Genomic DNA, 144,179 nt, shown 5'->3' with positions numbered 1-144,179 from the left:
CTGGGCTCACTGCAAGCTCCACCTCCTGGGTTCACGCCATTCTCCTGCCTCAGTCTCCCGAATAGCTGGGACTACAGGTGCCCGCCACTACGCCCAGCTAATTTTTTTTGTATCTTTAGTAGAGACGGGGTTTCACCGTGTTAGCAAGGATGGTCTCGATCTCCTGACCTCGTGATCCGCCCGTCTCAGCCTCCCAAAGTGCTGGGATTACAGGTGTGAGCCACCACACCCGGCCCCATAGCAACCATTCTTATCGCATGTGATTTTTTTTTTTATGCGTTGGGAAACCACCTTCCCAGTTTAGCTGAACTTCCTAGACCCCATTCCTGACTTTCTCTCCAGGGCTAGCTGTGGATTTGTCCAGGAGCTCAAAGAAAACATTGTCTTCTGTCCTTTGTAGGACCTGTAAACACAATGTGTAAATAGAAAGTGGACAAAAACCACAGGCTCAATGAGAAATCGTTTTATTACATGCTGCTCCTGCTGGAGCTTACCAAGTCTACTTGCTCTGTGCAAGTAGACAAATCTTTACTGATTATTTGATACTGTGGTGACTTATATTGGTGTGGTTGTTGCAAGGTGACTTTACACTGAACTATTTATGGCTGGTGAAGTTTATTCTCATTCTCCTAGTTCAACTGAAATATAAATATTCTATGGGTTTACCCTTCCCCCTGGAATTGTTTCTCCCTTTCCTTAAGTACATTATTTATATGTATGTTTAGTCCTTATTTTTTTCCTGCCTTGTATTCCCATTAATTGGATACATGTCAATCATTAGACTGAAATCATCATCTGGAGAGTGGAGGTAATAATAGTATCGACTTCATAGAACTGATGTAAGGAATAAAGACACTACTGTGGGCCGGGCGCGGTGGCTCAAGCCTGTAATCCCAGCACTTTGGGAGGCCGAGGCGGGCGGATCACGAGGTCAGGAGATCGAGACCATCCTGGCTAACACGGTGAAACCCCGTCTCTACTAAAAATACAAAAAGAAATTAGCCGGGCGTGGTGGCGGGCGCCTGTAGTCCCAGCTACTCGGGAGGCTGAGGCAGGAGAATGGCGTGAACCCGGGAGGCGGAGCTTGCAGTGAGCCGAGATCGCGCCACTGCACTCCAGTCTGGGCGACAGAGCAAGACTCCGTCTCAAAAAAAAAAAAAAAAAAAAAAAAAAAAAGACACTACTGTGTATTCAACATATTAGTCTGTATAATGACCATTATTATTGTTATTTAAGGTGTGAACTGAATTTTATCCATATCTCTATAAATCGCCCTGTCCCTGGTGGCATTCACAGTTCTTTATATGAATAACTATTTGCCAAAATGAATTTACTGCAATATTCATTATCAAAACTACCACAGGGTTGCCAAGTTTTTTTGAGATTATTTTCTTTTACTCATTGAGTTACAATTAATTTTACTATACCTATATTAGGGGTAAGTAAATTAGGGAAGTAGTTAGAGCTAGGTTTAAGAAAGATTTTCTCCTGTTAAATGACAAGTCCATTATGGACATCAACTTTTAATTCTTATGTCTTTTGAATACAACATAATAAAAATCAGCACGTGATGGTTTATTGAATAAATGTAAAAAAAAAAACTTGCTTCACTAATTTGGGGTGCAAAAGAAGGGCACATTTATTTTAATATAAAAATCAAATCTCTAAACCCCCACCTTGACAACCATGAGTATCTTTCTCTTGTCCCAGAGTACCCCGATCTCTCTTTGTGACGGTTCCATTTTAGGCACCCCAGACATTATTACTACATCCATGGAATTTGTCTTGGCTGGCTGAGTGCCGAGAGAGAATATAGGGAAAAGGTCCTCGAAGGAGCCCATTCTCTTTAACTGTTGTTGCTGTCACCATTGGCTTGTCTGAAGCCTTGACTGATGTCTTTGATTGCCTGGACACACCTCCACACAAATCTGGTGGCCCCAATACTCAGTGCTTCAATGGCAAGGGCAACTGCCACCCTCAATTGTTTAGCAGAAGGTGCAGGGGGAGAAGGCAGTATCTCTGGGTCCTAGGGACTTGCTTTAGTGATGGTTGTTCCCATCTGACATCTCCATCTCACCTCTATAGCTCCACAGCAATTCTGGTTTACATATTCACAAATGATCACATGGCATTGGTGGCCACACACAGTGCAGGTGTGGCTGAGTCAGGAGGGCTTCCAGCCTTTTTGCACACAGCCCTTTCCCGTCATTTTTTTGTCTTGGCAGTGAATGAGGAAGTTCTTCCATCTTTCGATCCTAAGGCCAGTCTCATTTCTTGACCAGGGTTATTGACATGTCTTTTAGGGTGAAAACTCCTCCTTGTCAAAAAGGAACAAATAAACAAAGCCTATCAGTGTAATTAAGGAGTTACCTAATAATCTGTGACTAAAATCACAGCATCATGAATGCTCATTCATTAGGATATGAATTAATATGTTTAACCAATAAACCCTGCACTATGACTTTAAAGAACAAATTGAACAAAACCAAAATTTTTATGCATTGGTAACCTGGCGCACCATTGAGTAATTGTGTATGCTTTTACCTGTCTTCGAGCTCTCATTATGTTTCTCATGTTCTTTTTAATTATTGGTGAATCTTTACATGCTTTCATTGGGAACATTCATTTTGGTTTATTTTTCTAAGCCTATGGTTTGTCTTAAATCTGCATGGAACATAACTTTTACAAGAGCTTTAATTCGGACTTCAGAATTTCTATCAAATGATGGCAATATAATGTCATTATATTGGCAAAAATTATGCTTACATAACATAAGAGTAATTTAAAATAAAATAAATTCAGAGTCTAACATGGTGAAAACAAAATCAAAAGAAGTAAAATAGGAATAGCTATCTGAAAGAAATGTAAAATTAAAACACATTTTAGTAAAAGAACTTAGAAAATGGACAAACTACTTTAACATAGATTAAAAAAATCAATGTAGAGTTGCCAAGAAATCATCATCATTGGAAGTTGTGATTCTCAGCTTTCATTTTTGAAACTTTTTTCTTTTACATGAAAATTAGATATGTCATAACATTTTTAGAAAAGTGGAAGCTAGCATCATTGAAGTTGAAGGTAAATTAGAATTAGAAAAGAAAAAGTATGAAAAACAAATTCTATAGCAACATAAAAGATACACACAATTGTTTTGAAAGTAAAATAAATGCTGAGGCACAGATGCCAATGCTTAAAGAGATTCATACAAAGCTTGAATACTGGATCATTGTGTTCAAAAATTAACATTATGTGAAGAAAGTTTTGACTGAGAACACTTGTCATTTTGGTCAATTTATTTTTGACAAATTTACTCTTTAATTATCATCAGCTTTCAGAAAAACATGTCGCTCTTACCACAGAACTCAGTCTGGTAATAATCACAAACAGCACAGACAGCTTCCAAGGGGTATTAGGCCAGTATAGACACTGGTGTCTTACAGACCCTGGGAGGCCACAGGCCTATTATTTAGGGAAAGTTCTGTAATCTCTCAGAGCTCTGTTTCTTCTCGGAAAATGGGGGAAATTACACAAGATGACCTATTTTAAAATAATGCGTAAATAGAAAGCTTTACTGGAACAAATGTACAGGATGATTACAATATGGTATTATTTTTACCATTATTACTGTAATGGTTGAATCCTATTCCAATCTTACTTTAAAATACAAAATAAATGACCTGGCGCAGTGGTTGACGCCTGTAATCCCCGCACTTTGGGAGGCTGAGGTGGGTGGATCACAAGGTCAGGAGATCAAGACCATCCTGGCCAACATGGTGAAACCCCATCTCTACTAAAAATACAAAAATTAGCTGGGCATGGTGGCGCATAGTCCCAGCTACGTGGGAAGCTGTGACAGGAAAATTGCTTGAACTCAGGAGGTGGAGGTTGCAGTGAGCTGAGATTGCACCATGGCATTCCAGCCTGGCGACAGAGTGAGACTCCATCTCACAAAAAAGAAAAAAAAGAAAAAAAGGAAAATTTAAGGCAAGGAGTACATTCTAGTAGCTGCTAATAGGGACATGACAGGCATATAATACTCAACATAATCTCAATAGAATTTCTAAGCTCTCTGTAGTTGAGCCTCGCTTCCTAGCTAGCTCTCTGTTAGAGAACAGAGAGAACAATGTCACCAGTTCTATAAATGACTCCTGTGTACCTGTCACTGCAATGGTTGGTTAAAGGGGCTCTTCCACTCATTGTTTGATTCATTCATTGACTCGTCCATTTATTCATTTGCTTAACAAAATTTTGGTGAATGTCTACGTTGACCAGACAGTGAGCTAGGTGCTGTGGATTCTGGGATAAAATTAATAGTTCCCACACTCATTGAGCTCACAATTACCAACCAGGACGGCAAATGAAGAAATGGAGAGCTGGGATGCAATGCAGCAAGCAGGGTGGGGACAGCCAGCACAGAGCCTCATAGCTGAGACAGCAGCAGCATTTAACCCAGCTGCAAAGATCAGTCAAGATTCTTGGAGGAGATGAGAACTAGATATCTGAATAATAAAGAAATGTTAGCTTGGGAAAGAAGGAGGGGCGAGGAGAGGAACGAATGCATTTTCTAATTAGTAACATGCAAAGTATTTTCTGCTAGTTTAAGTCTCATTGTTAGTTAAATTGCCTCTAAGGCAAAAGTATTTAGTTCAGTGTTTGCAAGGCGATGGGTGGCATCGGAGATGTAGAAAACAGTTCTTCCATTAATCAACTCTCTTGCGTGCTGCCCAGTTAATAATTTGTGTTCATTCTCAAAGCAGCTCATAAATATATTACCACTTCAGGCACACTGTTCCAAAATGCATAAATGAAAAATGATCTGCGCTTCCTTCCTTACTGTGAATATTTTAAGTCACAACATTAATATACTCATTTCTCTTTCATAAGCTCCAAAATGGGCATTGAAAATAATGGGTTTTGCCTTATCGATTTCAGAGAAACTACAGAAATGTAGAAACATCGAGCTTTAAAAACATACACACAACTAAATACAATAAATTTTTGCCTCTTGTGAAATGCTGTATTTTAATCTGAAATTGCATATGTAATGACAACGTTGTATTTGCTTGTATTAGAAAGAGAAATGCATGCATCTGCCCAACTGTAGTCAGGTTGAAACTGGATCTCGAAGTGTGCTCAATGTCATTGAAAAAGGCAGCACAAAAGAGCTACAGCCATTTTAGAAAGAACATTGGAATTAGAGACAAAGGTATTAAGGCTTTCAAGGTTTTGAAAATAAAAGAGAAAGGGAGAGAATGGAAGCGAATATTTATTGAGCATTTACTATGTACCTGAAGCTTCATGGGAGGTGCTGTTACTGACATTTTACAGATGAGAGAGCCAAGGCTCAAAAATGAGAAAGAACTTGCCCTGGGTCACAGATTTTGTAATTGCCAGGGCTGGAATTCAGTCTCCAATGTGTCAGACTCTAGAGCTTAGGCAGTTTTTGTTATCCCATTTCATCGTGTTTAAAAGAAGACGGAGTCGGGTAGAGACATATTTTGAAGAGGAGGGGAGAACAGGCATTTATACCAAAGAGCCACAATCATTTCTGCTAAATAGGAGGCGAGTGATGTTGAGAGTGAGAGGAGGGAGAGTGGGGAGGCAGAAATCACTGTTCCTCTGGGCATCGGCTACAAGAAGATGATGAGCCTCTGATGTTATTAGCATATTCATTTTGCTGAAGAAAACTAAAAGGAAAAAGCCATTTCTTTTAGAACATGAGTTTTGATTTGGGTTTGACAAATGTGTTCACCACAGGACAGCTTTCTCTGTGAGAAAGTCATCGACAGACGGGTTAGTCATCCAGCACCTTCCTCCCAGCAGTGCTTCGTGTGTGCATGTTTGTGCGTGAGCGGGAATGTGCATGTATATATGCTTCTGCATATATGAGACAGCATATCTTTTTTTCAAACAGCACCACCGCAACAGTGCTTGAAAACTTAACTAGTAACCCCTTTCTTTGTATAAGTTCTTGCCCCTTTGTCACCTATGAAGCCTGCAGGTTAGTTCAATGTTATATTTCCTTTTAACCAACTGTCTCCTTACAAAGCAGTTTAATCATTACTCTTTCATAATAGTGGATAATGACTGCATGAATTTGTCTCTCAAGGAGAATTATATTTTACTTGCAAACCTCTAGAGGCCCTAATACAAAGATAGGAACCTCTAAGGTAGGAGAAGGAAACACTGTGCTCATGAAAATAAACAGAGCCTGTCCCGGAAGCCCTCAAATTCCACCATGGAAGTGGAAATGAATACAAGCCAGAAAGAGAGTGCATGGCCAAAGCTCCCCGGTATGGCCCCAGATCTCCCCAATATCTCTTCAAACTCCAGGATTTCCATTGTGAAGATTCATTCTCTTGGACCAGAGTATTCAAACATTCTTCATGACAGTATACCTTGGAGTGAAATGACATTTTAAGCCACTAACCCTAAAAATGCTATCATTTGGACAGGAAGGAAGCAAGCAAGAAGGCCAAACTTCTCACTTTCTCTGATTTTGCCATGAGCTAGCCTGGCTCAGAGTACTGTTGATACTGAGCCTGATCAGTGTAATACTGCCCTACTACCATCTAAATAAATATATAGACAGATAGTAGAGTGTGTGGATATTGTGTGTGTATGTTAATATATATATTAGTGTGTAACTGCTTTATTACTATATATTAGTGTGTGTATATATTAGTGTGTATATATATTAGTGTATATATCTTATTGTGTGTACATATGTATATATGTGTGTGTATATTTGTGTATATATACATATTAGTGTGTAACTCAGCCTTATTACTATATATACTATATACATACACACACTAGTATATAAACATACTAATATACACATACTATATATAGTATATATACTACATATGTAGTATATAGTTTGTATAAAGTATATAGTTATATATAGTATAGATTATATATAGTGTGTGTCTATTAGTGTGTATATATAATTGTGTGTATGTATACATGTATATAAGTACATGTGTATATTAGTGTGTGTATATATTATTGTGCCTTATTACTATATGTATGTGTGTTATACATTAGTGTGCATATATACATTAGTGTATATATATTGTGTGTACATATATGTATATATGTATATGTGTGTTATGTTAGTGTGTATATATGTTAGTATGTAACTCTGCCTTATTACTATATATATTATATATTAATGTGTATATATTATTGTGTGTACCTATACATGTGTATATGTATATATGTGTGCATGTATGTATATATATGTATATACACATATAGTAAGCAATACATTCAACTTCCATTTCCAATGGAGGTGGCTCATCATTCTTGGGCGCTACCCTCTTGGTTTCTTTGTGTTTGTAGAGATAGTTTCTAAAGGCTGTCTTTAAAGATAGTGTGGTATGGTATGCAGAGCGTGGCATTTGGTTCAATAATGGGTTCTGCCACTTCCTGCAGCCTGATTTTCATCCCCACTGTTACTGCCCCATGGCCAAGGTCAAACCTTTGTCACTGCTTTCCTGAACTTCTACCTGGTCTGCTTGCCTCTGGGTGCCCACTCTCTAATTGAGTCATTCCTTGTTGCTCAACAGCTTATCTGGCCCACTTGTCTTGTCACTTTAGTGCCCTACTTAAAATCTTTTTGGCAGTGCTTTTCACCTGGAAAATAAAATGTGAATCCAGCACACAGCCTTCTGTGATCCGGTCCAGGCCTCTGTCTCTAAGCAGCCCTCCCACCTCACTGCTGCAGCATAGCAGGCCCTGAGTAGGTCACGATGCTCTATGCCGCTACACTATATTTGCTAGTTGTGCTTAGTTTTCAGCTTCTCTATTTTCCTTTGGGAGAGTGGGAACTTTCTAAACTTTCTAATACCCTCCTTCTGGCTTTCTTTTGCTGTTTTGATGAGCTCATTTTGGTTTTATGCTGTGCCTTGCACAGACCTCCATGGTGGTCATTTCTGTCCCTCGCTATGCTGCAATGATCTATTTACTTGAGTGCCTCTCTGCACAGATTATGAGCTCCCAGGTGGCAAGGACTTTAATGTGTACCCCCAGATGCAAGAACTGGGCACAGGATCTGGAGCAGGATAGTCATTCAGACTGTGTCTATTAAATGAACGATGTTACCTAGGCTTTCTTTCTCTAAAACCTCAAATTTGCAAAGTAGAAATGATCGTAATACCCGTCTCATGGAGTTGCTGTGAGGATGGAATAGAAACATATGAGGAAAAGAACTTTTCCAGCTATGATGATCATCACACATCCTGGTTATTATTATGATGTTAACCTAAGTCGTGGGAACCAAACTTTATCTAATGGGATTAAAGACTCCACAGGTTCTACTCAAAGCCAGAAATTGGACTTGTTCTCAGGATTCCTGTAATATACAGTGCTTAGTGTAATTATTGGAATCTCTACCTGCTGATTAGGCCCACACTGCTTTTTAATTATCTTAGCTTCAGGGGAAAAAAAAAAGCTACATTAAGAAATAAAAGCCTCCTAACAGCTTGTTATGGCATTATTTGTTCACAACTACTAGCAAATGTATTTTGCCGAATGCTTCAAATCCAGTTTTTACAGAGTAAGCCGAAGCTAGTAATCATTTCATAAATATTAATGGAGAATATGCAAGTGGAAAGTTAAATTAAAATGCTACCAAATGGCTAGCAGGCAGCAGAAAATGAGCAGGAATCTCTAATCAGTGGAATTCATGGTTGTATAACTTTTATCCTCCCATTAGAGTGCAAAACAGAAGTTGATTTTTCTCCCACTTAAAATCAGTTCATGTTGAAGGGAAAATGCAAATCAGCTCAATAGCTGAAGGATTCCAGAAACAGCAATTCTATATGGCAAGTCAGCTTCCCTTGGTCTCAGTTGAATGCAAATGGCTGGACGCAGAGAGAGTCTTTATGACCTTGGTCCTCTCATTGGGTTGCTTGGCAGGACTTCACAAGGAACAAATGGTATCTCACATTCACTCACCATCAGTTTGTCATTTTTCTCTTCTGGAGTATGTTTGTACCCGCAACCAGCATGTTGAAAATATGATTGATTGATTTTAGAGATTTTAAATTGGGAGAGAGGAAGCGTATGGAGTTCTTATTGGTTGGGCCCAGTGTTGCTGGAACAGCTAACTTTACATTATTTTTATTATTAGCATTAGATGTCTTTATCCTGTATTGTAACTATCCATCCATCCATCCGTACATCCCCATTCATCCAACAAATGGTTCACTGAGTATGTACCTTTGATGATCCAGGCTCTATGCTGGGCATTGGGAATAAATAGTTATTTAAGACGTGGTCACATTGGTTCTTCTCTCACAGATTTCACATCTAATATAGTAACCCCCATAGCTGTGTTATGAGATTGAAGGAGTTAATAGATGTAAGGCAATTAGAAAAATTCTTTTTCTTTTTCTTTTTTTTCAGAGACAGTGTCTCACTCTGTCACCCAGGCTGGTATGCAGTGGGATGATCATAACATGTTGCTGCCTCAAACTCTGGGGCCCAAATGATCCTCCCATTTTGGCATCCGAAGTAGCTGGGACTACAGGTTTCCACCACTACACTGGGCTAAATTTTTATTATTAGTTTTTTGTAGACATGGGGCCTCACTGTGAGGCTCAGGCAGGTCTTGAACTCCTGGCTTCAAGTGACCCTCCTGCCTCGGCCTCCCAAAGTGTTGAGATTAAGGTGTGATGGTGGGGGCAGAGCAATGACAGGGGATGAAGATGGACAAACTGCAAGGACTCAAACACTGATGGGCTTCCTATGCCAGGCATGGTTTTCTCATGAGAAAAGAGGAGTGGCTGAAGAGTGGAAAGCAGGAGGGTGAGGTGTCACCCACGTGTTCTCTAATGACCTTTGTGTCTTGTGCCTGTTTATGAGGATGGGTTTGAGATGACAGAGGCTGGAGGGCTCTACCCCACAGAAGGCTGTTGAGTTAGACAAGATCATAGAAGCCAGTGGGCTGTACCAGGGGACTAGTATGAAGGACTGAGGATGGTGGGAAATCTGTGGGATTTTTAGGAAGGGGAACCGGGCATCTTGGTAATTTGTTGGGAATACAGGCAATGGGGGAAAACATGGAGCCTGAGTTGGTGCCTAGGTTTCTAGAATGAGTGACTGGTAGAGAGTTGAGCTTTAAGTGAGAAAACCGAAAGTGAAAGAGAGGCACGTTTTGGTGGAAAGACTTTATATTCCCAGCTGTCATAAGAGCTGGATCATTAAATAAGGAATGTGATCGCTGGATTCAGACTCTGGCAAACCAGCAGGATAATCCTTGGATAAGACAGGAACCTTCCTGGATTTCCATTTCCAAACTCATAAAATGGTCACGACACCATCCTAATCCAAAGGGTTGTTGAGAAAGTAAACAAGGATGAAGCACATGGGAGCCCGGGGCTGGGCACAGCAGGACTTTGTATGTGCTGGTGAGGCTGAATCTGAAGAATCATAAAGATTTCCCAGTGTCTGGTTTGTTCAGTCTGGGAAACACATGTGAAAGGAAAAGAGTTGTTCGTATCCTTCTTCATGCATGCACTCACTTGTTCATGTATCCATTCATTCATCCACTTGCTAAGAATTTATTGAAGGCTTTCTGTGTCAGGTGGCATGACAGCAAAGATTCACTTTGCTCAGACAAGGATTCCTTTGGGTGCTTCTTGGATGCTGTGTCCAATCCCTTGTCAAAATTACTTGGATCATATCTGTAATCTTGCTCCAGAGAAAGGGTGCTACCGAGATGTCCCTCAGGATCCTGCAGGCCCTACATGACCCTTCCTTTCCTGTGGCTGTGATGACACCGCACACTGTGTGGTGACCTGTGAGTTAGCATTTCTTCTCATGTTGAATAAAATTCATGGGTAGACAAATTATAAATAATGGTAATAAAAGTAATGCTAAAATTGACTGAGTATTTTCTAATTAATTGCACCTCACATCTACGATCTCAATTAATTTCATAAAGTAAGTTTTTTTTCCCCCAGCTTTATTAAGGTATAATTGACCAATCAGAATGGCATATATTGTTCAGTGTGATGTTTTAATACATGGATGCCCTGCGAACTGATTAAACCAAGCTGATTAACATATCCATCATCTCACATACTTATCACTCTTTGTGTGTGTGTGCACGCGCACACGTAAAAACATTTAAGATCTACTCTCTTAGGAGACACGTCTAGTTTTTCTTAGTTTATAGATGAGGCAACTGAGGCTAAAATAGGTTAACTATTTTGGTTAGAACCATCCAGGAGCTGTGATGGGAACCCAGGTCTGTGTGAGTACAACTTCTATTATACTATCTGACAGTGTATTGTAATTCAGTAAAATACTAAGTTAGCAGATTGTCCATGTTCCCATGTGTTTAGAAGGAAATTGTATCTTGACCTCCCTGGTCGGGCTCCGTTTCCTTTTCTGTATCTGCATTCTGTCCATGCGTCTTTCCTAGGTACATCACTCTGTTCTCTTGTTCAGTTGACTTAATTCTCTGCATCCTTCCTTAGAATAGGAGCTTATGGAAGGCAGGGGCCACATTGTAAGGTGTCATATGTCTCAGTGACGCTGCTAATGATCTGCCAAATGTATGTATGTATATATGAACTGCACACTATAAACTTTTCTAGCACACAGCAAAATCTGCTTTTGGTACAACTAAGAACTTTTATCGATGATTATATTTTTATTGATGTGAAGTTACCTATTCAGTTTTCAAAAATCGCAAAGGCCATCTGGTCTGAAAAGGCTTGTGATGCATGATTATGAATTTCTTTATGCTTCCGCATCAGGGCCTATCCTGCTCCACTATTTACTTTAAAGAATTATAATTCTCTATCCATCTCATTCCATATGTCTTGAGTCCAGAGCCCTTTAAATTTTATTTGTGTCATTCTATTTTCTTGCTTAGCACCCTTGGCCAAGCATATTGGACTCTGTTACAGCTTCTCCATCACTTTCTAAAAACAGACTGATAAGAACTCTACCGGGTCATGGTGTTCAGTGGCCAAAACTTGATTCTCAAGCACCTGATAAATTTAAGCCTGTAAAGTCAAGAGAAAAATTATCCAGAGTGTTGTCTGGAAAGTCAGACAAGGTCAGTAAGCACAGAAACAAACCATTTCTAGCCAGCCTGCCAAGGCAAGGAGTTTGAAGCATAGTCCTTGTGTTCTGAACAAGGGAGCAGGAGGGGATAGAGAATCCAGGGCTTCGAACAGAGGAGGCTCGTGTGGACACCCCAGTTCCTGACCCTGACAACAGTAATTTTAGGCACACCAGGTAACCTCTCTGCTCTGCACATTTGTTTCAATTTGCTTGCCATTCTTTTTTTTCCCAAAAAAAATGGCTTGATCTTTTTTCTTAAAATTTTTTTGAAACAATTTCAATGTTACAGAAAAGTGTCAGATATAATACAAAACAATTTTTTCTCTAAAAGATCGTAAAGTAATTTGCCAATATTTGAAAGAGCCAAATAATGATGCCCAATGCTCTTGGAATATTTTACTGTGTTTTCTATAAGCCAAGGCATTCTCTTATAGAAATACAATGTAGCCATCAAAAAAATTAGCATTGATGTATTGGTATCGTCTAAACTTCAGACACCATTCAGGTTTTACCAATTTTTCCCAGTGTATCATTTATTGCAAATGGATTCAGTTCAGAAATACCTGTTGTGTTTAGCTCTACCTTCTTCAGTTGGGAACAGTTCTTAAGTCTTTCCTTCACCTCCCACACTTTCATACTTGGAAGTTCGCAGGAGAGAGGTTTGATTGAAGGTCCTTCAGTTGGGTTTGTCTGATCTTTTCTCATGATTGGATTCATGTTACGCAGTCTTCGGCAGGCCCAAATGACTACCTAGTTTGCAGGGCTTGTTGCAAAATGAAAATGTGGGGATCCTTGTTCAAAAACGAGGGAAAAAAGTGTTAGTAAAGGCACTAGAATATAAAGCTTTTTGTTTTTTCCACTGTCTCTCTCGGTCTGTCATGGTGTTTATTATTTGCTATTTAACATCACACTCCCTCTGACTCCTGGATACTTATGGTGTTAGAGAAGATACTACAGGCTCCTGGAGGCACCACCCCGCAACTTAGGGCACTGCCATGCATATCTCCAGCCACCAGCCACGCCTCTTGCCTTCTCACCAGCCCAACATCCCATTCCACAGTGTACAGGTGAGCCCCCAAGGGTGATTCTGCACTGGGCACCTGAATCAGGGATGGGCGAGAGGCTTCGTGTCCACTGAATTGTCACCTAATGCCCCATAGCACTGCCCAGGTTTGGGCACATAGTAGGCATTCAAGAAATACTGGCTTTCTTCCTTAGAGCAAGTAGAGCTGGAAGGTATCTAATATCTTCACAAGCCCAAACTTCCCCCTGTAGAAAGGAGTTGAGGTCCAAGGAGGTGAAATGAGTTGCAGATCTGGAGCTCCTGACTCCAAGTCGGTAATGCTGAGTTCTATTCTCTGCCTTTCTCAGGTGCCGGTTCTCTGGTGCTGGGAGTGAAAATAAAGATGATATACCACAGGCCATAGATGAGACACTGGAGCCTCCTACGTAGATATTCCTGCAACACAACTATTCGTCACTCGTTCACCTAACACTCCTGCTGTGTTAGGACACAGAGCACCCCAAAAATGTGAGCGTGTGTCCTGCTCACAATCTATCAGTGAGACAGAAAGGAACTCATAGTGACTTAGGCTAGGCATTTATGATTTTACTTAGAGTTTTTCTGGCAGTTAAGGAAGTGTTTCTATCTTTATTATCATTACAACTCTATAGGGCAGGTTTTCCTAACCCATTTTACAGTGGGAAACCTATGCCTTTAGAGACTTTAGGCAAGGTACGCACAGAAAATGTCAGAGCTGGTGGGGTGGAGGGCAGAAGTCTGTCTTGTTCTGCCTCGAGGGCTTGTACCGGCTACATCCCAGCTTCCTGCCTGGAAGAGCCAGCAAGACTGGGATAGAAACATGATGTCTCCGGCCCGGTGCAGTGGCTCATACTGTAACCCCAGCACTTCGGGAGGCCGAGGTGAGTGGATCACCTGAGGTCAGGAGTTCGAGACTAGCCTGACCAACATGGCAAAACCCCATCTCTACTAAAAATACAAAAATCAGCCAGGCATGTTGGTGCATATCTGTAATCCCAGCTACTTGGGAGGCTGAGGCAGGAGAATGGCTTGATCCCAGGAGGCCGAGGTTGCAGCGAGCCAAGATTGCGCCATTGCACTCCAGCCTGGGCGACAAGCAAAACTCCGTCCCAAAACATAAAAAAGAAAGAAAAGAAAAATGTTGTCTCCAGTGACTTGTTCTCAGGGAGGCCGCCCAGGAGGCCTGACTAAACTTGCTTCCCTCGGGCTTCCCCAGCACCCCAAGGGGCTGTCCTTCCTACCCCCAGCCCTGTGAGTCATCTTCATTGAGTTCCAAGAATCCCCACACAGCTGTGTGACTGTACATTGCATGCTGACACTAAATGAGCAGTGACCGGACGCTGCCTTCCATGTGGGACACGAGCCCTTGATGCCTGATAAAGCCTGAAAGCCACAGTCTGCCCTGGAAACCCAGCTCCAGCCTGCTTCCGCCACATCAGGAGGGGGTAGGTTCAAAACCGCGTTCAGGGCTGATGAATGAAATGCGTTATTAAAGGTAATTCTTCTGAAAGCAGAGGTAATTATCCCAGCATTAACATTTATAATTTAATTCAACCCTGATTAAACTTTTTCTTTCAGAAGGAGGAAATTGAAAGTGTGAAACACCAGTGGGAGGAAAAGGTCCCTCTAACAAATGTGGTTATCAATGGGATAGAAGCTTTCTAGAGCTTATATATGGGGCCGAGTCATGCACACTTCATCATATTCACCAGGTGGGGCTTGGAGAACAGCCTCCGTCTTATATAGTCAGCTGAACTCCAACATTCTTTCCAGAGAGGAATTTTAAGAGGTTAATTTGGATTTTAGCTATCATGTGACATTCCCCTTGGCCCTCCACGCTGTGCTGGTCTTTGCTGGGCACCTCGCTGTTTCCTCTGTCCTTTGAAATCATAATTGTTTGGTTACCTCCTCTTCTTCCTCATTAGTCAGAGCCCCCCAAAGGCAGGGATAATGATGTAAGTACTTTTATATCCTCTAACTGAGAATAGTGTCTGGCATGGAGAAAAAACCCAATACATGTTTGACCAACCAATGACCGATGGCGCTGATCAACTTAAAAAGCTTTCGTGTTTTCATTTACCAACATCCCTATATGCTCCAAAACAACTTATTTGTTTCTTGGTGTGAGAGCAAAATGCTTTAGCAAAGTACTTTGAGGGGAAGTGGAAATGGAGGTTAAGAAAAAAAGACCAACCCACTGGGAATAATAAAATGCAAACTTTATCTCCTGGATTTCAGAATGAAAGGTGGAGTTTCAGATCCCATTTCCCATATGAAATTCTTGGCTTGCTTTTTCCAACAGTCAGGCTAAAAAGGAACTTTTCACAAAAGAGGTATTTTTCTTCTTGGCCTGGAAAATCGATTCCAATGTTAATCTCGCTCCTTGGAATGTCCTCCCCCACCCTTTTCCACCTAGCAAAATACTCGTCTTTCACGGCCCAGCTCAGATGTCAGCTCTTCAAATAATAATCATCATTGCTAATATCTGTCGTGCATTAACTCTAGGGCAGGGGCTGTGCTAAGTGTTTTATAGAAATTATTTTACTTGCTGTTCACAAATCCGCATCAAATCAAGACTATGATTTATCATAAACTTACAGATGAGGAAGCTGAGACCTATAAGGTGGTGTAATTGCCCAAGCTCAAGTGTGGATTTGAATGTGGGAGCCTTTAACCATGAGGACACTGCTCCCTCTGAAGTCTTCTGCCACTTTCTCCAGCCCTGCCTTTTGTGGAGATCCAGCACTGGCCCTGGCCGACACGTAATCCACATACTCTTAGGGGACCACCATAGCCTCTGATCCCCCTGACTTCAAGCTCAGCACTAGTGAACGTACCTTAAGCACCAATGCCAGGTCGATCTTCTTTGCACGCTGAACTCCCCAGCCTTGAGGTTGCTGTCCTTGTAGTTTCCTTTGCTCCATTCTCTACTGGGCCTCTGCCCATCTGACACCGTACACATTCTGGTATTTACTTTTCTCAGCCTGGCTCTGCATCAAGAAAACAGCTTCCTGTCTTGTGTTCTCTCCCTAACACAGCATCAAGTGTGGAACACACACACTCACACACACACACACACACACACACACACACTCAGCACTGTGCTAAAAACAGAGATTGGTGGACTTTAATTTTCCTCAATTCTTTGGAAGTCATTATTCCAACATAGTATTTTCACTCATTCCATCAAAACACTGATGTAGAACTAACTGCAGGGAGTTAGAGCTCATGGTAGCATTCAGGGGTAATTCTCCTGCCCAACCCTAACTTTTCTGACAAATAATTGCTTATTAGTCCAGATAAGGGTTGAGGGTTCATTTTCCTTTTCTTAAATCACATTTTCTTCATAAGACACTCTTCTTCTAGATGGTCTCACGATAGATATATTTGAGATTCTCAAGGATAAATGCATCAGCACATTAATTGTATTTGACCAAAATGCTCCCCAGGACACCACTATGAGATGTAGACAGGCAAAGCAAGAGAAAAGTCACTCTGGGCTCTGTTTTGCTGTTTCCATTGAAGACAAATATTAAGTATCCCTGAAATTCATGTCAAATTTTACCATATTGAGAAATAAATGGATAAAATGGTACTCTTTTCAGTAAATATAACCTTATAACTTGCACAATCACACGTACTTGAATTTTCCCATCTCAAATGCGTTATATAAGCCGAGCTTTTTCTCCTGTACATACTCATGCCACAGAAGACAACACAGAAGAACCATAAGACAGTGACAATGGTTAAGAAAACTGATATTCGGCCAGGCGCAGTGGCTCACATCTCTAATCCCAGCACCTTGGGATGCCAAGGCCGGTGGCACCTGAGGTCAGGAGTTCAAGACTAGCCTGGTCAACATGGTGAAACCCTGTGTCTACTAATAATACAAAAAAATTAGCTGGACATGGTGACACATGCCTGTAAGTCCCAGCTACTCAGGAGGCTGAGGCAGGAGAATCGCTTGAACCCAGGAGGCGGAGGTTGCAGTGAGCCGAGATCATACCATTGCACTCCAGCCTGGGCAAAAAAAGTGAAACTTCTGTCTAAAAAAAAAAAAAGAAAGGATGGGCGGAGCAAGATGGCCGAATAGGAGCAGCTCCAGTCTCCAACTCCCAGCGCCAGCGACACAGAAGACCGGTGATTTCTGCATTTTCAACTGAGGTACTGGGTTCATCTCACTGGGGAGTGCCGGACGATCGGAGCTGGTCAGCTGCTGCAGCCCGACCAGCGAGAGCTGAAGCAGGGCGAGGCATTGCCTCACCTGGGAAGCGCAAGGGGGAAGGGAGTCCCTTTTCCTAGCCAGGGGAACTGAGACACACAACACCTGGAAAATCGGGTAACTCCCACCCCAATACTGCGCTTTAGGAAACAGGCACACCAGGAGATCATATCCCACACCTGGCCGGGAGGGTCCCACACCCACGGAGCCTCCCTCGTTGCTAGCGCAGCAGTCTGTGATCTACCGGCAAGGCAGCAGCGAGGCTGGGGGAGGGGCGCCCGCCATTGCTGAGGCTTAAGTAGGTAAACAAAGCTGCTGGGAAGCTCGAACTGGGTGGAGCTCACAGCAGCTCAAGGAAACCTGCCTGTCTCTGTAGACTCCACCTCTGGGGACAGGGCACAGTAAACTAAGACACACAGACACCTCTGCACAGACGCAAACGACTCTGTCTGACAGCTTTGAAGAGAGCAGTGGATCTCCCAACACGGAGGTTGAGATCTGAGAAGGGACAGACTCCCTGCTCAAGCGGGTCCCTGACCCCTGAGTAGCCTAACTGGGAGACATCCCCCACTAGGGGCAGTCTGACACCCCACACCTCACAGGGAGGAGTACACCCCTGAGAGGAAGCTTCCAAAGCAAGAATCAGACAGGTACACTCGCTGTTCAGAAATATTCCATCTTCTGCAGCCTCTGCTGCTGATACCCAGGCAAACAGGGTCTGGAGTGGACCTCAAGCAATCTCCAACAGACCTACAGCTGAGGGTCCTGACTGTTAGAAGGAAAACTATCAAACAGGAAGGACACCTACACCAAAACCCCATCAGTACATCACCATCATCAAAGACCAGAGGCAGATAAAACCACAAAGATGGGGAAAAAGCAGGGCAGAAAAGCTGGAAATTCAAAAAATAAGAGCGCATCTCCCCCGGCAAAGGAGCGCAGCTCATCGCCAGCAACGGATCAAAGCTGGACGGAGAATGACTTTGACGAGATGAGAGAAGAAGGCTTCAGTCCATCAAATTTCTCAGAGCTAAAGGAGGAATTACGTACCCAGCGCAAAGAAACTAAAAATCTTGAAAAAAAAGTGGAAGAATTGATGGCTAGAGTAATTAATGCAGAGAAGGTCCTAAACGAAATGAAAGAGATGAAAACCATGACACGAGAAATACGTGACAAATGCACAAGCTTCAGTAACCGACTTGATCAACTGGAAGAAAGAGTATCAGCGATTGAGGATCAAATGAATGAAATGAAGCGAGAAGAGAAACCAAAAGAAAAAAGAAGAAAAAGAAACGAACAAAGCCTGCAAGAAGTATGGGATTATGTAAAAAGACCAAATCTACGTCTGATTGGGGTGCCTGAAAGTGAGGGGGAAAATGGAACCAAGTTGGAAAACACTCTTCAGGATATCATCCAGGAGAACTTCCCCAACCTAGTAGGGCAGGCCAACATTCAAATCCAGGAAATACAGAGAACGCCACAAAGATACTCCTCAAGAAGAGCAACTCCAAGACACATAATTGCCAGATTCACCAAAGTTGAAATGAAGGAAAAAATCTTAAGGGCAGCCAGAGAGAAAGGTCGGGTTACCCACAAAGGGAAGCCCATCAGACTAACAGCAGATCTCTCAGCAGAAACTCTACAAGCCAGAAGAGAGTGGGGGCCAATATTCAACATTCTTAAAGAAAAGAATTTTAAACCCAGAATTTCATATCCAGCCAAACTAAGTTTCATAAGTGAAGGAGAAATAAAATCCTTTACAGATAAGCAAATGCTTAGAGATTTTGTCACCACTAGGCCTGCCTTACAAGAGATCCTGAAGGAAGCACTAAACATGGAAAGGAACAACCGGTACCAGCCATTGCAAAAACATGCCAAAATGTAAAGACCATTGAGGCTAGGAAGAAACTGCATCAACTAATGAGCAAAATAACCAGTTAATATAATGGCAGGATCAAGTTCACACATAACAATATTAACCTTAAATGTAAATGGACTAAATGCTCCAATTAAAAGACACAGACTGGCAAACTGGATAAAGAGTCAAGACCCATCAGTCTGCTGTATTCAGGAGACCCATCTCACACGCAGAGACATACATAGGCTCAAAATAAAGGGATGGAGGAAGATTTACCAAGCAAATGGAGAACAAAAAAAAGCAGGGGTTGCAATACTAGTCTCTGATAAAACAGACTTTAAACCATCAAAGATCAACAGAGACAAAGAAGGCCATTACATAATGGTAAAGGGATCAATTCAACAGGAAGAGCTAACTATCCTAAATATATATGCACCCAATACAGGAGCACCCAGATTCATAAAGCAAGTCCTTAGAGACTTACAAAGAGACTTAGACTCCCATACAATAATAATGGGAGACTTCAACACTCCACTGTCAACATTAGACAGATCAACGAGACAGAAAGTTAACAAGGATATCCAGGAATTGAACTCATCTCTGCAGCAAGCAGACCTAATAGACATCTATAGAACTCTCCACCCCAAATCAACAGAATATACATTCTTCTCAGCACCACATCATACTTACTCCAAAATTGACCACGTAATTGGAAGTAAAGCACTCCTCAGCAAATGTACAAGAACAGAAATTATAACAAACTGTCTCTCAGACCACAGTGCAATCAAACTAGAACTCAGGACTAAGAAACTCAATCAAAACCGCTCAACTACATGGAAACTGAACAACCTGCTCCTGAATGACTACTGGGTACATAACGAAATGAAGGCAGAAATAAAGATGTTCTTTGAAACCAATGAGAACAAAGATACAACATACCAGAATCTCTGGGACACATTTAAAGCAGTGTGTAGAGGGAAATTTATAGCACTAAATGCCCACAAGAGAAAGCAGGAAAGATGTAAAATTGACACTCTAACATCGCAATTAAAAGAACTAGAGAAGCAAGAGCAAACACATTCGAAAGCTAGCAGAAGGCAGGAAATAACTAAGATCAGAGCAGAACTGAAGGAGATAGAAACACAAAAAACCCTCCAAAAAATCAATGAATCCAGGAGTTGGTTTTTTGAAAAGATCAACAAAATTGACAGACCACTAGCCAGACTAATAAAGAAGAAAAGAGAGAAGAATCAAATCGACGCAATTAAAAATGATCAAGGGGATATCACCACCGACCCCACAGAAATACAAACTACCATCAGAGAATACTATAAACACCTCTACGCAAATAAACTGGAAAATCTAGAAGAAATGGATAATTTCCTGGACACTTACACTCTTCCAAGACTAAACCAGGAAGAAGTTGAATCCCTGAATAGACCAATAGCAGGCTCTGAAATTGAGGCAACAATTAATAGCCTACCAACCAAAAAAAGTCCAGGACCAGATGGATTCACAGCTGAATTCTACCAGAGGTACAAAGAGGAGTTGGTACCATTCCTTCTGAAACTATTCCAATCAATAGAAAAAGAGGGAATCCTCCCTAACTCATTTTATGAGGCCAACATCATCCTGATACCAAAGCCTGGCAGAGACACAACAAAAAAAGAGAATTTTAGACCAATATCCCTGATGAACATCGATGCAAAAATCCTCAATAAAATACTGGCAAACCGGATTCAGCAACACATCAAAAAGCTTATCCACCATGATCAAGTGGGCTTCATCCCTGGGATGCAAGGCTGGTTCAACATTCGCAAATCAATAAACATAATCCAGCATATAAACAGAACCAAAGACAAGAACCACATGATTATCTCAATTGATGCAGAAAAGGCTTTTGACAAAATTCAACAGCCCTTCATGCTAAAAACGCTCAATAAATTCGGTATTGATGGAACGTACCTCAAAATAATAAGAGCTATTTATGACAAACCCACAGCCAATATCATACTGAATGGGCAAAAACTGGAAAAATTCCCTTTGAAAACTGGCACAAGACAGGGATGCCCTCTCTCACCACTCCTATTCAACATAGTGTTGGAAGTTCTGGCTAGGGCAATCAGGCAAGAGAAAGAAATCAAGGGTATTCAGTTAGGAAAAGAAGAAGTCAAATTGTCCCTGTTTGCAGATGACATGATTGTATATTTAGAAAACCCCATTGTCTCAGCCCAAAATCTCCTTAAGCTGATAAGCAACTTCAGCAAAGTCTCAGGATACAAAATTAATGTGCAAAAATCACAAGCATTCTTATACACCAGTAACAGACAAACAGAGAGCCAAATCAGGAATGAACTTCCATTCACAATTGCTTCAAAGAGAATAAAATACCTAGGAATCCAACTTACAAGGGATGTAAAGGACCTCTTCAAGGAGAACTACAAACCACTGCTCAGTGAAATCAAAGAGGACACAAACAAATGGAAGAACATACCATGCTCATGGATAGGAAGAATCAATATTGTGAAAATGGCCATACTGCCCAAGGTAATTTATAGATTCAATGCCATCCCCATCAAGCTACCAATGAGTTTCTTCACAGAATTGGAAAAAACTGCTTTAAAGTTCATATGGAACCAAAAAAGAGCCCGCATCTCCAAGACAATCCTAAGTCAAAAGAACAAAGCTGGAGGCATCACGCTACCTGACTTCAAACTATACTACAAGGCTACAGTAACCAAAACAGCATGGTACTGGTACCAAAACAGAGATATAGACCAATGGAACAGAACAGAGTCCTCAGAAATAATACCACACATCTACAGCCATTTGATCTTTGACAAACCTGAGAGAAACAAGAAATGGGTAAAGGATTCCCTATTTAATAAATGGTGCTGGGAAAATTGGCTAGCCATAAGTAGAAAGCTGAAACTGGATCCTTTCCTTACTCCTTATACGAAAATTAATTCAAGATGGATTAGAGACTTAAATGTTAGACCTAATACCATAAAAATCCTAGAGGAAAACCTAGGTAGTACCATTCAGGACATAGGCATGGGCAAAGACTTCATGTCTAAAACACCAAAAGCAACGGCAGCAAAAGCCAAAATTGACAAATGGGATCTCATTAAATTAAAGAGCTTCTGCACAGCAAAAGAAACTACCATCAGAGTGAACAGGCAACCTACAGAATGGGAGAAAATTTTTGCAATCTACTCATCTGACAAAGGGCTAATATCCAGAACCTACAAAGAACTCCAACAAATTTACAAGAAAAAAACAAACAACCCCATCAAAAAGTGGGCAAAGGATATGAACAGACATTTCTCAAAAGAAGACATTCATACAGCCAACAGACACATGAAAAAATGCTCATCATCACTGGCCATCAGAGAAATGCAAATCAAAACCACAATGAGATACCATCTCACACCAGTTAGAATGGCAATCATTAAAAAGTCAGGAAACAACAGGTGCTGGAGAGGATGTGGAGAAATAGGAACACTTTTACACTGTTGGTGGGATTGTAAACTAGTTCAACCATTATGGAAAACAGTATGGCGATTCCTCAAGGATCTAGAACTAGATGTACCATATGACCCAGCCATCCCATTACTGGGTATATACCCAAAGGATTATAAATTATGCTGCTATAAAGACACATGCACACGTATGTTTATTGCGGCACTATTCACAATAGCAAAGACTTGGAATCAACCCAAATGTCCATCAGTGACAGATTGGATTAAGAAAATGTGGCACATATACACCATGGAATACTATGCAGCCATCAAAAAGGATGAGTTTGAGTCCTTTGTAGGGACTTGGATGCAGCTGGAATCCATCATTCTTAGCAAACTATCACAAGAACAGAAAACCAAACACCGCATGTTCTCACTCATAGGTGGGAACTGAACAATGAGATCACTCGGACTCAGGAAGGGGAACATCACACACCGGGGCCTATCATGGGGAGGGGGGAGGGGGGAGGGATTGCATTGGGAGTTATACCTGATGTAAATGACGAGTTGATGGGTGCAGCACAGCAACATGGCACAAGTATACATATGTAACAAACCTGCACGTTATGCACATGTACCCTACAACTTAAAGTATAATAATAATAAATAAATTAAAAAAAAAAAAAAAAAAAAAAAAAAAAAAAAAAAAAAGAAAGAAAACTGATACTTACGTACCAGCTGTGTGTCTTTGAGCAATACTTAAACTTCCCATTTAAGTCTCAGAGTTTTTATTGGAAAAGTGGAATTAGGAATGATAATATCTATTTTATTGGGTGCTTGTAAAGATGGAATGGTTTAATGTGCTCAATGTCTTATTATCACTACTAATACATGTTAGCCATTATTATGACTTAGTAGAGTCAGCACTGGATTGGGAGAAAGAAGACCTAACTCTTATCTCTGCTACTCACCAGCCATTGGTCTTAAATAAATCACTTAAGCTGGACCTGAAAGCTCTCCACAATCTGGGGCCTGCCGGCAGGTCTGGTTTCATGCTGAGCTCTTGTCTACAACACACTTGGTTTTCCAGCAACTCAAGCTGTTTCTAGTTTATCACTCTTGCCCCTGGTCCACGTCTATCCCCCCGTGGGGCCCCAGCCATGCTCACACCAGTGTGGGCTTGTGTGCGTGCATCAGCTTCAGGCTTTGCATGTCTGTGTCCAAATTTCACCTTTGTATAAGGACACCAGTCCCATAGATGGGATGAGGACCCACCCTAATGACCTTGCTTTTGCTTGTTTACCTCTGTAAAGACTCTATTTCCAAATGTGGTCACATTCTGACATGCCGAGCTTTAGGACCTCAATATATGGATGTTGCTAGGGGTAGGGGTGGGTAGGGATGGACACAATTCAACCCATGACATTTGGAGACTACACAGACTTGGGGTTTGTAGCCTTTTTCTGGCATAGTGTTGGTGTTTTTATTATTTATACTGTTCCCCACCCCACCAGTGAGATTTCATTCCTCATGAATTTACAGAGAGGCACATGGCTTATATTTCCTGAATTCTAACTCTCTTTTTTGCTGCTGCAAAGCTGTTATTCTCTTTGGTTTCTCCTTTCATCAACCTGGCTGCCAACCAACGTCTAAAAAAAAAAAAAAAAAAAGTCCCCACACTGCAAGCTGAGTTCCTGCCTCGGGTCGATGTGGGTTTATTGATATTCCAGCATGGTTTGCTTCACGATTTATGCTCTGCAGTTTGTGAACCACAGACCCAAGAGGAAAAGAGATAGTGAAAGAGGGGATTTTTTGATCACTTTATATGCAGTAAGTGAATGTCAATTTCCTGCCATGTTATTTCAGAGTCCTTAAATATCCTTTTTTCTGCCTGGACATTAGAAACTATAAAAGCTCTACATTCTGTGGATGAAATATGAGTTCTGTAAGATCTATAATCAGAGCGACCTCTTAACAGTGCTGTGGTACCTGGGAACATATATATATCCCTGTGACGTGGAGTGAAGGGAGGATGCCTGTTCTGGGATGTGAAATGATACGAACATCTGCGGGTCTGTGAGAGATCTCATTATCCCTGTATCTCAAGGGCAGGAACCATACTATAACCCGCTTCCTCACTTCCCTTAGTGTACGTGCAAACTGAAAAACAGTGAAAGAATTGAACACAGTCATTGAGAATGCTGCTCTCTGTTCAGAGCAGGACTCTTAAAACAGGGCAAACCATGGTAGGGGTAATGAACTCCATAGGCATGTTTAGAATAGGAAAAAGCACACAGTGTCAGAGCCAGAGGAAGCCTTAGGAATTATTTTATGTGAGAGAAAACAAACGCCCATGACACTGTTTTTGAATGCATGTTGGTTTCATAGTGAGACAGAAAAACAAAACAAAACAACACAAAACACACACACACACCAAAACCAAAAAACAGGCTATTACTGGTAATGAATAAAATAGTGTTTAACATTCTATTTCTGGTAAAGCATAGAAATCATTTTAGGTGGTTTGCACAAACAGGGAGAGCAACAGAGAGGAAAAGGGAAAAGGAGGGTGGGGGATGACACTGGAGTCCCTGGACACACTAAATACAGCCCATTTGCAGCATGAGCCTCTCAAAGGGTTGATTTAAATAATGAGAACACATGAGAAGTAAAATGTGAAGTTGCCAAAGGGTTCTGCTCCGGGAGCTGCAGGTAGTTCATTTCTAAGCCTCGAGGTTTGCACAGAAATACTTATGTGCATGATAACTGCTTCAGATGCATAGCTCTTTAGAGATTTTTCTGGCTCTTGCACAGTCCTGTGAGGCAGGTGATGCGGGAGGCTCAGGGAGGCTGATTTGTTCCTGTCGTGAAGAGCACAGGTTTGGAGTCTGAGGTTCAGGTTCAGTTGGCTTTGTGGCTTTCCACTGGTAAACCCCAGGCAGATTATGAAGGAGTCCCAGGCACGACTGGAACTCAGGGCTCTTGGTCACCAGGGCAGGGCTGTGTTTCCCTTACCTTCTCCTTTTCCTCCTAACTGGGCCACGGGTTTTCTTAGGTCAGCTCTGTCCTGTGAATTCCTTGACATTGGGAGCTCTGTCTTGTTTTCCTCTGGTTTTGCCTGGTGACGTGCTGAGTAGGTAACAGAGAAATTGTACAACCTGAAGAACATCCTCCAAATTATTAATTTTTAATCTACCGCCTTTAAGATGCTCTTATATTTGTAACCAGAAACCAAAGACCATGTTCTTCAGCTAATTACTCATCATCACTCAGCTGGCTTCTTCCAAGGGCAATTCCTCCTCTGTTTTCTTCCTTTCACAATGATTTATTGTATACCTATAAGTGCTGTGTGCCCCTGATGGTGGTCCAGGCTATGAGTTCCAATCTAGTCTGCAGTATTCCACCTAAATTTACCTGATCTAATCATGCCACACCGCCAAATACAACTCCTCAGTAGCTTCTCCACCTGAAAAGTTAAAGCCCAAGCTTCTTGACAAGACAAAGTCAATAGGCTGTTGACACCAGGGCTGCTAGGGGAGCTGAAGTGGGGAAAAAGTTGGAGATGGGTCAAGGGCAGGTCGTGGAGGCCTGAGTGTGCCAGGCTAAGCAAGGTCATGGTCTTGAGAGCAAACAAGAGTCCATAAAAAGAGGAGTTGGCCTAATAATCTTGAAATACTCCATATGCTGCACACTATGCAATTTGATCCATGTTTAAAGCTTAAATCATTATACTCAGGACAACTGCCATGGGTCGAATTGTTACTGCAGTCCTGCTTTCTGCAAACTTCAATTCAGTTATTCCATTGCAGCATTGTGATGGGTGCTGGAAAATACCAAAGGAATACCTGACATGATTCCAGTCTTCTAGCAATGTACAATCATGGAAATTATAAGGGCTGCCATTATTGCTTTTAATATTGATGTATTGAAATATATGTATTGAATACTGTATGGCATTGGGTTATAATCATATTATCATTGATGCTGAAGTCAGACAATAGGGATTCAAATCCTGAGTATGACCCTTACTGTGTGACTTTAGGCAAGTCACTGATGCCCTGTTTTCTCATTTGTAAAGTGGGGATGGTAAATATCCCCCAAGAGGCAATGCCTGTAAAGTGCACAGGAAAGTGCCGGGCCCATGGCAAGCACTCAGAAATTACTTTCTTGCATTATTCTGTTACGATATATGGTGTTGGAGGTGATAGAATGTCAGGCAGACATGGTTCACATCATCAAAGGACAACAAGTAATGAGTGAATGACTATACACAGCAATTCCTATTGAAATTGGCACTGCAAAAGAAATGACAATGCTCTAGACCTTGCTCTAGAGAACAACAAGGCAGATTCTACTTTAGAAAGAATGGGGTGGCATGGGGCAAGGCCTTTCTGGAAAGGTGATATTTAATCTCCCATTTGACAGGTGAGAAGAGTTGGCCACTGGAAATGCCAGGGAGAGAGATTGCCAGCTGAGGGACCAGCAAAGCAACAAGCCTTTGAGGCAGGAGGAAGCTTGGCATGTTCTAGGAACCAGCAGAGGCTAAATGTGCCTGGGGCTTCATGAGCAGAAGGCCAGGGTGGCAGGAGATGAAGCTGGAAAGGACACTGGGACAGATCGTGCTGGGCCTTGTAGACCTCAGTCAGGAGTTTGGATGTTATTCCAAGTGGGAGGGTCAAAGCAGCAAAGTGGCATGATGTGATTTGCATGGCTTTGCTTAATATGTGCAAATGGTCGAGCTGGTGTCTTCCAGGCCCTCTGAATGAAGTAGTGGGTATGCAGTTTCCAGAAGGAGAGAACAAAACTGCAAGCCTTGGCAGTCAATGGGGATGTACTTATTGGGAATGAAAATTTCTTCATTTGTAGAAATATTACAAAGAAATAGGAACCTTCCCTCAGGAGCACCTGGCAAAGCATTCTCACTTCCGAAGGGCAGACACATAGCCATGGTTGGCTGCTTTTGGCAGGGCATAAATTAATTCTAAATGCATGCACAGGGAGAATCTAGTTTGCTATTTAGTATGCCAGGCCCTGAGCTGGGCTAAGGACACAAAGATAAACCAGACACACAGAGTTCCCTGCACTTAAGGAGCTCACTCCTCTGCTGTAGGAGACTGACTTATGGCAGATCATTAGTGTGTGGCAGGAAAGGTGGCTGTGCGGAGGGGAGTAGCTGAAAGATAATGTGTTGGCACAGAGAAAGGAGAAACCTGTTCTCTGGGGAACACAGGAAAGGCGTGACAAAGAGGTAATGAAGGAAGGTCAACTCCTTTGGGCATCTCTCACCTCCATTTATCTGGACAAATGGCTTTGCCCTCTATTCCATTTCCTCAGAGTCTAATTTTCTTCCCAGGTGAGAAAGTGCTAATTTGAGACGCTGGCCCATGTTGTGAAGGAAAACAGGCTCTGAGGATATCTTGTCTTCTCCCTCTCAAATGGAAAATTTCAGTCTGAATTGGGGCTACTTATAGCGGAAGTTCTTAGCTGAAAGATGAAAAAATTTTATCGTTGAGAATTTTTGATGTATAGCCAATAAACAGTCATGAAAGGTGAGGATGATAAGATGTTATCAGACATAAATGCTTCTTACAAATGTTTTTACATTCACATAGCATAATTTATCAGGAATACTTTTATTAATCTCGTGTATTATTTGCATATCATCAATTAGCCAACATTTATTGAGTACTTGTTATAGATTAGGCATTGTGCTGATTCTGGAGGTTCCAACATGAATCAGACATCTCCACCCTTGAGGACCTCACAGTTCTAGGGATAATCAGATAAATAAACATGTCATGTTGAAGAGGAAGTCAGCACGTTCTGTATGACCCTTAAAACTCAGACCAACAAACGCAGATTGCCGGCAGATGGATTTCTACTCAGTATTAACAACAATTGTCCAACATTTGAGCTGGTCAAGAGTTGAGAGACTGTTCCTACTTCCATACAAGCTCCCTTCTCCCAAGATGGGAAGCACAAAGCAAATGTCAGCTCCTGGTACAGCTGGACCTCGTGGAGGAGCCTCTAGGAGGAACCCATCAGCAGCACATAAAGGGAAGCCCAGTGGCCACTGGCCTTGCAGTCCTGTGATTCTCAGATTCGATGACTTCTACTCTGACTAGCTGCTGTACTGGAGAAGTTTCACCTGCAAACCCAGCTAAGCCAAGACCAAGCCTTGGTATAGGCAAGAAGAAGACTCCCTGACATTCAGAAGATGAGGTTGGGTGACCCTTAAATGAAAGATGGGCAGGTACTTACAGCCCTGGGACACCTTGGGGCTTGCTGGACACCTTTGCCCCATGAAGATCCTCATGCATGGGTGAGATACACCCATTAATATGGGGAATCCTTTAAGGATCTGATGAAACGTGAACCCAGCTAGAAGCCACGTGGCTCATACATATCATTCATATATGTATGAGAGTACAGTGAATGCAGAATAAACACATGCTCAGGGAGGTCTTGGCAGAAAGCCCTACCTTAGCTTCTGAATATGTCTTGGGGATCAAGCCCAGGACTTTGCTATCAATCAGAAGGTTTCCCATGATTAGCTTCTACTTCTCTACCCTTTTTTGCACTTTCCGTCTGCTCCCACCCACCCTTTATGCTTTGCCCATAAGGAAGTGCTGCCTGTGCTCTACCTCCACCCAGTCCACTAAGAAGGAGCTCCTTCAGGGCAGGGAGCAAGTTCATGCCTCTTCGCTACTCTCCCGGTACCTGGAATAGCAATGAACAGAATGAGCGTCAAAAAATGTTTACATTTTTTTGCAAAGACAGGTCTCATCTTGTCTTTTAGTTATGGGTAGGGTTGTGGATGGGAAATGCATTTCTTTGAAGTGGTTCATTTCACTATTTTACCACTGAGGATCACACTGTTGAAATCAGAGATGACCTACATTTCCTCTTAATGGACTTGGGGTTGTTTAGTAGTGCTGGACCTTTCCTCTAATGGGGAGAGTAACCAGTGCCGTTTACTGCGGTTGTGGTGCCATGAACCCAAGTGCCTAAGCCATTCCCAAAATGGCTGTGTCGCTTACAAGCTCCTTGGGTAAAGGGTTCCCAGGATGGAAATCCTTAGGAGTTCAGAGGTGCCTGGATTTCAGGGAAGACCCTTCCCTGGACTGAATGGAGCAACAGATTTCTGGGGTTCTTTTGCTGGAAGTAAATGCTGAAATCACTTTTTTTTTTTTTTTTTTGAGATGGAGTCTCGCTGTTTGCCCCAGGCTGGAGTGCAGTGGCACCATCTTGGCTCACTGCAAGCTCCACCTTCCGGGTTGACACCATTCTCCTGCCTCAGCCTCCTGAGCAGCTGGGACTACAGGTGCCCGCCACCACACCTGGCTAATATTTTGTATTTTTAGTAGAGACGGGGTTTCACTGTGTTAACCAGGATGGTTTCGATCTCCTGACCTCGTGATCTGCCCGCCTGGGCCTCCCAAAGTGCTGGGATTACAGGTGTGAGCCACTGTGCCCAGCCTGAAATCACATTTTAATGGATGCAATAGCTGCACATATGAATAAACTGAGATTTTGCTCTCTCAAAACAACACCAAGGAAGCCAGTACTTTAGAGTCTTGTGTTGAATGAATCCAGTGGATGTTTCAGGAGGGCTTTAGAGACCCCATTACATGATGGCAAACTTCAACCACAAGTTGGTTTAGGACCCAACTTTGCCACTTAGTAGTTGTGCAGTTCGGGACAATGCCTGTGCTTTGTGAACTGCAAGGTGGCCTCACCGCCAGCTTCCGCATCGGGTGGTGGTGAGGCCTCCGGGAGGTGCTATGCAAAGCGCCCAGTCTTGGAGGTGGTCACGGAGGGGCACAGGTGCTGTGCTGTCTCCCTCCTCCACCCCCTCCCCCTCACTTCACCACACGGGTCTAAAAGAGTTTCATTGAAACTCTGAGTTAAGAAAGGGATTCTTACGTACTGAAGGTTTATCGAGGATTCTTCATGATAATGTAAGTTTTTTTCAGCATGTGAGAAGTCATTTCAATATTAATAGCTGTTCACTTTTGTGTGTGTGCTTCACAGTTTACAAGGTGCTTTCCTAATTCTCAATTAATTTACTTTTCAGGGTAACTTGCTGAGAAACACAGATGGAAGAGGGTGGGGCCGGGGGAGGCACGTGGGGACTAAGGGACTCTGTTACATGTTGCAGGGAGCTGGCACTCAGTCTTAGCAAGGTCTCTGCCATCAGACAGTGCTTGGGAATTGGGGCGTCTGTAGTTCGAGACCTTAGCCCACTTTTGCTTATTTGTGTGTTGCTAAGAATTCAAATCCTCCCAATCACCTTTCCTCATTTGTAAAATTGCTATATTATGAGAATTTAAAAAGTATGTCAATTCATTTCTTTAGTTCCAGAGAAATTTAAGTTGTTGATTAACCAAATAATGCGTATAAAGCATCTAGTACCTAGTGGCACTCAATGAATGAGGGATGGTTTTACTTTTTGCTTTATTGAGCCCCTAGAAGTTTCAAACACTCTGCTTTATATCTGAGCTCTGCTCAGTAAATGGTTACCTCCCCATTTTCAAAAAAAAAAAAAAAAAAAAAAAAAAAGAGGCTGAGACTTACTCAACATCACCAGCTAGTGACAGCTGTGATTGCAACCAAGTAAAGTACTTTTCCTCCTCCCCATAGTCAAAAGTTGTTCATTGATAAAAATATAATTTAGAATTGGAAAAAGGTTTTTGAGACTATCAAATCTAACTCAATAGGGAAACTGAGGTCCAGGAAAGGGAATGGCTTGTGCAAGGTCACAGGTACGTCAATATATGGCAGAGGCTAGAATCGTATGACTCCTTCCTCAGTGCTCCCATCAAAGATACGTGCTTCTGTTCTGCTGGGGTGCTTTTGGTTACATGCTTTTCTTCTAGGTTCTGGGTCATTGAAGGCCTTGACCAAACAAGGAAGGTCGTGTTTATTAGATATGTAAGTGGTGTCTTCCATGGATATGGCTATCCTATATCAATAGCAATGAGATATTTATAGCATTTAAAGATTCTATCTCAAAGGTGCTGTAGGTCAAATCTGAGGCAGGAAAAGCAAAAGCTCCAATACATATTGAAGCTTTTCACAAGGTATGTGATCATCTCATTGCAGTCTTAATAAATGTCAAAAGGAAAAGTGTCAGAAAAATTCTATACTCTAAAACATTTCAATGGTAGATCATTGAATGGTAGGTAGAGGCCAAGGTCCCAGCTGGCCTTTCCTCAGTAGGGGATTGTTCATGTGAGTTTTTGGGATGGGCACAGGATACAGGTGAGTGATCCAGGGCATCTATCCAGACAGAAGGGCAGGAAGGGCTCAGCTTTGTAGATTGCTGCTTGGATTTGCTTTGTGTGAACAAAAGCTAAGGGGAGTGTGAACTTAAATCAAACGCTAGGATTGCTGAGGAGGAATCTACTAAAGTCATATGTTTTAGGTTTCTTTTTTTTTGAGGTGGAATCTCACTCTGTCACCTAGGCTGGAGTGGAGTGGTGCCATCTCGGCTCACTGCAACCTCTGTCTCCTGGGTTCATGCAATTCTCCTGCTTCAGCCTCTCCAGTAGCAGGGACTATAGGCACGTGTGCCATCATGCCTGGCTAATTTTTGTATATTTTTTTTTTTTAGCAGAGAGAAGGTTTCACCATGTTGGCCAGGCTGGTCTCGATCAAATGGTCCACCGGTCTTGGCTTCCCAAAGTGCTGGGATTACACATGTGAGCCACCATGGCTGGCCAAATGTTTTAGGTTTCTCCTAATGTTTTTCAGATGTGCTTCTTGAATAGTACAATTGCTTTGGCTCTGTGACCATTAAGAATCTTACAGAGATAACCTCACAGCTGGGGACTAGTTGGTGGGCATTTCCACCATGGACAGGTGAAAGTGAATATAAAGCATTACTTCTCATCCCTGGCTGCACCTCATATTTACCTGGAGAGGTTTTAAAAAGAACACTGATGCCTAGGATCTAGAAAAAATATTTGAATATAATTGTTCTGGGATGGAACCAAGCTATCATTACTACTATTGTTTTTCCTTGAGTTCCTAGGAGTTTATTATGTGCATCTATCATTGGGAACTATGGCCTAAAACAAATAAGAATCAACTAGATATAGGGTAAAGCGGTGCCCTAGAGGAGATGTTGTTTATAAGAAGACAATAGTATCCTCCCAGCCAGTGGCTGGAATTAGGAAATTAAGTAATGTCTGACCGGGGTTGGTATGGCATCCGAAGCCTTCCACAGCCTGATTGTCACCTGCATTTTCAGGCTCACTTACTACCAGTCACCGCTACATCTTACGATGCAATTACATAGGAGTATTCAATGCACTCCAAACATGATCCACATTTGTGTCATATCAACTCTGTGCTCCCAACCTAAGACCTCTGTCTACACAGCTTCACACAGTGAGCACTTATTCACTTTTTGAAGCTGATATCCACAATCCTAGAAGCCCAGATTGCTAAGAGAGTAAATTTCAAATGTTTTCACCACAAAAAATGTTAAGTATTTGGGGGTAATGGATATGTTAACTAGCTTGATTTAATTATTCCATATTTATTTCATGAATCCTGACAGTGCTGTGTACCCCATACATGGATGCAATTATAAACTGTCATTCTGTGATTTTTTTTTTTTTTAAAGATAAACGAAATCTCATGCCAGCGTCAGCTTCTCTCTGAGACACTCTCTTGGTAACTGGCTTACACCTCAGAGCATGTGGTTGATGCTGAGTGGGTGCCCTGGTCTCTTGCCCCTTGATTCAGTATTCCCAGTCTCATCTGCCCTGTGGCCTATCCCAGAGTAGGCGCTTAATAAATGCACGTTAAAGGAATGAATGTGAACAACATAGCTGTCATCTCTGAGGGTGAACCATGTTTTTCCTAATACGTTTTCCCATACTCCCAATCACACACGCTATGAGCCCTTCAGTCCTTGAATGTTCTGGCTCGAAGGGCTCTTTGTCTCCTCTCACAGATGGGGAAACTGAGCTTCTGAGAGGAGATATGCTTCTTCAATGACATCTCAATGGAATTGGGAAGAGGAATGTTAGACGTTTTCCTAGTTTTGGTCAGTTTTCTTGCATTCCATGAAGTGTCCTCCTCCGATGGAGCGCCTGACCATTACCTGTCCGGAGGAGCGTGGTGCACTGTGCTCTTGCAGTGTGGATGCTGCCAGTGATCTAGGATGTGAATGAGCCCAGCTCACTTCTGTCCACCCCCAGGGTTTCAACTTCTACCCCACACCCAGGCCTGCTGCGTTCAGAGATCCAGCATTGTCTTTGTTCACATAGCCAACTGCCTACAGGGCACCTTCCCTGTCATTTTCCACAGAGCCCTTAAATGCCGGAAAGGGACTCATCATCTTCTTTTTAAATTCTTTCTCCTCATTCCCTATCTCAGGAAATGAGACAGAAACATAGGAGTCATTCTAAGTCTTCCATTTCCCACACTACCCACATCTAATTGCTCGCCAGGTCTTGCTGCTGCCACTTCAGAACCACTATTTTTTCCCAATTAGGGACCTGGTGCCTTCATCTGGCCTCTTACAGCCTAGATCAATCTTTCTATTTGGGGATGCTTGTTATTTTTCCAATAAAGAGACTTTCAAAAAGTCAAAAGAGTGTTCCTCTTGCCTGGATTCACAGATGATTTCAAAAAGGATAATTACCTCTTCCATCTTCAGCTATGATTCTATTTTGGAATCCTCTTCCTCTAATTACAAAAAAATTCCCCAACTCCTAGTGCTATTTGAGTCTGAGTCATTTGTGCAGTGAAATCACCAAAGCAGCACAAATAAACGTGAAATGCAGGACTCAGGCTCCCCCAGCCTCCCCCTGGGATCGGACATCCCCACAAGATGCAGATGGTAGTTCTCGTGGTGCGCTCTCCAGATCCAGACCCAAGGCATACAAAGCATGCTGCATTTTGGGGAAAGTTTTCCCCCAAGCTTCTCTTTCAAATGCTTAGAATAGCTTCTGGCATTCAATAAATATATATTTTTCCTCCTAGCATGTATTATCCAGGGATTTAAAAATATGCATAAATACTGCTTATGATATGACTAATGCCCTAAGGCCATGAGCAGTGCCCAGTTTTCACTCTAGTGAGCATGCAGAGATGTCACCTCATCTTCTTCAATTTCATTAGTCATCAAGGAGTCATAAAAGCTAGAGTTGGGAAGCCCGTAGGGATCACCAAGCATGACCCCGATTTACACATGGGGAAATGGAGGTCGCGCACCTCATCATCAGTCATAAAGGGCACTGACTTTCAGAAACACACAACACATTAAATCTAGACCTTCCCGCTGGGAGAGCTAACCACAGACTGTTACATGTGACATGAGTGAAGTCGCAGTTACTTTGGAAGCACCTAAATGCGTTCTGAATTGCCAGTCATGCTGCATATATGACAGAGAGAAGGAACTGGTCTTGTTAGTTCAGAAGGAGGAGTTGGATCTTCATCAGATCGACATGAAGGGCAGAGAAGAACGAGTCAGAGGCAGGCCCAGGTTCAGCAAAGGCCCAGAGTTTAGGAAGAAAAAGTGGATGGGAGGAGACTGCATTGTAATGTTTTTATGCTTCTTTTCATACTCAATTTACTTCAACAACATATTTTTTGATACCCAAAACCATCGGGCACTGTGCAGGGCATGAAATGGATCATATGTAATCACAGATGGTTGCAGCTTTGAGGAGTTCATAGATAATCAAGTAATCCTAGCACAAAGTGGCCATCTTATAATGGAACTCGCTGTGCGGTGCTGTAGAGGCAGAGGAGGGGCACTATTCCAGTTGGGGACAGCCTGGAAGACATCACAGTGGGTGACACTTGACTTGGGTGCTGAAGGATGAGTAGATTTTACCAGATATGCCCAAGAAGAGAGAGGGTAGTTCGGGAATAGGAAAGGTTTGTCCAAGGGCACAGGAGGGCTATGTGGTCCAGCGTATCCCTGGAGTGTAAACAGTAGGTTTGAGGCAGGAGTGGGCGGTGCTAAGAGGCGAGGCTGGGATGAGATGGTGCAGGAACTTAGACACTGGACATTGTCATGAACTAATTAAGAGGCAACACCAACACTGCTTCAGCAGAGGATGCTTCCCCTGTGTCTAATTGGCGTTGCCATGTTGGCTTGTCTCCTCTGCCCACAACCTTCCTCCATGGGCATTATCATTCAATTGCTCCCCAGAAAGCTGGGGATCATTTTGATTCATGTTTTCTCATCTTGTTTCATCCAACTCATCCCTAGGTCCTGTCCATCTCCCTCCCAAGTCTACCCCTATTTATCCACCTCTCCCAGGCGCTGCTCCTCCTTCATAGTTGAAACATCATCATCTCTTGCTTAGCTGCAATCATCCCCCAGTGAATTTTCTTGCTTCCATTTACAGCTCTCCTGGTTTTGTCTGCTTGCATAGCAGACAGTGGTATCTTCGAAATTGCAATTCTGATCAGGTCACCATGCCACTTTTATTAAAGTAACTTAGTGGCTTCTAGGTAAATAACTTTCAAACCCCTTCCTGTAGTCTGCAAGGTCTTGCCTTACTGACTGCTTTGGGTCATTCCATCACCCCAGCCTCCTCCCACCACCAAATGCCCCTTGTCCTCCCTCACTCTTCACTCTGACAGTCCTTCCCCACCTTAGGATAGTCACACATGTTATTTTCTCTGTCATGCATGGTCTTCTCATGCTCTTGTGTGGATCTCAGGCCTCAGAACTTACGTTACTGCTCAGAAAGGACCGCTTGACACCACCCTTCTGTCCTACCAGTCTATTTTGCAGTGTCCACTTCTTGTCCTTGACAGCACTTATCACATTGTACACTAGTGTTTTTTAAACGATGTATTCTCAATTCCTAGTACAATACTTGATGCCTGGTAGTTGCTCAGTAAGTATTTCTGGAATGTATGGGTTGCTCATATACCTTGCTATGTTAGGCAGGGTTCTTTAGAGAGACAGAGCTAATAGGACATATATATATTTCCATATGTATATATTCCCATATATATGTATATATGGGAGTTTATTAAGTATTAACTTACATGATCACAGGGTCCCGCAATAGGCTGTCTGCAAGCTGAGGAACAAGGAGAGCCAGTCTGAGTCCCAAAACTGAAGAACTTGAGGGCAGGAAGCATCCAGAACGGGAGAAAGACATAGGCTGGGAGGCTAGGCCAGTCTCTCCTTTTCACATTTTTCTGCCTGTCTTATATTCTCTGGCAGCTGATGAGATGGTGCCCACCAGATTAAGGGTGGATCTGCCTTCCCAAGCCCACTGACTCAAATGTTAATCTCTTTTGGCAACATCCTCACAGACACACCCAGGATCAATACTTTGTATCTGTCAATCCAATCAAGTTGACACCCAGTATTAACCATCACACTTTCTAAAGGCAGATTTTGGTGGTCATAATTTATGGCATGCAGCCTAGATGACAAGATCTGAGCTAAGAGAAGTAGAGGTGGCTGGAAGAAATAGATTTGAAAGATATTCCATTGGTAGAACTGACATGGTGCCAATAGATGTGAATGGTGAAGAGAAGGAGTTGAAGATGATGCTGTTTTATAGCTTGAACCACTGAATGATGGGCCCTTCTATAAGTTGAGCTCTTGAATGAGGGATGAGTGTTATTGGAGTAAAGAGAATTGACCTGCATGCTCCACAACTCCCCCATACAAGTCATTCCCCTCACCCAGGCAGGCTGCCTGTCCATTTCTCCCTCTCCTTCCAACAATTCAGCAATGCCCACCTCTAAAGCTCAGGCTACTCTCCAGTTCAGATTGTCCCTGCACATTTTGACTTATTGACAGCTGCTTCATCTCTCAAGATTTATTTGATGTTCTCATTTCATAAGGAATTTCCCTTGTGCCCAGCCCTCTGACCAAGTGCTGCCCCAGGACTCTCATGACATTTAGAAACAGGGACCATGGAGACATCTAGGTACATTCTATATACCATGCATGGTGTATGGAATTTCAAGACTTGGCCGGGTGTGGTGGTGTATGCCTGTAATCCCAGCTACTTGGGAGGCTGAGGTGAGAGAACCGCTCAAACCTGGGAGGCAGAGGTTGCAGTGAACCAAGATGTCACCACTGCACTCCAGCCTGGGTGAGTGAGACTGTCTTAAAAAAAAAAAAAAAAAAAAGAATTTCAAGACTTGATCAATTGTTTGTATATTATGTGTTGTAATAGAGACAAACTCTTTTGAGAAAACTCTTGGATTTTCCTTTTGGATAGACATTTGACCCCATTTTGCACAAAACAGATGATCCTTTATTCTCCTAAATGTCTTGGATAGAGTTATGACTTTTCACAAATGAATGGAAACCCTACTATTTTCTCGTTTGGGCTTTTCCTTCAATCCATGACATAAAGCAATGGCATTTGAGGCAGTGAATTAAACCTTAATCCTTGACTGGTTTATCAAAAGCCTGGATAATGGAAGTGATATTTATGAGGACTTATTTGAAGGGCATGCTGTTTATCCCTTCCTCTAGTTGTGCTAATTTTTACTCCTGCATCAAGCTGTGCACTTGGACCATATGTTCTTAGTCCCCAGCAGAATTTTCATGCATTTTAATGTTATTTCCTTGGCTTACATCCAGGGATATTATACATAATGGCTTTATGAAAACTATTACTGTGTGGGATGCCTTTGAGGTAGTGTGCGTTAGGTCATTGCTCCAGGTTCCTTCTAGATGAAGCTTTGGAGCAAGGGCCAGGAAAGACTTCGCTTCCTCTGAGGAGCTGGGACACTTTTTACTTTGTGGTAACAAGACCGACTATATCTTGGTTTTTGGATAGATCATCAGGAAGCGCAGAGCCAAATGTACAGGTGAGTTGTAGCAACTATGAAAGCCTCTAGGGTTTGCACAAAGGGAATTAGTAGAGTTTTACAGAGTGTTGGAAGCACCTGTGGACATTGCTAGCCCCACAGAAAGGGGGTGGGGAGAAGAATAGCGGAGACATCAGTCATTTAGGAGGCCGAGAGTTCTTGCTTCTGGCATTCTCCAATCCCCCCACGTGGACAGCTTTCTATTTTGATTCTCACCTGCTTTATGACTGTGGCAAGTAATCAACCTTTTCTTGACTTTGGCTTCTTGTAAAGTGAGGGCTTACATGAGAGGCTGTCTAATTGGAGGTTAATTAGAGGCCATCTCAGACCTTGTCTTGACGACGCCTTCTTTCCCAGGTCCTCCGCCCCCACCCTGCCTTATTCTCACTCCCACCTCTGCCTATTCTGAAATAACACTGGGGGCTTCTCCACACAGGTGGGTCCTGTCTACGGCAGGCGATCTGAAACTTAGCTACACAGTAGAATGATCTGGGGAGCTTTAAAACATTCCAGTGTCCCAGCTGCATCCTTTACAGAATAAATCAGTCTCTGAAGTGGGACCCTGGCACATTTTTTATGGTTCTCCAGATGAGGCCATTGTGAAGCCGCGTTGGAGAACCTGCCCTTTTGTGACTTTACTGTCCCTTTGAATTGCCTGGGGATCTTCTAAGTACAGATTCTGACTCAGAGAGGCCTGAGAGTTTACATTTTAAAAAAACTTTTAGATGATGTGATGTTGTTGGTTCCTGTGTCACACTCTGAGTGGCAAGATGAAGACACATATTTGGTGGATAATGCAAAAAAGGAAGGACACCTGACTCAGTCCCGCTGGAGCCCAGGGGAGGGGGAACCAGCATGCTGAAATGAGCACAGCCATGATCTGCATTCTGTTTCACTGGGCTGTTGACAAAGTTCAGTTCAGTGTGAGACCCGGAGCTTTGGGGGAACCACGAAGCCAAGCATATTCTGTAACCAATGAGGCTGACAGCACCTAGAAACACATTCACTCTTCCAACTTCAGTATCTAAATCGTCATCAGTGTTTGCTAAATGAGTAAAGAGATGCGGAACAGGCACTCCCTTCTTTGAGGGCAGAAAAGGACCCATTTTTTTTTTTGCTATAGTGTGACTTGAGACAAGGATTCTGTCTCAGGGTGTTTCACGAAGAAAAGATAAGGCTTGGTGTTAGATTCAGGGTCAGGCTCCAGCCCAGGCTGAGGTCCAAAGGGAGTGGGTGGCTGAATGGCAGATAGCTGAAAGAACACTTGGGGCGGGGCATAGGTAGGTGAAATACGGCTTTATTCAGCAGCTCTCTCAGCAGCAGCTCTCTTACACTGCTCTGTCTCAGCCACTTGCTCTGGTCGCTCCCATGCACAGCTGTGCGGCTGGCTCTCCCCTTAGGGTCAGCAGCTTAACTCTCTCTCTGGGCATTAGTGCTCATGACTGATACTCTGTCTTACAGGAAAATGACATTTGCTATTATGTGATTCAAAGCATACTTGTTCATTATCATATTTTTAGCAGATACATAGCATCCATTTTTAGAACATTCAGGAAAAAAAGTCATGTCTTTGAAGACATGTCTAGGTAACAAAACTCAGGGTAGTCATATAAGAGCTTTCTTTTCTCTTTCTTCTCCCCCTTTACTTTTGGTCCATTATAAGCTAGAATGAAAAGATGTAGTTGACTTCAGAAAGGTGAAGTCCAACCAAGAGGGAGTGTTGCTGTATAACACTGCATTTTCAGTGGGTGCAGGAAGTGTGGTGGTTGGGGGAACCTTTGCCATGGCTATGTGATCTCATGTCAAGGACAGAGTCTGTTATGAACTGTTACCCCCTAAAATTCATATTTTGAAATTGATTCCCCAATGTGATAGTATTTGGAGGTGGAGCCTCTGGGAAGTGATTAGGTCATGAGGGTGGAGCCCTCATGAATGGGATTAGTGCCCTTATAGGAAAAGGCCAGACAGCAAGCACCTCTCTTTTCATCATGTGGGAACACAGCAAGACGTCAGAAGCCTACAATCTGGAAAAGGACCCTTGCCTGAACCTGACCATGCTGGCACCTGATCTGGGACTTTCAGCCTTGGAACTGTAAGAAATGAATTTTTGTGGTTCATAAGCCACTCAGTTCGCAGTACTTGGAGCAGTATAACTTAATAGTAGCCTGAATGAAGATGGAGATTGTGTTTGAAAGCAGGTAGATGTAGCCAACTGTATATTTCCAATAAAAGGAGTGGTAGTTTGATAAAAGAGAGGAAAATGAAGACTGACTTCATGCACTGAGGTTGGATTTACATTTTGATATCAGAGTTTATTTCCTGCTTTAAATGGAATCATTCATGGTGAAGAGTAAATGAAATTCTGCTTGAATTTTCACAATCAGGATTGGGTGTTTTCTCTAAGACTTAAAAAGGAGCCAAGCTCACTGATACTTCCTGTGCTGTCACCTGAAGCAAAGCAGAGTCTGAAATTCACCCTTAAAGAGACAGAGCAGGGGAACAGTAGATCTTGTTTCCAATTATAGACTCACTTTTTCCCTTTTCTCTTTCTTAAAAAAAAAAAACACATTTCTCATTTTCCTTCTTTCTAATTTCCCTCTTTCTCTTAGATGGAGTAAAACACGAACTTCCAGAACTAAGTAGTGCAGTGAGCAAAGTGGCTGTATTTCTTTCTACAAAAGTGCACTTCCCGTTCATGTTTTGCAGGTCACAGGAAGGCCTGTGTGGCTTCAATATGCCTATGTCCCTTCACTGTGGGGTAAACTAACATCAGGCATGGGGGCTGGCCGACGGCCTGCTGCTGACCTTTATTAAAACTTTTGTGTGTCATGTTGTTTGGGCCTCTTTCCTTCCAAGAGCTTCTACTGTAATCCAGCATGGAACCCTCGAAGATGAGCGCTGGTGTCTTGGCACTTGTGCGACTATGTTCTACTCCCATCAGGGGTCCTGTCCCTCGGGCCTTTGATACAATTTCTTACTCACTTCAGAGGAGGATATTCTGGATAGTGCTTTATAAAGCATCTAACACGTGAATAAATTCTTGTTGGGAAGGGAGCCGTGTTTAGGGACTTCATCTGGAATGTGCAAAAAGCAAAACAAAGTAATTTAAAAAGAGTCAGTCAAGCCTTCCTATTTAGAAGAGTAGACCCCAAAGTTAGGGCTAGAATCTGGAATAGGGTTGGAGTTGAGAGTGGAAATTGATGTGCATAATTAAGTAACAGGAATTTGCGGGGATTTGGAGTCTTCCTCATGCATTGCATAGGGAAGGTGGAAATTACACGTGTGTGTGTGTATGCGTGTAGAGAATGCAGAGTAGTGCAAAGGAAATAGTGAAATAAAAGAAGAGGGGAAAAAAAAGTCTTGGTAATGAAAGGAAGCCCATCAATTTAAAACTAGAAACTGTAATTCTTGGCAAGGATGGCGGAAGAAAGTCAGGGTCAATGAAGAAAATAGGGGAATGAATTGTGTGTGTGCTATCCACGTGGTGCCATGGTTCACTATCAATATTCAGTAAGTGTCTGGTTTCCAGGAAAGCCTGGTATCAGGGTTGTTCTGAGGAATAAAAGAGAGAGTTTGAGTTGTACACCAAAGGGGCTGAGGTGATGGAAGAAGGCCAGCAGCCTTAGGGAGTGAGAAAACTAGCAAATCCTGGGAGTTATAAGAAGCAGGAACCTGGAGCCAGGGTGGGGAGGAGAAAGCAAGCCCTTGGAAATTTGGAAGAGATTGGGTTTTCTGGTGTATGTGGAATGGGGACTTAGGCCATTTAAAGTGGATCTAGTAGGAAAGGTTGAGCTCAGAATGCTGGAAGACTTGGGGACATGTGGGTTAAAAGGTTTAGATATGAAGACATTGAGCAGGACTCACAGTTAATAATCATGGCTAACACATGAAGAGTACTAAATGCTAGGCACAGTTTTAAGACTTCATTAACCTATTTTCTTCAACAACTGATGAAGCGGGTGCCTTTAATATCTACTTGTTAAAATTTTAAAAAATTGCAAATTAGAAAACTGAGGCTCCTGGATGAGGAAATCACTTAAGGTGACAGAGCTGGTTAGTTTGAGTGTTACCATTCAACCCAAGGGTTATGTCTTCTCCTACCTTGTGTCCTGGAACAAGGGACTCCACCCCTTCACAGCTTAGGTTGTCCTTTTCATTAGAATGAAAATCTTGGGCTCATTGATTGATTGATTCATTCACTCATTCATTTAAGGCATTAAATGAGAGTTTAGCATGCTTCAATAAGAGGATTTTCTGCCTGCTTTGGGGTTTGTGGCAGAATGCTAGTGGGAGCGTGGAACTCTGAGAGCTTCCTGATAAACTTTCAACCCTTTATTTCCACAGCATCTGCTACCCCTCACCCCTTCCAACACTCCTTTTGCCCTGCTTGAATCATTGGATCAGCCACCCCAAGTGCCTCAGGTCAGCTCTCAGCCCCAGACTCTGACCCCCACAAATATCTGTAATACAACTTTCTGTTTTTCATCAAATCTTTTCCAATTCCTGTAACTCTTTCCCTGTGATCTCTTCATATGGTTGGTCATCAATACAAAACACCTCTAGCATCTCTCTTTCCTGATGGTTCCCTTTACCTTTGATTCCCTGAAACTTGGCTCTCCCAGAAGGACACTGTCTCCCTCCCAAAATGGGCTCACATGTGGTGAGGGGGTGTCCTTGTCTCTTCTGGGAGACTCCCAACGTTTTTTTCTTTTCCTTCCAGTATTCTAACTCTCCCACCAGTTCTGATCCATGGTCCCAGTTTGTACCACCCAACACTTTTCCTTCTTGAAGTCATTTGCTGACTACTAGGTCACTCTCACACTGTTTGAAGTTTTTAGCTCCTGACTTACTATTAATAGGTGAAACATTGCCAGGGCGAGTGGTCTCAGCATCCATTTAGATCCTTTTACCCCTGGGGCCTTCAAATCCCTTGGCCTCCTCTTCTTTTTCTCATCCATGTAAATATTGATTCCCACAATCATATGTACGATTCCATCACTATCAGTGATAACGGCAACTTCTCCATGATCTCCCATTTTAAGCCTCTTTCTCTCTGTCCTTTGCCACCTTTTGGGCTTCTTTCTCTTAGTACCCTTGACTCCAACAATCATTTACCTCACAGAATCCTGCAATCTACTAAGTCTATTATTTTTTTCCCACCGTCCCTCTCCCATACATCATCATGGCTCTATTCACACAACTGAAATTCCATAGCCTGTCATTTTAACCAGCTAGAATCTGGACTCTGCTGGAGAAAAACATTCTGGTCTTGCTGTAATTCATGATCATTAATTTCAAGTGGACGCTTACAGCAATGCAGCAAACATTTGATAATCTTCTAGTGCATTCTCTGTCCAGCAAACATTTGATAATCTAGTGCATTCTCTGTCCAGCAAACATTTGGTAATCTTCTAGAGCATTCTCTGTCCCATGCTCCTATGCAGCAGCTTTATTACTCACCTTCATCTCTTTCCTCAAATCTCTGACACCCCCTCTCCCATCTGCAATCTCCACTGGTGATCTTGCTGAGAAAATTGAAGTTTTCAGAGGCAAACCTCTGCAAATTACCACCAACCCATCTACTCACCAGCCTGAACCTGCGTCCTTATGCACTGCTTCCTCTCCTGCCGTGGAGATGAATTGTCTGTGCTCACAGCAAGTGCTGTTCCTGAGTGGCATGTATTACATTCCATGTCCTCTTCCTACCAAAGAACATTGCTCCTGCCATTGGCTGATTGGTTGCTCTCTGACCTCACCATCACTTTTCCTTCTGTGCCTGCTCTTTCCCATGAGGATGCAAATATACATCTTTTCAACACACACACACACACACACACACACACACACACACACACACACCCTCTCTCTTTTCTTCTCCCTTTATTGTTCCATTTATCTCCCTCATTTATACCAAATATCCTCACAAAATCAATTGTCCTCGTTCACTGCCTCCATTTCCCCCCGTATGTATATATTTTGAATACACATGTACTTGCAGGATAGTTTCTGTGAGAATTATTTGAGTGGTATAAACAAGAGTCATTTATTTTCCTTTCCACCCTCATCTGCTGGGAGCTGACTGGCTCTTCTTGTTGTTTCTCCTCCAGGGGATGACCCAGAGCACCATTCTTCTCTGGTCTGACACCTTCATCCTCCACTTTCTGCCTCCTTTGCAGTGACCATACAGGTGCAGAGCACAAGCAGGACGCACAGGGGTTTATGTGGTCAGGCCTGCCTGGAGTTGGCACACAGCATTTCTGCTTACATTCTTAGGTCTGAAATCCAGCTCACAGAGCCCTAACATAACTACAAAGGATCCTGAAAAATGTTGTATTCCAGTGTGCGTCGGAAAAGAAAATGGGATTGATAAACTTTGATTAGACTACATCATTGAGATTTAAAAGTTTTTTGTTGAAGCTGCTAGCATTATTTATCTTGACTAATACAGAAATTGCTATTAGTTTTTGTGTAAAAAATACGTGACACTGGGGAGTTTGAGAGGTGAGAAAAAAAAATAGATGCAGCATTCTGGAGAGCTAGAGATCCATGTTATATAGCAGCACTATATTTGGTAAATGTCCCTGTTTACTAAGATCGTAGCTCAAAGGTAAAGTGGGAAACAGAATGTGTGGACTGTGGTGTGTGGAGGCCCTTATTGTCTGCATGTGCAAGACATTAGATATAAAAGATGTGCTCAATATTAACTGCACAATTTGTCAACAAATATATAAAGCAAATACAGTCTAGAGATATGTGATAGGCTGGGGAAAGCCTGCTTCAGTCTTTAAATAAGATAGAAAATTTAATAAGGCTTTGGGTGAAAACGTCACAGGACACTTCTCGGTTGAATAGAGAGACTCAGAGCAAAGATCAGATGACGAATGTAGCCTTCCTATTCAAGCCTGATAACCTGACTGTATCTGTCATAAAGGGGAGAGGAAGACGGAGTGAGGGAGAAAGGAAAGGAGGGAGGGAAGGGTGGGTGGAGAGACAGAGTTAAGGATTGTGCTGAGAAAGCAAAGAGGTCATATAAGAACTATGTGTCCAGGAATAAACTCTGGGTGTGTTCCTGAGTTATGAAACTGACTGGGTGAAGTAAATATGGGCCTCCTTTGTGCTCAGGAAGAAGACATAAGACAAACATCTCAGCCCTGGCACGTTGCTCGAATCAGGCTTTCCTCTGCCCCTACGCCCCTGAAGCTACTCTTGTCCAGGCACCCGACATGGGTATGCTGCTACATCAGAAGGTCTGTTCTCAGCCTTCATCCCACTTGGCCTCCCAGCAACTTTGAGCAATTGATCACTTTCCTGTTCTTTGAAGTAATTTCTGCCCTTGGGTTCATTCTCTGCTCACTTCCTTCTGTAAGACTCTCCTGGCTTTCTTAGTCTTCCTTACTAGTTTCTCCCCATCTCACTGATCTTTTCTTGTTGGGACCCCAGGGCCCAATTGTTGGACCTCTTCTCTTACTCTCTACATTCAGTCCCAAGAAGTTCTCATTAAGTCTCATGGAATTAGATACCATCTAGGCACCGGTACTTCCCAAATTCATGTGTCTAGTGTAGATCTCTCTCCTGGCCTTTGGATTCAGATTCATCTATCCATTGCCTTGTTATTTCACTTGTGTTCGTTATCTCAAGCCTAATGTGCATGCAGTGGAATACCTGATCGTCTGCCCTAATCTTTCATGATTTTCCCCATCCTAGGAAATGGCCATTCCTTTCTTTGAGATACTTAGGGTAATACACTTGTAGTCAACTTTACCTCCTGTTTATAACTCATATTCTTCATGCACCCTACTGGCTAATCTCGCTGTCTCTACCTTTAAGATATTCCCAGCACCTGAGCAGTTCTCAATAGCATTGTGGCTACAGCCAGGTCAAGCTGTCCTCATCTCTTACTTGATCACTACGGGAAACTGATGGCCCTGCTTCTGCGGTGCTGCCTTTTCATCCGCTCTCCATGCAGTTGCCATGGTGATAAGAAATAAGTCAGATCATGTCTCTTCCCTGCTCAGACCTTGTGATGACCCCCTTGCCAAGGCCACACCCAGAGCCCTTTCAATGCCCCATGGCCCTGAGGGCCCTGACTGTCTCCTACCTTTCTGGCCTCTTCGGTTCCCCCTTTCACTGATTCCTGTCTGGCTACCCCGGCCCTCTTGCCAGCCCTTGACTGTCCTACACATGCTCCCACTGCAGGACCTGACCTGCCGTCCCCTTTCCAGATCTTTGCTTCCACGCCCCTTTCACAGGGAGGTCTTTCTTCAGACTCTTGGGTAAGCTGCTTCCCCAGGTCGCTGCACTCCCTACACGCCTTCCTGTGTTACTTTCCTCCGGAACACTTCCCGGTTTCTACCTTAGCAATAGCTTGGCCACTTATTATACCTGTTGCCTGTCTCTCTCCAGGAAAATAGGGACTTAAAGAGGTAGAGATGTTTGCTTGGTTTATTTCATGTCCTGCCCAAGTGCCCAGAAGAATGCCTGGCACAGACTAGATATTCAACACATATGTGTAGAATATTGAATGAAGGAATAAATTCACACATTTATGTAAACAGTGAAATACATTGAAGGGACAGGTGATCCAGGCTGGCGGGAGAAAGAACGCCAAGCTGCCAGGGCAGGCCTGGGCTCTGGGAAGTCAGAGGGGCTCAGGCTGCCAGGCAGCCCCCATGTGCCTTGTCCTGCTGTGAAACTCTCTCCCACGACTGAACTGCCTCTGCCCTGATGCTGAGGCTTCCTGCTCTCTGCAGACCCCATAGCACTGGCATCATTTGGCTGCTTGGCCTGGGGGAAATGAGGAAATATATTGGTTCCCTTGGGGACATGGGCTCATGGTAGAGGGAGATCATCCTCCCTCCCTCTCTCCATCTTCCCTTGTCGCTGTCCATCATTGTCATCTCTTTTTTTAAAATAAAATATTTTAAGTTCTGGGTTACATGTGCAGAATGTGCAGTTTTGTTACATACGTATACACATGCCATGGTGGTTTGCTGCACCCATCAACCCATCACCTGCATTAGGTATTCTCCTAATACTATCCCTCCCCTAGCCCCCCCACCCCGCATAGGCCCTGGTGTGTGATGTTCCCCTCCCTGCGTCCATGTGTTCTCATTGATCAACTCCCACTTATGAGTGAGAACGTGTGGTGTTTGGTTTTCTGATCTTGTGATAGTTTGCTGAGAATGATGGTGACCAGCTGCATTCATGTCCCTGCAAAGTACATGAACTCATCCTTTTTTATGGCTGCATAGTATTCCATGGTGTATATGTGCCACATTTTCTTAATCCAGTCTATCACTGATGGACATTTGGGTTGGTTCCAAGTCTTTTCTATTGTGAATAGTGCTGCAATAAACATACTTGTGCATGTGTCTTTATTGTAGAATGATTTATTATCCTTTGGGTATATTCCCAGTAATGGGATTGCTGGGTCAAATGATACTTTTGTTCTAGATCCTTAAGGAATTGCCACACTGTCTTCCACAATGGTTGAACTAGTTTACAGTCCCACCAACAGTGTAAAAGTGTTCCTATTTTTCCACAACCTCTCTAGCATCTGTTGTTTCCTGAATTTTTTTTTTTTTTTTTTTTTTTTTTTTTTTTTTGAGACGGAGTCTCACTGTGTCTCCCAGGCTGGAGTGCAGTGGCGTGATCTCGGCTCACTGCAAGCTCCGCCTCCCGGGTTCATGCCATTCTCCCACCTCAGCCTCCCAAGTAGCTGAGACTAATGATTGCCATTCTAAATGGTGTGAGATGGTATCTGGTTTTTGATTTGCATTTCTCTAATGACCAGTGATGACGAGCATTTTTTATATGTCTGTTGGCTGCATAAATGTCATCATTTGAGAAGTGTCTGTTCATATCATTTGCCCATTTTTGATGGGATTGTTTGCTTTTTTCTTGTAAATTTGTTTAAGTTCTTTGTAGATTCTGGATATTAGCCCTTTGTCAGATGGATAGATTGCAAAATCTCCCATTTGGTAGGTTGCCTGTTCACTCCGATGATAGTGTCTTTTGCTGCACAAAAGCTCTTTAGTTTAATTAGATCCCATTTGTCAATTTTGGCTTTTGTTGCCATTGTTTCTGGTGTTTTAGACATGAAGTCATTGCCCATCCCTATGTCCTGAATGGTATTTCCCAGGTTTTCTTCTAGGATTTTTATGATCCTAGGTCTTAGGTATAAGTCTTTGATCCATCTTGAGTTGATTTTTGTATAAGGTGTAAGGAAGGGGTCCAGTTTCAGTTTTCTGCATATGGCTAGCCAGTTTTCCCAACACCATTTATTAAATAGGGAATCCTTTCCCCATTGGTTTGTGTGTCAGGTTTGTCAAAGATCAGATGGTGGTAGATGTGTGGTGTTATTTCTGAGGCCTCTGTTCTGTTCCATTTGTCTATATATCTGTTTTGGTACCAGTACCATGCTGTTGTGATTACTGTAGCCTTGTAGTAAAGTTTGAAGTCAGGTAGTGTGATGCCTCCAGATTTGTTCTTCTTGCCCAGGATTGTCTTGGCTATGTGGGCTCTTTTTTGGTTCCATATGAAGTTTAAAGTCGTTTTTTCTAATTCTGTGAAGAAAGTCAGTGGTAACTTGATGGGTAAAGCATTGAATCTATAAATTACTTTGGGCAGTAAGGCCATTCATGATATTGATTCTTCCTATCCATGAGCATGGAATGTTTTTCCATTTTTTTGTGTTTTCTCTTATTTCCTTGAGCAGTGGTTTGTCCTTCTCCTCGAAGAGGTCCTTCACATCCATTGTAAGTTATATTCCTAGCTATTGTTCTCTTAGTAGCAATTGTGAATGGGAGTTCACTCATGATTTGGCTCTCTGTTATTAGTGTATAGAAATGCTTGTGATTTTTGCACATTAATTTTGTATCCAGAGACTTTGCTGAAGTTGCTTATCAGCTTAAGGAGATTTAGGGCTGAGATGATGGGGTTTTCTAAGTATACAATCATGTCATCTACAAACAGAGACTGTTTGACTTCTTCTCTTCCTTTTTGAATACCTTCATTGCTTTCTTTTGCCTGATTGCCCTGGCCAGAACTTCCAATGCTATGTTGAATAGGAGTGGTAAGAGAGGGCATCCTTGTCTTGTGCCAGTTTTTAAAAGGAATGCATCCAGTTTTTGCCCATTCAGTGTAATATTGGCTGTGGGTTTGTCATAAATAGCTCTTATTATTTTGAGACGTGTTCCATTGATACCCAGTTTATTGAGAGTTTTTAGCATGAAAGGCTGTTGAATTTTGTTGAAGGCGTTTTCTGCATCTATTGAGATAATCATGTAGTTTTTGTCATTGGTTCTGTTTATGTGATGGATTACGTTTATTGATTTGCATATGTTGAACCAGCCTTGCATCCCAGGGATGAAGGCTACTTGATCATGGTAGATAAGATTTTGATGTGCCGCTGGATCCAGTTTGCCAGTATTTTATTGAGAAATTTTGCATTGATGTCCATCAAGGATATTGGCCTAAAATTCTCTTTTTTTTTGTTGTGTCTCTGCCAGCCTTTGGTATCAGGATGATGCTGGCCTTATAAAATGAGTTAGGGAGGATTCCCTCTTTATCTATTGATTGGAATACTTTCAGAAGGAATGGTACCAGCTCCTCTTCGTACCTCTGGTAGAATTTGGCTGTGAATCCATCTGGTCCTGGACTCTTTTTTTGGTAGGCTATTAATTATTGCCTCAGTTTCAGAACCTGTTATTGATCTATTCAGAGATTCAACTTCTTCCTGGTTTAGTCTTGGGAGGGTGTATGTGTCCAGGAATTAATCCATTTCTTCTAGATTTTCTAGTTTATTTGCATAGAGGTGTTTATAGTATTCTCTGATGGTAGTTTGTATTTCTGTGGGATCAGTGGTGATATCCCCTTTATCGTTTTTTATTGTGTTTATTTGATTCTTCTCTCTTTTCTTCTTTATTAGTCTTGCTAGCAGTCTATCAATTTTGTTGATCTTTTCAAAAAACCAGCTCCTGGATTCATTGATTTTTTTGAAGGGTTTTTTGTGTCTCTATCTCTTTCAGTTCTGCTCTGATCTTAGTTATTCCTTGTCTTCTGCTAGCTTTTGAATTTGTTTGCTCTTGCTTCTCTAGTTCTTTTAATTGTGATGTTAGGGTGTCAATTTTAGATGTCTCCTGCTTTCTCTTGTGGGCATTTAGTGATATAAATTTCCCTCTACACACTGCTTTAAATGTGTCCCAGAGATTCTGGTATGTTGTGTCTTTACTCTCATTGGTTTCAAAGAGAATCTTTATTTCTGCCTTCGTTTCGTTATTTACCCAGTAGTCACACAGGAGCAGGTTGTTCAGTTTCCATGTAGTTGTGTGGTTTTGAGTGAGTTTCTTAATCCTGAGTTCTAATTTGATTGCACTGTGGTCTGAGAGACAGTTTGTTGTGATTTCTGTTCTTTTACATTTGCTGAAGAATGTTTTACTTCCAATTATGTGGTCAATTTTAGAATAAGTGTGATGCAGTGCTGAGAAGAATCTATATTCTGTTGATTTGGGGTGGAGAGCTCTGTAGATGTCTATTAGGTCCGCTTGGTGCAGAGTTGAGTTCAAGTCCTGGATATCTTTGTTAATTTTCTGTCTCATTGATCTGTCTAATATTGACAGTGGGGTGTTAAAGTCTCCCCTTATTATTGTATGGGAGTCTAAGTCTCTTTGTAGGTCTCTAAGAAGTTGCTTTATGAATCTGGGTGCTCCTGTATTGGTTGCATATATATTTAGGATAGTTATCTCTTCTTGTTGAATTGATCCCTTTACCATTATGTAATGGCCTTCTTTGTCTCTTTTGATCTTTGTTGATTTAAAGTCTGTTTTATCAGAGATCAGGATTGCAACCTCTGCTTTTTTTTCCTTTCCATTTGCTCGGTAGATCTTCCTCCATTCCTTTATTTTGAGCCTATGTGTGTCTCTGCCTGTGAGGTGGGTCTCCGGAATACAGCAAACTGATGGGTCTTGACTCTTTATCCAGTTTGCCAGTCTGTGTCTTTTAACTGGGACATTTAACCCATTTGCATTTAAGGTTAATATTGTTATGTGTGAATTTGATCCTGTCATTATGATGCTAGCTGATTATTTCACCCATTAATTGATGTAGTTTCTTCATAGCATCAATGGTCTTTACAATTTGGCATGTTTTTGCAGTGGCTGGTACCGGTTGTTCCTTTCCATGTTTAGTGCTTCCTTCAGGAGCTCTTGTAAGGCAGGCCTCGTGGTGACCAAATCTCTCAGCATTTGCTTGTCTGTAAAGGATTTTATTTCTCCTTCACTTATGAAGCTTAGTTTGGCTGGATATGAAATTCTGGGTTGAAAATTCTTTTTTTTTTTTTTTTTTGAGACGGAGTCTCGCTCTGTCGCCCAGGCTGGAGTGCAGTGGCACAATCTTGGCTCACTGCAAGCTCCGCCTCCCGGGTTCCTGCCATTCTCCTGCCTCAGCCTCCCGAGTAGCTGGGACTACAGGTGCCTGCCACTATGCCCGGCTAATTTTTTTTTTTGTATTTTTAGTAGAGACGGGGTTTCACCGTGGTCTCGATCTCCTGACCTTGTGATCCGCCCGCCTCGGCCTCCCTAAGTGCTGGGATTACAGGCGTGAGCCACCACACCTGGCCGAAAATTCTTTTCTTTAAGAATGTCGAATATGGGCCCCCACTGTCTTCTGGCTTGTAGGGTTTCTGCTGAGAGATCCTGTGTTAGTCTGATGGCCTTTCCTTTGTGTGTAACCTGACCTTTCTCTCTGGCTGCCCTTAACACTTTTTCCTTCATTTCAACCTTGTTGAATCTCACAATTATGTGTCTTGGGGTTGCTCTTCTCGAGGAGCATCTTTGTGGTGTTCTCTGTATTTCCTGAATTTGAATGTTGGCCTGCCTTGCTAGGTTGGGGAAGTTCTCCTGGATAATATCCTGAAGAGTGTTTTCTAACTTGGTTCCATTCTCCCCGTCACTTTCAGGTACATCAATCAAATGTAGATTTGGTCTTTTCACATAGTCCCATATTTCTTGGAGGCTTTGTTCATTTCTCTTCACTCTTTTTTCTCTAATCTTGTCTTCTTGCTTTATTTCATTAATTTGACCTTCAATCTGATATCCTTTCTTCTGCTTGATCAAATCAGCTATTAAGGCTTGTGTATGCTTCACGCAGTTCTCATACTGTGGTTTTCAGCTGCATCAGGTCATTTAATGTCTTCTCTACACTGGTTATTCTAGTTAGTCATTCATCTAACCTTTTTTCAAGGTTTTTAGCTTCCTTGTGATGGGTTAGAACATGCTCCTTTAGCTCAGAGAGGTTTGTTATTACTGACCTTCTGAAGCCTACTTCTATCAACTTGTCAAAGTCATTCTCCATCCAGTTTTGCTCCTTTGCTGGCGAGGAGTTGTGTTCCTTTAGAGGAGAAGAGGCGTTCTGGTTTTTGGAATTTTCAGCATTTCTGCTCTGGTTTCTCCCCATCATTGTGGCTTTATCTACCTTTAGTCTTTGATGTTGGTGACCTACAGATGGGGTTTTGGTGTAGATATCCTTTTTGTTGATGTTGATGCTGTTCCTTTTCTCTCTGTTAGTTTTCCTTCTAATAGACTGGTCCCTCAGCTGCATGTCTGTTGGAGTTTGCTGGAGGTCCGCTCCAGACTCTGTTTGCCTGGGTATCACCAGGGGAGGCTGCAGAATAACAAATATTGCTGCCTGATCCTTCCTTTGGAAGCTTCATCCCAGAGGTGCACCTACCCGTATGAGGTGTCTGTTGGCCCCTACTGGGAGGTGTCTCCCAGTCAGGCTACACAGGGGTCAGGATCCACTTGAGGAGGCAGTCTGTCTGTTATTGGAGGTTGAATGTCATGCTGGGGGAACCTCTGCTCTCTTCAGAGCTGTCAGGCAGGGACGTTTAAGTCTGGAGAAGCTGTCTGCTGTCTTTTGTTCAGATATGCCCTGCCCCCAGAGGTAGAATCTAGAGAGGCAGTAGGACTTGCTGAGCTGTGGTGGGCTCTGCCCAATTCGAGCTTCTCTGCTGCTTTGTTTATGCTGTGAGCATAGAACCACCTACTCAAGCCTCAGCAATGGTGGACTCCCCTCCCTCCCTCAAACTTCAGCATCCCAGGTTGATCTCAGACTGCTGTGCTAGCAGCGAGCAAGCCTTCGTGGGCATGGGACCCACCAAGCCAGTCACGGGAATCTCCTGGTCTGGTGGTTGCAAAGACGGTGGGAAAAGTACAGTATTTGGACAGGAGTGTACCGCTTCTCCAGGTACAGTCACTCATGGCTTCCCTTGGCTAGGAGAGGGAAATCCTCCAACCCCTTGTGCTTCCCAGGTGAGGCAATGTCCTGCCCTGCCTCAGCTTGCCCTCCATGGGCTGCACCCATTTCCAACCTGTGCCAGTGAGATGAACCAGGTACCTCAGTTGGAAATGCAGAAGTCACCTGTCTTCTACATCGATCTCGCTGGAAGCTGTAGACTGGAGTGGTTAATGTTTGGCCACCTTGGAAGCAACCCCCTGTCCCCTCTTCTTAAAGGGGAGATTGCATTAGGATCCTTAACATGGCTTGAGCACTGCATCATCCATCCTCCCTGGCCTTCTCCTTTGCATTTCCCGTGGCTGGAGCTTTCAGACAAAGCTTAGGATATGCAGCCTTTCCTGGAAAGCATATTCCATTTACATGGTCAGTCTCAAGGTAAAAACTGTTTGCATGACTTAAGCATGGGTTGCACACAAACTATAGCTTCTGTTCTGGCAAAGATATGCAGTTTTTACTTTGCACAGAAGAGATTTTTATTTGAGAAGGGTGTGTGCTTCTGTGTGTATGTGTGTGTGTGTGTTTGTGTGTGTAGTGAGGGAGCTCAATCTGGGTGTCCTGGACATCTTTCCACCACTGGGCTTCACTTGGCACATCTGGCACATGCATGGGGCCTCAGCTTTCTGAAGAAAACACAACCTATGAGAAAAGGAAGTTAGTTAGCGACCAAGGTTTAGTTAACTAACAGAGCCTAAGGGAAGAGCTACTCAGGATATAATATGGTACGTGTCACTTGGATTGTCCTCAAGCAGAAAACTGATATCATTACTACCATGTTGGACAGAAGGAGCTCTGCTCTAGTGCCCTGACTGCAAAGTATGAGGCTGATGGGATGAGGAAGGCCTTCTTCTTGCGTGAGCCCTGCTGGTCAGCTTGGATGTACAGAGGGCTGGACCTGGAGGTGCCTGGCCCTTCCATGGCCCCTATGGGAAGCTAGCATGTGGGTCACCCTCATGGTGGTGCCTGGAAAAGGTGACACTGGGGTAGGTTGGGGGAGGAAGGAGAAAAAGGATGTATGTCATGAGATATGTACAGTGTATCCTGGAGTATTTCCGAGACACTCTCCGGGAACCTTGAGAAATAACACCAGGGTGAGGTGGGCATTGCAGGGAGCTGAGGATGTCCCTCCAGAGTTGGGAACAAAGCCTGTGAAATGCAGATGCTATTGTTAACACCTGGAGAAACAGGCTACATGTGAAATAGGTTAGTAAGCTTAGGTAAGGTGCAGATAGACCTGTGTTCAAATCCTGCCCTGCCATTTGGAGCTCTGTAATGATGAGTTTCTTAACCTCCCATGCTTTAGTTTCTTTGGCATAAAAACGAGGGAAAATAATCTTTCCTTGCAGTGTTGTTTTGAGATTTTGAGATAATGAATTTTAGGAGTGTAGCATAGCATAGCAGCTTCAATGAATGTGGCTATTCTTATCATTATTTATGCTGCAATGACACCAAACAGCAAAGGCAGTATGTGGTTTATGTCTGAATTCCCGGTACGTGGCACAGCACTTGACCAAACTCACCTTTATTCACTCACATGTATGGATGAATACCTAAGCATAGAGCAGTGGTAAGTAGAAAGGTCCTGGTGTCTTTATGGAGGTACTTTCCTAGCAGCTGGGGAGCTGGGAAATGTGTTCCTTCCCTTTCCCTGGGGTACTCTCTGTTTGGGCCTCTGGCCTGCTGCTTGGGGCTCTGGCAGTGTGCTACTGCTCAGAGCTGTGGCACACTGGGCAGATATTCTTACTCTGGTGTTTTCAACTGTGCCACTGATTCACAGCAGCTACAAATGTCTTTTGGAGTATTTTCAGAATCCCTGGATTTATAACTTCATTTTACCTCTCTGGATCTAATTGGTTTAGCTTGAAAGAATCTTCTGAGGTTTCTTTTTTGTTTAGCCACATTCATTGTACAGATGGAGTCAAATTAGACAATCATCAAAGCACTCTTGAAGCCTGTGGACAAAGCTAGGTTAGACTGTGTGCATGCATATTTGTGTGTGTGTGTGTGTGTGTGTGTGTGTGTGTCTGTGAAGGGGGTTGGGGAGAGGGTGCTGAAAGGAGAACCGCCATGGCCATTGACATTCTTGCATTTTCCACAAGCCCAGTGGGGCCTCAATTCTCCAAGCTCTCAAAATCCAACCAGATGGAGAACCACGATCCAGAATTTGTGATTGCTGCCAGATATTTGTCCTTTAAAAAGCATCCTCCAACAAAATGCAGCCCCCCATAAAGATACATTCACACAATGCTGTGTCCTTATGCATCCCTACATATGCTCATCCCGATATATCTCTAGACGTCCTGGAAATACTGTTTATGTCTTTTTGAGAAATAAGCTAAAACATTAGTAATATGCTCAAATTTTTATCTGATCAGTAATATTTCATATGCAATTTTTAAGCTTATAATAGAATACATTGGACATGACAAATATGATTAGATATAGTGATGTCATCTTTTTTCAGAGTATAGAAAAACTAATGAAACAGGCAAGATACTGCCTCTTAACATACATTCTGTCTCTAGAGTTCCCTGCAATTGTTTTGAAGTCTTTATATCTCCATCAGCACATAGGTAGTGCCCTTTTTCAAGACACTGGATTGCAATTTGACATCCTCATGTTATTTAAGGCTAAATGCACTAGCACTTTATCTACTGGAGAGAAAAAAATGAATTAAAATCTAAAATTATCTCTGAAAGGGAAGAGTCATTTTGCAGGGACTTTGCTCTGTGACCACCAGATGAAAACTGATGACATAAGCCTGCATACGCTAATGCCTTGATTCAATGAAGAACAGACAATTTTTGAGTCTGTTTACTTTTTTTTTTTTTACAAAGTAATGATGAAAAAAATAAGGTGTTGTTATTTAATTTTTGGAGAAGCAGTAAATGCAGTTTTACTGAAAGATGCACTTCCTGTGTAATTCTCAGGGAGGGTGCAAATATTCCCTGTCCCCAAGAGGCAACATTTTTTGGGAGTTGAGGTCCATCAGCCAAGTCACTCATTTACTGACCAGTAAATGAGGGCTGGGAGTTGGGGACACCCAGTTTCTGCCCCAAAAGGGGTCAGTGTAGTTAGGAGAGCCAGACAAAGGAGCTGTTCATCATGGTCCGTGCAATGAACAAGAAGGGAGATTCCACATCAGCGAGCAACAGGATTCTAATCAGGGCCATTGTTAATGCAGGAACAAATCCTGTCTCCAGAGGCTCAAGGTTTCCTCTTAGCCTCAAGAGCTTCAGTGTCTTGACAAAGAAGATGAGGATTACAATCTAGTTTAAAAGTGGAATCTAGGAAAATAGATTTTTCTAAAGGGAAATCATGCATCTTATGGGATAAAGATATTTAGAAGTGAGGTGGCTCCAGTGAAGAGATGTTTGGTGGTTAAATATCACAGACATAAGTATGTCTCAGAAATCAAGCATCATTTTCTACACACCAATGGACTTGGTTTCCTCTATTGCTATGACCGTTATCCTTGTCTGAAAGCCTCTAAGCATTATTCATATCTTTCTTCTAAAGCACATAGTCCAGCTAATTAGCAATTAGATAGGTAGTGGCAAAGACAGGGGGAACATATTTTATTCCTAATTACATGTTTGATCCCTCTGAGACACGCCAGCAAAGAGAAATACCTTCTTTGTGCAGACATGGGGTTTGCATTGCTTTTTATCTTTCTTTGTTTCTTCTCTAATTTCCAGCCATATCCTAGGACCATTTTCTGCTGGGCTCCTTACAAGCTACAGTTATTCCTATGGAAATCATGTCTTTGCTTTTTCAATCTTCACCCTAGGCTTCGAGTGTCTCCTGTTTAAACTTCATCTTCTGATATCAGGGCTTCTAGGTACTAGCCAATGTGTAGGGTTAAGTTCTGAAGATTCCAGGGGTGGCTGTCTAGAAAACATCCTTTGTCAAATCAGTGGCATGGGGAACTTTAACCACAAACTCTAAAGACCTCCTGACTCAATGAGATTTACAAACGAGTTCAACAAGGGCTACATCTGGCAGTGGCTATCCTGGGGTCTGTTGGTGGGAAGTCTTCACCATCAAAGGTAATAAGACCCAGCGAGCTTCCTTCTCACTGGACAAACGAGAGGCTAAGGAGGAGTTAGGGAAGATGAGGACTACGTTCCCTTGTTCTGCCCTGGAATCCCAGATCCAGGAATCTCTTTAAAGCACTAAATGCATCGTTTAAGGGACATCATTAATGGATAACTTTATTTAAAAATCACATATCGTGTACCTAACATGTTCCAAACACACTGACAGGCCAGCAAATATTAAAGTGAGTTGTACATGGTCTTGATCTGCAGGATCACATGGGAAGAAATGATTATAAGGGAATGCACCACCATTTTACATGAGATTCATTGGCTGTAAGGGAAATACATGGGACGGGTGGGGAAATGCATTCTTTCTGGGGAGTTTCAGAAATTGTCATTGCCGAGGTGAGCTTTGCATGAGGATATTGTTTGATTGGGATTGAGAAGGTCATATGTTAATAGTTTGTGGAGCTTTTTAAGCTTGAAAAGGAAAAAGCAGTGGGCAATGAAGAGGTTCCAGGGTTTATGGGGGGCACAGAGAGGAGAAGTGGGGGTCAGGAGATGTGGCTGGAGAAGAAGGCGGGGTCACAGCACAAAGGACGCCCAATGCCAATTTGCAGAGCCTGAGCTTCATTCTGAAGGTGATGGAAAGTCCTCAAGGGAACAAAGGTGAAGCAAGGCTTTCCTTTCCCCACTGTAAGAAGTCACTTGGACTTTCTGTTCCATGGGGGGCCAAAAATGAGCCACTCCTCAGCTCCGATGAGAGCACAATGAGCAGGTGGCTCTGCAGACCCCCCAGCTTTACTTTCTCAGCCTCAGGACACATGGTGCCGTGGCTGAGGAATGCCTGCACTGTGAGAAGAGCTGTGATACAGGGGACTTGGCCTTGAGATAGAAACATCAGGGGCATATGGAAATTACATCCACAAGCATCACCCTTTTCAGCAGCTCAGGCAAGTTTTCTGGGCCAGTTTCTTGGTCTTGATTCAATTTACAATTTCAGGACATGGGACGTATTTTACAATCCTGGGATTTAAATGAAGCCTTTAAAAGGGTAATAAAAATAATGAGCCTGTTTCTAGCCTTTCCTAGTGAATTTCATTCAGCAGAACTCCTCAATATTGGATTCAGGAGAGCCAAGTGAACTCATTATGAAGTACCTCACTCAAGATTTACTTCCAGTTCTCCTCTTATGTTTAGAAGCATAGAAGGCTTTTGGTTAAAATATGTCCCGCCTCAAGTCTGGAGTGCACACCTGTCTCTACCTGCTGCCCCACACCTGTCAGCGTCTGCTCTCTTGTGTGCGCTCTGTGTTGAATACTGGCCTAAGAACTTGCTTGTCAATTGGACTCAGGGGTTCAGGACCCCTTGGAAAATGGAGGGGGTAAGATCCTTGGGGACTTTGGAATCTGAGAGAAATGGCCTGGCCACTTTCCAGTCAGCTGCATGCTCTTGGGCCAGGTGTTTCTTCACCGTGAGCCAGAGTTCTGAGTAAACTGGGGCTATTATACCAAACCCTCCTGATGCGAGGGGCCAGAGAACGGGAGGACGTCTGCAATACCACCTAATAGATTAATTACGGAATGCTGTTTCCCTTGCTCCCTACCCCACACTCTGTGACTGCAGATTTCCGCCTCTTTCTTCTGGCATGAAGGCTTGTCATTTTGCTCTAAGTGAGTCAGTAGAGATGGAACAAGGATACATTTGAGGAGAGAACTGTGTCAGCTTTACTGACGAGAGGTTCTTATACACTGGGCTAGTTGAATTCTCTCTCTCAAACTTCACTGAAGTCCTGACCTTAAAAAGTGCTCAACCATCAAAGTGGATCAGAATTGTCCTCATGGAAGCCGTGTACCTTCTGGATTTGAATAGAAATGTTGTCCAATGAAGTTAAGGGCTGAAATATAGATACCAGCCTGGTAAAGCCAAGTGAGAGAAAGGAAAAAGGTGAAATTTGGCTTGTAGATGTCATTGGGAGTGAGCCACCTCCCACTCCTACCTTGACTAAGGTGAAATTTACTGTCTCCAAGGGTGACCAGGAGGGCAGAGTGACTGAGCAATCAAGGGTGAATATATGAGATGCTTAAAACGAGATTCGATTCTGGTTTTGAGCCCAGTACTGCACACCAGACAAATGCATGCCTCTTAAACCTTCTTCTTCCCGCCAGTCTCTCCCCATCCAAACTGTCAGTCAGGAAACAGAGATACCCTGTGCTTTCCACGACAGAAAGAGTGTTCATACTGGGAAGCAGTGGCTTACAGAACCACTGGACAGCTGGGAGAACCAGTCAGGGAGTCCACACCAAGGCCTGCAACCTGCAGCAAGGAAGATGGGCCTCCTGGAAAGTGTGCTTAGCCCCTCTGTGAACCACTCCTTCCACACACTTTCTGGGGGGCACTGTCTTCTCTCAACTTTCCATGCCTCTCTGAAGTTGCATTCCCTGCCATCTGGAACCCAGAACCAGCAGGGGAAAGGGGCCCTGGGAAATGCAGTTTCTGGTTCCTCTCCTGCAATGCAGAGGCCTGAGAAGATCCGTGAACACAGTCTCTTTCCTCTCTCACAGGGTGCTTCTGACACTGCATGTGTGGTTTTCTCCCTCACACTGACCGATTCTCTGATGCCATCTGGGTGTCCTACTATTTAATTGAATTCTAACTCCATTTACCTGGAGTTAGTATCAGATCCTGCAAGGTAAACCTCAGTCCTGCAAGACCATAGCCCCTTCCCATGCCAGTGGCAAGTCTGGTCCTCCCGTGCGTTTGACTGACTGGCTGTAAATCGGAAATTCCCATCACTGACCCTCTCCTCAGGTTTGATACTTTGCTAGGATGGCTCCCAGAACTCAGGGAAAGTTTACTTGTGTTTATGCGTTTATTATAAAACATACCACAAAGCATACAGATGAACAGCCTGAGGGGAGAGGTGCAGAGGGTTCAGCAGCCTGGAAGCTCATCAAGTCTCATTGTTCAAGAGCTTTTATAGAGTTTCATCTCCAGCTGACCCCAGCCCCCAGAGGTCAGTGGGTGGGGCGGAAAATTCCAACTTTCTAATCACTTGATCTTTCCGGTGACCAGTCCCATCCAGAGGCTGTCTTGGGGCCCCAACCTCAGTCATCTCATAAGCATAAACTCAGGTATGATCAAAAGGGACTCATTATGAATAGCAAAGGACACACCTGTCACTCAGGAACTTCCAAGTGTTTTAGGAGCTCTGTACAGCAATCGGGGACAAAGACCAAATCTATTTCCTATCATACTACAGAAGGGGTCAGGGTCATGCTAATGCCAAGGTCATGACCTATGGCCCAGTGCATGGCCCAGCACATGCCTGGGGACTCTAGCAACAGTCAGAGGGGATCGCTTCAACAATGCAGCCTCCTGTTCAAAGTCTACCCACTGTTTGTCTCGGAAAGTACAGCGGTAAGAGCTTCTGCAACCATCTTCAGTCTCACCTCCCACCATGGCCTCTTGAACTTGCCTCTTCTGTGAGCTTGCATACACCTTGCAGCCTTCCTCCCTGACCCCTCTGCAACCCTGCCTGGAGGATTGTCCTTTATTAAAACCCTTCCCTTTCCCCATACTAGTTTTAAAAAATACTGCTTAGTCTTCATGGAGAACTCAAATGCCACCTCAAACATGGAGTAATTGCATTGTAAGGTAATAAGCATTTTTTTTTATTATTGCAATCAGAAATGATTTCTATTCCTTTTGAAGCCCAACAGTACTTATTGTGCAAGCATACATATGGCAGCCACTTCTTCTCTAACCTTGGAGACCCATGATTCATCTTTTTTTTGGGGGTGGGGAGGACTCAGTCTCCCTCTGTCATCCATCCAGGCTGGAATGCAGTAGCATGATCTTGGCTCACTGCAAACTCCACCTCCTGGGTTCAAGCAATTCTTCTGCCTCAGCCTCTTAAGCAGCTGGGATTACAGGTGCTCACTACCATGCCTGGCTAAATTTTGTATTTTTACTAAAGATGGAGTTTCACTATGTTGGCCAGGCTGGTTTCAAACTCCTGACCTCAGGTGATCTGCCCAGCCTCCTAAAATTCTGGGATTACAGGCGTGAGCCACCATGCCTGGCCTTCATGACTTAATGTAAACTTTTTAATACTACTGTGTTTCTAAACTTTGAGGCCATGAGTTAAATGATTCAGAATAAAATTATTCAGTATTTGAGTTTGAACTGTTTTTAGAAAGCCTGATAAGAAATTCCCCTCTCTCTTCAGAAAAGCACTGAATGTTCCGATGAAATAGTAGACACCAAAAGAAAATCATGCAGATTTGTTAAATGGCATATACAGATATAGATATAGGCAAGAGTGTAATGCAATTATTCTGAATTAAATTTTACTGAACTGTGAAGTCTAAGATGCCATTCATATTATCTTCAATGTCTATGTATATATCGTTTTATTTTAAGGACCACATAGTATTTCTGAACGCTTTTATAGATTCACTTCCAACGACTATTCCCCAAGTCGATTTTACTCATGAGTTCTTAGGTTTCTTCAAGCGAAGACTTCTTTCTTGTGGTTCTCAGAAGTAGAATTCCCCCAACTGAGGGGAGTACACACGTACATCGCAAGTGCAAAGCGATACTGATTTTGGAGGTGCACTCACACCCATGATCCCAAAGCCTCTGGGCCCCTATTGGACAATGTTGCACGTGGTGTCCACCCATGGGAATAAAGCATCCCTGTGAAACATTCATCAGCTGAGCCTTTCTGTGCACTTGATTCACAGTGATAACTTGGCTATGGAACAAAAGTAGAAGTTTCTATTCTCCTGATTACCTTGTGAGTGAATCAAGCTAGTGCAAAATCATAGTTTTAAAACATATAAATGAAAAGAAGGAAAGTGCTGAGAAAAATGTCTTTGAGAATCTATCAGGTCCAAACTGTTTGAAGAGCTGGTAGATTCTAATGCTATATCCATTGGACTGGCCAGCCTAGAGGCTTGGATATGATTGTTATGTACATCCTCTGAAACCGTGGATGATACTTCATCATGTATACAAACATATATAAATATATACACATTACATAATGCACATATTCTAGAATGTCCTTCCACACAGAATTGATTAATTTTAGACAAGTCATTCCATCCAAGTCTGCTTATTCTCCTAAACTGGGACCAGTGTGTGAAATACTAAATTAGTAAGCAATCCATAATAAGACCCCAAATTTCCTACCTCTTACCTCATGGCTGTCTATATGAAGTGAATTTTTTTCCTTTCTTCAGACACGGAGGTGGAAAAGCCTGGCAGTTTAGTGAAGTGTGACATATGGTAGAATCTAGTATCTAGATTGAAAATACATAGTCACTTTCAGGCAGACCCTCTGGGGTAAACTTGAATCTCTCAGGGTCTCCATTTCTTTAACAATGCAGATCTAGCCTCCCAGGGTCATTGTGAGAATCAAAAGGATAAACTCAGTCATACAAACTGCTTTCTTTTGAGACGGAGTCTCGCTCTGTCGCCCAGGCTGGAGTGCAGTGGCGCACCACAACCTCCGCTGCCTGGGTTCAAGCAATTCTCCTGCCTCAGTCTCCTTAGTAGCTGGTGTTACAGGCGCATGCCACCATGCCCGGCTGATTTTTGTATTTTTAGGGGTGGGGTTTCACTGTGTTGGTCAGGCTGGTCTCAAACTCCTGACCTCATGATCTGCCTGCCTTGGCATCCCTAAAGTGCTGGGATTACAGGCGTGAGCCACCGCGCCCGGCCAAACTGTGTTTTATATAACTTCCGCGGTTATGTAAACTGTGGAAGTGCTGCACAAACATTAGTTACTCTATTCCAAGATGTAGTCTTGAGCTTCAGTTAAACTACTTTCCTCTGTTTCTTGGTAGAAACCACTGACTCCCGTCCTTCTCTTCTCCTTGTAGGACAGGTGAGGGATACACGAAGCTAAAACCCCAGGTAACATCCGATTCCCTTTGGAAATCACGATCACCGTCAGCATCAAATTGTGTATCTGACAGATCTCATGGACACTCCCCTTATTGAGAAGTTGGTAAATATCAAAAAGCAACTACTAAAATAATTGCAAATAAGAGTCAATCTGAGTTTCCTGGCATGCTCCACAGTTCTGTTTGCATTACTGATCTCAGAGATCATCTTTAATAGGATGGCTCTGTACTGGGAATTTCCAACTTCTCTCCCTTATCTCAGGGACAATTCAAGCCCTGTAATTGAAGTTCCAAGAAAATTGAAGTCATTCATCTCTTTTTATCTCTAATGTAAAAAATATAGAAATACTGTAACTTTTGCAGAATACCCCCCACAACTGCACAAAATTATAATAATTGTCTCTGTTTGTCTTCATTTAACCAGCTGGGAAGATGATCTGGTGAACACAGCAATTTTCTAAATTCAGAGATAGTTAATTCATGCGAACAGCTGTTGCCCAATCAAATCCCAGCGCTTCTTTATTTCATATGAAAAACCAAACGAAGTCCAGGCTGCCACACAACCCAGGAGTGCAATAGGGGTCTGCTCTTCTGAAACAACGGCCCATTTTTCCCCTGTGCTGAATCACTTTTTTGGTGTTTCCTGGAAAGTTCCACTAGATAAAGAAAATCTGAGGTTTGGGTTCACCAGGAAAGGATGTACGATAGAGTTTTGGAAGACAGCCCTCTCACACTCTTGGACAACATCACAGGCTTATCCAGGAAGAAATTCCCAAGCAATCATGGTAGCTCACATGACTGTGTTTCAAAAATGTGTCAGCTTAAGTTTATTTAAAATGGTGTTCTTAAACTGTGTGTGTGTGTGTGTGTGTGTGTGTGTGTCGGGGAGGACCTGGAGAATCTTAAAATGTAGAATTCTGGGCTTTTGCCTCTTAGATTCTGAATCTGTCAATCTGGGTGGAGCCGGGGAGGCTGCATTTTTGTCTGTGCTCACCAGATGATTCTGATGCAACTTCTGTTGCACCTGCTTCTCCCCATATGCACCTGTTAAGCTGTGGATTCCCTGCTCTGCTGTCTGCTCTTGGGCACTCCAGTTGTTTTCTGTCTCAGGGAGGTTGTGGTTGGCTCTGCTCTTTGCCTAGAATGCTCCCACCTCTTCACATGGCTGGTTCCTTGTCCACATGTGGGTTTTAGCTCAAACGGCACCTTGTCACAGAAGCCTTTCCAAGTCACTTTCGTTAAGTAGCCTCCCCTCAACTCACTCTGGCTCCTGCTGACTTTGTTTCCTCCTCAGGCATCAGCACCATGTGTCCTCTTTTTTCTAGACTGTAACTGCCATGAGAACAGGGGTCTCATTGCTCTCACTACCAACAGTGCCTGGCATATATCAGGAACTTTGTAAATGTTTGATAATGGAAATGTGAATAAATGAAACATTATCTTAAAGGTAGGAGAAAGTGGGTGTCTGCAGGTCAGAGCTCCAAGCATTCTCTGCTTATGAAAACGCTTTTTAGAATGATTCCTTTCATCTTTAAACATATTGCAGTGAATTTTGCCTTCTATCCCACAATACAACCCAGTTTTTAAAATATAAGATTAATTCTTAAAAGGGTTTACCATGAAACAAAATCAACATTCCAGGAAGATGGGCCACATCAATTTCCCAAATTCCAATATCACTGGCACATCTCCAGATATATTAGGGAACATGAATAACTCAATCAAAGAACCACTATATAAGGATAGGGCCACTCATTTTAAAGCAAAATATAGGATCCTCCAGAAACATAGAACTAAATTATAGAAGGACATTGTCTGGCTCCAGGGTGGATAGTGACTGGGCAGCCCTGCCTCTGCCGTCCTGGGTCTCAGCCCAGGCCCTCTGGGGCCCCACCCTCTACATGCAGCACCCACTGCTGTGCAGAGACCCAGGTGCACCCCGCTCTCCCACCCCATTATATTTTGATTCTAGTCAGAGGCACTAACACGCCACATCTTCAAAATCCATGTTCAGAGCCTGGGGAAAAATGAATCAAGAAAATGGAAAAAGAATACATTTTGTCTGGTTTACTGGTTACTGGTTTCTGACCATTGCATGGACAATACATTTGACAGCTGGCGACCTCACCACCTCCTGTGTGTCTTCCTCCTCTGGACAGAAGGACATCATTGCACCTAAGGGCCCACACTTGCTTCTGCTACTTTGCCTAACTCTTCATCTTTCGATGTCTCATTCCAACAGAATGTGAACTGCACGAGGGAAATTGTTCATTGCCTTCCCTCCTGGTGTATTTTAATATCTGGGGTGGGTCCACGGATCTTGTATCTTATCATCAGCCAGATTAAGTATCCATTGTCCAGACACCTAATGAATGACAAACTTTAGTTTCCAAAATGCTGCTTCCCCTTCACTGCTCTTCTTAGAGGCCAGACTAAGGTGACTAATATAGCCTGCTGCGGCCTGCCCTTTGGGTTAGAGTTCGCTTAGGGGACTGGCCTCATCCTTAGGATGGACGCAGCATTCCTCAGACCACCACCTAGAAAGCATCTGTAAAACAGTAACAATAACAAAAGACATTCACGTGGTAAAAGGAAAGTTGTCTTATCTGTTGTTAATTTATAATCTGATGTTTTAGCTGAGAAAAATAGGGGCTGGGCTCCAGGTGGCTGTGTGTGTGTGTGTGTGTGTGTGTGTGTGTGTGTGTATGTGTATGTGTGTGGCCATTCATTAGGGGGTGTCTTCTTTAAATAATTATTTACTACTTCTTCTCTTATCTGTTAAGAGGCATTAATAGTTATCTAATAGAAATGTTCTAAGTATTAAATGAGATAATTCATGAAAAGCAGCTAAATCAGTAGCTGGCAAAGTAGTTGTTAAAAAATCGTAAGTGCTGCTGTTAACAGTAGCAGTAGTCTTTTCTTACTATCTAAATATGGATTTGTATGTCTGCTGGGGATATGGCAAGAACATTTTGATTATTGGCAGTAATAAATTAATATCAATCAACAAGTATGCACTGCATATCTGAAACATTAGTAAAGTGCTTGCTTGGAAATAACCAGTCTATGTGGTATGACCAAACTCTAACTTCAGGAGTATCTGTAGTCATTTCAAAATTAAAATGTTATGCTTTTAGGGGAAAATCTCAGTTTTTGAGATAGGGCCATCTGGCCTTATGAAAAACAGAAAAAAAGCTGGCTTCTCATTGAATATGGCATTTTGAATACATTTACCTCTACTCTCCCTGTAGCACTATTAAAATGGCATTAATCGCAAAAACATATATAACAGAACGGGAAGGGAGAATATATCAAAAGACTTGGAACCAGAAAGCTGATGGACAAGTGATAATTGAATTTACAGACTTTAAAAAGCTTAATCCCATGGAAGAAATGGGGAAAAATAAAAAGGAAAAGCAGTTTGCAGTTCAGAACCTGAGGAAGGCTTCACCATTGGAGATAGTAGATGTTTCTCAACGTAGGGTTTGTGATGGAGCTAAAAATAGGCAGAGAGGTTGAAAGGCTGTGTAAATACCAATTAGACTCCCATATCCCCAAACACACACAGGCGACTGTCCCTCCCTCATGTGACAGAACTCTGCAGGGGTATTTTCTTTTCCTTCCTTCCTTCCTTCCTTCCTTCCTTCCTTCCTTCCTTCCTTCCTTCCTTCCTTCCTTCCTTCCTTCCGTCCTTCCTCCCTCCCTTCCTTCCTTCCTTCCTCCCTCCCTCCCTCCCTCCCTCCCTCCCTCCCTCCCTCCCTCCTTCCCTTCTTCCCTTCTCTCCCTTCCTTCCTTCCTTCCTCCCTCCCTCCTTCCCTTCTCTCCCTTCCTTTCTTCCTTCCTCCCTCTCTCCTTTCCTTCTCTCCCTTCCTTCCTTCCTCCCTCTCTCCTTTCCTTCTCTCCCTTCCTTCCTTCCTCCCTCCCTCCCTCCCTCCCTCCCTCCCTCCCTCCCTCCCTCTCTCCCTCCCTCTCTCTCTCCTTCCCTCCCTCTCTCCCTCCCTCCTTCCCTTCTCTGCCTGCCTGCCTGCCTGCCTGCCTGCCTGCCTGCCTGCCTTCCTTCCTTCCTTCCTTCCTTCCTTCCTTCCTTCCTTCCTTCCTTCCTTCCTTCCTTCCTTCCTTCCTTCCTCCGTCCCTCCCTCCCTCCCTCTCTCCCTCCCTCTCTTCCCCCCTCCCTCTCTTCCTCCCTCCCTCCCTTCCTTCTTTTTTCTTTTTGAGACAGGTTCTCACTCTGTTGCCCAGGCTGCAGTGCAGTGACATGATCACAGCTCTCACTGCAGCCTCAATCTCCTGCTAAGTTACCCTCCCACCTCAGTCTCCTGAATAGCTGGGACAACAACAGGCTTACTGTATTTCCCAGGCTGGTCTTGAACTCCTGGGCTCACACGATCTGCCCACCTGGCCTCCCAAAGTGCTGGGATTACAAGCGTGAGCTACCACACCTGGCCTGCAGGAGCATTTTCTGGAAAGAATAAATCAGAGGAAAACATTTTCATTTAAATCTTGAAGATGTGTCACTCTGAATTTTCCTTCCTGGTCCTTCATTGACTTTTATTCTTCTGTTTACTTTTAAGAAAACATTGACAAACTTTAGAGCTGTTTTAGGTTCACGGCAAAATGGAACAGAAAGTACAGAGAGTTCCCACTGTGCACAATCTCTTCTACTATCAACATCTCTGAGCAGAGGCACGTTTGTTACAGTTGACAACCTACCTTGATACATCATCATCACCCAAAGTTGATAGTTTGGGTTCACACTTGTTGCTGTCCACTCTTTGGGTTTTGACCAACATATAATAACATATCCATTGTAGTACCTTACAGAATAGTTTCACTGCTCAAAATAGCCTCTGTATTTCACCTATTTATCCCTCCCTCCCTGCTAATCTGCAAATCCCTAGTAGCATTAATTTTGTTTACTGTCTCCATGGTTCTGCCTTTTCTCAAATGCCATATAGTTGAAATCATACAGTAGATAGCCTTTCAAATTGGTTTTTCTAAGTAATATACATTTAAGTTTCCTCCATGTCTTTTTATGGCTTCATAGCTTATTGCTTATTTTATTTTATTTTTTATTTTACTTTATTTTATTTTTTGGAGACAGAATCTCACTCTGTCGGCCAGGCTGGAGTGCAGTGGCACAGCGTCGGCTCACTGCAACTTCTGCCTCCTGGGCTCAAACAATTCTCCTGCTTCAGCCTCCTGAGTAGCTGGGATTACAAGCGCCTGACTAATTTTTATATTTTAGCAGAGGCGGGGTTTCTTTATTTCTTTCTTTTAAAATTATGCTTTAAGTTCTAGGGTACATGTGCACAATGTGCAGGTTTGTTACATATGTATACACGTGCCATTTTGGTGTGTTGCACCCATTTTTGTCATTTACATTAGGTATATCTCCTAATGCTATCCCTCTCCACTTCCCCCACCCCACAACAGGCCCTGGTGTGTGATGTTCCCCTTCCTGTGTCCAAGTGTTCTCACTGTTTGATTCTCACCTATGAGTGAGAACATGCAGTGTTTGGTTTTCTGTCCTTGCGATAGTTTGCTGAGAATGATGGTTTCAAGCTTCATCCATGTCCCTCCAAAGGACATGAACTCATCCTTTTTTATGGCTGCGTAGTATTCCATGGTGTATATGTGCCACATTTTCTTAATCCAGTCTATCATTGATGGACATTCGGGTTGGTTCCAACTCTTTGCTATTGTGAATAGTGCCACAATAAACATACGTGTGCATGTGTCTTTATAGCAGCATGATTTATAATCCTTTGGATATATACCCAGTAATGGGATGGCTGGGTCAAATGGTATTTCTAGTTCTAGATCCTTGAGGAATCACCACACTGTTTTCTACAATGGTTGAACTAGTTTACAGTCCCACTGACAGTGTAAAAGTGTTCCTATTTCTCCACATCCTCTCCAGCACCTGTTGTTTCCTGACTTTTTAATGATCGCCATTCTAACTGGTATGAGATTGTATCTCATTGTGACTTTGATTTGCATTTCTCTGATGGCCAGTGGCGATGAGCATTTTTTCATGTGTCTGTTGGCTGTATGAATGTCTTCTTTTGAGAAGTGTCTGTTCATATCCTTCACCCACCTTTTGATGTTTTTTTTTTTTTTTTTCTTGTAAGTTTGTTTGAGTTCTTTGTAGATTCTGGATATTAGCCCTTTGTCAGATGAGTAGATTGTAAAAATTTTCTCACATTCTGTAGGTTGCCTGTTCACTCTAATGGTAGTTTCCTTTGCTGTGCAGAAGCTCCTCGGTTTAATTAGATCCCATTTGTCAATTTTGGCATTTGTCGCCATTGCTTTTGGTGTTTCAGACATGAAGTCCTTGCCCATGCCTATGTCCTGAATGGTATTGCCTAGGTTTTCTTCTAGGGTTTTTATGGTTTTAAGTCTAACATTTAAGTCTTTAATCGATCTCGAATTATTTTTTGTATAAGGTGCAAAGAAGGAATCCAGTGTCAGCTTTCTACATATGGCTAGCCAGTTTCCCCAGCACCATTTATTAAATAGGGAATCCTTTCCCCATTTCTTGTTTTTGTCAGGTTTGTCAAAGATCAGATGGTTGTAGATGTGTGGTATTATTTCTGAGGGCGCTGTTCTGTTCCATTGGTTGATATCTCTGTTTTGGTACCAGTACCATGCTGTTTTGGTTACTGTAGCCTTATAGTATAGTTTGAAGTCAGGTAGCATGATGCCTCCAGCTTTGTTCTTTTGGCTTAGGATTGTCTTAGCAATGAGGGCTCTTTTTTGGTTCCATATGAACCTTAAAGTAGTTTTTTCCAATTCTGTGAAGAAAGTCATTGGTAGCTTAATGTGGACGGCATTGAATCTATAAATTACCTTGGACAATATAGCCATTTTCACAATATTGATTCTTCCTATCCATGAGCATACAATGTTCTTCTATTTGTTTGTGCCCTCTTTTATTTCGATGAGCAGTGGTTTGTAGTTCTCCTTGAAGAGGTCCTTCACATCCCTTGTAAGTTGGATTCCTAGGTATTTTACTGTCTTTGAAACAATTGTGAATGGGAGTTCACTCATGATTTGGCTCTCTGTTTGTCTGTTATTGGTGTATAAGAATTCTTGTGATTTTTGAACGTTGATTTTGTATCCTGAGACTTTGCTGAAGTTGCTTATCAGCTTAAGGAGATTTTGGGCTGAGATGATGGCGTTTTCTAAATATACAATCATGTCATCTGCAAACAGGGACAATTTGACTTCCTCTCTTCCTAATTGAATACCCTTTATTTCTTTCTCCTGCCTGATTGCCCTAACTAGAACTTCCAACACTATGTTGAATAGGAGTGGTGAGAGAGGGCATCCCTGTCTTGTGCCAGTTTTCAAAGGGAATGCTTCCAGTTTTTGCCCATTCAGTATGATATTGGCTGTGGGTTTGTCATAAATAGCTCTTATTATTTTGAGATACGTTCCATCAATACATAATTTATTGAGAGTTTTTAGCATGAAGGGCTGTTGAATTTTGTCAAAGGCCTTTTCTGCATCTATTGAGATAATCATGTGGTTTTTGTCTTTGGTTCTGTTTATATGCTGGATTACGTTTATTGATTTGTGTATGTTGAACCAGCCTTGCATCCCAGGGAGGAGGTCCACTTGATCATAGTGGATAAGCTTTTTGATGTGCTGCTGGATTCAGTTTGCCAGTATTTTGTTGAGGATTTTTGCATTGATGTTCATCAGGGATATTGGTCTAAAATTCTCTTTTTTTGCTGTGTTTCTGCTAGGCTTTGGTATCAGGATGATGCTGGCCTCCTGAAATGAGTTTTCTTTTTCTTTTTCTATTGATTGGAATAGTTTCAGAAGGAATGGTACCAGCTCCTCCTTGTACCTCTGGTAGAATTTGGCTGTGAATCCGTCTGGTCCTGGACTTTTTTTGGTTGGTAGGCTATTAACTATTGCCTCAATTTCAGAGCCTGTTATTGGTCTATTCATCGATTCAACTTCTTCCTGGTTTAGTTTTTGGAGGGTGTATGAGTCCAGGAATTTATCCATTTCTTCTAGATTTTCTAGTTTATTTGCATAGAGGTGTTTATAGTATTCTCTGATGGTAGTTTGTATTTCTGTGGGATCAGTGGTGATATCCCCTTTATCAGTTTTTATTGCGTCTATTTGATTTTTCTCTCTTTTCTTCTTTGTTAGTCTTGCTAGCGGTCTATCAGTTTTGTTGATCTTTTCAAAAAACCAGCTCCTGGATTCATTGATTTTTTGAAGCGTTTTTTTTGTGTCTCTAACTCTTTCAGTTCTGCTCTGATCTTAGTTATTTCTTGCCTTCTGCTAGCTTTTGAATGTGTTTGCTCTTGCTTCTCTAGTTCTTTTAATTGTGATGTTAGGGTGTCAATTTTAGATCTTTCCTGCTTTCTCTTGTGGGCATTTAGTGCTATAAATTTCCCTCTACACATTGCTTTAAATGTGTCCCAGAGATTCTGGTATGTTGTGTCTTTACTCTCATTGGTTTCAAAGAGAATCTTTATTTCTGCCTTCATTTCGTTATGTACCCAGTAGTCATTCAGGAGCAGGTTGTTCAGTTTCCATGTAGTTGTGCGGTTTTGAGTGAGTTTCTTAATCCTGAGTTCTAGTTTGATTGCACTGTGGTCTGAGAGACAGTTTGTTTTAATTTCTGTTCTTTTACATTTGCTGAGGAGTGCTTTACTTCCAACTATGTGGTCAATTTTGGAATAAGTGCGATGTGGTGCTGAGAAGAATGTATATTCTGTTGATTTGGGGTGGAGAGTTCTGTCGATGTCTCTTAGGTCCGTACTGGATATCCTTGTTAATTTTCTGTCTCATTGATCTGTCTAATGTTCACAGTGGGGTGTTGAAGTCTCCTATTATTATTGTTTGGGAGTCTAAGTCTCTTTGTACGTCTCTAAGGACTTGCTTTATGAATCTGGGTGCTCCTGTATTGGTTGCGTATATATTTAGGATAGTTATCTCTTCTTGTTGAATTGATCCCTTTACCATTATGTAATGGCCTTCTTTGTCTCTTTTGGTTTGAAGTTTGTTTTATCAGAGACTAGGATTGCCATGGTTCACCATGTTGGCCAGGCTGGTTGATAGCTCATTTTTTTCTAGTGCTGAACAACATTGTATTGTCTGAATGTACTGTCGTTTATTTGTCCATTCACTTACTAAAGGAAATCTTGGTTGTTTCCAAGTTTTGGAGATTGTGAACAAATCTTCCATAAACATCTGCGTGCAGGTTTTGGTGCGGGCCTAAGTGCTCAACTCATTTGGATAAATACCAAGAAGCACAATTACTGGTTCATATGATATTCGTATGTTTAGTTTTGTAAGAAACTATTGAACTGTCTTCCGAAGTGGCTGCACCATTTTGCATTCCCACCAGCAGCAGTTGTGAGCTCCTGCTGCTCCACATCTTTCCTCTTGTTGCTCTCAGTGTTTTGTTCCTTGGTGTACTAATAGGTGTGTCATGGTATCTCACTGCTGCTTTAATCTGCAGTTCCCTAATGTTACATGATATGAAGCATGTTGCATACGCTTATTTGCCATCTGTATACCTTCTTTTGTGAAGTGTCTGTTTAGGCCTTTTGCATATTTTAACAGTCAGATTGTTCATTTTCTCATTGCTGAGTTTTAGGAGTTCTTTGTATATTTTGGATAACAGTCTTTTGTTGGCTATGTCTTTTGCAAATATTTTCTCCCAGTCTGGGGCATGTCTTCTCATTCTCTTGATGTCTACTTTTAAAATATTTGATTATGCAGGGTTTTATAGCTCTCCACAGTTTTTCCGACTTTCATGATATCCATGGCTGTAGCTACCTACAAAGCCTACTGATTTTTAAAAACTTTCACTTCCAAACCTGACCTTTCTCCTGAGCCTCCAACACTGAGGAGCATGCAGAAGCATACCCTACTGTCCACTTAACAACAACAGTGGTATCTTCTGAAGCACCAATGTTTTAACAAGTGCCCCGCAGGCCCTTGGTATACCACACATTACAAATAAACTTACTCTTTTTCCATCCCCAACGTCTTTGCATCTCATTCTTTATCTCAGTGTCTTGTCTTACCTCCCACTGTTTCCCCCAAGCTACAAGACTTCGAGTAAATACCTCCTTCTCTCTCTTCTCCCTCCACAATTTGTTATTTATTATGAATTCTTTCCTGTGTTTCCCACTTTGTCCAAAGGATGACACCAAATAAATATGAAAAAGTGCCAGGCCTGAAAGAATCTGTGGTCTTTCCAGGCCACTGACTTACGAACAATTCTATGGCATCGGGACAGAAATGCTTTGAAACATATATCTGTGAGGTTCCTCAGGACAAAGAGAAGGAAGTGACTAACCTCTGGGTGGAGAGCAATTTGGAAAGTTTTCCGAGAGCGGATTATATTGCAGCTGAGGCTTGAAGAAAGAATAAACATTCTCAGAAGGAGAAGCCAGCACAGGATGCAGCTGAGTGCCGGGCTGACCCATGGGTGTGAGTGGCTCATTTAGAGACAGGCAGATCCTGTGATCCCAGACCATGGGCTGCACAAGGAAACCGGAACCTAGTTGAGAGGCTTCAGTACGAATATAGATGATAGGGTCGATGCTAGGCTTGGGTGTCTAAACTTTATGCCAGAAGCAAACAGAGCCTACAAGGAATAACGAGCAGAAAATTGATTATATTTTTTGAAAGATTATTTAGGCAACAGTGGGGAGAATGTACTGGATGAGTAAGACTAGACATGGATTCCCGAATTTTTAGAGTAATGATGGAGAGTGCAGTGAGGCAGGTGGGTTCTCCTGAAAACTCTGTCCTTGACAGGAGAATGTGCATGGGAACAGATGTTGTATGCCAATGATGATTTAAATGGAGTCATTTTGATTTTTCGATTCTATTTTCTTTGACTTGGGTCAGAGTGCAGGATCTGGCGTTGGGCATCATGCAGGCCAAGAACTTCATTTGAAAAGAAGACAATATCCTTTTGATGTCTAAGTGATTGTCAAATTAGCCTGAAGATCTCTCCAAATACACTTCAACCTGGCATCTCCCTGCAGCCTTTTGCTGTGTGTTTTATATAGTGGATGTTTGGCCCTGCGGTTAAAATGTACTTGTGCCTTAATCCATGCCCAGAAGAGATGACCCTGGAAAGTAGAATTGTCTAGCAGATAGAACAAGTAGAGCTGAAGGTCGTGCTACTCCACAAAACCATGGATTCTTACAGAACCTGTATTCAAGGAGATCTTGTCAGCCTGAGTTCAAACACAGTTCTGAGTTAGCTCTACTGCTGACATGTTTCCATGCCCAGAGGTTTCTGGAAATGGAGAAAGCAGCTCTGTTACTGACAAGAAAAAATATGTCTTATCTGAAAATACCAGAGAGTATTTTCTTCTCTTTTAAATTGGGTCAAATGCACTCAATCTAATTGGAAAATTTTATAACAAAAAATGAGAACTCTTCTACAAGTGGGCTTTCTGCTTTAAAATGCAGCTGAGAGCATTATTAAATAGACTATATATTAGTTATTATGCAGGTCATCTGAGGATGGGCTTTACTTATGCCTGGTAGAAGGAAAGAAATAATAGTCTCTGAAATGTATATATTATGGGTTGCAAAAAGAGGTGAGCATTTCCTAGTGAATGGAACTGCATAGTTCAGGGGAAGCTGGACACGGAGTTCTCTCTGACACGGGGAGCTTCAGTTCTCAAAGGGTGGGCAGAAACAAACTTGAGATCCAGGGTCTCAGCTCATGCAGCATGAGAGACACAAAGGACATTCAGTGAGGTATTTAAGGGGGTTTTGTTCTCTTTTATTCAGAGTGTCTCTTTTTTCTTTTTTTTGTTGTTGTTTGTTTTTTGTTTGTTTGTTTGTTTTGTTTTTGAGATGGAGTCTCACTCTGTCACCCAGGCTGGAGTGCAGTGGCGCTATCTCGGCTCACTGCAACCTCCGCCTCCCGGGTTCAAGCGATTCTTCTGCCTCAGTCTCTTAAGTAGCTGGGACTACAGGCGCCCACCACCACACCCAGCTAAGTTTTGTATTTTTAGTAGAGACAGGGTTTCACTGTGTTAGCTAGAATGGTCTCGATCTCCTGACCTCATGATCCACCTGCCTCAGCCTCCCAAAGTGCATGAGCCACCATGCCCAGCCTTTATTTGGAGTTTCTAATCTGTTTTTAAACATAGCTCATTTATAATTTACATTCCATGAGACTCACCTATTGTAAGTGTACAATTCAAGTTTTAGAAAATTTACAGAGTAGTGCAACCATCAAACCAAATCTAGTTTTAGAACTTTTCCATTACTCCCCTGTAATCCCTTTGACTTTGCAGTCAACCTCCATTCTCACTCCCAGCTTCAGCCAAGAACTGATCTGCTTTTGGTCTCTATCAATTAGTCTTTTCTGGATGTGTCATAGAAATGGAATAATATGGTATATAGTCTGTTCTGGCTTCTTTACTCTTGGCATAATATTTTAAGGTTCATTTGTATTGAAGCAGGTTATCACTATTTTGTCCTTTTACAATGCTGGGTGGTATTTAAGTATACAGCTGAAATGCATTTTGCTTACCCATCCATTGTGTGACAGACAATTAGATTTTTCCAATTTTGGCTATGAAGAATAATGATGCTATATTCATGTGCAAATCTTTGCATGGATATATATTTTTATTTCTCTTGGGTATATTTCTAAAAGTAAGCTGTTGGGTTCCATGGTAAGTTTGTGTTTAACATTTTGAGAAACGTTCAAACTGTTTTTCTAAAGCAGCTGTATCATTTTGTGTTCCCACCAGCTACGAGCACATGGCGGTGGGAGTTTCCAGTCACTCCACATCTTTGTCAACACTCGATATTGTCTGGCTTCTAAAATTCCAGCTATTCCAGTGGTTGTGGAATTTACCTAATTACTAATGATAAACACCTTTTCAGATGTCTATTAGTCATTTATATGCCTTCTTTGGTGAAATATCTGTTTAAATCTTTTGCCACTTTGTATTTGGCTTTTTGGGCATCCTCTTTTTGAGTTATAAGAGTTTTCACATTTCTGATGCATGTCCTTCATCAGATACATGGTTTGCAAATGTATTATTTCAATGTTTCTTTCATTATCTTAATGGTATCTTTTGAAGCACAAATGTTTTAAATTTTAGTGGAGTCCAATTTATCATTTCTTTTTTTCCGTTATGGCTCATGCATTTGGTGTTGCATCCAACAATTCTTTGTCTAATTAATATCTCAAAGGTTTTCCCCTATGTGTTCTTTTTAGAAGTCTTATCATTTCTAAAAGTTATATTTAATATATGATCCATTTTTTGTTAATTTTTGTGTATGATAAGAGTCTAGGGGTTTTTTGTTTTTATTTTTATTTTTTATTCGTATGAATCTTCCATTTTCCCAGCATCATTTGCAGTTCATTGAAAAGATTACCCTGCTGAGTTGCTTTGGAATCTTTACTCAGTCAGTTGCCTATAAATACAAAAGTTTTTGTAGACACCAATTCTATTTCACTAATTGATGTAGCTATCCTTCCACACTGTCTTGATTACTATAGAGTTATAGTAAGTTTTGGCATTAAATAATGTCCTCTAACTTTGTTATTTTTGTTTTCAAAACTGATTTGACTTTTCTAGATCCTTTGTATTTTCATATAAATGTAGGTTAGCATGTCAATTTCTACTAAAAATTCTGCTAGGATGTTGATAGGGATTGTGTTGAATCTATAAATCAATTTAGTAAAAAGCACCATCTTTACAATACTAAGTCTTCAACTCCATGAGCATGAGATGCCTTTTCATTTCCTTCTAGCAATATTTTGTAGTTTTCAGAGTAAAAATTACGGACTCCTTTTGTTCATTTTTTTTCCCCTAAACATTTTATTCTTTTTAGTGCTATTATGAATTACATTTTTTCTTGATTTCATTTTTGGATTGTTTATTGCCAGCATATACTCCAACCTGCTAAGCTCATTTATTAGTTCTAGTAGTATTGTTGTGCATTCTTCAGAATTCTTTTACATATAAGATTGTGTCATGTGAATAAAGACAGTTTTATGTCATCCTGTCTAATCCTTTTTTCCCCAGTTTTCTTTCTTCCTAATTTTTCCTTTTTTCTTCCTTCTTTCTTCCTTCCTTTCCTCCCTACCTCCTTCTTTCCTTTCTTCTTTTTTCTTCCTTTCAATATAATGCTAAATAGAAGAGATAAAATTTACATCCTTGCAGTTATTGATATTAGAGGGAAAGCGTAAAGTCTTCACTACTAAATATAATATTAACGGTAGGTTTCTTATAAATGTCCTTCATCAAGTTAAGGAACTCTTCTTCTATATCCATCTGGTTTAGAGTTTTTTGTTTATTTTAGTTTTTTTTGTTTTTTGTTTATCATGAATAGGCGTTAGATTTTGTCAAAGGCTATGCTAAAAATGTTTATATTCCTGGGATAAACCACACTTGGTAATAGTATTTAACACGTATTGGAAGTTGCTGGATTTAGTTTTCTAATATTTTGTTAAAGATTTTGCATCTATGTTTATAAAGGATATTGGTTTGTAATGTTCTTGTTTTGAAATGTCTTCATCTGACTTTGATATCAGGGTAACAGTAGTCTCATAGAATGATCTAGGGGAATATTACTTCCTCCTCTATTTTTTAGAAAAGTTTGTGACAGTTTGATATTAACTTGTTCTTTAAATATATGATTCATCAGTGAATTCAGCTGGGTCTGGGATTTTCTACATAGAAAAATTTATAATTTTAGTTATAGATATATTAAGATTTTTCTATTTCTTCTGCAGTCAGTTTTGGGATAATTTGTGTCTTTCTAGGAAAGTGTCCAGTTCATTTAAGTTTCTTAATTTGTTGGTAGAAAATTATTCATAATGTTCCCTTATAACCCTTATAATAAAAAAGGTACTCACTTTTATTTCTGGTTTTGTAATTGGTATCTCTTCTCTATTTTCTGTTCCAGTCTAGCTAAGGACTTGTCAATCTTGTTGATCTTGTCAAAAACACAACTTTCATTTTCACTGATTTTCTCTATTGTTTTTCTGTTTCTATTTCCTTGATTTCCAGTTTTTATTCCTTTTTTTTTTTTTTTTTTAATTTTTGGCTAGGTTTGCTCACCTCTCACGTCTGCTGGGTACAAAAGAGCACATGGGCTCTGAAGACCAGGACTATGCTCCCGTCTCTGTTGTGCATGTGAGTGCCCTGTTGTCAGCCCAGGATGTGCGGGCAGCTTCTCACAGCCCATCACCATCGCTTCACCCCATCCCCTCATAAAATCCCTCACTTGTCCACCAGTTATTAATTCCTTGACTATTCCCTTGGTCCCCTGCTTGCCCCAAAAGGACCTCAGTCTCAGGATGGTGGAGCCACCTGCTCTCACTGTTGTTTGCCACTCGAGCCTACAACACCTCAAATCACATTAGCTCTCTGAAAGTGGTAATGGATGGAGCTTATTGTTTTCACAGCCTCTGCCTCTGCCCATGTCATTGAATTATTGACAGAGTTGGGGGTGGAGATGGAAGCAGCTCTGGAAAGAACATCCCAGATACCTGCTGTTCTTAAAAGAAATTTGGTAATTTTCGGAAAAACTGCTTCTCAGTTTGTTGTATGACTTGGGTTGGTTTCCAGAGGACTGAAGCGGCTGTTTTAGGCAGGTTTGTCCAACTTTATTGTTGCTTTATGGGGAGATGATTTTATCATGATGGTGGTTGTGCTCATGCTTGTTTGTTTTGGTTTTTATTTTAGCTTTGGATGGTGTCCTTTGTTCACATTAAGTCTCCTGTGGGAGGCAGGAGCTCAGAACCCCGAACAGACAAATGTGGAGGTGCTTACATTGCAGACAAGAGATGTCCCATGCCTGCTCTCCTCCCATCCATCTCCCAGCTGCTCTCGAACTCCCTGTGCAGGAGTTGCTGCAGCATGGTTTGAAAACCACTCAATCCAATCCAGGAACTTCCTTTAATTTGGGAAATCAAGGTCCCCAAAGGGAGGGGACTGCCTCAGGTTCATTTGTAGAGTGGCTGAGGAGAGGATGTCAGGACGCCAGCATGTAGCAGCTGCAACTGGAATGGGCACCTCCTTGTGCCATGAGGGGACTGCACTTTCATCTGTTGTTGGGAGAGGTGGAAGTCCAGCTTTATTGTCTTGTCCTTTTTAGGTGGAAGCCCACAGCAGTACTTAACACTGGGAAATAGTACACAGTACCTAAGAATTCCTGGCCTTCTTTCTTTCCTCTCCTCTCAGCTCTGCCATCCTTCCTCAAGGCCATAATCACCACCAGTGAGGGTGAGAGTCATGTGCACATCATTGCCTCAGTACAGCTTATATACTGGGCACCTAGTGTGCGTCAGATGAAACAGGGCCAAGGCCTGGTCCTCAGCCTGCTATGTGAAGTCCTTTTGTGTGCCGGACACTGAAATCAGGGTTTGTTTGTTTGTTTTTCCATATTTTCCCATTCAGCCTTACAATTTCTTCTAACTTGTATTGCCCCCAGGCTGTAAATGTGATAAATGAGACTCAGAGAAGTGACAAAACATGCCTGTTTCTCACCCAGCTGTGGCTGAAGCTGAAATCTGACTTGGAGTTTCTGCATTTCAAAGCCTGTGCCTTATTCCACACCATGATACATCTTCCGAAATATGGAGGTCTCAGGGGGACAGCGGGACCTCCAGTCAAAAGTTAGGAAGACAATGGGATCCTTCATTATGCTGTGACCTCTGCAAAGGAAAGGTACCACACCACACACACACACACACACACACACACCCCACACAACACAAAGACACATGTGCCACACACCTGCCCAACGACACACACACACACACACAAACCACATACACAACACAAACACATATGCCACACACTCCTAACCACACACACATAAGCACAAACACACATATATCACACGACTCCCAACCACACACACAAACACAAACCACATAACACACATACACCATACACATACCACCACATATACCACCTTCTACACACATACACCACACACATATGCACATACACGCATATATCACATACCACACACACATACCACACCACATACCACACACACACACACATATAAACCACAGACACACACACCACACACACCCACACCACACACCGCCCATACCACACACAGGCAGACACATCCCAACCTACCATTTATACAACTGCAGCTATTGCAGCACTTTGGGGTCAGCGCCTAATTTTGTCAACTAAGGTATAATTAGACAGAGTTTTCAAAGGCATAATTTTCTCCCAAGGTGCACTTCAAATGCACCCTGGGGAGTAGTGCAATTTTTTTTTTTTTCTAAGACAGAACACCCATTCTTCACAGCTTCTCTGCCTTGGGAAGAGAGAGCAGGTTGGTGGAGGAGTTTAGCAGATTTATTGACATGAACATAGTGTTTGAGACAGAAGGCAAGCTGTCATAGCCTGACATGCAGGAAACTTGGGATAAATATTTCTGTTGACTTTCCATGGATTCGTTATCCTCATATGCCCTGGTACAGGGGTTCTTCTATTGGCATGAACTCAGTCAAAGGAGTTCTTGTCCTGAAGGAATTAATGGAGGTGGTGGCATGGGGTAGGGGAGAGGGAAGGATGGGGAGGACATTCATGAAAATCACTGAAAAGTAAATCAGAGGTGGAATGGGGACGTAACAGTCATGTATTTACGATTACTCTCTCTTCCAAAAACAAACCAACCGTGCATTGAAGAACACAAATAACAGGTTACTATGTTTGAAAGAATAGCTCATAATAGCTGACATTTATACACTGGATACATTGCTAAGCATGTAGCACATATTCATTCAGCAAATTTTATTAAACATGTACTATGTGTCAGATTTGGTCAAAACTCTCATTGCACTTACATTCTTGGGGAAAGGGTAGAAAGGCAACAGTATACATGATGAAAAGGGAACTCTCTATCATGTTATGATCAATGCTAGGATGCTCACAGCTCACAGGACAAAGTCCAATACTGGCAGCGAGCACGGGACCCACCCCCAGGCTTGGGACTGTCGTGGTCTCCTCTCCACTGTGCCCTTCACAGCCCCACACTGCAGCAGGGGGCTGCCTATGTGCCTGTCATAGCCCATGTTTGCTTGCACCCCAGGGGCTTGGATCATCTGGTTCCCATTTTCCTGTAGAAGATTCTCTTTCCCCTCCTTCATTCCTCTTCCTCTCAGTTTCAGTGCCTCTTCCACTGCATCTCCTGCCTGCCCTCGGCCACCTCCTGCCATGCAGTCTCTGGGTCCATCCTTGCTGCCTCCTATCATGCTGTGCTCTCCTCTCTTGTGACACATCGCTCCTTTTATCCCACAGCCAACTTTCCACTGTCTGAACCACTCAATACCAGAACCACCCTGTCCCTGACAGATCTCAGAATTACAAAAACATGTTCTTTAGACTTCACCTCATTTAGGATGCTCTGCAACCTGCTGTGTGACAGGTGGCCCTGGGCACTGAGCTTGCAAGCCAGAGGCGCAGGAGCAGAAAGCTGTTGAGGTTATTTCTACTCCCCTTTCTCTACTGGGCCCTAGCTTCTTGCTACACTAAAGCTTGCATGCTTGTTCTCAAGAGCTCGCCCCCCACTGATACCTTCCTAGGGGTTTGTCCTTCTCTTGCTCCTGGATCTCAGCTTAGCTCCTGACATGCCTGCGCTCACACATGCTAACATGGGCCTGTAACATTGCTGTTCCTCCCGTGGAGGCTGGGTCACTCCTGCTTTTCTAGGTCTTTTTTTGGTCCAGCTGAGACTTAGCCACAGTCATATTCAATGATGATTCTGTTCTCCTTGTGCAGAATGATGGCAGCTTTAGAAAATAGATGAAATGGTTCATGTAATGATGGCCTAAGGGTTTGCCCATCGTTTGGATTCCTCTGTTTGTCAGGAGACTGGGGTACCTGGAGCGCTCAAAGCTCTGTAATGTGATGCAATTATAGGTTTATTTGTCTGGCCCTTCCACTGGCTAAGACTCTTTTTCTGAGAAAGCAAACAGAATTTTAGCTCCGGAATATGAGCACCCGGGTTAGCACATTGGTAGGTGCTCCCTGAATCTTTATAGACTAAATCGCTATTCAGATAATCTGAAATTTACATTGTGAATTCCATAAAGTTAAGGTTCATTTTCTTACTTATTTCTGAATCCCTAGCATATTTGCCAACCATCCGCTGAGTGTTTAACACGTGCCAGAACCTGCACTGGCACTGAGGATGGACAGATGTATGAGACAAGCAGGAAGACCTCGGATGGGGCAGAGGCCCATATGCAGGTATCAGAAGAGAGCCTAACACCAACACGGGTAGCAGCAATGCGGAGCAGGAGGCTGTTTTCTCCTCTCTGAAGTGGTTAAGAAAGGACTCATAAGATCCTTCGGTATTTTTTTTGAAATAGAGGTGGGAGAAAGAGCTTCAGCTCTGAACCTGGATGCTATTGGTGTGGTGCTTGCTGTGATTATTCTTATAGATAGCATTGACTGAGTGCTGATGGTGTGCTGGGTACAAAGCTAAGTGCTCTCTGAGATCATCTCATTTATTCTACTGTGAGGCAGACTGCTCTGTAAGGCAGACTCTAATCATCCCCATTTTGCTGGGGATAAGTGAGGTTAAGTTATTTATTCATGTCACAGGCAGTAAGTGGTAGAAGCAGAAGCTTTTCATTATTCATTCCAGTTTGGTGACCTTGAACCTCGTGGTCTCTACAAAGCCTTCGCCTAATGATTGCACATCTTTGGGAATTCTCCTTGCCTTGAATTATCATGGTCCTCTGAAACTTTTGCTACACACCATCCTTTCCATCATTGCACATTAGTGATGCTTCTCTAAGAGCTTAGTAGTGGCTAGTCCTACTACCCAATCTGGTAATAATTTTTTTTTTTTTTTTGGAAATGAAAGAAGTAAAGTCACCCACAGGTGAGCACTGGCACAAAACACAGTAGCGTTCTAGTCCCTTGCACATTCTCCTCTCACCTTGTTCACTACAGTAGCTGCAATGAATATATTTTAATCAGGTATCCTGACCCACGTGTGTTCCTCCATTGTGATTTTGGACAAGTTATATGACTTCTCTAAGATTTGATTTAGTTGTCTGTGCAAAAAGGATACTCTCTTCCTTTGGGGTGACTTGGGAATTACTGGATATGGTGCACATAAAGCAATCAGCTTTAATTTCCTGACTTTTTTTCCCTTGAGATAATATGCAAAGCTGAGTGTTGCTTCCAATAATAGGGGAAATGATCTAGTATTCCGTTTATACAGCAGAATGTTGATTTGGGAATATAATTAGACTTAGATCAAGAAATCAAGGCTCAACCAGGCAGGGTGGCTCACACCTGTAATCCCAACACTTTGAGAGGCAGAAGTGGGAAGATCACTTGAGTTCAGGGGTTCAAGGCCAGCCTTGGAAGCATAGTGTAGACTCTATCTCTCCAAAAAAAAAAAAAAAGAAAAGAAAGAAAATTAGTTAGGCTTGGTGGCATGTGCCTATAGTCCCAGCTACTTGGGAGGCTGAGGCTGAGGCTGAGGCAGGAAGATCGCTTGAGCATGGGAGGTTGAGGCTGTAGTGTGCTGTGATCACACCACGTGTATTAGGTTCTCTAGAGGGTCAGAACTAATGGGATAGATATGTAAAGGGAAATTTATTATTAACACACATGATCACAAGGTCCCATGATAGGTCCTCTGCAAGCTGAGGAGCAAGGAAAGCCAGTCTGAGTCCCAAACTGAAGAACTTGGAGTCTGATTTTCAAGGGCAGGAAGCCTCCAACATGGGAGAAAGAGGTAGGCTGGGAGGCTAGGCCAGTCTCTCCTTTCACATTCACATTCTTCTGCCTGCTTATATTCTAGCCTCACTGGCAGCTGATTAGATCGCGCTCACCCAGATTAAGGGTGGATCTGCCTTTCCCAGTCCACTGACTCCAATGTTAATCTCTTTTGACAACACCCTCACACACACACCCAGGATCTATACTTTGTATCCTTCAGTCCAATCAAGTTGACGCTCAGTATTAACCATCACACGTCTATACTCCAGCCTGGGTGACAGAGACCCTGTCTCAAAAAGACCAAAATCAAAACACCCACACAGAAAAACAAGGCTCAATTCCTAACTTTAGTAGCTATTAGCTATGCAATTTGGGACCTGTAATTTATCTCTCTGTACTTTTCACCCTTTATTCACAAAACAATTATTAAGCAATCCTTATTTTCAGGACCCCTAGAGCAATCAACAGACAGACAGAGCCCTGCTTCATGGAGCTTCTGCTCTCTCCTTGAGCTCACATGCTGAAACAGACAGGACGCAATGCCTCAGGTTGTTGGAGAACCAGGAAAAGCACTATGAAAACAAAGACTATTTTATAAATATAATTAATAGAAAGAACACAGTATTCGGAGTCAAAGGACTTGGACTTGAAGCCTGGTTTTATTCTTCCTGAGCTAGTGGCTTTGGCGTGAATGCAGGCAATTGGCTTTAACTTCTTTATTTGTTAAATGAGACAATACTCCACTCCTCACAGTATGATAGGACAGTTAAATGCAATGTCTGTGAAGGCATTTTATGAATAGGAAAACAACCTGTGAATATCAGTCATTTGTTAATTATTAGTCATTTAAAATGAAGCATAGGGAAATCTCTTGTCTCAGAACTTAAAATATGTCTGCAATCAACAATTGCTCAGAGGACTGTCACATTGGTAATTGATAAAGCATATTAGGAAACTAGTAAGCACTGGTTAAAAGGTCCAGAGATGCCCACCAGGGTAGGCTGCCTGCAGAGCCAACAGAAGTTGGCTTAGTGATAAGCGATCTCTGGATGATACAGACCCATGGGGTCACTCAGAGCCCATTGCTGTAGCTCTGGCCTTCCTAAGAATGCCCCTGATGCTTAGTGCATTTCTCACTATCAGGAGAAGGACAGTCCAACAGTTTCCATGGGGAACCTCAGGCTAGAACTCTCTTCTCCAGTAGAAGGCGAGAAATTTGCATAAGGCACCTCTTTTGTTTTGTTTCAGTTGCCTACGAGCTTGATTAGTGTGGTTCTCACCCTCTAGTGCCTCCTGATTTAAGGAGAAAATAAACTTCTCAAATACCCAAAGCCGAGGGTGAACTGCCTGCCCTGGGTGCTGCCTGCACAGGCCATCTAGCACCATCTCCTGACGACCTCAGAGGGTTGCCCCAGGGGGCAGCAGAGACCACTGGCAGGGCTGAAACAGGGTCCTTGTCTGGGGAAACAATGGCTCGTTGTGCCCAGGGGCCTGCTGTATTCTAGGCACTGTGACTGGCCAGGAGTGAGTGGTCACTGTGCATACGGTTTACAGACACAGAACAAAATTCATCTTTACAACACTCTAGGAGGCGGGCAGTTGCAGATCCTGAGTGAGAGAACCAAGGGACTCACATGAAGTTGGACAATTGAGTGTAACATGTGTCTTCGTCCATGCACAGCCCTTGTTTTAGATGTTATCTCAGGCAGGATGTTCAAGGAACAAAGGGATACATGAAGGAGAAAGACGGGAAGGAGCTCCTAGCCCCCAGGAGTAAACCAAGGCCCCAAGGCACTATGCTAAATGCCACCGGAGAGGCAGATGTCAAAGGTCAGAGAAACAAAGGTCACACCTAGCCGAGGGCATCAGGTCAGGCTTTTTGGGGGAAGGAGCACTGCCCTGAGTCTTGAGGAACAAGACTACGTCAGGTGGAAAGAAGATAACTGAATAGGCATTCCAGGAGAAGGAATGGTGTGGGCAGCGCTGTCCTGGAAAGCTGAAACCATAAGGTGAGATTTGACCGAGAATCTGAGAACACTTGTGTCTATTTCGTTTGAGGGACATATTCTAAAACTGCAAGGTGGTTAGGAAAATACAGCCAGATGTAAATTAACACAGTAATAGCAGTATACTGGCCCTGAGCAAAAGAGAGCACAGCTATCTTCTGAAGAGCTGAACCATGTCAATTCACCTGGTGCCCAGGGCACTTCTGACTTTGGAAATCCCATTGACATTGATCAAGCTGAACCAGCCTGGCCTGAACACAATGACAGCCACAACTCAGCCTCTGCTCTTCTCAGACTGGACTGGAGCTGCACAAGCTTTGCCTGACCGCTTCACATGGTCCCTGGAAAGTCAGATCTGAAGCAAAGAAGGCCACAGGGGGCCCAGAGAGAAGAAGGTGAACTTTAGGCCCTGGCTGGATCCGATTTGGAGTTGAACAGATTAAGTTCCAGGATTAGAACCAGACTGTCCTGACTGCACAGGCGTAGGGAAGTCATCTTAAGCTTTGCATGTTAAATTGCAGCCTCTTTATCTCTAAAATAGAGATGATGATTCTGCCTTCCAGGTCTGACGTCAGGATAAGAGGAAGTAACACAGGAAAAGCAAATAGCAAGGTGCCTAGTCAATGGGAGGTGCTGGAAAACATTAGTTTCCATTGCCACTGTGGAATAGTTAGAAGGAGGCAATCATATAGAAAAATAATTAGACTCTTTCCTATCCTCAAAATACTCAAGTTCTCTGAAAATGGAATGTGATTATTTTTAATCAGCTGATTGGGATCCAGGATGACTTCATAGTCTTGTGAACCTAATTGAAACACATCCAGCTCTTATTGCTGTGAATTGGAGAACTGCAGGCTGCTCTGAACTCACAGTGACCCCTGCACAAATGACCATTTCATCAACTGCCTGGGGAGGAGGTTCAGAGGCATGAAAGGGAGACACAGGCAAGGACATAAGCTCATTTCCTTCTGGGGCTTGAGGAGTTCGTCAACAACATTTTAGTTATTCAGTAATGAGTTGCTGATTCCCTAGAGGCAAAACAGGTCTCATGCTTCCCTAGGGAGGCATGAGACTACCAGAAGATAGTTTCCCATCTCATACCTCATCTCTTGATTTTACCGTCTGACCTTTTGAGTTTATCTTTGTATAGCTTCCAGCTCCTAATTGCATATCCTGGCATGACCCAGCCACCTCCATTGAGCCCTTCGTGGCCCATGACTGCACCTTCCGGCTGTTTTCAGGCTGGCAAGAGGGACCCTTTTGTATTTATCCTCTTGGTAGCACAGTCTTCTCTGCCACTGAAGATAGAAGCCAGGGTAGTGATTCCAAATGACATTTCAGATGTCACTCTTCAGCTACCTGAGATGAAAAATTGGGATTCCTGTTTCATACAAAGGAAGCTTGAAATGGTACCCAGGGTATGGGGAGATGCCAAGATAGTGGAAGCTACCGAGTGCTGGGATCTTATAAATAAGTAGAGGCTCAGAGAAGTTTCAGTGACGCAGCTGGTGCCTCAGAGCCAGTCAGAGCGGGACTTAGGTCAGTGTGATCTCACGTCCAGTGCCGCTTTGTTCATCTCAGACTCGCTTCTGAGGCCAAACCAGGGCAGTGACAGCAGGAAGGAAGGGGAGGAGTGGTTCTAGAATTCCTTGTGGCATGAGAGGCATGACGTGCCACACAACACGTCTCCTAATGCTGTGTGACTGTGAAAAAGCCTCTAACTATTTTATTATAAACCCCAGCAAATGCCAGGGCAACCTAATGACTTGGATTCTCCACAAAGAGAGAGCTTTTGGCACTGAAACAGAGACCTTCAATCCCCCTAAACTTAAAATGAGCCCTAAATTGGCATTTCAGCCCTCTTTCTTTGACTCTTTAGTGGTTTAACTTTGAAATGAAAACACACATTTCTTGGGGGATTTTTGTAAACTGGTTGCAAAGAGCAGATGACCAGTGTCTCCGGCTTCTGTGTGTTTAGACCCCGTCATCACAGCCTGTGTGTCCGTCCAAGTCTCACTGCAGGGACTCAGGCAAAAATAGTAAGTGAGGTCAGACCTCAAAGGAAAAAAAAGCCCTTGTTATCTAAACAGAAGGAATCAAATCATCTTTTAAGTCTAAGGTTAAGAAATGCCTTACTCCTACTTGGATCTGTGTTTGTGGATGAATTACTTAATCTTTCATTCATTGCTACATGGGCTCAGAATGTCCTCTGCGAGCCAGATGCCAGGGAGGATGAAATGGGGGTCTGGCCACAGCAGGTTTGCTGTGAGGCCAGTGGTGCTTGAGCTTCAGGGTACCTCACCACACTCCTGGTCTCTTCCAAGGCCAGAGGGGCCTTGGTGGTGTGGCACACGGTCTTAGGATTTTATAAAACACTTATATGTAACACTTAAACATAAACACTCCCTCAAAAGGCTTTAACTTCCGTGAGACCTGAGTACCCTCTAGTCCTTTCCCATGAGTAGCCTGGGTCTTGTGGGAGAGACATTCATGCAAACAAACGAATTCCCAAGCACATCAGAGGCACTAAGGTAGAAGTCAGGCAGGGCACAGTGGGACACAAAGGAGGGACCCCCGACCTGCTGAGAAGACTGTTCCTACATCTAGAGCTTGGGGCGCTTGGGGCAGGGTTCCATCCTGTTTCCACGCCAACTGGGTGGTTTGCAATTCAACGCTGATCTAACTACCTGGAATTAGTGTAGGACTCTACATGTTAAAGGTTTAGGCCTCCACAAGACTGCCCTGACAAGACTCCAGCCACACTATGGGGGTCCCCAGGTCGTTGCACTTCTATCCAACTGGTTATAAATTCAAGGGTTCCTGTATTAGTCCATTCTTACACTGCTCTAAAGATATACTAGACACTGGGTAATTTATGAAGGAAAGAGGTCTAATTGACTCAAGTTCTACATGACTGGGGAGGCCTCGGGAAACCTATAATTATGGCGGAAGGGGAAGCAGGCATATCCTACCTGGTGGCAGATGAGAGAGAGAAAGAGACAGAGAGAGAGAGAGACAGAGAGAGAGAGAAAGAGAGAGAGAGAGAGAGAGGGGTAAGAGCCCCTTATGAAACCATCAGATGTCATGAGAACTCACTTGCTATCAGGAGAACAGCATGGGGGAAGCTGCCCTCACAATCCAATCACCTCTCTCCCTCCACATGTGGGGGTCACAGGTCCCTCCCTAGACACACGGCGATTACAATTAAAGATGAGATTTGGGTGGGGACACAGAGCCAAACCACATCAGTTCCCATGACCCCCTCAGGTTTGATAATTTGCTAGAACAACTCACAGAACTCAGGCAAGCACTATACTTTATGATTACAGTTGTATTATAAGGGGGATACTTAGGGAAAGGTCTGGCAGGGAGTGCAGAGCTCCTGTGCCCCCTGCTGTGGAATGGGGGTGCATTGACCTCCTGTGGAATGGGGGTGCATCGGCCTCCTGTGGAATGGGGGTGCATTGACCTCCTGTGGAATGGGGGTGCATTGACCTGTGGAATGGGGGTGCATCAGCCTCCTGTGGAATGGGGGTGCATCGGCCTCCTGTGGAATGGGGGTGCATCGGCCTCCTGTGGAATGGGGGTGCATCGACCTCCTGTGGAATGGGGGTGCATCAGCCTCCTGTGGAATGGGGGTGCATCGGCCTCATGTGGAATGGGGGTGCATTGACCTCCTGTGGAATGGGGGTGCATTGACCTCCTGTGGAATGGGGGTGCATCGGCCTCATGTGGAATGGGGGTGCATCGGCCTCATGTGGAATGGGCTGCATCGACCTCCTGTGGAATGGGGGTACATTGACCTCCTGTGGAATGGGGGTGCATTGACCTCTGCAGCACATCCATGTGTTCCCCAGCAGAAACCCCTGCCCTTCCCAGTCCTCCTCATCAAGTTGTGTGTGTTTGGCAGACGGAAGATCTGGGGTTCTTGAGCTGGAGCTCTGGTCCCTGGGTGACATCCCCTAAGCTCCTGGTAGCTACCAGTCCTGCTGGATGCTCTGCTCAAATCTTGGAGTTGATTAAACTCAAGAAAAGTAGGTGGCTTGGAAAGTAAAACCTCAGGATTCCCCTCTCTTTGGCCACACTGAGCCTGAAAGCTGATACAGTTCTGCTGGGGTTGGTGAGGGCAGGAGACCTCTTGTGCTGTCACTTTCCTTGTCCCTCTCTAGTACTGAGAGGGGAATGTCTAGGCAGTTTCAGCTTGACCCGTGCTTGTATTCTCTCTCCCTGTCTCCTTCCCACCATCCACTGGCATTGGACAAGGGTGAGCTTTTGGTCCCCAATTGCCATATCCTCCTCCTCCGAGCAGCAGCAAGCCCAAACCTTTGCTGTCAGAGGAAGAATTGAAGAGGTGGCTTTAATAGGTGAACCTCCTTCCACAGCACCCCATTCCCATGCCTGTGATCCTATCTTCCATACCTGAAGCATGCTTTTTTTAGTTTTTAAAATTAATTTTTTAATTTAGAGATGATTTTGATTCACATGCAATTGTAAGAAATGATACAGAGACCCTGTGGTGTACCCCTTAACTCAGTTTTACCCAGTAGTAACATCTTGGACAACTATAGGAGAATATCACAACTAAGGCATTGAGATTGATGCAGGCAAAGCATAGAACATTTCCATCATCACAAAGAGCCCTTCTGTTGCCCCTTTGTAGCCACACTCATTTCTTTTCCATTCCTATCCCCTTCTTAACCCCTAGTAACCATTAAGCAGTCCTCCATTTCTGTGAAGAGAGCCACTGTAAACACAGGTGCACAGGCTTTTGTGTGAACTTAAGTCTTTATTACTGTGGGATAAATAGAGGAATCCATTCCGTAAGACGTTCTCACATCCCCTCTGGAGGGCGGACACTTGGCAGAACCATGGCCAAGGTTAAGTACTTAGGAAAACAACAGGTAATACATTAAACATGTAGATATTGCCCACTCAGACATTTATTTGCCTGTGTTAGAAAATACGATGAAGATGTTTTTTCCAATTGCATATAATAAAAATACTATGTAAGCATAATTATAGAAAAAATCATTTGGCGTTTAGTACTACTTTCTAAGCACACATAGGCAGGAATAGATCCAAAATCCCTGGAGAGAGTGAAGCTGGTAAGTAAGAAAGATTTATTCTTCACATGTTGAAGGGAAGTCCTTATTGCTATCCCTGGGCTGGTACCATCACACCAAGTGTCAGGGAGAGACACCAAAGGAGATATTTTCCTTTCAGAGCTCTCATCACTAGTGAATCAATCCCTCCCTTTCCTTCTGTCTCCTTCCTTCCTTCCTTCCTTCCTTCCTTCCTTCCTTCCTTCCTTCCTTCCTTCCTTCCTTCCTTCTCTCTCTTTCTCTATAACTTTGTCTGTCTATCTATCATCTCTGTCCATCTCTATCCGTCCATCTATTTGTCTATAACTATCTGTTAATATATCTGTCTATCATCTATCTCTGTCACTCTATCACTCTATCATCTACTTATCTATCATCTATCTATATAATCTACCACTATCTATCTATCTATCTATCTATCTATCTATCTATCTATCTATATCTGTCCATCTGTCTATCTAATCTATGAATCACTACTACTACAGCTATCTATCTATCTATCTATCTATCTATCTACCTATCTATCTACCTATCTATCTATCTCTATATCTATCTATCATCTATGTAATCTATCTATTTTTTTCCAATTTGAAGGACTAAAGGAGCAGAGGGAGAATGCTCCAGTCACCCAGTGCCCACTAATCGCTGGGATAAGGACTATGCTGGGCAAGAACGCAGGCATAAATATGAGTGGGATTTCATCTCTGTGGAAACTCCTTCCAAAGGGGAAGTGGGTCTCTCTCTGGGTCTCTAACAGCCTCATCTCTGGAGATAGTGAGTGGCTTATGTCTTTCTTCCTTTCTTGGAGTCCTAATCCCTCAAGCATTTCTGGATACTGAGTTATTTGAGACCCAACACATCTAGCTCTTTCTCAGTTCTTTTAGAATTTCCTCTTTCCTTCAATTTTTTTAGAGACAATATGTGGATAGAAAGAGTACTGAAAAAGACTTAACTCTCTGGTCTCCTCATAGCCTCCCTTCCTGAATTGCAGGCAGTACAAAAGTCACATCCCAAAATGATCACAGGACCAACTGCTCAGAGAAAAGTGATAGTTCAGCATTTCTGCATGGTGGCCGTCACCAAGTGCAATTTATCCTTATGGTATTTATTTATTTTTGTTGAGGTATTATTGCATCTAGTAAAATACACAAATCTCTCAAGTCCAAAGCTAGATGGATTTCTTGTATCAGTGTGTACGTTTGTAACCACTGTTCAGTCACGATATAGAACATCATCATCATCCTGGATGGTCCCTCAGGCCCCTTCCTACTCAGTATGCATCCCCTCAAGGTTACCACTGTTCTGATTTCTGTATTCAGGCTGAGTTTTATACATTTAGGTTTAAACTATGGTTGAAAATTTATAGCAAAATGCATGCATAGCAACACATAAAAAAGGAAACATTTTAGAGAAATATAAAAATGTTAGATTTAGTATTTGATGAAGTAAAAAATCTGCAAATAGGTGAGCTGTGCCCACTAGGAACCCATGAGGCAACAATGAACTAGATGTACAGATAGGAGATCCTTGGTCCAAAGGTACACGGAAGGAAGACGTTTTCTAAATTACCTTTTGGGTGTGCACTTGTTATCCATATAATCCCCAAACGTCAGAGCTGGGAGAGAATGAAGTCAGCATCTAGGTTCATCTCCTTTCTTTATAGAGTGGGAAACCAAGACCCAGTGGAGCTACGACATTCACACAGGCCTCAGAGCATGTTAATGTCAGCACTGTGACATTACACTGTCCATCCTTCAACAGCAGGACATTGCAGTCTCTTCCGCTTACTTATCAAAGGATTAAAATAAAATATCAGTAAAAAATTGAGAGACTTGGACTGTTATGGGCTGAATCGTTCTCCCCCAAAGTTCATAGGTTGAAGTCCTAACTCCGAGTACCTCAGAATGTGACTGTTTTTGGAGATGGGGCCTTTGAAGAGGCAATTAAGGGAAAATAAGGCCATGGGGTGGTATTAATTCAATAGAACCCATGGCCTTACAAGAAGAGGAGTTTGGAATCCAGAAATCAATAGAAAGAAGACCATGTGAAGATGCAGCAGGAAGACGCCATCTACAAGCTAAGAAGAGAGGCCTTAGAGGAAGCCAGCCCTGCCAACACTTTGATTTCAAACTTGCAGCCTCTAGAACTGTAAGAAAAATACATTTGTGTTGTTTAAGCTGCCCAGTCTGTGGTACTTTATTATAGCAACTCCAGAAAACGAATACATGGGCTGACAAAAGTAGCTGGTAACTATTTGCTTATTCTATCTGTTCAATCATACATTTACTGAGAACATAATATGTGCCTGTTATTCTGGGAGATGTTGTGCTAAGGAATTTAAATATATTCACTCAATTAATCCTGAGCACAGACCTCTGAGGTAGGTATTGCTATACCCATTTTATAGATGAAGAAAGCAAGCAAGACAAACTGAGAGAATTAGTCAAACTGACAACCCAGCAGGTGGTAGAGTCACAGACATGTAAACATTTGCAGTGTGGCCTGACAGAGTCAGTTGTGGGAGACAGAAGTCAGTAGGGACATGGAAGAGAATAATTCTCCCAGAAAAGGAGTGGAGATTTAGGGAAGAGAAACTGAGGCTTGAAAAGTGAACAAGAGAGAAAGACTGAAGGTGGTGGTTAGTGGTATTTCAGTTTCAAGATATGCAAAGAGGCGTGAAACAACACGGCAATTTGGGAGAATTGTAAGTCATTGTGCATTTGTTCAAGGAGAGGTGTTGAGTGAGAACACAGAGGCCAGATTACTAGGATCTTGGACGATGAACTACTCTGGATGGAAGTGATCCCCTGCGCACTGGAAGACCCTGAAGAGGGTTAAGTAAGAGTAATCAGATTTGAATTTTATAAAGTGTTCAAGGAAGTGTGGCAGGGACTGAGGTTAGAGGCACGCAGCCCCTTTTCCAGGATGGCAGTGGTCTTGGCATGAGAAGGGCAGGCCAGAACAGTGGTCAGCATCTCACAGGGGATGAAGAAGAAGGAAAAGGTATCTGATGCTGAGAAAACAGAAAACGCAAGGCTCAGTTTGCAGCAGATGAAGGAGAGAACGGGTCCAGAATCATTCCCAGTGTTTTGGATGACTTGGCCAGGAGGCTGATGCCAGACAGCAGGAGGGTTACAGACAAAGGGGGCGCACACACTGGGACCCTGGGTGCCATCGTGCAGAGGCTGCTGGCTCTCTGGAACCTGAGCTCAGAAGAAGGATGGTCTAGAGGGGAGACAGAGGCATCAGTGTAGAGATGGGGACCCAAGCCAGGAGAGTGAGTAAGATCCCACAGAACGCAGAGGAAGTGCAGCAGAGAGTTGGGGCAAGTTGGGACAAAAATCTGGGTGGCCAGCAGCATCGAGGAGAGGTAGAGACGGTGGAAGCTGGAAGAAAAGTCTGGAAGGAATGATCTGATAAACAGGAGGAAACCAAGATATGAACAGTCTCACCAAAACCAAGGGAGATGTTGTTTGTAGGAGGGAGGTCTCTAATGTTAGCTGCTGTAAAGAGATGCCAGATGGTGAGGGCTGGACAGGTCTGGGCAGTGGCTCTATTGGAGAAAGTGAGCTGCACACCCAGTTCCATCCTCAAAAAGAGTGTTTTGTCTTTTATGATTGACGTGATTCTCTGACTGATGCACCTAATTCAAACATGATTTTTTTTCCCACAAATGCACATAGAGCTTTGAATGTTACCCAGGTAAGCAGTGCAGCAGGCTGCAGGCTCACATGTTGACACTCAGGTCCCACATGAGTACACGAGTGTGACGCAGCATTTCAGAACAAGAAAAAACGTGAACGAAATGAAAGAAGGAACTCCAGCTATCAATTTGATACCCAGAGTTTAAAAAGTCCCCAAATCTTATTAGAAATCAATAAAACTATGCCTAATTAGATGCAATCCATCTTTTCTTTTGAGAATGTAGGTTCATGGTCTTGTGGAACCAGTTCCTCCTGGTTTAAACAGAGTTATTGAAATGCAAGAAGGATGCTGGATGTCTGTGCTGCTTTTTTGCTGAAAGGAACCTCTCAGTCCCTGGGTGACCCTGTGCTAATGAGTCTCCACTGGTGAGTCATCTCCCAGTCTGGACTCAGAGATGCTATCAGTTTCATTAAAGTCCCCACAGTCACCTCGGCTTCTCCAGCCTGCAACAACTACAGGAAGGCCATTAGCTCAGCCATGTGCCCTCCCTCCCCACACCACCCCAACCTGTCCCTCCTCTAATGTAATATTTGCAGACATGCCTGGCATTCGTTCCTAAAACGTATTATTCTACACACAAACACCCTTTGATCAGCTTGACAGGAAAACCAGAAGCATCACGTATGTATTTGGTTTAGCAAAGCTGTAACGGGAACAGATGTCTCTGCAAAGACTATTTCAGAATGACCCTGAATGTGTCCTTTTTTTTTTTTTTTTTCCTGCAGAGAAATTGTGGCCACATTTTAAATAATTCTTTCCAACTTGGAACTCTGCTGAGAGGTATCTCATTCATTCTCAGCCAGATTCCTGGCTCCTGGGCCGCAGTCCCGTGCAGGCTATAGGTTACTTGTTTGGAAGCATTTTCAGTGAACGAGGCCAGTCTGTGTTGTCCAGCTGGCGGGAGAGCAGCTGTGGACACATGGGGGAAATTGCATGCTTCTCCCTGTAACTAAGATGAGCCTGAGTGTCTCTCTTTCCTCAGGCAGCCAAGCAAACCTTCTGCTAGACCACACAGGCCCCAGTCACACTTCCCTTGGGGCCCAAAGCACAGTTTTTTAGCTGCTGATAGGAAGAGTGTTTTTCTCTCTGGTTCTGTGAAGTCTGGAACCATGTGGCAGATGAAGTGGTCGCCTCAAGTGGGTCGCTGTTTGCTCTTCATGGCCTTCCACTGCGGAGCCATCCCAGGGGAGGCCCAAATGTGAGGCCACAGACTGGGCTGCCCATGAGAAAAATGAACTGTTGAAAGAGCTGGACCTATTTGATTTGAACATCTGCGCCATATCTTCCAGGATATTCTATCCTGTCTACGTTGTGCCATTGACATGCCTTAGGTTGAATGACATGATAGTGATAACAGATCATGAGATTTTTCTTTGTTATTTTTATGTTATGAATGGTTTATTGAAGTGCAGTTAATATCCTCACTTGCTCTGCCCTCCTCCTGCCAAAGATGATGTTCTTACCTCTGCCCTCGAACTTTCTAGGTGAGGACTCTGGAGGCTGTGTGAAATTCTGGGGGCTGTGCATTTGGTGGAAAGAATATGGAATTTGAAACTGTGTAGTTGTGGTTTCCAAGGGTGGCTTTACCTCTTACTAGTTGTACGGACTTAGGCAAGTCACTGAAATGTACTGAGCACCAGTTTCCTCATCTGGGAAATGGAAATAACTGTCTACCTTGAGAGATGACGTATTCAACAGCTCGGCATCACGCCTGGGGCTTGGTAGACAATTCCTTCCCATAAGGCCCACCCCAGAGTTATGGGGTAGTCAAAGAGATGGACCCGAGCTCCCTCCCTGTGTGCAGGAGCTGCTGTCCTCCAGGGGCGGTCAGTCGGGGACTGGCTTTCAATCCAATTCAGTCGAGCAGTGGAAGCTGGACTTGTAAGATAACAGCAATTAACACGGAGGCGCTTATTATGTGCTCTGTTCAGACCTGACACACATCAACTCATTCAATGTTCACAGTAATCCTGTGAAGCAGGTCCTCTTATTATCCTTATTTCACATGTAGAGGAACAGACTTTCAGAGCCATAACAACTGGCTCAAGTCCACATGATCAGTAAGCAGAGGGGCTCAGCATCAAACTCTGGCAGACTGTCTCCAGAGACCAAGCTCACAACTGCAACTCTAACTACCTCCCTTAAAATAATCACTAAAACAATCTCAGACTTCAATTATCATTGCAGAATACATTACATTCCAGGGCGATCACCTGCTACACATAACAGATCTTGACCTTTTACCCAACCGTTCAGGACATGCAGTAGGTCCTGCCCTCTGACCTCTCTTTCCAGCCTGTGCCCAGGGAATATATGCCTTTTTGCTGAAGCTGCAGGATGAAGGTGGTCCCACACTTCAATTTGGCTAGAAGACCGTCCTAAAAAATGAGAGAATGGCATAGCTTGTATTGACAAGTGTTTTCTTTTTCCTTCTTTTTTTTTTTTTAATGCTATGCAGTTTTCATTTCTAAATCTTGCACCAAGAGCTGTAATTATAAGATGACCATCATCATCCAAAAAAAAAAAAAAAAAAAAGAATAAGAAGTACTACACCTACAAACATCTAATTGTCCATGTAAATTAAGAGTTGTGAAATGACTTCTACCTCTGCCTGGTGCACATTTCCCTATGTATATTTTCAAGAGAGAAGTTGAATGCCCTCCATAGAGAAATTCTCCTCTAATTTTATGAGCTAAAGGGGGAATTAGGGTGTGTTTTTCTCAGAAGCAATTTGGCTTTCTGCCTCTACCTTCTGCCAGACCCCAATTTCTGAACTTAGCCATGTCTCAGGTTCTGATATTTTGAGGAATGTGAGTGCATGTGTGTGCAGATGTGTGTGTGTGTGTGTGTGTGTGTGTGTGGTTTAAAAAGGGATTCAATATAGAGCTCTTTCAGGTGCTGGCATGGCTTTGATCTTGAATCCCACCTGGCCCTAGTGAACGGGCCTCTCCCTTGATTTGGTTATCTCATACCCTGGATTTGGTTCTGTGGCATGTCCAGTCCTAGCCTCAGAGGCTTTGCTTTCTTACCCTTTAACATGGAGGAGGAAAGGAGTGTGTCACACTCTTTCAGCTGAAAGATTAGTGCCCTCACAGGCCAAATACAGGTTCACAGTCCCTTTATTCATAGTTTTAAAATCCAAAAAGCTCTGAAAACTAAAAACCTTCTTGTAACTCATACCTGACCTGAACATATTTGGCAGGAAAATCTGATGTGAACTTCAGCTGTTTATGGTCCTTATTCCTTCCGGTTGGTATAGTATTCATATATTTTGCTGCATAAATATTAATTTATTTGATTATATGGGCTGCTGTCCCGGCCCCTCTGAACCTGTTACATAATATATTACATACACACCATATTACTTTTTTTAAATCTAAAAATATTCTGGATTTCATAATACATCTGGCTGCAAGTATTTTGGATAAGGGACGAAGGGTCTGTGATCTCATTTAATCCTTGCCAACTCTGTTGTGAAATAACCATTATATCCATATTAAGATGAGAAAGCTGATATTAGAAAGACTGGTTAATTTGTCCAGGGTCTTAGAACAATTATGAGGAAGATCAAGGATTAAATATGTGCTTTTCAGATTTCAAAATGCATACCTTGCCCACACTCCACGTGGTTGGTCTTCCTAGCTTCTTTAGGCAGGTAAGCCCTAGGTGTGAATAATGAAGGCAAGACAGAAACAGGACCATGAACGAGAACACGGGCCTGCCTTAGAACCTTGCTGCTCAGAGAGTAATCCATGGACCAGCAGTGTTGTCTGAGAGCATTTCGTTAAAAACACAGAATCTTGGGGCACATTCAGGACCTACTGAAACAGAACGTGCATTTTATCCAACATCCCCTACTTCCAGGATTTCATTTGCACATTCAAATGTGAGGAGTCTTCGGCTAGATGTTTGGAGGAGGAAGATAACCCATGCTATTCTAAAAAGGGCTCCAAATGCCAGAGTTGTCATCTTTTGCCAGGATCATGCTAGAGGGTAGAGACTCTGCTGGAAGCAAATTTGGAGGGAGTGGAAGGTAATGATTCCCAGTCCAACAGTGATTACCAAAGAGAGCTATGTGCCCATGAAGAGAACATCATTGTACATTCGATCTAAGAGAATAACCCATTTCCTCAACAATTGATTTCCCAAACTAGTGCTATTTTTTTGTTTATGAAAGCACATCCTATACCTGTACATTTATCTTTGGGAAAACTCCGGTAACTGTTCTACTAAAAAATATATCAAATCAATCAGAATCATAATGATTAATTATGTGTTCATTAATGGTATGGCCCCAGAGAAGGGTTTCTTCAGTTTTGCCACTGGCATTATGGACTGGATAAGTCTTGGTTGTGGGGGCTGTCCTGTGTAACATGGGATGTTTAGCAGCATCAGTATCCTCTATCTTCTAAATGCCAGTAGCAACCCCCACTCCTGGTCATGAAAATAAGAAATGTTTCCAGCCATTGCCAAATGTCACTGGAGAGTGGGAGGGGGTTGAAGGAAGGAGGATATCACTCTCAGTTGAGAACCACTGCTCTAGAACATTTTTGAATTCACTCTTTTCTACCTGGTAGTTCATAGAGCTCAAGACTTGACTTCCTGATCGTCGGTCAAGAAATCAACACTTAGCTGTTATTAAGAGGGGTTCTTCAGACAGAAGGTTTGTGAGTGAATGGACAATAGACAATACACATATCTGATATGGTGATTGGACTGAGGACAGTGCCTTTGAGAAGAATCCTTGTCACGTGGATATCAATTCTCTTAGCCAACCGTATTCAGGAGTTGTTTATGAACTGTGAAACTTGATCTGCTCGCTTTGGAGTTCTTGCCTATTTGGATGTGCGGAGTTCTTTTTTAATGATAAATTTTACATTTGTTGAAATGTATGAAGTATGAGAAGCTGGGGCTGAGAGTCAGGCTCCTTGAATACAACTCCCAGTGAAAAGCAGGAGGCAAGGCTGCCCACACTTTATAGGATGCAGAGGAGGCAGCCTGCACATCCACTGATGGGACAGAGCTGAAGCATGTGGGTTCTGTCTTCTGCCTCAGCTCGGTGATTCTGGCTAATAGAGATTGTGCATGGTTGGCAGCTCTCAAATGTCTACTGGTGAAGTCCCTGGGAAAGTATGTTCTTTCTTTTCCTTCAGAGACTATAAAATGAGAAGGGCAAGATTCTAAAGAACCCCCAAACCTATTATTTCTGGGCGGAAACATTTTCCTGCCACTTCAACAGTTCCTGTTAACCAACCGTACTAGCTAGAGGTGGCATGAAGAGGAACAATAGCGGGGCCGACACATTAGCAGCAGATCAATTTACACATTGAGAGCATCAGCAACAATGGTGGAAAAGAAATCTCTAAGACAAATCCGTTAGGAATCACCATGCCTGTAGAGACCCTATAATCTCACTGGATGGGATCATCAAGTCAAATGCAATTCTGATTGTTCTCTGCAAAATGAGTGTCTCACTCTTCCAGATTCCTACTTAAATCAGGGCAGGTTAACTTGGGTGACATATTCAAGGACATATAACCAGTACCCCGACCTTCCTTCTTAAGGAGGAAAGAAAACGCCATTGCTTCTCCCCATGGAACTCAGTCTAAGGAGCTCATATGCTGTATAACTACGTTCCAAGTGATGCTAAGCACATAGCTCATGTATAACCAACTAGCTGTGTGGATGCTACAGTACTGATTAGAAGTTTAGGGGATGCTGTGATGCTCCCACCATCTCATCCCTTCTCTTTCTTCTCTTTACTGTCTGCTTAGTTGCATATTACTTTGCACTGTGTGGATTTGCTTCCCTCTTGCCCCCATCACCAGGCAGAGTTACACCATTTGTGTTTCCTCCATTCTGGGTTCTCTATTTCTCTTTAGGTTGAACTTGCCTTTCATAGCCACTCCTTCCACTGCCACCCAGAGAAGGTCTCAGGCTGCCCAGCCTGGTCCAGGGCATTGCTACTCAGAGCGTGGTTGACGGGTCTGCTTGTTACAGAAATTAATACAGAAATTAAGAGTAAGCTGTTTGAAACTTTTAATAGCAAACTGACAGAGCAATTTTATAATCTAATACTAATCTAATAATTAATATAAATCTAATATAATAATACAAACCTGACTTTTGTATTTCATTTCATTTATTTTTCTTTCTTTTGGTAATTCATTTGGAATATATTTTTCAAATTTTGGCCTTCTAAGGACTAAGGACAAACTTGCTCTCTCTACATGTGATTTGAGAAGCGTGGGTCTGGGGACCCCATCTGGTTGCCAGACCAAAGCGACTTTATCCTTCATCCCTCATCTTATCTCTCTAGTCATTTCCTAGCACCCTGGCCACAGAATGACTGAAGCCACTGTTCAGAGGGGCTAGCATCACTGATCTCTCATAGTAAATGCAGTATGTTTTAGATTAGTGCTGCTCAGGTTCTGTGATGAGGCTGAGCTTGTTACCCTTGTGGTGAAAGATGAAGGGAACCATCTTCTTAGAAGAGGATGGGAAGAGAGTTGGTTCTTTTTGATCTGCTTTATTGCTATCCATTCCGATCGGCAGAAGAGCTGCTGAACCAATCCTGCACTTTTGCGAGGAGGAACCGTCATAGATATTTATCCCTTTCATAGTCTTCGCTCACTGGGGGGAAGTTACAGCTGCACTTAATGAAGTACCCCACAGACCAGCAGATCTCATGGAATGGAAATGGCAAAAATAATATGAATATGCAGATGGGAACAGTCAGAAATGTCAGATTACACATCAAAATGAGGATTTTGTGTAAATGTTGAAGTTTTTGTGAAAAATAAACACAAGGAAAAACTGATAATATGAAAAATAAACATGTTCAAAGCTTTTTAATAGAATTTTCAGTATAACACCTATCAAGATACTTTGGGAGACTGAGGTGGGAGGATTGCTTGATGCCAGGAATTCAAGACCAGTCTGGGCAACATAGCAAGACCTCGTCTCTACAAAAATTTAAAAATTAGCTGAGCATGGGGGCACAGCTGTGGTCTGAGCTACTTTGGAGGCTGAGGTGGGAGGATTGCTTGGGCCCAGAACTTTGAGGTTACAGTGAGCTGTGATCATGTCACTGTGCTCCAGCTTGTGCAACAGAGTGAGACTCCTTCTAAAAAAAAAAAAAAAAGATACTTGTTGAAGGAATTCCCTAGGAAGATCCTGGCTGAACAGTTAGTGGGTGGAATAAAAGAAACAGCAGGGGTTTAGAAGTGACAGCTTGACACTCCCTGTCCATGTGAACCTGGAAAAGTCAGATTATTTATGTCTCTATTTCCTCATCTGTGAAATGGGGATTCTAATGCCCTCTACTTCATGGTTGACGTGAGGATTGAATAAGTTAATACAAACACATAAATTACTTAAAACGGTGCTCATACTTAAGGCGGGCATGTTAATTACAGGCTGAGCTTCAATGATCCAATCTGTAAAGTGGAGAAAATGAGACTCTTGAACTCAAGGGTTATCCTCGAAGAACACCTGATACAGTCCAGCTACAGTTTTCTTTTCTCCAAATAATTCCTAAGAGTCTTCAGGTGCTGAGGATTTGCCTGATTTCTGTATGAGTTGCTCCTCAGGTTCAGCCAGCAAGTACTGTCAAATTGCTTTCATTTTTCCAAAGTGAATTAAAACTAATGGAGGTTCCTAATAAGCCCATTCATTCCATCATTTATTCAACAGGTACTTCGAAGGCCTACCCTGTGCCAGCCACTGTTCTAGATGCCTGAGATTTATTAGTGAGCAAACAAGGGTTCCTACCTCCAAGGAGCATACATTCTGGGGGAAGGGAGTGATCAGATCAGAAACGGAACCCAACTTATACTTAAATTATATAGCATGTTAGAAAGTGGTAAGCTCTGTGTTAAAAAGAAAAGGTAGACCTGGGTAAGAGGGTAGGAATGAAATGCAGAGGGTAGGGGAATGAGGCAGTTGCTGCAGGTATTTAATAGGGTCCTCGGGGTGGGCCATGTGTGGAAAGTGTGATGGAAACAAACTCTTGAAGGAAGTGGGGAATTAGCAAGTGCAATCTTGTGGAAAGCGCTCCCAACAGGAGAAACAGCAGAGCAAAGGCCTTGAGGTGGGAGCACATCTGTTGTGTTCAAGGGACAGCAAGGAGACCAATTTGACTGTAGTGGAGTGGGTGGCTGAGGTGAATTGTCTAAAACCCAATACCAGGCTCTCTAGTGCTCTTCCTCCCTTGGATTCTCCATAAACTCTGGGGCTCCGGAAGTCCTGATGAAACTTCTGCCACGGGCAGCAACCTATTGTATGACATTTTGGTGAGGCCCTTCCTGCCCTCTGCAGTTTAGTGATCCTGTGCTGTTCTACAGCAGTGCAGATAAAGCCGCTGGTTCAGGCAACATCAATGGCTGTCTCACCGTCTCCTATTGAAGCTGGAAAATTCCCGTTACTCTAAGTCTAGCTTGGCCTCTCAGGTAGCCTCTTCACAAAGAGCCAGACAGGATGTAGATTCCTGTCCTCGCAGAATCCAGAGCCATACCACTTTCTCTAGTCTTAGGGGTCCACACCCTTGTTGGCAAGCTTTTCTTTGCCATTCTTGAAAGATGAAGGATCCTGCACCTCCATTTCTCAGACAAGCTCCACTGCTTCCATGAGTCTAGGTCAGGAGTTCCAGATTGATAGCTGGTGTTACTTGCCAAGATATTGTGTTTGTGAGGCAGAATATTACTGAAAATAAGAAAAGGTTGGCTGAAGATACAACATTTCAGTTAGACAGGAGGAGTAAGATCAGCAGATCTACTGTACAACATGGTGACTACAGTTAATAACTATGTATTGCATGCTAGAAAATTGCTAAGAGAGTAGATTTTAAGTGTTTTTACTACCAAAAAATGATAAGTATTTGAGGTAGTGAATATGTTAATTAGCTTACTTTAGCTATTTCAGGATGTATACATATTTCCAAGCATCATGTTTTAAGTAATAAATATATACTTTTTTTTTGTCAATTGAAAAAATACATTTAAAACATCTTTTTGGAAAAGGATTTGATGGTGCTTGATGGGCAAGCACTCGTCCTCCTGGGGCAGGCAGGCCTGCAAGGGGCTATTCTCTGCACACCTTCATGGCTATGGACAGTCGCAGGTCTGGAATCATGAGAGGCTGCCCACTTTCCCATGGGGACTGGGGTGTGATATCTCAGATTGTTCAACTCTCCCTAGAGGCTCTCACTCACGTCTTCTACTGAAATAAAATACAACGATTAAATGAAATAAGACAGAAGGTACGTGGCTGGTGGATGGCCCTGTCTTCTTTGAAATCATGGCCTTTTTCTCTGTAGAAGAGGGCTGTGGATCATGAGGATCCCGGGGAAGTCTCCTCCTCCAGCACCACCATTTTACGGTCAGGGACCGTGAAACAGAGAGAGATCAACTGGCTTTGTCTGTGGTCCCTCAGTTGGTGGCCAAGCTGGGAACAGAGTCCAAGCCTCCTGCCTTCCAGCCCAGAACTCGTTTCAGAATATTGCAACTCCAAGACTCACTTTTTACCTCAAGAATTTTACTGTTAATTTGTTTTTCTTCTTATCCCATTAGCAGATGTAGTTTTTCCCCTCCAATTTTCCTGTCAACTCAAGGCCAAACAGTTCCTTCCACATTCAAAATAAGTCACATATTTGCTACTATCTATGAGGTCCTGTGCGAGAGCTCGGGGAACATTAAGGGTGAATAAAAGAGAAATCTAAATTCTCAAGACATATACATTTTAGCGGGAGAGACATGAATAACACACATAAACATACAGCAACGTGCTGGGGATAATGCTAGGGGATGTTCAGGTTGTAAAGTTCAAGGATAGGAAAATTTTACTAAAAGAGAAAGGAGAGAGAAAAGTGAGCTGGTAGCGGGCCAAGCCAGGTTTTCATCTAACAACTCCACTTATGAATAAAAAGCTCTGTTTGGAAACTCCTCTTGTCATTAGGAATTATCAGCACTCTGGGTTTCCATGTTGGTGGGAAAAGCTGTGGCTGTCACAGGAATAGGGTGTGGATATTTTAAAATGACAGCCTGAAGAAAGCATCTCTGTTTTCCATGCAATCACCATTTTGGGCTCTGAACAGGAGCCCCACATTGCCTGTAAGTTCATCTTTCTCCTTGAAGTTACTCTTCATAAATTTTCTGAGGGCCTCCTCTTTTGAATATATGAGGTGTCTATCAAGGCAGCACAGACAGGACCACCTGAATTTGCAACATAGAACAGAACAAACAAAAAGTTACGTTTCAGATTAACTAGAAAATTTATCCAATGGAACATTTATGCTTTACATAAAATGTAATATTCTAACACACATGGCCCTACATTGTAAAATAAATAAAATGCTTCCAGGATGAATTAAATAGGATTTCCTCTGTGTTCCCACAGTATCTGTGCATGCCTCTATTACTCAGTGATAATTTACCCAGTGTTTATTTAACAGCTACTATGGTAATAGGTAGTGTAGTAGACATTGAGGTATAGAGACTTAATGAGAAATTGACATGGTATTCTCATTAGTACTGAATATAAAATTGTAACCATAATTATAAGGTGCTGTGGGAAGTGTAACAAACCCTAAAAATATAAGTGGCTCAACACAATAGAAGTTCATTTTTAACACCCATGAAGTCTAAAATGTGTTTCTAATTAGTAGGAGACTCCCCTTTAATTAGTAATTCAGAGATCCAGTTTTCTTTCCCATCCAGTGACTCCATTATCTTCAATATCTGGCTTCCAAGTTTATCTGGAGTGTCAAGAAATGGACAGTAGAGAGGTAAGAGCGCATCTTCCTCAGAATTCCCTTGGCTTAGAAATAGCCACTCGTCTCTGTTCATAATCCATTGATTACTTTTAGCTACTAGAGAAGCTGGGGAATGAAGTCCCTGGCTAGGCTTTGATTGTTTTTGGCCTTCCAACAACAGCTCTATGCTATGCAAAGGGAGCAAGAATCTTTGATGGCCACCTACCGCCCATGCTGCTGTCTTGAGTTTGGTTTGTATAGAAGTTGTAGGGTCCAGCTTCCTGTGTGACTGGGGGATAGCCCCGTAACTAAGTTCTGGCCAATGGGATAAATGTGGAAGTGTTGAGGAGCCACCTTCAAGAAATACCTTAATATCAGCTATGGCTCTGTTGTCCCTTTCTTCTTGATTCGTCTCTACTCTGTTGGGAGTGACAGCTGGAGCCACAGCCGCCATCTTGGATGCTGTGAGGTTGAGGACCACATCCAGGATGGTAGTGGTAGAGGAGAAAGTTCAAAAATGCCTGAGGCTGTGAAAGTGTTTGGAGCGGAGCAAATGACCTGGACTACCCCTCTCAGATTTTATGCAAGGAAGAAACAAATTTCAATCTTTTTACAACATATGTGACTGTGGGATTTGCTAATTCCAACTGAACCTAATCTTGAGTGATTTAGAGGGTAATGTTTGTAAAAGGCTTGGAATTATATGGCGCTTGGAGTTACATGGGAGTTCTGAAAGTGTTAAGAATCTGATGTTGCTGTGATGTAAGGCACATGGCCTAAGGCAGGGGAAGGCAAACATTTTCCATAAAGGGCCAGCTAGTGAATATTTTAGAACTTGCAGGCCATATGATCTCTGTAGCAATTATTCAACTCTGCTGTTGTGCTGTGAAAGCAGCCATAGAAAATGGTGTAATGGAATGGGAGTAGCTGTGTTCCAATAAAACTTTATTTTTAAAAATAGATGGAGAGCCAGATTTGGTCTTAGAGAATAATCACATGGTATTGTTTCATCATTGATCATTTGTTTATGAGCCCCTCAAAACCTTGTGTGATTTTTTTTTCTAGTTATACATACTACATACAGGTACGTGACATGGTGTCAGGAAGACAGTAAAGGTTTGACTGGCATCTGTGTCTGGTCAGATGTGTGGGCTAACCCAACCCTCCAGCTGTGCTTACTTCCACCTACTCTAGGTGTTGAGGGGGATAAACATCTAATTTCCTCCTACTGACAGCTTCCAATTTTGACCTTTAATAGGAGCTTTCAGCATTTTAAGCAAAAGAGGAGACTAGTAGTGGAATGTTTCTAGAAGCTTGAAGTCAATAAAGGTGGGAAGTTTTTGGCCGGGCGCGGTGGCTCACAGCTGAGTCCCAGCATTTTGGGAGGCCAAGGCGGGTGGATCACTTGAGTCCAGGAGTTCGAGACCAGACTGGCCAATAGGGAAAAATCCTTTCTACCAAAAAAATACAAAAAATATCCAGGCATGGTCGCACATGCCTGTAGTCCCAGCTACTCTGGAAGCTGAGGTGGGAAGATAGCTTGAGCCTGGGAGGTGGAGGCTGCGGTGAGCTGAGATTGTGCCACTGTGCTCCAGCCTGGGTGGCAGAGCCAGACCCTGTAGGAAATTTTTATCATTAGTTATCTGAGCTTTTTGGAATTTCTCTCTACTTATAGACCTGAATCGATTTGAGAGATCTCTTTATCTTCTCTAATAGAGCATTATTATATAAAAAAAGAAAATGTTGCAGTATTTTGGGGTATGCATTCATGATGAAAAGTACTTTGAAATAAGGGTAGGTGCTCTTATTTGATTTTTCACTTTGCTGGGGCAAAGTGGCAGGGAAAACCAGTTATTCCTTCTAAGCCTTAACATATTCATCTTTAAAATGGTGACAGTGCTATCAATTTGAGAACTTTGCTGTGAGAATTTAAGTAAATTTAATCAAGACTACAAAGTGTCTATGTGATAAACAGTGTCTAAATATGTCCTTGTGGCTCAGTGGGTATTGCAAAGAAATTACATGGGTTTATTCCTCAACACCAAATCATAAATGATAAATGATTTGATTCATCTGTTTCACTCAAACTAGTGAGAGGCATTTATTTAACAAACATTTATTAAATTCTTCCCATCTGCCGGATGGTATAATAGAGATTTGAGTTGATTCCTAAAGTGAGGAATCTGATACAATTGGTAGCGTCTCACGGGACTCTTTGTACGAGCTGTAGGAAGATGTTCGTATGAGTTTGTACATCTTCGGGTCGTGGCTAATTGCTCTGAAATAAATATCTAAGAAAACACAGAAGAAAGACATTCTAAAAGGTGAAGAGGGAAAATTGACCTTTGAAAATACATTAGGTTTTATGCAGGAAATAATTCAGATCATTGATCTATGGTCAGGAACCACACAGACAGGAAACAACAATGTTAGGAATTCAAATGCTTAAACAAAATGGGTCTAAGTAAATCAAAATGGAGTATTTCTCAAATTGATCTAGAATGCCTTATATTGGGATTGGAACAAACATTTGGAGAACTGGAAAGGGTAGAGACTCTGCAGATGTTTTCCACAGACTCAGTATACATTAAAGAGCTGAGCAAACCCTAAAATTCAGGAAATGCTCAGATAAATAGAGAAATTGTTAAGTAGAGAAAAGTCTGTTTGCTTTCCCGACACTCTCTCTCGTCTAAATCAATTATGAACATTCATCTAACCCATGCATATAGGTCATAGAAACTTACACTGCTTAGAACTCTGAGAAGGTCTGGAAGCTGAGAACTATTAACTAAGCTTTTATCATTAATTGTTATGCTTCTTTTTTTTTCCTTCTAAGCTTTTATTGAGAAAATTTCCCCAAAGCTATAATTACACTGAACAATGATAGAACTTATTTAATGAAGCAGAGAGCAGAAACTTTTTGAGACAGCAAAATTTGCAACCAATTAAATATTAATGAAATATAGTTTGTCTCAGAATCCTTTTTTCACATTCTTTTTGTCTCATACTTGCATTTAATCTACAGAAAGTTCAATCATTATTTATATTAGAATTAGTGAAATAAAAATGTATGATTTATTTCATGATTTTCCCAAGAGCAATTTTTCTGTACCAGTTAAGAATATGAATGGAAAAGAGGTTTAAAATCACTGTAAAGGACCATACATTTCTAGATTATTAAAATTGATGCTATAAAATTGTCACCACAATGAGGACAACCTTTATTCCTTGCTTTTTCCAGTTGTTGATTTCTATGAAAAAGTTTTTATCTGTTAGTTGTAGAATAGATACATTTTGTTATCTATTTTATGCGTAGCATCTCAATCGAGTCCTGTTTCATAAATTGACCAGGTAGTTTATTACATGGAGTATGATATGTTAGGGTGCAAATTCCCCTTTATTTTAGTTCTACAAATACTATGCATAAAACCCAAACTTTCTTACCTTAGGGTGATTTGAAGAATTTTAAGTAACAAAAAGTACACAGTGAACAAATATCATATGAGTAGACTATGCATAGTAACTAAGAATTGATGACAAAGGGTATATCAAACCATCAGGTGCACAGGTTTCCTGGATTCCATGTGGATACCAAGGTGGGAATTCTGTCTTGTCTTCCATAAGTTCACAAAAGAATGTCTGGCATAGAACAAGCAAATTGAAAAAGTATTCTTAATGATAGGACTATTTCCTATAACTCTGGGGTTTTAAAAGGGGCCTTCTGCCAAATCACTCTTCCAATCTTGCTAATTTCCATATTAAATCTCTGTGTATCATGTATGGTTATTTTTGTTATATTTGGATTTGTCCACTGGAAATATTCATCCTTAACTGTGGCAAGCAATATTCCAATATGACCATTAGCAACACACTAGAAAAGTAGTTGAAGCTGGCGGGGTGCGGTGGCTCACGCCTGTAATCCCAGCACTTTGGGAGGCCAAGGCAGGCGAATCACAAGGTCAGGAGATGGAGACCATCCTGGCTAACACAGTGAAACCCCGTCTATACTAAAGATACAAAAAATTAGCCGGGCGTGGTGGTGGGCGCCTGTAGTCCCAGCTACTTGGGAGGCTGAGGCAGGAGAATGGCGTGAACCTGGGAGGCGGAGCTTGCAGTGAGCTGAGATCACACCACTGCACTCCAACTGGGCGACAGCGCAAGATTCTGTCTCAAAAAAAAAAAAAAAAAAAAAAAGGTAGCAGCCACACTAGCCACTCACCACTGACAAAATAAATAAAACTAAACAATAATGGCTGAAAAACAAAGACAACTGGAATCATGTTTAACCAGCCTGAGCACTGAGGGACAGCAATGGAATCTAGAGCTTCAAGAATATTTCTGAAATGTTTTCAAAAAAGGAAAAGGCAAGGTTTGTTCATTTTGTCTCATTAGATACAAATGGACATAATTATTCAGTTACAATCACAATGCTGTTGTGTACGATGCCACTGTGTACAGTACAGTACAATAGAGTACTTTGTTTTGAACTTAAGAAAATATCGTCATAATCTTTCATTGTGCTCCTGGTGTTAACTTCTTACTGTTTCCCTTGCTCACTATATTGAAGTAATGTAATTTCTAATGGAAGCTAAGCCTAGAATTTGATATGGGACAAATCAGATGAATTTCTGGATTTATACCTTCATCAGTTTTGCTCATTTTGTCTTTCCATCTTTTTTCTAAAGCTATTTACGCACCATTTCCTTAAAAATTCTTCAAGTTCCTCTCTGCTAACCAATTCTTCTAATAGCTGCTTCGAAACTCGCTTTTTGAAATACTTCAGTCCAATTTAATTTAAGGAATTGATTGTGTGCCCACTACGTGCCAGGCATTTTGCTGGGCACTGAGGTTAGAGTATGAAACAAAGCAGCTATGATTTCTGCTTTCATGGAGTTAGAAAACATTCTTCTAAGGCCTGGGATTAAGTTCAGAACAGTCACTTACCTACATAGCGAGATTATTACCAGGATCAAATGAGTTTTGAAACAAAACAGCAAAAAGCATTAATAAAATGAGTAGGAATAGAAACATATTTCCTTAACACAGTAAAGATTCAAATCCATAGGAGAATATTCTGAACAACCTTATCCCAATAAATTTGAAAACTTAAATAAAACTGATACTTTTCTGGAAAAAAGCATATGTTTATTTTTAAAAGAGAAGAAAACTGAGTAAATTCATAACTGTTAATTAAATTGGGTAATCAAATTAGGTTACCATAATTATGCAATCAAAGGTTTCCTTAGCAAGTGATGCCAGGCTTCCCTGGTTTTCAGGTGACTTTTATGAATTCTTCAGGGAATAGGTGACTCCCGTGCTAAAGCAACTGATTTGAGAGTAGAAAAACAGAAGTTCCCTAACTTATTTTGTGAGCCAATGTAATTTCAGCACCAAACCAAGAACAGAAAATTGTGATCAACTGCTTATGTTAAAAATCCTCAATACTATGTTAACAAATACAGTCTATTAATGTACGCTGCCGCATTCACCTTCTTATCTTTGAGCTGCTGTTGTTTCCTTATCTGACTGTGGACAAAATACATACTTCACATGATTGTCATAAAAATCACACAAAATACTGCCAGTGAAAGTGCTTAAGAATCTGCAAGTTGTTACTGCCTTTTAATTACTGAGCTTGCCTGGTTGGCTAAGAAAGACAAAGCACAGTGAAAAACAAAATCCAGACTGATTTAAAGCAAGGCAAAACAAAAACTGGTAGAAAACAGGAAATGATGTCAGGCATCAAACCTTGGCATCCTTTCCATGTTTAGAGCCATTTCCCATAAAGGAATATATATAACCGAGTGACTGGCAAACCGCAGGAAAGCTTCCATTTCCTTCCCTTCCCCACTTAACTCCACTTAGTGCTCAGCAGTGGTTCCTCTGAGGCACTGCAAGGACCCATCCAGGGGATTTGCCCTGAGGTTCATGGTTATTATCCTTGAAGTTGAAGAGGGCATGGGAGATGTTACTGTGTTTCCTTAGAGCAGGTTTCTGCAGTTAGGCATCACCTCCACTCAACCCTCCAGCCTCTCAGAGCGCAGTGACAGCTCTGACAGCAAGAATGCAAAGAGCAACCCACATCAAGTGAGCCCTTTGGGCTCTGCAGGAATTCTGACACAGCTAAAGGGACAATATGTTACCAACTGCCCCCTGCCCTCCTCCTGCGTAAATCATTAATATATGTTTCCATTTTTTTCCAACCAGAAGAGGGATTACAAGTTTCTAGCACAAACTAATGTCTGTCTTGATAACCAGAGTCTTTTTTTTTTTGTAAGAACACTTAACTTGAGATTTACTCTCAACACATTTTTAAGTGTACAATATAGTATTATTAACTATAGGCACAATATTAATAGCAGATCTCTAGAACTTAGTTATCTTGTATAAATGAAACTTTATATCCATTGAACAGCAACTCCTCATTTCCCCCCAAATCCCTAGCGACCACCATGCTACTCTCTGCTTCTGTGAGTTTGACTGTTTTGGATGCCTCATATCTGTCAAAATTATATGGTATTTGCCTTTCTGTGACTGGCTTATTTTACTTGGCATGATGTCTTCCAGGTTCATCTATGTTGTTAAATATGACAAGATTCCCTTCTTTTTCAAAGCTGAATAATATTCCATTGTATGTATACATCACATTTTCATTGTTCATTATCCATAGTTGGACATCACTAATCATCAGGGAAATGCAAATCAAAATCATGAGATAGCATCTCACACCTGTTAGGGTGGCTATTCTAAAAACAACCAAAAAACAAAAAACAAACCAAAAAAACCCAAAAGATGGTGCTATGGTTTAAATGTGTCCCTCAAAGTACATGTGTTGAAAACGTGATACCTATTGTGAAGGTGTTGGGAGATGGGGCCTTTAAGAGATGTTGAATGCCATTATCATGAGAGTGGGTTCCTTATAAAAGGATGAGCTCAGGCCCCTCTTTCTCTCTCTGTCACCACCTCTTTGCCCTTCCACTATAAGATGATGCAGAAAGAAGGCCCTCACAAGAGGCTGGCACCTGATCTTGGACTTTCCAGCCTCCAGAACTGTGAGACATAAATTTCTGTTCTTTATTAATTACTCAGCCTGAGATATTCTGTTATAGGAGCACAAAACAGACTAGGACAGTTGGCAAGGATATGGAGAAATTGGAAAACTTGTTCACTGTTGGTGGAAATATAAAATGGTTCAGCCATTATGGAAAACAGCATGGAGATTCTTTAAAAATAAAAATAGAATTACCATATATTCCAGAAATCCCACTTCTGGGTATATAGCTAACAGATGTGAAATCAGGATCTTAAAGAAATATTTGTATGATATCTGCACTCTTATGTTCACTGCTACATTATGTATAATAGGCAAAATATGGCCACCTTTGAATTAGTGCTGAAAGCTTACTTTAATCTTTTCTTCCAGATCTGGGGTATTTCAATTCAAGTCTCAAGAACAGGGATCTGCTTTTCCTGTATCTGACTGTGCCTTTAACTGGCTGTACAACCTTGGAAATCATCCTCTCCATGCTGCAATTTCTTCAATGAGGAAACAAGCATAGTCATGGGTAGGTGATCTTTGGCATCTTGTCCCATAAATATATCTTCTCCAACATCATGCAGGCTGGAGCCATCACAGGTACCTGAGAACCAAGTTGCTACCTTGGCTAGGGACAGGTATTCAGGGATGTGTGCAATCTTCTATTCCAGAGCAAGGTAGCTAGTTCCACTGCCACTTACTGCTCTGTGGTGTTCCTAAGTGGGGTTGAAGCAACTTTTATATAGAACGTGTTTTAATTCTACTGGCTTTAATAAAGGGAATTTCCCAGATGGAGCAAGATTGAATTGTTTGGTGGACACAGTTTCCATGCCACAACATACACTCACCCATGATCTCCTTCACAAGAAAATGAGAATGCATCATTGTTCTTTTGCACTCAAAAGCATTGGCAATTGGCACTCCTGTCTGTCACAGTGACATGGATTGACCTACCCTCCGCACTCTATGTGACTCCTAGGAACCATTGGACAGAAATTGCAGTGGTCGAGAGGTCTCATGACATTCAGCTAGCCCATTCATCAAGGTCTCCACTTGTTTGCAAATTACACTCTGTTGTTCTCATCAAATGAGCCAGTGACTTCAGGACATGCATGGTTTTTGCTTTAAAATACAAATTGAAAATGGCAGAAGGGATCTTGTCAGACAAGACATTAATGAAAAATTTGAAATATTCTGTGAAATAGAATGTTGTACCATTTCATTAACATTTAGTGAACTAATTCCAATATAGACATTTATAGGTAGTAAACATTTTTATTACTGATTTTTATCTTTTATGAGTTTAAATTGATCTAAATTTCTCAAAGAAAGGCTAAGAATAAAGAAAAGAGCAGGCAGTAGAGGCATGTGAGAGGAGTTGCTCGTACTAATTCTGAAAATGAGTTATCACCTTCATTTGTGTAGTCCTGCATATAAACATAGAAAGATTTACCAAAAAACAATTTTCATGATGATTTTAAAATATCTTGAAGCAAAAACACAGCCATCAATTTTTATAACATTTTTGTATGATTAGATAGTTAAACAGCATGAGGAGAAAGTGGTACATTTGGATTGGAAGAAAGAATAACATAAACAACTCTAGAACATATTGAGAATGCAGGTTGTCTGGGGCTCCGTGTCTCTTTGAGAGTCCAAGTCACCTCTTTCTGCAGAGCAAGAGCTTGATATTTGAAGCCAACTTGAAGCAGCTCTACCTTTACAGCGGAGGCTCACAAAAGCCTAAATATCCTCTTTATTTGTAAAATGGGATTATTGCAGAAACCATCTTGTAGAGTTCAGTAAGAGTCAAATGCAATACGACCTGCTAAATGCCCAGCACTTTGTGAGACCCTTGATTAATTGTAACTATGATATACTTCATCTTTCCCAGGGTGGCAGCTGTAGTCTTCACTTGAAATTCTGATTCTTATTCCATTCCCAAGTAGACATGATAAACTATAGCTAATTAAATGGTTGTGTTGTATAAAATGAAAACAATCGGCAACCTAGAAAATATCACCTCATCTTGAATATAAAAAGCATAGGCACAAACTGTGTCTAGTGAGCATGAAATGGTTTCTTATTCCCAGCTGGGAGATGTTGCCAGAAAAAGAGCATTTATTTCTAGCCTTTATAGTTCAGGAGATATTTGAAATTGAGATATAAGGGAAAAAAATTAAATCCAGTACTAGAAGCAAGTCATTCAGACAGAACCCTATCTTCTCGCCAAGGGTAAAAGGAGGACAGTAATGTCCCTCCTACCTACCCCCAACACACACACACACACAGTAGTCAAGCAGAAGGCATTTGGATGAGAATGCACAAGGAAGTCCAGCTTCCTTGAACAATTTTTGTGTGCTTGCAGCATAGCAGTAAAAATATAACTGAGCAATGGAAGCGGTTTGTGTTTCAGCCCTGAGAAAAGAACTGGGACGTCAGTGAGGCTGAGAAGTTGCCAAAGCAAAAATGCTGGAGACAAAGGTCACTAGTAAAAATGAGGTGAAACCTAGACACAGAGAGCAGATGTACTTCAGTAGTTACTCACAGCCTGGGCAGTGGATACTGGTGCTTGTCATTGAGTATAACTGAGGGGTAGAACAGTGCCTACTGTGTAGTTTATTGTATAAATGAAATTTAGTGTTTTTTTTACCCCCTTCCCCTAATTTTCCCCCCACCTTTTAAAATTCTTAGGAAGCTTAAAGTTAAAGATCTTCTATAGGTAGGTGTATTAGTCCATTTTCATGCTGCTGATAAAGACATACCCAAGACTGGGTGAATTATAAAGAAAAGAGGTTTAATGGATTCACAGTTCCACATGGTTGGGGAGGCCTCACAATCATGGTGGAGGGAAGGAGGAGCAAGTCACATCTTACATGGTGGCAGGAAAGAGAGAACTTGTACAGGGGCAGTTCACTTTATTAGAACATCAGATGTCATGAGGCTTATTTATTATCCCAAGAACAGCATAGAAAAGACCCGCCCCCAGGATTTGATTACCTCCCACTGGGTTCTTCCCAGGACACATGGGAATTGTGGGAGCTACAATTCGAGATGAGATTTGGGCGGGGACACAGCCAAACCATATCAGTATATTTAAAGAGAGAGGCAGGAAATGAATGGTTTTAGTAGTATTGCTCACACTTAGCATTTCAGTGCTGTGACAGGGTAGGTAGTGCAAAGTGAGGGAACTAAGTTTGTGGGGAAACTGCTATCTACTGCTATGTGCTATGTGACAGTATTACCACAAACCTGGAAGCTGGAAGCCACAGACATTTATTATCTCAAGAGTTTCTGTGGGAGTCTGGGCATGGGTTAGTTGGGCCCTTTTTAAGGTTGCAAACTAGGTGTCAGCAAGAACTGAGTACTCATCTGAGGCTCAACTGGGGAAGGATCCACTTATAGGCTTGGATGGTTACTGATAGCATTAAAATCCTTGCAGGTTGCTGAACTGAGGGCCTCAGTTTCTCTCCGGTTGTCCTCAATTTTTTTTGCCATGTAACTGTCTATAGGGCAGTGCACAATATGACAGCTTGTTTTCTCAAAACCAAGAGGAAAGAGAGTTTTTTGGTGTGATAGTCATTACAGTATTATACAACATTGCAAAGGAAGTGAAATCTGTTCCTTTCGCTGTATGCCATTGGTTAGAAGCAAGTAGAACGTCCCACCCACAGTCAAGTGTGTGAGTGCTACAGCAACATGATTCCAGGAGGAGCACATCATGGGCACCAACTGAAGTCTGGTCAACAAAACTACTATGGATTGGGAACTGTAAAGACGTTGAATAATTAATTTTTTAACTTCACTCTGAGGCACATGTTAATATGATTTTACAGATGAGTAAGCTGAGCTTCTCAAATGTGAAGACCCTCATGACTCCTCACTTGATTCATAGCAACTCCCTGTAAACTTGTTTCTTTCCTTCTAGAAAATCCTCTCCAGTTCCATGTTCTACACAGCAACTAGAATGACAAAACAAATGTGATCACATCCATGTTCTGTGAAACAATCTTAGTGCTCCTCTTACCACTTTGACATGACGGATACCATTGGCCCTTCATTAAATTGTCCTCAGATTACTGAAGCCCATAGTTTTTGGGGTCCCCTGGTGCTGTCCCCACAATGCACAATGCTCCTACACTTCCCCCATCTGAATGCAGACCTCTTTTCCCTGCACACACTGAACTTCATCTTCCTCACCCTCAGAGTTATTTGAGGCTCTGAGGCACCTGACCCCAGGTTCTAGAAAGTGAGATTCTCCATTATTTCCTCTCCCCACAGTCCCTGGGCCTCATCACCTGAAGATGATCTAGAGTTCTCAGCATACTGCTTGAAGAACCTCCAGGTTTCAGTGGAACCCAGCTCCTGGGAGGCTCTCAGACTCCTTAGGAGCAACCCCAGTAACACCTTTCAGGCTCTGGTGCTACTGCTCGTGCTCATTTCCTTCACTAATCACTGCATGAACATGATTTATTTGTTGTACACAGAGGCAACAGAAGCATTAGAACATTTGAGCCCCTTTTCCTGGTTGGCTGGAGGGGGCACTTACTTTTAGTAAGCAAGGTATTTAACATCTCATCTCAAGTCTATCATACGCCAATTATTTCATAATAATTTTTATATATGCAACATTTGAGGACTACGATTTGCTTACCTGTAAGTCCTTTTCTATCAGGATAGCATACTTTAAAGAGCCTGGAGAGGAACATAGTTTTCCTTCTAAAAATAACAATTCCTACGACTGAAGAATCCTGTAAGCATGCGAGCAGAGAAGCTGTACTGGATGAAGAAATCCTGTGCCCCTTTGGGTTCCCTTCACTATCTGACTGTCTCCTTTCTTCTAAAGCACAGCTCGCCTCCCAGACCTGCTTATCAACAACCTCTGATGGTCCATGAGACAGCTGGAAGTCCCCAGCCTGCCTGTCTCACAAGCCCTGCACACCAAGCCCATCTTCAGGGAGATGCCTGTCTTCTTCCAGTAGTGGATGAGGCACAGTGTGCAGGGTCAACTGTGCATGCAGTGCTTCATCCACTACCAGAAGTATCATGAGCTACTGCTCAGGGGTCCAGTGCAACCTGGAATTCGGAGGGTGTTAACTCTCCAAGTGGCAAATGGATCAATGGAAACAAGAAATAGGAAGGAGCTAGCTGGGCTATTCTCCTGCCTTTCTCCAATGTGCTACCCCAAGACAGAGATATTCGTTGTCATTTTCCTGGACAAGCCTAGGGCTGCCTGTTGTAACTTCAAGGCTTGTGGGGAAGGAGCAACAAGGCAATGCATCACTGCACCTGGCATCCCAGATTTCTTTGCCTTTACTTCGCTTCTTCCTCTCTATCCTGGGTTTGCACATCCCAAATAAAGTCTTAGGTTTTGTTGTCTCAATGGCTCAGGCTAAGACAGAAGCCCGACTGTGAGGCTACTCACGTTCTCACCCTGCTATATCGTAGAATGGAGCTGAAATACAAAATTGAGATTCAACACATTCAGTCCCAATGAGAAACATTTCAAGGAAATCTGTGCTCACAGCAAGATTGAGTGATGGGACACAGCGCTTGAGATTTCAAGGCAAATGCTTTTTGTGTCGTACTCAAGATGATTAGCTTCACACATTACCAAAAAAAAAAAAAAAAAAAAAAACCAACAAAAAACCCCCACAAAAAACTGACTCATAAAACATGTATTGATGTTGCATTTGGGAACAGCTGCAGCCAGCCTGTGTGCAGAAATACACAGAAATGATTATCTTCCTAAAATCAATCTTTGCAGTTCTGGAAGAAGAGAGAAGACGGAAATAGCTCTTTGTGGAGCTGAGTAACATGTTCTGGCCAGGCGTTCTTTGTTAATATAACAGATGAGAATTAGACAAATTGGAGCTGGAAAGCACTCCTGTCATAATGTGGCTGATGGGTCTGTGGAATAGCAGCAGCCACGCCTGCAGAATGTGCTCACTGCTTTCCTGAGCTCCTTTTAAATAATCCAAGCTGTGACACTTCCCTAAGTGGAAGTTGATCTCCAAATTAGGTGAAGTGTTAATATTATGTAGTTTAATCCATCCTTGAAGTCAGAGAGGGTGCAGTGGGGGTGGCTTGGGAGGCTCCTGATGGATTGTTCATTCATTCTTTCAGACATTTATTCATTCATGTATTGAATTCAGAACTGCCCAGTAGAGCTTTCTGCTGTGATGAAGTGTCCCATAACAACGCTTTCTGATACTGTAGTCGCTAGCCACTTGTCACTACTGAGCACTTGAAATGGGGGTACAAGATGAATTTTTTTGTTGTATATGATGTCAATTAATTTAAATTTGAGTAGCTAAGTGTGGCTAGTGGCTACCTTATTGGATAGTGTAGCTAAACATTCATTCACTTAAAAATATTTACTGGATATCTACTAAAAGACCTCTCAGAAGGTGCTTGGTAAGTATTTTGCGGGAATAGTGGGTACTCAATATATATTATTTTAGTGATATGAGGAAGGCAAGCTGGGTCCACAAAAATTTTTAATAAAACAGGGACTAAATATTGTAAGACACACATACAATTTTATGAGACTGGATATACATATATCTGATGATAGAATAATTTCTTTTACTAATTTATTTTTAATTCTATTGGTTTAGAACTATTTAAAATGGCCAAGGCAAAGATGAAGTATATCTTCATGTCAAAGACATATTTATATTGAACCCAGAATGGAATTCCAAGCAGAGAGAACAGAGAAGCATGAGTAAAGGATCCCAGAAATAGCTTTTTGGTGCATAGTGGAAAGGACAAGAAAGGTCTAATGGTTACACAAAGAAGCATAAGCATTGTGCATTATTTCCATCCGGGAAATATAAAGGCAAATTTTCAGTATGTTCAGATTAGAAAATTTATTGCAAGAAAAAAAAAAAAAACAGAGAATTTCCGATTAGGATACAGAAGTTGTAATCATAAGTTGTTAATCAATCTTTTGTCATCTCCAAACAAACATTGGTAGCTTTTTCAGTGGCCTAGGCCTACCGACTGAATTATGGAAAGAGAGTCTCAGGCAAAAATCACAGGAACCCCTGTCCTTAGCAGATTGTTTCAAGCACCACTTACTTAAATGGTGGATAGAGTCAAGTTTCCCATAAACAGCAGACTGTGATGTGGCCTGGTGTTCAAATTTGAGGAATTATTATTTTATACTAGTAGCAGCGATAAATTTTTGAGTATAAGTAGTGATGATCACATTCTAATTGAGCCACAATTTAAGTTTTTGAAAATGGAAATCGTGGTGTGGGGACACAATTTCTTTATCTTCAAAGTAGAGAAATCTTTGCAAAAGTCAAGTCATAGATGACTATCATCCAGTAACAGGAAAAAGGAAGCAATCTTCCTGACCTTCCCTTTCTGCCTGCCAATGTTAACAAGAATAGCAGGAGAGCCATGTTTGAGCTCATGGTGACCCTGCACATGGCAACTAATGTTGCATTTAACCTTCACAGTCCTATGAGGTAGATCAGAAAAGTCTGAATTTATGGGTAAAGAAGTCTAGCTCTGCGCAGGCTCACAGCATTTTTTAAGGTCGCACCGTGAGTCTGTTTCAGACGAAGTGAAGTTGGTCCTACTGCAGATCTGTTGTCTTTTCATGACATCATGCCTCTCTTAAGCTACCCATTGCCCACAGTCTCAAGTGTCATAGTAGAACTTCACAAGCTGATGAGTAGGAAAAAATAATTATCTAGATGATGATAATGCATGGTGGAGTGTGACAATATCCTTAAAGACAATGTTTATGGAATTTAAGTCCAAGCCAGGATGGGGACACATGTGGTTGAATGGAACAGGGGGTTTCATGGAGGAGGTCAAACGCAGGTGAGATTCGACTGTAGAGTAGGGGGAGTGTGTGGGTTGCTGGGGAGAGAGGCAGGCAGCCGAAATGACAGAAATACTTATTGAAATATCTGTGTCCCTTTCGGCTGGAGACTGAGAGGGAGACTACGTCTGTGAATTAAGTGTAACAGAATGCTCTGTGGCTGAAAAGAATCCTCACGTGTACTTAATATATGTACAGTTAGAAGAAGGTAAAACCTGCCATTTCGTAGCTTACAAATCTGTGTGTGCGTGTGTGTGTGTGTGTGTGTGTGTGTGTGTTTAATCTACCAAAGAATTCAGAATTTAAATCGGGGCCAAATTAATTCTTTGTTTCATTCAAAGATACTAATTAAGCGAAGTTGGCCAGGCACTGAAGATAGGCAAAGGAGAAGAATGTGGCTCCTGCAGCCCTGGAGCTCAGGAATCTGTTTGGAAAGACAAGCGTTGCCTGTGTTATAAAGAAACGCAGACATATGTAAGAATGGTGCAAGGAAAACAACTGGTTTCAAATATGTAAAGAATTCCTGGGGGAGGATGCTGTTCAATTTTCTCTCTCTAGGGAGGATGGAAGAGGAGTGAATGGTCTTACATCAGAGCCAGTGTGTGCAGTTATTAAGTAGGAAGGCCGATCCTGTTATCAGCTCTGATGTAAACATTGCAGAGGCCAGAGGTGGTCCTAACATTGCTTGGGGATGCTGGAGAGGAGTCCTCAGAAGGTCACCTGGAGGTGCTTGAAGGACAGGAGGAGTTTGGGAGACTCGGGAATGAATGGGTGGGATGGAGAGAGATCGTTTTCCAGGCAGATGGAATAGTGTGTGTGAAGCTCTAGTGCTGAGAATCACTTTAGCTTCTTAGCGTTCTTCAACAATGGGAAGGAGGCCCTTGGTGCTGAAGTGGGAGGATAGCAAAGCAGAGAGCAGCAGGAGGAGGGGCTGGAGAATGTCCAAAGGCCAGAGTGCTCACAGCTTTATTGGGGGGAGAGAAGATTTTCTCCTGAGCACGATGAATCTGTCTGTTCTACAGTTGTAAAGCAAACGCCGCCTATTATTCTTGGGAAAACTAAAATCATCTTGAATCCTAACACAGGGAAAATAAATATTCCAAAAGTTGCAATGAAGTTTGCAGAGAATACAGTTCCCTAAAAACACAAAGAATTTGCAAACTGTAAACCTAGCTCCTCAATGTATGCATCAGAATTCAGGTCAATTTTGATTTGCTCTTGGGGAGAGTAAGCCTCTGCATGTTTTTGTTCATGCGTTTGCTTATCGGAGCCTGAGTACCAGGAGCCATATGGCTAAAGGCAAAGCATGCATGGCTGCTTTCCATTTACTTCTAGCTGGAGACCATGTAAAAGGACAGAATCAGAGTTCTTCCTGCTGCACAGTTGATGTCCTGGTCACAGTATTCAAGACTAAGTAACCACAAATGTACTGGAGTTCAAACGTTTTGCTCTGATGAAATTTTATTTTCCTTTTTGGACTATAATTCAGGACCACATTCTTGTGGGTGATAATGGGGCTTCCCCCAAAGAGAAAGTAGATATTTCCATTGTCAGTCCTGCTGGAATTGGGGATAAGAAATTAGGGTGGTGGGGGGCAATGTTGGACCAGAGAAGACAAAGCTCTTTCCTCTTTGAGATCACATGAGAGTTGGGCACGAGAACTTTCATGAGAGACAAAGCAGCTTGCTCCCTGTGATATGAAGGCTGACAAGGATCACAGACAGTCAGCCCAGGATCACAGAGAGAGAGAGGCCAGGATCTCAGAGCAAGAGTCCCATCAGAATTACAGAGGGTCAGGCCAGAATTGCAGAGGGAGAGGCTGGCCAGAACTACAATGAGGATGCCAGGATTGCAGAAAGCCACACTGCATGGGATGGAGAGATGGTGGATCTGAGTTTGTGAACATTGAACGTTATCAGATCTTTTAACGGTTGCAACTTATCCTCTGTGTTGTTCTTTTATTCTGTTATCTGGGTAGTGTATTGCTTGCATAAGGGAAAAGCGTGGGGGCTGGAAATGCAGCTGAGCAGAAAAACTTGAAGCACTTGTTTCTCATCTCACATGAAGTAGGGGAGTTAATGGGAACCTGGGGGTGCATGGGGCTGAAGGATGGGGATCTTGCTTTGTAGTGTGAGAATGTGAAAGAATGTGACCTTCTACTGTTTTCCTGTGTTGGAGAGGGCTGGCCAAACCCCAAGGAATGTGGAGAGAAGAAAGGCATGGAGGGGTCCTGCGGAGGGTGTGGAAAGGGAGGGATGTGTAAATCCCAGCGTGGGTTTGGAGGACCTAAGTAGGTTGGCTTCTCTGGGGTTTAAATCACAGAGGTGTTGGGAGGTGAACCCGAAATGGAAATAGGCCACATCTTGAAGAATCCCACGTGCGGTGCTGAGAAGTTTGCATATGGAACAATGGACTAATTTTAAACGGGGGAATGGCATAGTCAGATTTGGATTTCCGACAGATTGCTCCAGTTTCAGTGGAGAGAATGAAGCAGAGGCGGGATCTTTGGTGGCAACTGTGCAGGTGCAAGGCAAGGAAAGTGCAGCCTAGGTGAGTGAGAGTAAAGCTAGGGAGGAAGAGTTGGGTATCTGATATGGCAGGAGTGGAACCATAGAAACTGGAGATTCATCGGGTCGATGGATGGAGGCTTGAGTTTCCCAGTAAATGGACGTACTTCTTTGCAGCCATTTTGAGCAAACAGCATTATCTATCTAAAAAGGATGAACAAATGTTTCTCCCTGTCAAATTGTCTAACTTCCTAGTTAGTGTGAGTTTATATCTAGGTTGTTCAAATATTCATCAAGCAATTATTAGAATAAAAGGACCAAATTCCCTTTCCTGTTTCAAAACAGAATGCTTAGGTGTTGCAGCAGATCCATGGAAAGGTGACAAGGGTGAAAAAGGGAGGATTTCTGCTAACCCTTAGGGAGTAGGGATCACATGGTGAATAATGGTCCAAGAGGCAAAAGGACTGAAAGCCAGCTAACTGGAATGTTTAAGACTCAAGTTCGTAGTTACATTTAGATGTTTTCCATGATAAGGCCATAGGAAACAACTGGTTTCAAACATGTAAGGTGTTCCTTGGGGAGGATACTGATATGGTTTGGCTCCATGTCTCCACTCAAATCTCACATCGAATTGTAATTCCTACTGTTGGAGGAGGAGCCTGGTGGGAGGTGATTTGATCATGGGGGTGAACTTCCCCCTTGCTGTTCTCACGATAGTGAGTGAGTTCTTATAAAATCTGGTTGTGTAAAAGTGTGTAGCATCTTCCCCTTTGTTCTCTTCTTCCTCCTCCAGCCATGTAGGACGTGCCTGCTTCCTTTTCCCCTTCTGACATGGTTGTAAGTTTCCTGAAGCCTCTCCAGTCATGTTTCCTGTATAACCTACAGAACTGTGAGCCAATTAAACCTCCTTTCTTTATAAATTACCCAATCTCAGGTAGTTCTTTATAACAATTTGAGAATGGACTAATACAGATACTGTCCAATATTGTTTTCTCTAGAGAGGGTGGAAGAGGAATGAATGTTGTTGCACTGGAGCCAGTGTGTGTGGTCAGTAAGGGGAGGATGAATCTCATCATCAACTCTGATTAAACCCTGCAGAGGCCACAAGGGAGGATGATGTTGAGACTGATGTACTGGAATGTCCTCAAACATCTACAGCTCTCCTGGATGCTTTAAGAATTGTCTCATCTGGAAGTAGGAGACTGAACTTATCCCTTCAGGAATCTATTCAGCTCTAATATTTTGTGATATTCATTCTACTGTGAGACTTACCCCTCCCTTTTTTTTCTTTTTTGAGACAGTCTTGCTCTGTCGCCAGGCAGGAGTGAAGTGGTGTGATCTCGGCTCACTGCAACCTCTGCCTCCCAGGTTTAAGCGATTCTCCTGCCTTAGCCTTCTGAGTAGCTGGGACTATAGGCATGTGCTACCATGCCCAGCTAAATTTTGTATTTTTGGTAGAGACTGGGTTTCACCATGTTGGCCAGGAGGGTCTCCATCTCTTGACCTCGTGATCTGACCGCCTCGGCCTTCCAAGGTGCTGGGATTACAGGCATGAGCCACCATGACTGGCCGAAGATCCTTTTATATTTGCTAAACAGTAAAGCCAAAGCATCTTTAGGAGGAGAAATTGTACTTTGGCTCTAAATAAAGGTTATCAGCATACATATGATACTACAGTATTTGCAATGCTCCTTATCCTTTTGAAGAAATAGTCATTTGATACCAGTGAGCATTAATGACCTGAAGAAAAAAAATCTTTTTTTTTTTTTTTTTTTTTTTTTGAGACAGAGTCTCGCTCTGCCGCCCAGGCTGGAGTGCAGTGGCGTGATCTTGGCTCACTGCAAGCTCCGCCTCCCGGGTTCACGCCATTCTCCTGCCTCAGCCTCCCGAGTAGCTGGGACTACAGGCGCCCGCCACCTCGCCCGGCTAGTTTTTTTGTATTTTTTAGTAGAGACGGGGTTTCACTGTGTCAGCCAGGATGGTCTCGATCTCCTGACCTCGTGATCCGCCCGTCTCGGCCTCCCAAAGTGCTGGGATTACAGGCTTGAGCCACCGCGCCCGGCCAGAAAAAAAATCTTAAGTTTAGGTCTTATTAATTTAAAATTTGTAATTATCTGAAGTAAAGTAGATCTAGAAATTATGTTTGCACCATCTTATGGAAAAAGGGAGGACATGATGTAGTTGTGGAAACAGGTCTGCTGAAAGGTAGTTCACTTTCATCAAGTGCACTTTTAAATTATTCATAATAAATCTATAAATATAATAGCCATCTCTTGTGCTGCCCTGGGGGACACGTGTACTTTCTGTAAGTTGCCTTGACCCTTTTCCTCCATGTATTGGGAAACATTAACCTTCACCTTCTCCCATTACTTTCTGTACTTCTAATGCCGAGGTTGTCACATGACATTAGTGACATAGTTTGGCTATGATTTGTTCCCACCCAAATCTCATGTGAATTGTAATCCTCAGTGCTGGAGGTGGAACCTGGTGGGAGGTGTTTCTTTGGATCACGGGGGTGGATTCCTCATGGCTTGGTGCTATCTTTATGATAGTGAGTTTCCATGAGATCTGGTCATTTAAAAGTGTGTGGCACCTCCTCCCCAGCACTCTTTCTCTCTTGCTGCTTCTTTCACCATGTGATATTCCTGCTCCTGCTTCATCTTCTATCATGATTGGAAGCTCCCTGAGGCCTCCTTAGAAGCTGAGCAGATGCTGGCTTTATGCCTCCTGTACAGCCTTCAGAACGGTAGGCCAATTAAACATCTTTACTTTATCAATTACCCAGCCTCAGGTATTTCTTTACAGCAATGCAAGAACGGCCTAACACAATTAGTGAGCTGTATTTATGGGTCTGTCTCCCCATTAGATCCAGAGCTCCAGGATATCATGGGGCAGGACTTAGTACTCTCTGTATTACTGGCTTCAGGCCTAGTATCTTACATAAATTAGAGGTTCAGTCATTACATGTTGCATAGAAAAGTTGTTCTAAAAAATTGTTAATGATGAATTGATAGTATTATTATTCTATCTATCTGAAGGCAAAATAACTCTATAGCAGAGTACTACAAACTGAAATGCTGTGTGTATATATAATGCATATATATGTATATGTGTGTGTGTGTATATATATACACACACATATATTATATATATACACACACTCACATATATATGGTGGCCAGGGTGAAAAACAAGAAAGGTTTATGTGGTCATGTGGCCCATGGCCCAGGTGGGGAAGGCATACCTTCCCTAAAGACCTTCTTAATTAAAAGACAAAGGAAGAATGAAAGCAAAGCACTAAGGCATTCATGAGCCACCTTGTACATTCAAATTATATAAGAATGCAAGCTCCATGAGGCAGGCATTTGGTTTATTTTATTCACTGCTGTATCATTAGAACTTATAACATAAGAAGTATTTCCTGTATGAATGATTGAAAGAATCAAGTGACTGAGTCAAATAAGACATGTCTGCAGCTTGATTCAGCCCCTGGGAAAGCCAATTGATGACTTGTTTTAGAAAGCATCCTCTAATTCATTCTTTTCCCTAATTTGGACTGGCTTTATTCTTCTATAATCTCCATCTCCATTAAAATCACGGAATTTTAGCACCAAGTAGGCCTCCTGAAATTATTTCAATTAGTATCCCTTGTTTCTGTTGGTCTTGGATTGGCTCTATAACTTCTAATAATATTTGTTTCTTAAAAAGGAACCAACAAACCAAACAAAAAATAGCCATGGAACCCTTTAAATGGGTTATTCTGGGAATCATACGGCTTCTTTGAAACTCTGGGGCCTTTGCTTTTTTAGCAGTGGGATGTTGAAAGACTACAGACTCTAAAACATTGATATTTACACTCTAAGTGGAAGAATTAACTGAGTTTTCTGGTGTGGCATAGATCTAGTTTCAGTGCAGGTGGCACAATATTGTCAAATCAGATTTCCATTCAATGTAGCAATAAAAATACCCCAAGAGTTAGGCAAGATTGGATAATTGATAATATTAAGTAAATATTTTTAGGTGTGATGAGAGTATTGTGGTTATGTTTTTAAAAGATCTTGTATCTTAATTACACACATTTAATTATTATAGGTGATGTGGCTTGGTATTTACTTTCAAATAATCAAAGAAAAAATGGAAGTGGTGGAGTTAGTACATTAATTACACCATTCTCTCTACTTGTATATGTATTTAAAATTTTCCACTTTCAAAAAAGTTAGTAAAGACAAAACATCCAAAACAATATATTCAGATGCACTACTGGTGATCAGATTGTCAATTGGATCTATGTCTTAGCTTAGCTGCTGATTTCTACGATGAATCCTAATGATTCAGCAAGAATATAAGGTCGTCATATTTAGCATCTTCACTTTATGGGGCTCAAAGATGTTAAGTATTTGTTCAAGGTTGTGTTGGTTAGTTTCCCAGGTTTGTGACCATGAGTTGAAGTCTGGAGTTGAGTAGGAAGAGAGTGTACTGAACCTAGCCTAGAAAATCAAGTTGAGTAACCTGAGGGAAAGTGGAGCCAGAACATTTCTAGAGAAGAAAGGAGACAGTGAAAACATTGCCATAGGAAGATGATCTAATATGCAGACTGGACATCAACTGGGGAATCTGCCTCAGGCTTTATAGTTCTTCAGATCCAAGTCCCATTGACCTCTGATTCCAGAAGTAGCTGTGAATATGGAAAGGAAGAACCTCGCAGACGGAGCAAGAACCCCCTCTTAGGGGCCTGTGCACCCCTCCCCCACTGCCCCAAGCTTGAAAGTAAAGGAAAATCTTAAGTTCCTTCAAGGATAATTTCAGAAGCCTAGCTAGCCTTGAGAAACAAATAAGTAACTTGTGGAGTTATGATATATGTTGGGTTTTGTCCATGGTTCCTGGCTCATAACTCCCATGGCTATTGTTAGTCTTTTATTATAATGCTGGCTGTTAGGCCTTAGGAAACAGAATCTCTCTGGTTTTCTCCTGCATTCCTTTCACCTGTACAAGGCAGGACTCTAATCATCCCCTACCTTTCTAATTGTGGGTCTTAAGACCCTCTGGAGAGAAGGTCCCGCCCTATATTCTGCAGAAAGGAATGCTGATGTGATGAAGCTTCCATAAAAACTGAAGAGCATTGGGTTCAGAGAACTTCAATACAGTTGAACACCTGGAAGTCCCTGGAGGGTGGCAGCTGGGGAGGGCATGGAAGTTCCACACCCCGTTTCCTATACCTCACCCTATGCATGTCTTCATCTGTCACCTTTGTAATATCCTTTATAGTGTGTTTCCCTGAGTTCTTTGAGCCACTCTAGCAAATCAATCGAATCCAAAGACGGGGTTGTGGGAACCTCAACCTGAAGCCGGTTGATGAGAAGCAAGTTCTGGAGGCCCACAACTGCAACCGGTTTCTGTGTCGGGGGTTAGTCTTGGGGACTGAGAGCCCAACCTCTGGGACCTGACACTATCTCCAGGTAGAGAGTATGAAAACTGAATTGGAGGACACCCAGTTGGTGTCTGCTGCTTGGTGAGTGGGGAAAACTCCCACACATTTGGTCACAGAAGTCTTCTGTGTTGACGATGGTTGTTTTGGTGGTGTGAGAGTGGAGGAAAAAGTTAGAGTTTTCCCTATAAATAGCTTGATAAGCAAGAAGGTAATAGTAGCTTAAAACAATAAGCAAGGAAGTTATAGTCAGAGATATTTGATTCCCCTGTGGAAACTAAAGATAACATCTACATGTTACAGTAAGTAGCTGGTCGGACATGAGCAGGGTGGGAGAGAGCTCCCCCGACTCCCACCAGGAATGTCCGGCAAACATTAGGTGATGGTCGGGAAGTTATTAAGCTCTCCCTCTAAAAGAATAATTGGTTACAGGCAGCACCAAGGAAAGGCAGTCTCTCCATAGACAGAAGAACCTGAAGCTGGTGATCAGCTTTCTGATAAGATCTCAGGAGTTGGGTAAGTGGGCTTGAGCGTGAGCACTAAGAGGCACAATGGCAGCATTTAACTGATATATGACCTTCTAGGGACACTGTAAGGGAAGAATGCCCACTAGGGACATTGGTAAGGGGAGAATGCCTCAAGGAAGCATGTGTACAACTCCAGTAAACACTGCACATGCGGCCCCTCCCAAGTGCTGGCAGTCCACTGTGCATGCGGGCAGCTCACTTCAAGAGAAGAATCAGGGGAGAAGGGACACAAGTTCCCAGCATGCCAACATATAAAACCCCAAGTCAAAAGTCAAACCCTGCACTTGATGTCTCAAGTCACCTGCCTGGGCCTCTTCCAAGTACACTTTCCTTCCTTTTGTTCCTGCTCTAAGGCTTTATAATTAAACTTTCACTCCTGCCCTAAAACTTGCCTCAGTCTCTCCCTCTGCCTTATGTTCCTCAGTCAAATTCTTTCTTCTTAGGAGGCAAGAATGGAGGTTGCTACAGACCCATAGGATTCACTGCCACTAACATACTTTGGTGCCAAGTGACTTTGGTGCCAAGCTCCACTGCTAACAATAGCATATGTCCCTGAGTGGTTTATCAGAAGCCGGAGAGAAGGTCCTGCCCTATATTGTGGAGGAAGGAATGCTGATGTGACGAAGCTTCCATGAACACCCAAGAGCATTGGGTTCAGAGAGCTTCAGGACGGCTGAACACCTGGAATTCCCTGGAGGGCGGCACCTGGGGAGGGCATGAAAGCTCCACACACCATTTCCTATACCTCGCCCTATGCATGTCTTCATCTGTCTCCTTTGTAATGTCCTTTCTAGTGTGTTTCCCTGAGTTCTGTGAGCCACTCTAGCAAATCAATCGAATCCAAAACGGGGGTCATGGGACTCCCCCCTCAAACAAATCTGCTGCCTCATAGACCTCAGATAAGGGGGAACTGAAGTCTGAACTCTAACTTTGTTTTAAATTAACTTCCTTAGGAGCCTGGAGGAGGTCAGGCCCACAAGCCTCACTAGCATTCTTTTCTGCTGATTCCAAATCTTTAGACAAAATTTCACCTCCCTATACAACTGCAGATCAGAAAATGTTGGAATTCTCCTATGACCCATGGGCCCCCACGTTAAGATGCTCCATCTTTTTAGGCCAAAACCAATGTGTAAACATCATGCATAGATTTATAATTTTGCCAGCAACTTTTGCTTTCCTGAATTTTACCCCGGCTCTTAAACACCCTCACCTACAAGCCATCGGGGAGGTCAGGACTTAAGCATGAGAGCCACCTGGTCCTCCTTGGTTGGTGCCCTGCAAATAAACACCTGGCTATTTCCCACGGCAAACCTTGGTGTGGATATCTGGTCTCACTGTGCTGGCCAAACGGACCTCAGTTCTGCTCCATAACATCTAGGAGAACATGCTGAGGCCTTATCTACAGGCTTTGTGGTTAGTTAAATTTACAGGACAAAAGAGAGGAGAAGAGAGTGGAAAGGATCCTTGTTCATGTAATCTCAATTACATTTGACCTCTTCAGAGAGAAGATAAGAACCAGTGGCTATGTGCTCAAATGCAGCAAAGAGAAAACCAAAATTATCCTCATAGAAATGAATATAATAATTCACTCAAACCTCATATACCTGTTATATGCACGTAGTACCAAAGTTGTACTTGCTTAAAAATAAATAGATGCTACTTATCAACAACACAAAATTAAATATTATATGTACATATGCTGGCTGAACAACAGCTGTGTTTTGCTGCTTTCAACTAGAACACAGCAGGCATTTTCCCACACCATTTCAGTTCTAAGGAAAAAATCCATAGACACAGCAGGGAAAATGGACAGTAAGCCACATGTTTGCATTTACTTTGAAAAAACCTGGTTTTTAAAGAACCAGAGAAATTAAGATGGAGACATATATTCCCATTCCTGTTACCCCCTGATTACTTACAAGAAATAGAAATAAAGGTGTCCAGGATTATACTCTAAAAGCTTTCCCTAACATTGTATCATGCCTTCAAAATGGGCCAGTCTGTATTTTCAAGTATTATTTAGTTAAACAAAATTGCCTTTGAAGTCAGCGAGGTTAGATTGAATTTCAAGCTAGATGAGCAGAGGTAAATTGCTTGACGCCTCCGGTTTCTGACTGTATAATGGGAAGATATCATCCACCTTGCATCAGGCTAGATGAGCAGAGGTAAATTGCTTGACGCCTCCAGTTTCTGATTGTGTCATGGGACGATATCATCCACCTTGCAGGTACTGTGAGTGCCTAAAGGGTCCCTACTTTAAGGTTCCAAATCATGAAAAAATTTTTTAAAACTCCAGAGGTCAAGTTGGTTTGCTTTTGAAACATGAGGAATATCGATATGTAGGTTTCATGTGAGAACGTACATCCCTGGACCCTATGCCAGGCTCAGTGCCTGCAAGATGGATGGATGCTCAGTAATGCCTAAGTGCCTTGGTTAAAAGAAAAATAAAATTATTTGTGCAGTTATTTGTATCATCAATTGATGAACTCCATTCCTTTTCTATTACATTCCAGGGATCCAAATCTTGAGAACACACCCTTAAGTATGTCTTTTTCTGAGAAGCAGAGATTAATATCAACTGCTAAAAATACATGCAGGCATCAGGCTAAACGTACTAACCATGCCAAAATATGATGTGATTGACAGGAGAGCAATAATACACAAACATTTCTTCAAATACCCATTTCCTTTCAAATAGAAGGCTGATTTTTTTTTTCATGCTTTCCTCAAACAGAAACCCTCATGCCTTGTTATGTTCCAATGTCACAAGCAAAATGTACGGTTATAAACCACCAGATCCAGCAGGACCAGCCTGCCATCGTGTTCCAATGCCACAGGCAAAATGTACAGTTGGAAACCACCGGATCCAGCAGGGCCAGGCTGCCATCGTTATTTTGCAGAGGGAAGGGTACCATTCTCAGGAAGCTTTGTTCCGACAATATAATAAAGGCTACACGTGGTGAATATTATCTGTGGCAGGCAGAATGACTCCCCAAAGAAATGCCCAGGCCCTGTTCCCTGGAACGGAATATGTTACATTGCATGGAAGGAGGAAGTTGACAGATAAGAAAATATTCACAGACGTTAAGATAAGGAGATTTCCCTGGCTTACTGGGATGAGCTCAATCTCATCATCTACCCCTTAAAAATGGAAAATCTCTCAGCAGAAAAGTTAAGGCAGAAGGAGAAATCCGAGAGATTCCAAACATGAGAAGGACTCCATCTGCTGTTGTTGGTTTGAAGATGGAGGGGGCAACTAGATAAGGAAGGCCTGCAGGAGCTGAGAACAGCTCCCAGCTGACAGCCCGCAAAAAAATAAAAGGAGGCCTCAACCCTATGGCCAGAAGGAGTGATTTCTGCCAACAGTCTGAATAGACCTGGAAGTGAATCATCTCCCAGAGCCTCCACATAAAAGCCTAGCCAGCTAACACCTTGAGTTCAGCCTTGTGAGACGTGAACAAAAGACCCGGCCAACACTATCTGGGCATCTGACCTACAGAACTGGATGATAATACATTTATGCTGTTATAAGCCTCTAGGAATATGCTAATTTGTTATATCAACAATAGAGAACTACAATAGAAAAATAGTGAAAATACAATACAGAATCATGGAAAACTGGGCTTGGAGAGTGGGATCCTATTAGCAACAGAAGTGGACAGTCCTCAGGAGGCTGAAGTAGGGGAATTGCTTGAACCTGGGAGGTGGAGGTTGCAGTGAGCAGAGATCGCGCCACTGCACTCCAGCCTGGTGACAGAGCAAGACTCTGTCTCAAAAAAAAAAAAAAAAAAAAAAAAAAAGAAGTGGACACTCCTTTATAGTGATCTAAGTAACTTATGAAGAAGACACCAGAGAAACAAAAATGGTCCAGCAGTTTTGGAAATGCTTTTGGAAAATATGAAGTTTGTTGCTGGTGGTGATTGTGAGTGTGTGTGTGTGTGTGTGTGTGTGTGTAAAGAAAGGCTTCAAAACTGGAATTAAAACATAGAATATTTGAAATAACCATTTCTGGTTTTGCATACCTTTCATGAAGGTGAAGTCATGTTAAATAAGTTCTTATAATAAGCATATATTTGAATGTGCAATTTATTTTAAGTAAACTCTAATTACACATTTGTATGTTGAATTCATTGTTAAAATGGTTTAATTTTTGCAGCAATCGAAGTGACAATGTTCTGAACTTTACGCAATCAATATTTCAAGATTTAGCAAACCTTTCTTGAATTCATATGTGCATGTATTTATGTGTGTGAGTGTGGAGCAGGATGTCTAAATGGTGTGAGCAAATGGTATGAGGGTATACAGCAAAGCTGCTTAAAGCCACCAAAGCCATCGAGTATTTTCATTCCTCAGTGAAATACTGTTTAATCTGTGCTTTGAATGTGAGATAGTTCTGAAGGTGGGGAGTGGTAAAGGTTGGAACCACATCATTCTAGGGAGTAACATCTGTAAAGTCACAGAGGCACATATGAGGATGGCTTGTTGAGGTGATACGGAAACACTGTGAACTTTCTTCTGGGGTCTCCCCTCTAAGAGGTTGCTCCCTGTCTGGTACCCTGCCCAGCAATTTCATTCCATTTATTTCCGCAGCTTTGAACTCTGATCTGATTCCTAAGCTCATTAGGCCTATGATGTTCTCTACTTCCTCTCTGCCTCCCCGGGCTATAGTTAGGAGACTGTCCCTGAACAGATTGCTGGATGAAGGTGGGGCCTACCACATGTTTTTATTTTATTTTATTTTGAGATAGGGTCTCACTCTGTCACCCCAGCTGGAGTGCAGTGATGCAATCACAGCTCACTGCAGCCTCACCCTCCCCAGGCTCAGGTGATCCTCTCACCTCAGCCTCCCAAGTAGCTGGGACTACAAGTGCACACCACCACGCCTGGATAATTTTTGTATTTTTTGTAGAGATGGGGTTTTGCTATGTGGCCCCGTCTGATCTCCAGCTCCTGGACTCAAATGATCGGCCTGCCTCGGCCTCCCGAAGTACTAGAATTATAGGTACTTCGTGGCTCAGCCCCACATGTATTTTATTCTCTAAATCAGGCGTTCCCGGTGCCCAGATCGTGAACCAGCACCAGTCCATGGCGTGTTGCGAACCGGACCATGCAGTAGGAAGTGAGTGGCGGGTGAGCAAGTGAAGCTTTATCTGTATTTACAGCCGCTTCTGATTGCTGGCTCTGCCTCCTTTCAGATCAATGGTGGCATTAGATTCTCATAGCAATGCAAACCCTATTGTGAACTGCACATGCGAGGGATCTAGGTTGCCTGCTCCTTATGAGAATCTAATGCCTGATGTTCTGTCACTGTCTCCCATTGCCCCCAGATGGAACTGTCTAGCTGCAGGAAAACAAGCTCAGGGCTCGCACTGATTCTACATTATGGTGAGTTGAATAATTGTTTCATTATGTATTACAATGTAATAATAATACAAATAAAGCGCACAATAAATATAATGTGCTTGAATCATCCTGGAACCATCCCCTCACCCACCCCTTCTGTGAAAAAATTGTCTTCGACAAAACCAGTCCCTGGTGCCAAAAAGGTTAGGGAGTGCCGCTCTAAAGGATGACGCTTTTGCACTCCCTATTAACCAATGCCTAAAACCAGTCACCTCAAAACTATCTGTTCGTTCATTCACTCATTCATTCATTCATTCATTCCAGACGGAGTCTCATTCTGTTGCCCATGCTGGAGTGCAGTGGTGCTATCCCAGCTTACTGCAATCTTCGCCTCCCAGGTTCAAGCAATTCTCCTGCCTCAGCCTCCTGAGTAGAGTAGCTGGGATTACAGGCGTGTGCCACCATGCCCAGATAATTCTGTATTTTTAGTAGAGACAGAGTTTCACCATGTTGGCCAGGCTAGTCTTGAGCTCCCCACCTCAGGTGATCTGCTTGCGTTGGCCTCCCAAAGTGCTGGGATTACAGGCATGAGCCACTGTGCCTGGCCAAAACTGTTTTATGTTAATTTTTTTTTTTTTTTTAAATAGTAAGAAGGCTAGTCTGGTACCAGTTAATTTCTTAAAATAAGAAGCTGAGGCCAAATGTTTTTGAGTAAAATGATGGCATGATGAAATTTCTATTTTAAAAAAGTAGCAATTATACCAAAGAGAAAGGGAGAGGATAATGCTTAATGGGATGATGGGTAGTGGATAGAATTATCGATTTAATTGAGTGTGAGGGAATTGGAGGAATTCAGAATGACAATGAGAATTTTAGCAGAAAATTTTGTATACAAAGGGGAAAATCCCAAAATAAGAGCAAGTTTCATTCGGTAGAGAGATGACTGTGATTGGAAAAATCTCAAAAATCAATACAAATTTCCTTTCTACCACCTTTTCTGATCTTGTCACTTTGGCTTAGGGATGAATACACTATATGCTGTTGAGTGCCTGAGATGTTTCACAGACAAACATTTTGACTACAATTATCCAACATTGCAACAAAATCATTAAATTTCCACTTAGAAATCCGCAGAACAAATTCCATTAAGTCATTTAAATTCTTAATCAGTGTTCTATACACGTCACTCAAGCTGTTTCAAATATTTTCCACTTTCATTTTCCCTCGGATCCATTATTTTCTCTGTAAATTTTTACAATAAGGATCTTTTTTTTTTATTGCTGGTTTTGGTTTCTAGAAAATATGATGTTATAAATTTTGCTATGTGCATTTTAATGTGGGGTTATTATTTCTCATAAGTTCAATTCTTCTAGGTAACATTTTACAAGTCTAAATTCTGTCAATATTGTTTCCCCTGTCAGTTGAAGTGACTATTTAATTGTATCAGTTAGGTGATTTTTTTCCTGTCATCTTTACATTGGTTTAATATTTCTGCTACTATTGTTATTGTGTACTGGATAAAAGACTAATAATTTGTATTCATGCCATAGCTAACCCATGAAAAAATGGAAAATAATTTCAGCATCACTGTATTATTTAAACTCTTTGCCTGTATCAAAATTACTTTTTCAACTTTTAGGTATTTCAGTTATCCTAGTCTTGTTCTCCCTTAAGTAGGGCTGCATATAATTTTATCCTCTTTGGGGACAGGGTTTCTCCATTTCACCAATTAGCTTCCAGACTGCAGGACACCTGCTTTGGAATTTGCCTGCATGGATAAAATGCAACTTGGAAAATATTTAAATTTACTTCGTCTTGGTTGATCTTTCATATACTGACTAGACCTGGAGGGGAAAACAAGCAAATTGCTAAGTCCCAAGATACCATGGAAGTCATAAATGAGTATATTTGGAACAACATAAGATTAGCCGAAGCCATCTGGCATGTTGACTGCTGACTCTTGAAAGCACAACAGGTCAAAATGAACCCAGATTTGAAATTGGCAGGGTTAAAACATTTTGCTTCACTCAGAAACTATTTCTAGATTCCAAGAAATTAAGAAAAACTGATTTCTCACCTCTAGAGTTGTAAAGACAAGATAATGTTCTAGAATGGGCATCCTGAAAAAGCAAACTTTATGGCCACAAATGCATTTTTTCCCTGAAAATGAGTCAGTTAAAAATGCAAATAGCAGCCAAACCCTTGGATATAGCTTTGCAGCTTTCCCCATGATCAACTTTGTTAAATGCGTCACATTTTCTGAGAATTTACTTTCAACAATGGCTGAGGCATCATTTTAAGTCTCAGTCTTATGAAAACAAAGATTTTCCTGAAACAGGGTTATCTTTTTAACTGTATGTCTTATTTCTTGATACGTTATGTTTCCAAAATCAGTCAACTTCTTCCATGTGGTATGGAAATCAGAAAGAAAGAGAGAAAACAGTGTCTGAAGAAAATATTGCTGCCTGTGTGATCCAGGGTTTTGCCGCTATTGATGCAAAGGGTTGAGTGCAGTGGGAGCCAGGTGGGTCGATAACAGGAGCGCAGGATGCATTTTTGAAATATGTTTTATATTTCCAAAACTAAATCTAGGTGTGCTGCTAGCTGTGCAGGTCTAGGAAATGTCATTATGTTTCTGCCTTTTAATTTTTTAACCAGAATATTTGTAACAGAAAAATTCAGAACTCACGATGCTACTACTATTTTGTATACATATATAGCGAATCTTACAATTTAAGCCTCATTGTCAAAGTCATCACTTCCTTTAAGCCCTTCTACAAGAGCTCTTTGTTAGCTATTAGGATTCCTGCTTAGGATGAAGAAGTGGTTAAGCACAACGAGGACAAGATTTTCTCAGCCATTCTTTTAACAACTGTACTGTTCCATCTGGCTTGCAATCTCTATCTCTTCATCTAAAATTATTATAATTTCCAATTTTTTAACCAATTTTTTTAACAGAGTTTTTTTTACAATTTATTATTTTTTTATTTTTATTTTTTGAGACAGAGTCTCACTTTGTTGCCCAGGCAATCATGCAGTGGTGCGATTTTTGGCTCACTGTAACCTCCGCATCCCAGGTTCAAACAATTGTCTGATTCTCCTACCTCAGCCTCCCGAGTAGCTGGGATTACAGGTGCCCACCACCATGCTTGGCTAATTTTTTTTTTTTTTTTTTTTTTTTAGTAGAGATGAGGTTTCACCATGTTGGCCAGGCTGGTCTTGAACTCTTGACTTCAAGTCATCTGCCTGCTCCAGCCTCCCAAAGTGCTGGGATTACGATGGGGAGCCACCACGTGTGGCATTTTTCATCAAGTTTTATTGCTTGTTTTAAATAATGAATACTATACACTGAATATTTGTGTCCCCCAAATTCATATGTTAAATCCTAGTCCCCAAAATGTGATGGTGTTAGGAGGTGGGGACTTCGGGAGGTGATCAGGTCATAAAGGTGGAACCCTCATGAATGGGATATGTGTCCTTATAAAAGAGGCTTTAGAGAGCTTTTCGGCCCCTTCTGTCATCTGAGGTTATAACAAGAAGACAATCATTTGTGAACCAGGAGGCTGGTACTGAATATTCTGGCACTTTGATCTAGGAATTCCCAGCCTCTTGACCAGTGGGAAATAAATCTCAATTGCTTACAAGCCACTGTTGTGACTTTTATTGTTATGTTTTCTTTCTAATTTTGTCTTGAGGTCTGTCTTGAGGGTGGCCATAAGCCCAGATAACCACTTTCTAGGAGAGCCCTGACCAGGAGATGGTCAGGTAAGATTCGAGCAGGAGGTGAAATAAAAATGCACAAAACAGGAGAAATTAATTGCTTACAGGTCCTGGAGAGGTCGGGGGTGCTGATGGGAGACTGATGCGAGGTCTGTAGGTTGTGGGGAGCTCAACCAGTGGGTGAGGGAGAGAAATAGAGAGAGAATGAGATGAACTGAGACATGCCTGTATTAGTGTTCCGTGGGCATTATTCCGAGGCTTTACCTTGATGGTTGTGGATTGAGCAGTTTAAAGAAAATGCCCACAAAGCAGGGAGCTTATTAACGTAACTGTGGCCTTGACCATTAGGTTTTTCTCTTGGTCAGAAGCTATGGAGTGTTTGGAACTTGATCCAGATGAGGAACAGGTGGACCCTATGGCAGACAATCACACAGGGAGGGAATGTTTTAACTCAGTCAAAGGTGATGGGATACAAGTGGGTGTCAAAAAATTTATGTCAGGCCTAAAGACGGATGCTGAGGCAGCAACTGTATTGAACAGATTCAAGACAGCTACCCAGTCTTTGGTAGTTTGTTATAACAGCCCAAACAAATGCAGACAGTGAATATCACGCCGCCTTCAATCTGTGATATGAGAAGGGTACACGGATCAGCAGCAATACAAAGCTAGGTGGTTTCCGCATCCTGCCTTACCAGTGAGAATGCCGTCAAGCCTTCACTGTTCACTGGGCGCTCTTCTCTGACCCAGTTCCATCTCTATCCATTCCGCACCCCACATGACCTCCACCCTGAAGTTTCCGTCTATCATCATGCCCTGACTTTTCTCTGTAGTTTATTCGCTGATGAATTCATCTATGGCTAATATTCAACGATTAAGCGTTAGTATGCCTGTTTGTTATACTTGTATTGAAATACTTCGGCCGGGCGCGGTGGCTCACGCCTGTAATCCCAGCACTTTGGGAGGCCGAGGCGGGTGGATCACAAGGTCAGGAGATCGAGACCATCCTGGCTAACACGGTGAAACCCTGTCTCTACTAAAAAATACAAAGAAATAGCTGAGAGTGGTGGTGGGCGCCTGTAGTCCCAGCTGCTGGGGAGGCTGAGGCAGGAGAATGGCGAGAACCCGGGAGGCGGAACTTGCAGTGAGCCAAGATCGCACCACTGCATGACAGAGCGAGACTCCGTCTCAAAAAACAAAAACAAAAACAAAAATACTTCCTGACCTGTTGGTAAATAGTCACATCCCAAGCCCTGGAGGACCCACCTGCCCTGGCTGTTCAGACCTATTGTTTGGGCTTTTCTGGACCTTCCCATGATCCAGAAGGTAAAAGATTTCTTTTTAGCACAATCAGGCACCTCCAGGAACCTTCTCCAGCACTGTGACTGACATCTATTCTGTCTGGTCAATGCCCACATGGTATCATTCATTAAATATTTTGAGGATCCCCCTTCAGAATATTCTCAAATAATACATTGTTTAGGTTTTCATGGCTTTTGAAATTGTTTGGTTGTTTTTAAATGGCTGTAGTTGATTGTCATTTGTGTCTGCTGTTCCATTGTATGACTATTTCAAAATCTACTTTAGTAAATATTTGTGTTGTTTATAATTATTTGATAATATGACAACTTCTATGAATATTTTTATATATTTCCTAGTGCACCTGTGTAAGGGTTTTTCTAGGTAAGTGAGTCTGGGAGATTGATAGGTTAGTGGGTTTGTGGGTCTTCATATTGTCTTGAAAATGTTGCTATTTTTCTTTTTTTTTTTTAATTTATTTATTATTATTATACTTTAAGTTGTAGGGTACATGTGCATAACGTGCAGGTTTGTTACATATGTATACTTGTGCCATGTTGGTGTGCTGCACCCATCAACTTGTCATTTACATCAGGTATAACTCCCAATGCAATCCCTCCCCCCTCCCCCCTCCCCATGACAGGCCCCTGTGTGTGATGTTCCCCTTCCTGAGTCCAAGTGATCTCATTGTTCAGTTCCCACCTATGAGTGAGAACATGCGGTGTTTGGTTTTCTGTTCTTGTGATAGTTTGCTAAGAATGATGGTTTCCAGCTGCATCCATGTCCCTACAAAGGACACAAACTCATCCTTTTTGATGGCTGCATAGTATTCCATGGTGTATATGTGCCACATTTTCTTAATCCAATCTGTCACTGATGGACATTTGGGTTGATTCCAAGTCTTTGCTATTGTGAATAGTGCTGCAATAAACATACGAGTGCATGTGTCTTTATAGCAGCATAATTTATAATCCTTTGGGTATATACCCAGTAATGGGATGGCTGGGTCATATGGTACATCTAGTTCTAGATCCTTGAGGAATCGCCATACTGTTTTCCATAATGGTTGAACTAGTTTACAATCCCACCAACAGTGTAAAAGTGTTCCTATTTCTCCACATCCTCTCCAGCACCTGTTGTTTCCTGACTTTTTAATGATCGCCATTCTAACTGGTGTGAGATGGTATCTCATTGTGGTTTTGATTTGCATTTCTCTGATGGCCAGTGATGATGAGCATTTTTTCATGTGTCTGTTGGCTGTATGCATGTCTTCTTTTGAGAAATGTCTGTTCATATCCTTTGCCCACTTTTTGATGGGGTTGTTTGTTTTTTTCTTGTAAATTTGTTTGAGTTCTTTGTAGGTTCTGGATATTAGCCCTTTGTCAGATGAGTAGATTGCAAAAATTTTCTCCCATTCTGTAGGTTGCCTGTTCACTCTGATGGTAGTTTCTTTTGCTGTGCAGAAGCTCTTTAGTTTAATGAGATCCCATTTGTCAATTTTGGCTTTTGCTGCCGTTGCTTTTGGTGTTTTAGACATGAAGTCTTTGCCCATGCCTATGTCCTGAATGGTACTACCTAGGTTTTCCTCTAGGATTTTTATGGTAATAGGTCTAACATTTAAGTCTCTAATCCATCTTGAATTAATTTTCGTATAAGGAGTAAGGAAAGGATCCAGTTTCAGCTTTCTACTTATGGCTAGCCAATTTTAATGGTTATAACAATTTACATTCTCATCAGTATCACCCCAAATAGTTCCTATTACCCACATCACTACCAATACTTGATATTACCAGGCTTTTAAATGTGGGCCAAATTGGTAAGTGGAAATGGTATCTTATTGGGTTTTAAGCATTTCCCTGATTACTGGTAAGATCAAACAGTTTTACATATTTATTTCCCATCCATGCATTCTCTTCTTTGAAGTTCATATTCAAGTATTTTTGTTCTTTTTGTTATCAATTTACAGAATTTTTTGATATGTTCTTGATACAAATTTTTTCTGTTATGTGTTACAGTCATTATCTCAAGGTTTTCAATTTATCATTTCCCTTTCTTTATGGTATCCTTTGATGAACGGAATGTTTTTAATTTTAATATGGTCAAAATTATTACTGTGTTTACTTTTAAAAATTTGTTGAGTGTGTATATAATGTTTTTCCCTGACTTTAAAATATACAGACTTTTTTGTGTTACCTTCTAAGAGTTTTCTATTTTTATTTTTCCCACTTAGATCTTTAATCAACCTATATATTTTTAATGTGATGTGGAGTAGGAATGCAATTTTATCTTATGTTTTCTAATACAGATAACTAATTGTTCCAGTATTATTCATTTTTACTTTCTTGTCTTACATCAGTAAGATGTAAGCCACGTCTGTCAAAACTGAAATTTCAGTAAGTATTTTTCTGGGTTCCTTTTCTCTCTTCCAGTGGTTTATATACTTTAATGTCTTAATTACTATACCTTCATAATAATTAGAAACTCCTAGATTGACAAGTATCAGAGTATTATCCTTTCATCTTTACAGATCATTTAAAAATCAGCTCTACGGAGGTATAATTTACATATAGTAAAATACACTACTTTAAAGTATATAATTCAATAACTTTTGACTCTGGAGATACCTGTATAACAACTGTCATAATATTTATGAAACAACTCTTTTTGGACCTGTACAACAAGCATCCAGGACTATACCCCTCAAGAGACGAGATCACACCAGACATGTCTTAATGACTGCTCTGGCTTTCTGCCTAGAAGCACTTTCAGGAACATGGGAATGTGGTGTAAATATGGAGAACCCAAGCAGATCACAACAATCTTGCTGGATTAAGAAAACAAAGACTGGGATTCAAGAATGTGGCAGCAGCTATAATTTTTAAGACAGAGTACTGAAGAGGAGGGAGCTACACAGAGAAAGCTCCAGAAACCTGTGTAAGGTTCTTCATGAGTTTGTAGCTAAATATCAAACCAAACATGTAAGCTGAGCAATTCCAAGAGCCCCACAGGACTAGGAGACAGAATTCTGACCAGACTGAGTAGAAAGATATCACTGAACACCTGGGGCATTCAGTAGCGCTCCAGAAGGACCATGCCTTAGTGGCATGTCTGTATCTAAGACTATTTAAGATAAGACAACAAAATTTAGCTCTCAGGAATGTAACACAATGACCAGCATGCAATAAAAAAGTACTAAATATACAAACAGCAGAAAATGTCATACATAGGAGGAAATTTTAACATAGAAACAACCCAGGAATAACAGAGTTGATAGGATTAACACACAGGAATTTTAAAATGTTGTTTTAAATATGCTTAAGAATGTGATAGAAAACATAAACAGTACAAAGAGAGAAATGAAAAACAGAAAATATAAAACTTGTAAAAACGAAAAATACATTTCATTTTTACATTTCATTTCATAAAATGAAAAATACATTTCATTTTAGTTACAGTGAAATAACTATATTGTACGAGATCAGCAGATCAGACACTTTTGAAGAAAGGGTGTTTTGTGGTTACAGATTCTCAGGATTTCTCTCTGCCCTACCCTAATATTGAGATGGGCAAGTTTCCTTACTTTCCCCTTCTGTAAGCTATGCATTTTTAATTCCTCTGATATGGTCTGGCTCTTTGTCCCCACCTAAATCTCATCCTGAATTGTAATCTGAATTGTAATCCCCATGTGTTGCGGGAGCAACCTTCGTGGGAGGTGATTGAATCATGGATGTGGTTCTCTTATGCTGTTCTCATAATATTGAATGGAGTAATCATGAGATCTGATGGTTTTATAAGGGGCTCTCCCCTCTTCACTCTGCACTTCTCTCTCCTGCTGCCTTGTAAAGAAGGACATGTTTGCTTCCCCTTCCACCATGATTAGAAGTTTCCTGAGGCCTCCCCAGTCATGTGGATCTGTGAGTCAATTAAACCTCTTTTCTTTTAAATTACCTAGGCTCAGGTATTTCTTTATAGCTGTCTTAAAACAGACTAACACAGTAAATTGGCACTGAGGTAGTGGGGCACTGCTATAAAGATACTTGAAAATGTGGAAGCGACCTTGGAACTGGGTAATAGGCAGAGGTTGGAACAGTTTGGAGGGCTCAGAAGAAGATAGGAAGATATGGGAAACTTTGGGACTTCCTAGAGACTTGTTGAATGGTTTTGACCAAAATACTGATAGTGATATGGACAATGAAGTCCAGCCTGAGATGGTCTCTGATGGAGATGAGGAACTTGTTGGGAGCTGGAGCAAAGATCACTCTTTAGCAGAGACTAGTGGCATTTTGTCCCTGCCCTAGAGATCTGTGGAACTTTGAACTTGAGAAAGATGTTTTAGGGCATCTGGCAGAAGAAATTTCTATGCAGCAAAGCATTCAAGAACTCACCTGGTTGATTCTGAGAGCTTTTAATTATATACACTCACAAAGAGATGGTTTGAAATTA

The 144,179-nt window shown here is 42.2% G+C and overlaps 2 long non-coding RNA genes across 2 annotated transcripts; one reads left to right on the top strand and one right to left on the bottom strand.

Annotated features, from left to right (window-relative positions):
* Positions 1-12,593: 12,593 nt before the first annotated feature.
* Positions 12,594-16,104, bottom strand: LOC144333967 (uncharacterized). Its single transcript, XR_013403105.1, has 2 exons — positions 15,967-16,104; positions 12,594-13,475 (listed from the first exon to the last, which is right to left on the bottom strand). It is a non-coding gene; the product is annotated as an uncharacterized LOC144333967 (long non-coding RNA).
* A 14,448-nt stretch (positions 16,105-30,552) lies between these two features.
* LOC144333968 (uncharacterized) lies at positions 30,553-134,764 on the top strand. The gene is made up of 3 exons (XR_013403106.1): positions 30,553-30,631; positions 113,466-113,607; positions 134,705-134,764. It is a non-coding gene; the product is annotated as an uncharacterized LOC144333968 (long non-coding RNA).
* The last annotated feature ends 9,415 nt before the right edge of the window (positions 134,765-144,179 follow it).

Source organism: Macaca mulatta, chromosome 13, assembly GCF_049350105.2.
Source record: "Macaca mulatta isolate MMU2019108-1 chromosome 13, T2T-MMU8v2.0, whole genome shotgun sequence".
Lineage (NCBI taxonomy): Eukaryota > Metazoa > Chordata > Mammalia > Primates > Cercopithecidae > Macaca > Macaca mulatta.
This window is presented reverse-complemented; position numbering and strand designations above follow the sequence as displayed.